Genomic DNA, 144,179 nt, shown 5'->3' with positions numbered 1-144,179 from the left:
TTAGAATTATTTCTTATGGATCACGTGGCATTGTAGACTGAAGCAATGGCTGCTGAAAATGTAGCTTTGCCATCGCATGAATCATTTACTTTTTAAAATGTCTAAATAGAAAATAGTTATTTTAAATTGTAATAATATTTCACAATATTAATGTTTTTACTGTCTTTTGATAAAATAAATTCCCCCTTGGTGAGCATAAAAGACTTGGAGAGGACAAAAATCTTGCCATCCCCAAACTTTTAAACAATAGTGTACCTGTTGGGACTTATGTCAATATTCTGTGTGTCTTCTAATTACATTTCTCTATTCTGTTTCATTCAATAGAGCTGAAAAACGGAGTTCCTGTGCTGAGTGTGAATCACGGCTCTGGGACTCTGACATTGCAGCTGCCCGCGAGAGCCACTGTCATGGACCGCCGCTGGCATCACCTCGACATCATCAGCGACGGCAAGGTATAAACAAAGATTGAAAATGGAGAGCATGCAAACAGAATAAGACACTGGGCAGTTGTCATTCTCAGAGGAATTGTTGTTAAACTTCACAATGTTCTCAATCTCACCTCAATTTCATTGAGATATGAAGCTTCCAGAGAGTCCAGATCATCACGGGTTAAGCAGATTGTTAGCTTTATTGCCCTCTGGGATCTGGGTATAAAATATTCCATTATGAAACGTGACCTCTCCTGCACCCAGATGTGGTGTAATGTTTTGCCTTGTAGTAAAATCATTTGTGTGTGTGTGTTTTTGTGTAGACTGTACAGATGATTCTGGACTACTGTTCTGGTGCCACGGTGAATGAGGTGGAAGGCCTGGGAATTGAGACGTCTGAGACTGATCAGTCGGTGTGCAAGGCCTCCGGAGAGACGCCAGGCAGTGAAAGGTCAAAAACATGCTGCTATAAGTACATTTGATCTTAATATATCAATAGTTAAAGGAAAAACCCTGGTGAGAAGATCTTAAGATCATTTGCATGCTGGTCTTTGGTTACATTTGTTAAAAGTCAAGTTTATTAAAGAGCCCATGAAATGAAAACTGCCTTTGTGGCTTCCAATTAGAATTTAAGGAATTCCACTATGTAGTTGCCCTTTTATGGTCTTGCTGAAGTGCTAAACTGTCACCTGACCTCCCCTCATCATTCAAAAGGGAACTAAAGTGTTGTGGATTTTTGATTGGAGTGTCATGGCCTCATATTTTGAGCGCGTCTATAAGCTTGTGTCTTTCTTTTCCAGGACAGCGGACTAAAAATGTTAACTTATCTTTCACTCCGGAATATACAAATTTTTGTCCCATAAAATGCTCTCTAGAATACCACCTGCCTCTGTCTAGCAATAGCAAGTAGCAAATCATGGTTTCTGACTGGCTGTAATAAACTAAACTGCACATATTTTCTTTTCTCTTCAGGTTTTTGGACATCTACCAGCCTCTCCAGTTGGGTGGGGTTAAAGAGACACGTTCACTCCATAAATTACACCCCAATTACAAAGGATTTGTGGGATGTATGAGGAACTTTGTGGTGGACAGTCAGGTAAAACTAGTGTAAATGTGTTAATTTTTTTTAGGTGCTGCTTTGCGTATAGTATAGTATAGTATAGTATAGTATAGTATAGTATAGTATAGTATAGTATAGTATAGTATAGTATAGTATAGTATAGTATAGTATAGTATAGCTCAGATTTTTAGGATGGGAGTTGAGACAAAGTTTAACCTAAAACAACTAAAAAAAGATTGCATCCAAGTTTGCATTCTTATACTATGCAATAATGTGTAGATATTTATATTTTATGCTATGGTTTCTCTTTTATTGACAGTTGGTCTTCATTCATAAAACATAAACAAAATTAATTCTGCTACAAATACCAGCAGCCATATCACCCTGTAGCCCAAGACAGGTTTCCCACTGAAGCTAAGCAGGGTTGAGCCTGGTCAGTACCTGGATGGGAGACCAACTGGGAAAACTAGGTTGCTGCTGGTAGAGGTGTTAGTGAGGCCCGCAGGGGGTGCTCACCCTGTGGTCTGTGTTGGTTCTAACGCCCCAGTATAGTGATGGGACCCTGTACTGTCAAAGAGCGAGGTCCTGACTCTCTGTGGTCATTAAAAATCCCATGGCACTTCTTGTAAAAGAGTAGGGGTACAACCCCGGTGTCCTGGGAAAATTCCCTTGATTGGCCCTTACCAATCATGGCCTCCTAATAATCCCCATCCACTGAATTGGCTCTATCACCCTTTCTCCTCTCCACCTATCGCTGGTGTGTGGTGAGCGCACTGGCGCCGTTGTACTGTGGCTGCCATCACATCATCCAAGTGGATGCTTCACACTGGTGGTGGTTGAGGAGACGCCTGACAGGAGTGTAAAGCGCTTTGGGTGTACAGTAGTATATATGAAAGCGCTATATAAATGCCTCATTCATTGATTCATTCATTCATTCATACAAATCATTTGTAAAAAAGCCATTTTTGTCACATATGCACTACTGTATCTAAATTAAGAGATGCATTGTACTCATGTTTTGTGAGTGAAGCTTTGTTTTAATGTGTATATTTGGATTCTTAGTGTTAAAAAATATATATTTTCATGGCCAACATTCAGCTGAATGTGTTTCGGGTTGCAATCCACAATCTTTTGTTTGGTCAGAACAGACGTTCACTTGAGCCACTTTCTGACAGGGAGTCAATATGGATCAATGAGGTTCAGCATTGCGCTGACTCAGGCCTTCCTGTATTTACACGTGTCTGTTTTCTGTCAGGTGTTCGACCTCAGCAGTCCAGCAGAGAGCGAGAACAGTGCCCCAGGATGTGCCCTGACGGATGGTGTGTGTCTGACTGCTGGAGGACCCTCCTGTGGGGTCCATGGGAAATGCTTGGGGGAATGGGGCTCCTTTAGCTGTGATTGCCATCCTGGATACAGCGGACACAAGTGTGACAAGGGTATGTGTGACAATATGTATCACTTCAAGGATTGTTAAACAATAATACCACACTATATCATCCATATACACCATATATTGTTCTAAAGTTTGGGGGAGGTAACATTTTTTTATGTTTTTGAAAGAAGGCTTTTGTGCTCACTGATCAAAAATACAGTAATATTGTGAAATATGACGATTGAAAATAATTATTTTTTTCTTTTTAACATATTTTAAAATATAAGGTATTCCTGTGATCAAAGCTGAATTTTCAGCATCATTACGCCAGTCTTCAGTCACAAAATCCGACCCCAACATTTTTAACGGAGTATAGCTCCATATTAAACATCAAATATCTTTCTGTTTTATACTATGGTTTCTGTACGTTATAGCACTTCCTGAGTGGTCGTTTGAGAAAGACAGTGTGTTGAGGTACCAGCTGAGAGGGGGAGGAAGTCCACGCAGGACCCAAGCTCACTTCCTGCTGAGAACACGCTCTTCCATGGGCAGCCTGCTCAGCATGGCTTCACGTGACACCAACGAGTTCATTATCCTGGAGGTCAGTGATACACACACATGCATAAATAACATTCATTTAAAGAATGCTTTAAGTGTCCAAATACTTGTTGGGGTGAGTGAATATGTCTAAACTGTAGCCCTGTGTCGTCTTTTTGTCTCTCAGATAGTAGATGGATACCTCACTGTTCGTGCTAACCTTGGAGATGGCCCTCACTCTCTCAAACTTACAGGCCAGCGTGTGAACCACGGCCAGTGGGTCTTGGTCAGCCTTCATCGCAACGACAACATCTTTACCCTGCAACTGGAGCAGGGCGGAGGTTCACGAGAGGTCACGGGGGTCCTGGGTCAGAAGCAGGAAATAGTAGTTCACCCCTCCAGTGTGTTTTTGGGGAACAGTGCCACTCCAAACCCGCAGGGAGACTTTCAGGGTGGGTTCAAATCCTGATGAGAATAAATGTATTTTCTTATTCAGATTTTTTTATCATTCATGCTTTTTATAATTAAAGCTTAATATCCGACCATTTTCTGAAATGAAATTCAGAATTTCTTAAAGGTGTCATGAACTGGCTTTTTAAAAAAATGTATACTGTTATCTGAGGTCAACGTTTGTGTGGTTTTTACATTCAAAAACATCATAATTAATAAGTAACGCTGAACGCTGGGTTTTGATGGACGTGCCGCATTGGAGACTTGGAAGTAAACGCCCATGGCTAGAATTGGATAAGATTTGCATATTTAATGAGCTTCAGCTCCCCTGTCAGTTCAGTTCACATGAGGGAGGGATTGTTTTGAAAGCGGCAACCGGAATGATTCTCTCGATTACAGGGCTTGTAAACGTCTTTATCAAACAAACACAATGGTTTATTTCTCCACCACACGTGATTGATTGGAATATAATTTTTTTATTACTTGGCCCGTCTGATTGGTGTATGTAAGCACAAACCGTGCGCGCACATACACACACACGTGCGTGCGTGCGCCCAGATCAAGAAACAAATATTATTTTACTATTTGAGATTCACCGGCCTGCCGGTGGGTGTACGTTTTGGTAGCCCGTCTGGAAAACACATAACCGCGGGACTACTATTACATATGAAGAAGACGTTTTACTCACATAAGTGTGTTGCACCATTCCTGTCGGATCCAATATAGACACAGCATTGTGGTTTAATTTCAATATGTCTGCAAATCCAGCTCGAACAGAGACTTGTTTACTAAGGATTCCGCAGCGAACATGCATACAATGTCTTCCGCACGTGAGCTGGAACATTATTCAAATTAAATAAAGTATCACACATTCCTAATATTATGATCTGAAGGAAGCTTATGCAACGACTGTGTTCTTCCACAATTTCTTGCTATCTTCTTCGGCATTTTTATTGCTGCTGGCTAGCGTGATCCGAACAGCTCCATAAGTCGGTGGGCGGGCCACTGAACTACATATGCTTATTATTCTGTAGAGGCTGTGTTTCATCAGTCGATGACGTCAAGATGCGGCACATGATCGTTTTCTGGGCCTGGTGTTTATAAATTATGAAACTTATATGATATTCTTATATTACCATGACCTATTATATATCAAAAGATTTCTCTGTTCATCACCTCTTTAGTATAAATATTAACAAAAATAAAAAAAGTAGCTGTGTTAAAATACTGTGTTACAGTGTCAAATACACAATAAAACATTTTACACCCTAATTTCTACGTGTTTTACCGTACAGGCTGTATGCGGGATGTAAGGCTGAACGGTCACTCTCTGCCACTGGATGGCCAGGGCACAGAGTTTAGTACTGTACTGGAGCGGCATGGAGTCGTGCCCGGCTGTCACTCTGACGCCTGCAGTGTCAAACCCTGCCTGAGCCCACTGTTCTGTGTCGACCTGTGGAGGAAACACGAGTGCAGGTGAACACTCTCTCTTACACGGTTTAAACTGTCAAACTCCTCTTTCTTTGTTTCAACGTCCGCTCTCTTTTCAGGTGTCCAGCCAATCAGGTTGCAGTTGTGGATGAGGTCACAGGTCTATTGCGTTGTGCCCCCTCTCCCTGCAGCCCCACCACATGTCGTAACGGTGGCACCTGCCTGGCTCACTCCACCAAGAGCTACCAGTGCCGCTGTCCAGAGGGCTTCAGGGGCCAGTGGTGTGAGATCGGCCAAATGAAATCTCTTCGTCTCGCCGCGCTCAGTCCGAGCTCCATCTTAGCCATCAGCATGTGTCTACTCGTCTTTTTTGGTAACTATCCTCACACACACACCCATATATTGTCATAAAGTCAGTGTTGCTGTAACGTCAATGTGGAATCATGATGCGACCCTCTCAGTTTGTGTCAGTGTATTAAGAAAGCTGTCAATTGAGCGCTAACAAACAGTGGAAAGAATGACGAGGCAGGCCAGACGTGTATGTGTATGTGTGCGCGTCAGACAGGTACAAAAATGACGTGACAGGATGGCAGTGCCCTCCAGGCCTCTCTGCCGGCTCTGACACCCCATCAGCCACATTGCAAGCACACACACAAATCCTTTTTAAAGCATTACTGCATACTGGCAGAAAGAAAGCACTCATCAACTGAGGCCAAAATGTGAAGGGATCTATTGCGCTTCAGAGAAATTTGGGTTAGTTGTCAGAAAATAATGGGTTATTTTCGGATTTATCTGCCTTTAATTGAAATGAGCAGTCAAACTTGTGCACTTAGAAGTCAACATGAAATCAAAACTGACCCTGTTTAGTTCTGTTGAGGCTATCCTGTAATCCTCGGCATGAATGGCGTGGTGTTCTCAACTCATAGCAACAGGAATCCATGCTCAAACGTTAGCTTTCTTTTTTTCTCATTTATTATAAAAGTAAAAAGAGTATTTTTCCATCTAATGGCTCTTCACCCAGTGTGGCTATAAACAAGTGTTATTGTGCTGTTGGTGGAAACTGGAAAGGGTGTTCAAGGCTATGGTAAGAACCGTGCTTTCCCCGCCATCCACACCTTGTCTAATTAATTACCACACCTGTAAATATACTCAACTCTCGGTGAAGTGCCACGCCTAGTGCAATGCTCCCTCTAGTGGCTAAAATAGGAAATAAAATTAACCTGTCTAAAAGTGAGTATAAATGGCTCCTACAAGTTCAACACACATTTTTGGTTTTATTTAGATTGATTGATGAAAAAAGCTTTCATTAAAATGTGCTCTGCCTCTGAATCAAAACATTTGGGATCCAAAATCTAATTTAAACCTTTAAATAATATAATTTAAATATAATTGATCGATTTGAAATATTTCATATTTAATTAAACTATCATTTAAAAGTTTGGGTTCGGTACATTTAAAAAATATATTTTTTTGAAAGACACACATATATATATATATATATATATATATATATATATATATATATATATATATATATATATATATATATATATATATATATATATATATATATATATATATATATATATATATATATATATATATATATGTTCTATCACTTTTGATCAATTAAGTGCTTCCTTGCTGAATAAATGAATAAAAGTATGTTTCATAAAAAAAATTTTTTTCCAAAACTGACCCTAAACAGTAGTGTATAAAAATGAAAACAGAGTTGTCTTAAACTTTAGGATCCCATTGTAATGTCACATTATGGAAGTACAATGGGTTGTGAAGGACTTTAATTTACCTTACTGCACATGCACACCCCCACAGAACTAAATGTTCAATAACCGGTTATATTATTTTTGTTTTAATCTCTCTCTTCCCTCTGCAGCAGTGCTCGTGGCAGTGACCGTATGGAATCAGAAGGGCAGTCGGAATAAGTTCCGCAAGCGAGGTGTGTACCACATCCCAGCGGAGCACGAGAGCTGGGAGGACATCCGGGAGAACATCCTCAACTACAACGAGGAGGGAGGAGGAGAGCAGGACCAGGTATTCCATTAACACAGGGCAGCCAGCGGGAGGTATTGATTTACGTTCAGTAAAACTCAGGTCAAGGGGAATGACCTCCATCAGCATCAACACGGCAATGGCAGTCTCCTCTAGGTGGCAGCATCTGCACATCAAGAGCATGGCAATGCTCAGAATGGAATACTAGTGTTTCTGTTTAGTCAACATACTGCTTATTGTTTTTCATACATTTCAAAATTATGCTATTTTGTTGCCATATAAACTTGTATTTTTTTGTTTAAATATGTTAATTAGAGAGTCATCCAGTTATCTTGGAAATAAAATACCATTATTTTGCATTTTAAGTCTTAACTGACAGTCCGTTTTAATAATGAAATGTTAATTGTTGTAACATACAGACAATTCACACACAGTACTGTATACACACTGCATAATGCAGAAACAGTAGTAGTTTAGTATTCCATTTCAAACTTAGAAAATGTTTCCTGATCAACATTCTTTGCTCTTTCTGAAACAACATTCCTCACATTCAATATTATAAAAAAAAAAATTTTTTATCTTGTTTGTGTCAATCACATTTTTATACACTACTGTTCAAAAGTTTGACGTCACGGGTGAAATTTTTTCTTTTTCTTTTTAAAATGTATTATTTAGCAAGAACACATTTAATTGATCAAAAGCCTTTGTAATGACTTTTACTTTGTTACAAAAATGCACTTCAAATAAATTCTGTTGTTTAAAACTTTTCATCAAATAATTATTTTAAAATCTAATATTTTTTCACAGCATTACTGTTTTTTGTTTGTTTGTCTGTTTATTTATTCATGTTCGCATCAGTCAAAAACATAACATGAACAAATCCTAATAATAAAAAAGAGAAACATATGCAGGATGTTCATTATATCTCAGTGGAGGTAGGCAATAAGAAACAAACAAATATCCAAAATACATAAACATATATATTTATATATTACCAAATGAATAGGGTTTATTCATTTTATACTACAACTGTCACACTATGGGTACTTGCTGGAATCTTCACTTATCACAAGAGATTTCAATGGCTCTTTACATATTTTATTAAATTACATAATTTGACCTAGAAGATGGAATATTAAATATGGCTCTTTTTACTATATTTTTGATTGAGCAAGATATTTTCATATCAAAAACATAAAATCTTACCTGTCCCAAACTTTTGAATGTTAGTGTATTCAGATTTTCAATAAAATGCCATTTTATTGCATTTTTCCAGAATTAAAACTGTCGCCTATGTGCCCAACAGAACGCCTATGACATCACTGAGCTGAAGAGGCCGCTGTGTTCCAGCTTGTCCCAGTCCTCCTCCTGCACTACTGCCCCCCTCATCAAGTCATCCCAGGGCTCTCAGGAGGAGGTCCACCCATGTGGAAACACCACGAATGGAGCCACCCTTCCCTACCACCACAATGCCAGCTGCGGCGGTCACTGCGCCATGGACTTCAAGAGCTACGTGTCACGCATCATCTGGGAGGCCGACAACGACAGCCTGGCGTTCCCCATGGACACCTACCACGTGTACTGCATTGAGGGAACGGGCTCCAGCGCAGGCAGCCTCAGCTCTCTGGGATCGGCCATCTCGGAGGAGTGCTTTAGCTACGACTCCCTGCAGCGCTGGGGCTCCAGGTTCGAAGGCCTGAGCGAGCTTTATCGCCGACCCGAACTTGCCATCCCATACATGGACACGGTGCAAAGCCAAAGTCAGGAACAGTAACGACAACCGACCCGAACACTTCAAGCCCAGAGTTTGTTTTGTGTTAGTGTTTTATAGCCTTTATAGGGTTCCAGTTTGAACACTACAAAAAAAGTCCTAAGAAATGGTTTCTGTTCATTTATGATGCAGTCACACAGCTTTAAGGGTGAGGAGCATCTGAGGAGGACTCGTTTGTTTTATTTATTGAGTGAAATATTAAATGTACTGTATTTATTTTTGCTCTGATAGGGAACAAAGCCAGTGAATCATCAGGACTTCACCATGATGAACATGGTATACGGTCGCATCCAGCGTGTCACAAATAAGGTGAATTATAGTGAACACATATGACTAATGCTGCGTTCCATTCTACGCAGAAATGTCCTGCTTTATTTCTGTCATATTTTTACTTTAGACGGTTGTAAAGAATTTCGATTTTGCCAAAATGTGAATTCACACATTCGAATACACAATAGCATTCAAAGTTTTTGTTCAAAGGGAAGATTTTTTAAATATTTTTTTATGAACTCTCACCAAGACTGCATTTATATGATTAAAAATACAGTAATATTGTAAAATATTGTTCGATTTTAAAATAACTTTTTAATACTTTAACATACTTTAATATGTGATTTATTCCTGTGATTGCAAAGTTGAATTTTCAGGATTTTTTAAGTCAAAGAAAGTTCAAAAGAACAGCATTTTTTTAAAAAAATTTAGTAACAAAGTAAAAGTCTGTACTGTTAATTCTGACCAATCTAATGCATTCTTGCTGAATAAATGTTTTCATTTCTTAATAAATATATATATTTCTTAAATCTTAATGACCCAAAACCTTACTGGAACCATACTGAAAACCTAGAAATATAAGAATTTAAAAAATAAAAATGTATAATAAAAATAAAAAAAGGGTTATAATTATATTAATAATATTAATTATATATTAACTCAAATTAATAATATCATTAAAAATAAAGTCATCTTAAATTACTAGAAAAGTAATAGAAAAATCATGAAAAATAATTACAATTTCCTAACAATAAACAGTCAATGTTAAATAAATAAAATCATCAATAAGACAAATGACCAACATTTTTATGATAAAACCTGTTTAGCAGTGACTAAATGATCTTCGCAGAGGATCTTTACACATCAGCAAAGCCATTTTGTTTCTTTCTTTTGTCATTAAGAATCAGACAACAGAACACTGCTATTTGGTTGGAACCAAGTCAGAGAAACCAAATATACCTAACCCCACATCCTCCTTTGAATGGAGAGCAGCATTATTCCCAGCAGTTTACTTATCAGGGCGTACCGTTTTAAAAATCTGCACTTGACCAAAACACTTGTTTTAATGGACCCAGCTGCACTTTTGATGGACGCCCAATTGTGAATTTTAACTCTGAAACATACATTTGCCAAAAGAGGGTCAAGAAGACACCGAAAGACTTCATAGTTGACTGATGTGCCAATGAATCACAAATCCGCTCACGCAAAGAGTGCAGAAGTTACATTACTTTAACTCAGTGATGGTATAAAACTGCTTTCTGCCATGAATATTCATTGTGTAGGTTTTATCTTCCTTTGTCTTTTTGATATGAGAGACGTAGTGTGTAATGCCAATCATTTCTGATGCTGGTGTGCTGAAACGTGGCGACGCTATCGTCTGTGTCATAACACCAGATGAATGTATCATGTATTGAGTAGCCGAGTCGAGACTCACTTTGTCAAAGTCTGTTTTAAAAGTTCAAATGTGGCCAGACGCAGCGCAGATACAATCACTAAAAAGCTTATAAATATTTTCAATTGCAATATAATTACAAAGGATCTGTATAGTTCTATTTTTATTGTTGTGAAAACAAAAATATTAGTCTGCTAAAATGTGCAGGCTGCATTTTGTAAGAACAATGAGCCATACAATTGGTTTATCAGTTAGCCTAGGTTAGTCCTCTAATAAATGCTCAACAAAACCTATACAGAGACATAAATTGAGTTGAATCTCACACATGGTCCTTTACAGTAAAAGGGCAATGGCCAAGGCAACATCCCTTCATGCCTCTTGTAAACCATCTAACAAGAGCATGAGGTCATTGCCACAATGGCTTCTAGTTGACTTGAAATGTTCCTTTTAAACCCATCACAGACCAGTGCTGCTCATTGTACCATGTAAATAATGTACATACAGAAATACTTTTTCTAGGGACTTAACTTTTTCCTTTTTGTATATGAATTTTAATAAATGAAATGTTTTCCTTGAACAACTATGAGAGTGTGGTTACTTTCTCTTGTATGTTCCTCACCTTGCGTTTCACGCCTCAACGTCAGTGATTTTCTTCTGTGTTGTTTTACTGCCACCCTGTGGTGACTTACATTAATACAAGTCTGAGTGGGTTTTCTACTGCTGAGTTATGTGCAGTTGCCTTGTAATCTCTATTCTTTTTAGATTGCGTAAATCCTTTCTATCGATCTACATGTTTCCAGTTTTCTTTTCCCTGATATTTCCAGGCTTTCTATGACTAAATAAACCACGTAAAGCTTGCTTTCATTATACTACATGTTACCTAGATCTTTTTTAGTGTTAAAGCTCTATGTAATTTTTCCGTCCTCTAGACTAGAGTATATGTCCCGATGAGGTTTTTTTTCTGAGAGAGAGAGAGAGAGAGAGAGAGAGAGAGAGAGAGAGAGAGGGAGAGAGAGAGAATGTTCGATCCAGGATGTTCCTTATTTTTTATTTAATTCACCTTATTTAAATTTAAATTTATTATAAAAAAACGAACACGTGAAATGAAATCGTTGTGATAACTGCCTACAATGACAAAATAATTTTGGGGAAAAAATATTTTAAGTGTAATTTGATTGTTTAGTTTGCCTCGCGCCCATTAGAAAACACTGAGGTGTGGCTATAATGGGACCGGCCACCTGGGGGCGATCGAGGCGCGAAGGCTTCAGTTTCTGAGAGGGTTACTGCCGGTGCTGCAGGCTTAATTTAACAACAACAAAAAGTGACTTCATGCTGCACGCTGCTTCTGAGTGGAGTTAAAAGGGTCTAACTCTGTGCCACTGCATAACTATTGGTGTGTTTAAAAAAAAAAAAAAGAGAGAGATATCCGAGTCCTGATCGGGAGGTAACGTCCGAGCGAGTCTGAAATCACGTGATCGGATCGGGACATCCCTACTCTAGAGGGCGCCTGTTCCATACAAAACAAAGGCATACATTGATGACGCCAAATTTGATTGCAGAATCTTGGAACATAAGGTCTTCTCACAGCCGGTGGAAGAGAATCGGTATAGGACTCATGTTCATGGATGGGATTATTAACGTTACTGTAGTATGAAGCAGAGCAGGACAGAGTGTAATGGAGCTGAGTAAGACCGCTAGAGCCATTGTTTGACGGGACAGTGGCTGGACACTATTTCTGCTTTTCCGGTCATGAGTATGAGGTAACGCTGCTTTGTTTATCATATTAGATACATTTAAGTGTGTTTAAAATGATGTTATGATGTTACTCTGTGCGTTTGCTCAGCGGCTGCTGTGACACTTGTTCACACTGCTAAGAGTAAAGTGCTTCTGCCAAATAAAACCAGAAACTGCGGGTAACGCAGATAAGACGCAATTGACAGGCAACTCCCTCAGACGCTATGCTCAGACATCCCGCCTGCTTGGTTAAAATAGCAATTTTCTCACGATTTACAAATAGTTGGATTAGGGCTGTAACGATATGCGATATGAAATCGAAATCGCAATACGCAGGTCCACGAACCTGTATCGCGATGTGAGGAGGCAGAATCGCGACACACCCCTTCCAACTCCCAGAATTATCCTTCCTGTCCAGGTCCAACTTTTAAGTCAGCAGTATGGCAACATTTCAGCAACCCGGTGGAGAACAAGGATGGCAATCGTGTAGTTGACAAGACCCACACAATTTGCCGTAAGTGTTTCAAGAAGCTTCCCCAACCGGCTGGCAACGTGGTGTGAGCGTGGCGTTTCTGTTGCGTGTCATCCGCGGGGCGGCTGCGTGGCGTTTTCTCTTTCTTTGCACACCAGAAGCGTGTCTGACTTCTGTTGGTATTGATGTACAGGAGGCCCTATACTTCATGGTAATATATATTGCATATTGGTACCGCAAAGAAAATGTCGGCAGTAGCCTATTGACCATACAGATATATGGTATTGACGGCAAAATAGGCTACAGAATACTGTACAGAATAAAACTGTTTTGTCCCCCCCATATCGAGGTTTGTATCGTACCGTGGGTCAAAAATCGTGATACGAACCGAATCGTGGGTTTGGTGTATCGTTACAGCCCTAAGTTGGATACATTTGGGATATTGTAAGAACTCAACTGAACAAAATATATTGGCCTTAGTGTTGTCAAAAATATCGATATTTCGATATATATCGATACTGGAATATCTGAAACGATACGATTCTCAGTTTTTACAGTATCGATACCAGCTGCGCTCTCCTCTCCGACCGTCAGCGAGCTGACACACACCGGCATATTCTCACTCAGCCCGGTTAACCTCTGAGCACGGCGAACGCGCGTTCTGCTGGACTTTTTCCTCATTACAGTGTGTTAGTGTTAGTGTGTGATCGGTCTGAATTTCGCTCTGGATTGCACATAAATTAATTCGACTAATCCCCGCAGATTTCGTGCTCACATCTGAAACGCACACACACATAGCCTCCCGTAATAAAGCCGCCTCTGACATGATACAAGTGCAAACATTTACTTCTTTTTCCAGCTTATTATTGGTCAAATACACTCAAAGAATTATCAGTGCACATCTGGAAGAGTATTAACGTAAACACAGTCGCAAACAGTTCAGGAAGAACGAGTAACAGGAACAGTAGGTGTTTCTCAATGTCAAGGATGCTTCCTTGGAAGGACTGATCCTTCCAAGTCACTTCCTTCAGAGGCTAGGCGAGGCTCCTCTTTAGCATTCGAAGAACACGTAAATGGAACAGGCTAGCAAGTGCACGTCTTTGCGTCATTACGTCAGTGAAAAGGTCCGTTGGCCATCAATAACGTTATGTGTAACGTTATTTGTATATTTTTTTTATATCAATACAGTAGTAATTTGTAAACTTTTCTTATATTTACTACAGTTATAACAAACGTAAATAAAAGCATTGTGGAAAGCAGGGAGGTGAGGGACCGTGAGAGCGGGCCGGTGGAGTGATAATGAGCGGCAGCTGATCGCCACACCGGTCTCGGCTCACGGCAGTGACGGGAGTATAATTGGAGGAGCGTGGAAGGACTAGACCTGGACTTTATGTTATGGTTTGTTTATGTTTTATTATGTGTGTGCGGGCAGTCGCCCGCGTTACTTTCGTTTTGTTTATTATTTATTATAAAGTTGTTGAACGTTCGCCGGTTCCCGCCTCCTTCCTTCCCATCGACAAACCCCGATACAAGCATATTTGCCCCGTTCACGCTCCGACTCCGGGAACGTCTGATAGCAAAGCTGCGCGCATAGGATTGTGGGTGATTTGAGAACGCGAAGTGCGCGAAGGCTACTCATATGCATCCTTTCCTGTATATGACATATTTTTCGAACGAAGGACTCAGTCCTTGGTTGAAATTCGAGGATCCTCGACATTGGAACAGCCCTTCGACGAGTGTTGATGACGTGGCATCCTCGGAATTCTGGCTTCCGAGGATCCTTCCTTGACATTGAGAAACGCCTAGTGTGCAGGATCCATGCGTCCGTTAGTCTTAAAGGGACCGCAGTCATTTGTTATTCAAACTACAAAAAGACAAAGGATCAACTGCTCTTGACTGATCAACTTGTGTAACTTTAATAGTTTCATCTGTACGCTATTGAATTTTTTACAAAGAACATTATCCAATGTTGTTTTAAATGTAATTACTATGCATTTTTTTATTCAGTTTCTTATCTGAATGTTAGACCTACCTGAAAAAATAAAGCAGTCTATTTAATTTGTATCTTCTATTCTATTGCATTTATTTGTGCTATTGTTTGTAATTTGTTTATTTGTTCTTATTTTATTACTGTTTAGTCGTCTTTTTAAATTCAATTTACCATTTGAAATCAAGCTTTCTAGTGCTGTGTGTAAGCTATTGCAACACAATTACCCCGTTGTAAAAAATACATTGAGATAGCAAAAATTTGTGAGATAATTTTAATAGTAATTGATCAATTGATACATTAATTGTTCAAATCAAAACGATGGCCAACCCTAAGGAACATGCTGGCCACATGAATTTTTAGTAAAAAAATAACAATGAATAATAACAAGTTCTGTTGTCATATTAAGCATCTTATCTTATTTATTTATTTATTTTTTTACTGTGGTATCGATTTAGTATCGATATATCGATATTTTAGTCTGGTATCGTATCGAAGTCATAATTTTGGTATCGTGACAACACTAATTGGCCTAGTGATTTTTGGAAATTTTACTAAAAAAAATACTACATAGTGAACCTCTCTTTTTTTTTTACACAAACCTACTCCAAAAACCTTGTAAAAAATGTTTTTATGTTGTTTGTTGTTTTGACACAACCCTACTCTGCACCAAGATTGATTTGCTAATGTTAACAGCTGTGTAGGTCCCGTATAAAGCCTGTGTGATAAATTAAGCAGGCAGAGTGAATATCGGTGGCAAGCTCCTTGACATTCACTCTCATTTCACCCAATCAGCACGAGAGGAGGCCTATAATATTTATATCAGCCGACTCAACAGTCGGTAGTGCGACCCTCCTTGTAGTGCGGTAATATAATTTCCTCACTTTTTCACGTTTATTTGTCTGTACACATCCCAAAAACATTATGGCCACTCATTGGTGGAGCAAATTTTATTTATTATCTCCTAACAATTTCAAATGTCAAGGTCTAAAAAAATGTTTTATATAAAACGTGCTGCATGAGAAATGGGCAGGGGTAAAAATTTTGAACAACTTTGACAAGGGTTTAATTGTTATGGCAAGGTGACTTGGGCATCTCTGAAATGGCAAGGCTTGTGTGTTGCTCCTGGTCAGCAGTGCTGAGAATTTACCAACAGTGGTCCAAAGAAGGACAAACTTCAAACCGTTGTAGGGCGCCAAAGGCTCATTGATGCACGCTGGCAACGAATGCTATCTCGGAGGTCAAACAGAAGGTCAAATGTGGCACAAAATGTTAATGATGGTTATGGGAGGAATGTGTCAGCAGCACACAGTGCATCACGCACTGTTTTATGTGGCACTGCGTAGCCACAGACCAATCAGATTGCCCCTGTCCACCGTTGAAAACGGCTATATTGGGTCTGAACTGGACCTTGGAGCACTGGAAGAAGGTAGCCTGCTGAGTCCCGTTTTCTTTACATCACGTGCATGGTGAACGTGTGTGCTGTTTAGGGAAGTAATGGCACTAGGGTGCACTTTGGGATGGCAAAAAGCCGGTGGAGGAAGTGTGATGCTTTGGGTGATCTTCTGCTGGGAAACCCATGGGTCCAGCCATTCATGTGGATGTCATTTAGACACGTGCCACCTACTTAAACATTGTTGCAGACCAGGTACACCCCTTCATGACAATGGTATGGCCTGTTGGCAGTGGTTTCTTTCTGCAGGATAATGCACCTGCCACACGGCACACATTGTTCAGGAATGATTTGAGTACCATGATGAGGAGTTCAAGGTGTTGCACTGTCCTCCAAATTCCTCAGATCCCAGGAGGAATGTGGGATCTGAAGGAACGTGCGGGATGTATTTGATGAACAAATCGAACCCACCTTGATCATGTCTTTGAGCCACATTACAGTATTTATCCTTATATGTTTTGCATTCATGAGTTTACTTTATGAGTTTACAGAAATTCACTTTTCTGGGTGCCATAAAGCAAAAAAATAAACATCATCTCACTTTCAACTGCTTTTCCCCCAGCAAATTTCTTAACGTGTAAATATTTGTATGAACCTCAAAAGAATATGTTCAACAACTGTGACTTAAACTGAAAACATTTCTCAGACATCAGACAAAAACAGGAATGCAATGGTCCACATTCAAAATGTGTGGGTGGGGTGGGGGGTGGGAACACGACACTGCATTATCCTCATGGACTGCTGCAGATTTGCCTGTTCTTCCTGTAAGATGTTACTCATCTCTTCCACTAAGGCTCTTGCAATTTCACAAAAAAAAAATAATAATATTTGGCACTGCAAGGACTGTAGTGCAGTCTTACATTACGGACACTGCTGTGTATGGCTCTGGCCACATCTCCACTCCTGCAGTATAGCATGTTCACACAGGTGATCAGGGATCCTGGGCACTTTTCATCTAGTGTTTTTTCAGAGTCAGATTAGAAAGGTCTTTTTAACGTCAATGGAACTTGTGTAAACTGTTAGTTTTGGTTTATTAAAGGGATAGTTCACCCACAAATTCAAATTTGATTTTTATCTGCTTACCTCAGGGCATCCAAGATGTAGGTGTGTTTGTTTCTTCAGAAGAACACAAATTAAGATTTTTAACTCCAACCAATGCTCTTATAATGCATGTCAATGGGGTGTATTTCTATGAAAGTCACCATGAGAGTAAAAAACACATTCGAATCCTTGTGGCCACAGGGTTTAATACACAAAACGGGTATCTAATACACATAGCCTGACGTGGTCATACACAATTCTAGTCAGAATATGAGTCTGAAACTGCTCCATTGGGCTGTGATTATTCGTTTCAACCGAACCAGGAAAGACCTCGATTGGATAGACCTACAACTAGGGTTGGGCATCGAGAACCGGTTCTAACTTGGAACAGTTTAAAAAATAACGATTCAATTGGAATCGTTTAGAAAATTTGTTTTCAGTTCCGATCATTGGTTCCAAGCGCACAAGTTTTGGTTTCACTGGCCACCTGATTTCTGGTGCTTGCGCGCCCGCTTGTTCTTTTAGCCATGGAAGCCCGGTAAGCAGCTCTGAAGTGTGGATTTATTTCACTTTTAAAAAGCCTGGGTCGGCAAAGTGCAACTAGTGTTGTCAAAAATATCGATACTGAAATATCTGTAAAGATAGCATAGCCTGCTCAGTTTCTACAGTATTGATCCCAGCTGCGCTCTCCTCTCTCTGACCGACAGCGAGTTGACGCGCAGCCGCATATTCTCACTCAGCCCGGTTAACCTCTGAACACGACGGACACTCGTTCTGCTGGACTTTTCCTTACGACAGCGGGATGATTGGTCTGAATTTCGTGCGGGATTGCACTAGGGATGCGCGATATACCAGTACTGGAAAAATACTGGTATATATTTTATTTAAAACGGTACGATATCATGATTTGGCACATTTCGGTATATGCTGCTTTTCCGAAGTTCACCGCTAGATGGCAGCGCTCTACCCAAACTGACCCGAAACAACCGGCAAATGTGACAACAACATAGACGGACAGTTGAATCTCACTCAAGATGCCCAAAACGAATTAATAAAGAGAGGAGTAGAAGTGACATTTGTAATGACTTTGCTTATAAAACTGATGAAGAACCATCAAACCTAGCCAAGAAGCATCTGTCACTATCCTGACTTTAAGACTTCTTAAGAGATCGACAGGTCAGTGAATCATTCAAACCATCTCATTTAGACATTTATTTTCTTTTAACACTGATCAACGCACACACATAGCCTAACGTAAGATCGAATATCACAATCTCCAGCGTTCGTTTCAACCAATGACATTTAGATAGCATTATATTTGCACGCATAGCCTACTATTGCACTATTTACATTCGCGTTAGACACAACCGCCTGTGTTTAACTTATGTGAATAATGTTACTCACTAAAGACGGACATTTGTACATAATTCTGTGTATTTGACTGTTTAAGGAAACTTAATGTGTAATGTGCGAGCGTGACTAAGTGACAGGCGTATGTGTGTGTGTGTCGTATGAGCTCATATCTCCTGTAACTGTTATTACGAAATGCTATAAAATCTCTTGCATGTTCAAATGATTTCCGTTCTCCATCCCGAGACGAGCGTGAAATGTTGAATCGGATTATGCAGATTGCTTTAGTGTAGTGCGATGTCTTTTGAAACCAGAAGCAATTAGCTAATTTTTAGAGATTTTTGCTGAAATGATTTCTCACAAGAAAGTTTTCAAATGACTGATTTGATGTGATAAGCTTTGCTGATTAATTTACTAATAGACATTTGTGGTAATTTCCCACTTTATAAACTCAAAACTTGCATAATTGTTCTCATTCGCGTGCAATATACCCGCGCTAATATCAGACCTTGTGGTATCCCATCGATTTAATATCGGCACTTCGGTATTAGATTGTGGTACGATACCGAAGCCAAAATTGTGGTATCGAGCCATCCCTAGATTGCACATAATTCTACGAATCCCCGCAGATTTCGCGCTCACAGTCGTAAACAATTCAGGAAGAAATGAAGAATGAGTAACAGGAACAGTGTTCAGGATCCATGAGTGCGGCAGTTCTTAAAGGTGGGGTGAAATGCTGTTTCATGCATACTGAGCTTTTTACACTGTTAAACACTTGGATTCCCATCCTAAACATAGACAAAGTTTCAAAAACTAATGTTGGACGTTTGATGGAGTATTTCTGTGTTAAAAATACTCCTTCTGGTTTCTCACAAGTTTCGGAGAGTTTTTTTTGAGTATGGGTCGATTTGACGTTAATAGAACGGAAGGTCCTTGTATGGGCCGTACGGGCTCTTCTCCTGGTAGGGTGCGCGCGTGACTAAAGCGAGAGAGGAAATGCACGCCCGTAAACACTCAGGTGCAGATCCAGTCGATCCAGGCGCCGCGCTCCACTTTATTCCTATGGGTGACTTCAACGCTTCAGCACAGCATTCCGGGAAGGCAGCGCTGCACTTGACCCGATTTGAACGCAGAAATGACGGGAAGCGTCACAACATCGCTTCAGTCGCAACGCAAAAGTGGATCTCCACCGTTCACTGCTGTCAGGACTTCACCAAATCATACCAAAGAAGTGTGTTTTTGACGGAGCGGTCCCAGCGATAAAGGTTCGGTCCTGCTTTGGAAGCAGCCGGTGAGTAAAACTGCTTCAAATGTCTGTGCTCTTATATATCGTCACGTGAGTAAACATCAGTAAACGACACGACCGCATGCTTCGTCATTCAAATGCGCTAACGGACTTCATTGTTGTTCTATGTACAGTCTTGTTCAAAATAATAGCAGTACAATGTGACTAACCAGAATAATCAAGGTTTTTAGTATATTTTTTATTGCTACGTGGCAAACAAGTTACCAGTAGGTTCAGTAGATTGTCAGAAAACAAACAAGACCCAGCATTCATGATATGCACGCTCTTAAGGCTGTGCAATTGGGCAATTAGTTGAAAGGGGTGTGTTCAAAAAAATAGCAGTGTCTACCTTTGACTTTACAAACTCAAAACTATTTTGTACAAACATTTTTTTTTTTTTTCTGGGATTTAGCAATCCTGTGAATCACTAAACTAATATTTAGTTGTATGACCACAGTTTTTTAAAACTGCTTGACATCTGTGTGGCATGGAGTCAGCCAACTTGTGGCACCTCTCAGCTGTTATTCCACTCCATGATTCTTTAACAACATTCCACAATTCATTCACATTTCTTGGTTTTGCTTCAGAAACAGCATTTTTGATATCACCCCACAAGTTCTCAATTGGATTAAGGTCTGGAGATTGGGCTGGCCACTCCATAACATTAATTTTGTTGGTTTGGAACCAAGACTTAGCCCGTTTACTAGTGTGTTTTGGGTCATTGTCTTGTTGAAACAACCGTTTCAAGTGCATGTCCTCTTCAGCATAGGGCAACATGACCTCTTCAAGTATTTTAACATATGCAAACTGATCCATGATCCCTGGTATGCGATAAATAGGCCCAATATGCAAATATGCAAAATACGATGTGGGTCATCGCGCCTGGCCCACCTTTACAGGTACCCTGCCCTGCACCATCTGTGGGCCAGCGGCATCGCTCTCTCCACTCTCCTCTCCTTCTTCCCTTCCAAGGCACCAGCGGGACTATGCCGAGCGGGACCGTCCTCCTTCCTGAGCCAAGTCAGGCCTTGGCCACATACCTGAACAAGACTTGGGTGGCTACAGCCGGTCATCAGATGGGCACCCCCCTTCATTGATGTTTCATCAATTTAAGCCCATGACACCTCGGGAGGGCTTGACAGCAGATCCAGCGTCCTGGCTCTACCCCAGCTGACCACCACCCGTCTCTGCTGTTGTTGATCCTTCCCCAGGTTGGCTCCGCCACCGCACATCTCGCTGTATCCAGATCCATCGGGATGCTGTTTCTGCCTGTTTGGTGACATTGGCTACCAACCGCTTCCTGGCCAGACCCTCGATACCCAGTACTCCAAGGGTTCTCCAGAGTGACTGCCCAGCAAAGCCCCTGCAGCCGACCTCCACGGGCAGGTTCCAGGCCTTCCATCCGTTTTGCTGGCTTTTGAGGACAAGGTCTTGGTATTTTTTGAGCTTACGCTCCTGTGCCTCCTCCATCCTCTCTTCCCAGGGCACTGTTAGCTCTATGAGCACCACCTGCTTGATACCTTTCGACCAGAGGACAATGTCTGGTCTAAGGCTTGTGTGGGCTATTTCTTCTGGGAATTTTAGCTGCTTTTTCAGGTCGGCCCTCATCTCCCAGTCATTTGCTGAAGCCAAGATCCCTCTACCCTTTCGTCCTGTTGCAATGCTTTCTCCTGGCCTGACGAAGTGGATAAAGTTAGGCCCGTTAGTTAGGCCCAACACCATAGTAGGAGAAACATGCCCATATCATGATGCTTGCACCTCCATGCTTCACTGTCTTCACTGTGTACTGTGGCTTGAATTCAGAGTTTGGGGGTCGTCTCACAAACTGCCTGTGGCCCTTGGACCCAAAAAGAACAATTTTACTCTCATCAGTCCACAAAATGTTCCTCCATTTCTCTTTAGGCCAGTTGATGTGTTCTTTGGCAAATTGTAACCTCTTCTGCGTATGCCTTTTTTTTAACAGAGGGACTTTGCGGGGGATTCTTGAAAATAGATTAGCTTCACACAGACGTCTTCTAACTGTCACAGTACTTACAGGTAACTCCAGACTGTCTTTGATCATCCTGGAGGTGATCATTGGCTGAGCCTTTGCCATTCTGGTTATTCTTCTATCCATTTTGATGGTTGTCTTCCGTTTTCTTCCACGTCTCTCTGGTTTTGCTCTCCATTTTAAGGCATTGGAGATCATTTTAGCTGAACAGCTTATCATTTTTTGCACCTCTTTATAGGTTTTCCCCTCTCTAATCAACTTTTTAATCAAAGTACGCTGTTCTTCTGAACAATGTCTTGAACGACCCACTTTCCTCAGCTTTCAAATGCATGTTCAACAAGTGTTGGCTTCATCCTTAAATAGGGGCCACCTGATTCACACCTGTTTCTTCACAAAATTGATGACCTCAGTGATTGAATGCCACACTGCTATTTTTTTGAACACACCCCTTTCAACTAATTCAACTAATTGCCCAATTGCACAGCCTTAAGAGCGTGCATATCATGAATGCTGGGTCTCATTTGTTTTCTGACAATCTACTGAACCTACTGGTAACTTGTTTGCCACGTAGCAATAAAAAAAATACGAAAAACCTTGATTATTCTGGTTAGTCACATTGTACTGCTATTATTTTGAACAATACTGTATAACGTTACACTAGTCTGATGTGCAAAACCATTTTGCTTGCTAATGCTAAGGTTTAATCACATACAATAGTCCATAAACCGAATCATGTCCTCATAAACTGCAAGTAAACACACACAAATGTTGACAGGCCACTAAATACAGTACATACCACAGAGACGGACGTCCTGCTGTTGCCATTTCTCCTGTTCAATTTATTTCAGCCTCCGAATGATTCTGGATCATATCTGTGATAGCCATGAGTTTCTCCACGCTTGAGGATGTCACCGCTTAGTGCGCGCATGTCATTCTTTAGCTCCGCCCACACGATACTCCAGGCGCTCGTTTTTTTCTGGAAGACTCGGTACAGCCCATATTTCTTTTATAAATATAATAAAACTAAAGACTTTTCGGAGATATGAAGGATGCAATACTACTCTATAGGTACTCAAGACTGACATGAGATTGACTGAAACGTTTGAGTGTTTCACCCCCCCTTTAAAGGGACAGCAGTTATTTGTTATTCAAAGTCAAACTACAAAAAGACAAACGATCACACTGCTCTAGACTGATCAACTTGTGTAACTTTAATGGTTTTATATGAAACTATTAAATTTTTTGCAAAAAACATTATCCAATGTTATTTTAAATTTAATTAGCCACTTGTGTTTTTTAATTCAGTTTCTTATCTGAATGTTAGACCTACCTGAAAAAATAAATAATTCTCTTTCATTTATATCTTTTATTCTATTGTATTTATTTGTGCTATTTTTTGTAATATGTTTATTTGTTCTTATTGTATTACTGTTTATCCGTCTTTTTTAATTCAATTTACCATTCGAAATCAAGCTTACTTGTGCTGTGTGTAAGCTATTGCAACACAATTACCCCATTGTAAAAAATACATTGAGTTAGCAAATATTTCTGAGATAATTTTAATAGTAATTGATCAATGTTTATATATGAGAAAAAGCTTAAAAGCTTTATCATATAAAGTGATCTCTTCAGAATACATTTTTGATTGCCTAGAGACTTTCAAAAGACAGACAAAAAAAAAATTATATAAAAAAATATCTAATTGACAGTATATGCAGCGTTTCCCCCCCCCCCCCCCCCCCCCGTGGTATTGAAAATAGCCTTGAATATTGATGTGACATGTTTTGACTCCACCCCCCAAAGAATCGGAATCGAGAATCGAAAAGAACTGGAATCGAAAGTAAGAATCGGAATCGGAATCAGAATCAGAATCAGAATCGTTCAAATCAAAACGATGCCCAACCCTACCTACAACCAATTTGTGGCATTGTGTTGCCAAGTCCACGTTTTTTCCCGACGGTTGTTTTTCTATGGTTGAAGTGACTATTATGTGATATATAGACCCATGAGTGTGAATTTTAGCAGGCAACCTTGCCCAAATAACACACATTTTAGCCCCCAAACACCATTTTTTTCTGGAGAACCCCCCGAGAAGCTATTGTTAAGGGCTAGTAGTTGGCGGGTTTTGTTGTAAAAACTTGACAACCCTGTCTGCACGTTCGCTCGAATAAACGATCTTTGCCGGTGTTGTAAAAAAAAAAAAAAGAATTTAATGATACAACATGATCATCATTTTTGAGAGAAATAGTGAAGGTGAATGCACATACAAACAAGCTCTCCGTTTAGGATCCGAACAAATATAATCCAAGCCCCTTTGATGACGTGCATGATTACGTTACTGTTGAGCATCTGTCCGTCATCGTCTAAAGCCCGCCCTGATGATTTCATTGGTCCGAATAGGGATAATTACTCCTCTAGTCCAGACCGAACCACCTGACCTAAAAAAATTGTGGGCGGGCCTAATTTCGGCTGGCATCCAGGCTATAATACACAGGGTCTTAAGACAAAACGACCGGTTTCTGCGAGAAACCGAACAGTATTTATGGTATTTTTTACCTCATATCAGACAAATCTCATCCTGTATTCCCAACGCCATTACTTCGGCTGGAAAAGGTCAAAATAACAGCGCGATCTTGGATGCCCTGGGGGTAAGCAGATAAACAGCAAATTTAATTTTTGGGTGAATTATCCCTTTAAGGACTGTTCCATAGCTGCATTGTAGATGTTGAACCATTTTTGTGCATGTTCAGTGCAAATATCTTATATATATATTATTTTATCTGCTAGCTCCATCTGTCTGAAAGTTCTCCAAACCACCATAATGGTATGTGGGACACACATCATTAAAAGTAAAAGCATGTGTAGTTTGGAGTGGGTTCTTTGTCTCAGAGGGTCTTGCAGGGGGTTGGGAGTTCAGGGGTAGAAAGCCTAATAAGGAGGGGACATTCGTACCCAGAGCTACACAATAACTCACACAACAGAAGCATTGTAAGGAAAGTCCATGTCTAACACCAACTGCATGTCTGGCAGACATCTCTATAGAGCCCAGCTGACCAATGCAACAACATTTATCAAATTATTGTAATATGCAAGAACATAGCAAAACGCCAATGCCTTATCCAATTTTAACAATAAGAAAAACTCATTATCAAAGAATTGAGCTCTAATAATATCCAACCAACAGCATCTGCAAATACTCAAACTTGAGCTGCTGTTGCAGTTTCGTGTCGTACTCCACACATTGTATATCAAAAGGAGTTTGTGTTTATCGTCTTTCCTCAAAATTTGATCTGAAGGTGATAACCGCAACATCTTCTAGTGGCTTTTTTAGAGGACTCAGATGTTACAACGACACCTCAACACCCTCATTAGGACAGTTTGCAATTCAAATGTGTTAGTGCTATTGCTTTGTCACTCCACCAAAAGGAACATCAGCGCCACCCCTGTGATACAGTGACAAAATGGCTTCACTTAAGACCAGGAAACAATGTTTAAGCATTTCTATGGGTAAAAATGATTTAAATACTCAGTAAATGTAAAACTTCTGTGAAACTCTGTACATTTATTTCTAAAAATGTAGACACTTATGGGCCACATACAATTCAATAGAAAAAACATATATCAAATGGCATTTAAAAAGAAAAAAAGGCATTGCAAATTTTATTAACAATTTTTGCATTTTATCTAATGCAATTGAATGTTTACATTTAAATGTGGCATAAGCATCAAATGTATGCTTATATACGACAGCTTTCTGGTATATATTTGGTTCTTAAGTTGTGTGTATGTAGTTTGGGATCAGAAAAATAGTTCTAATATCAAATGAATGCTGTTCTTTTGAACTTCCCATTTATCAAAGTATCCTGAAAACAAAATGTATCTTGATTTCCACCAAAATATATAAGCATATTGTAACTTTTTTTTTCAACTAAATGTTTCTCAAGCACTACATCCACATAAAAGAATTTCTGAAGGATCATGTGACACTGAAGAGTGGAATAATGGCTTGCATGCTTAAAAATAGTCTACACAAACTCAAACAAGGCTCGTTATTTTTTTATATTTTTTAATAACTTCACATTGTAAATCAGAGAATCTTGACATTGTTATTTGTACATATATACATCTTCTGTACAATTCATAGTACTTTTTACACTATTCTTATTCCAATTTTTTTTGCTAATTTCACTGGCTCAAATCCAGGTCAAATTTAAATCAAGCTATGCTACAAACAAAATGCATTTAATTCATAAATAGCAAGCACCTCAAATTATTAAATATGCCTTTGGCATTGAGGGGAAAAAATTGCAATTCAAATAATACAAGTCTACCTATATGAAATAAATACGCAGTTTGCTTAAATTCAGTTTGGTTAAATTAACTTCTGAGGGGTAAAAAGTCAAGTCTTACAGGAATATCTTCCATCACAGGAGGATAAAAGCATGGGAATGATGTTTCGCAAAGATATAAAGATTTAGGAAAATAAACCAACAACCGATACTGCTCATCTTACAGGACTGTCCGGTTAACAAGCAGACTTAGCACCACTGGGTTGGCATTGGAGCATATTAACGCCAAAATTCAGAACAAGCGTGCACACACACACACACACACACACAATAAAATTAAATTGAATTTACACAACATAAAAGGTAACATATGATCCATGAAACAGCAGCATTTGTGCAGTCCTCTAAACTGGCAATGTGGCCAGAAGATCGTAAGCAGGTAAAGTCTGAGCTCATTCACGGTTCATTTCTAGCTTCAGAAAATGGATTTTAATCCATTCTTCAATGGAAGGCACTTATGAGTGCTTCAAATACTGCTTTGGGAAACCACATTTAGGTTCTCCTGCAATTTTACATCTGAAGTTGTGAGCTATGGCATCTCAGCCTGGATTTGTTTCCTATAGACGACCCAAAAAGTACCACGCACACAACTGTGTCTCTGGGTGCGTTGGTGAAACTGTAAAAGGTCTCGCATCTCTGGGCCGTGATGACAAATAATAAAGACTCGCTACTAGTTCTCCTCAAACCCGTCAGATATTAGCAGGTTTCTCAGTGCTTTTAGGAGGAGTCAATATTCCCGCTACAGCCAATGGAGACATCCGCTCCAAGCTGTCCTGCTGCCGATCATGTGCTTCACTCTGAAAAGACACATAACCTTGTGTTAATTTTTTGTAAATCTTAAATATACCTGACTAAGGAGTCAATGAAAATGAGAACTCACCAGCATGGCCAGGTAGTCAACGTGGGTCTGTATGTTGTGTCGATCTTCTGCCGCCACCTTTTTGAATTCCTTCAACAGCGGTCTGGGCCATTCACGTACCGTCCGTGCAAATGGGTTCATCCACCGCACACAGCTTGATATGCTGTCCCATGTGAGTCCTGGTGGAAAAGAAAAAGAAAATACTTAGCACAGAATGGACACAACAACTTAAAACCATCCTTAAAGCATATCCAAGTTCAGAAATCTCACCTGATACTTTGTGGACCGTTTCAAAAGATGTAAAGTGACAAAATGCAGCAGCAGCAAGGACTCCATACTGGTAGTCCAAAGAATTAATGTCCAAAATGCAAAGATCCAACAACTGCAGAGAGAATTCAAGAGTAAGAAGGGGTGTCAAGATATAACAAAACATCAATATACATATTCACTGCAAAGGATCTAAGGTCTCACCTGTGCGATTTGGATGTAGGTTTCCTGTGAGAACTGAGGAATGAGGAAACTGCCGTCATCCTTTAAAGAGTCCACTTGAGAGTAGAGCTTCAACCATGAGATGACGGTCTCGGGACAGAGCTCCCACTTTAACGCCTTCAACATGACAAGCTCTTTAGCAAGAATCTCCTCTTCATTACAGGCTCCGTCCGTCACGTAAGCAAACTCCTGGAGCTTTGGCGGGTAAATCTCCTGTCAAACAGAGAGATTTATGAGTGCTGTGATATTCTTCGGGTGACTTTGATATGTACTGTAAAATGTATTAATGTCAACACTGTCAAAATGAAGTCAACAAAGTTTATGTACCTCTATCTTTGAAGCTATGAAGAGTGCCGTTATGCCGATAAGCTGCAGTTGATCTTTGCCAGTGTCTTTCTGAGTGAGCATAAAGCGATCAAAGACATCCTGAGCCAAGTAAAATGTCTCTCGGTGCAGAGTATACACTTCGCTGACCTACACAGAAAGAATTTGATATTAGATTAAACACAATCAGATAACAAAAAAAAAAAAAAACCTTCATAAATGTGGTTGAAAACAAACATACCTCCATGAGCCAGTCCAGCAGAATAGACCTCATTTTGGGCTGCAGGGCTGGATGTTGCTGGATGAAGCCCTTGTCATGTACATACTTTAGCTCCTTATTCAGCATCTTTATCCACACATCATCTGAACTGGCCCAACTGTCAGGTAAACAGTATATATGTGCCATTAAACCAGAGAGCAAGCACTGAATGATACTAGGAAGGATAGTTCACCCAAAAAGGATTTAGCCCATGATTTACTCACCCTCAAGTCATCCTAATTGTATATGACATTCTTCTTGCAGATGAATACAGTTGGAGTTATATTAAAATGTCCTGGCTAATCTAAGCTTTATAATGGCAGTTTCTGTTTTGAAGTCCATAAAGTGCATCTATCCATCATAAATTTAATCCACACAGCTCCAAGGGGTTAATAAAATCCTTCTGAAGCAAAGTGATACATTTGTAGAATATCCTTATTAAAAACTTTACAAACTGTACATTTCAACTTCTGCTATTTGTCGTACGTGTGTTCACGAGAGACTGGCTTTCCGGTGTATGACGTAGGACGCAGGTGTAGCGCAAGTTCCGGAGACGAAAGCGCAAAGGATAGAGCAAAACAAAACTTCCCGTGAACTAGCATATTTTCACCTGAGCATCACAGTTTGTAGTTTTTCTTAAACGTATCACTTTTCTTCAGAAGGCCTTTAGTAACCCCTCGTAACCGTGTGGATTACTTTTATGGTCGATAGATGCACTTTTATGGACTTCAAAACAGAAACTGCCATTATAAGGCTTGTAAGAGCCAGTACATTTAAAATAATTCCGATTGTATTCATCTGAAAGAAGAATGTCATATATACCTAGGAAGACTTGAGGGTGAGCAAATAATGGGCTAATTTTCATTTTTGGATGAACTATTCCTTTAACTCAATGAAACATTCTAGATATCACAAATGCATCTAGCTTGTGTATTGCAAAATGGTGATAATAAACTAGCATTACATGATTTAGGAAATGTTTCAAGTGTAACAAGAAAACCAAGCCAAATAGTTTTCACTATGATTTTGGATTAATTTCCTAAAAGGATTTTTAAAAATATGTTATATCGTCAAGTGGACATATCAGTGTTTTTGACAAATAATGCGTAATGAAAAGCATCTATTTTCCCTATTCAAAGCATGAGAAGCTGTGATCAGGTCCTACCTGAGGCATGGCAGTGGAGAGGGCTTCACAAAGAGGTTCTTGAATCTGAATCGCTTAAAACCAGAAAGATTACCAGCCTCCTGGTGAACCTCCTTCTGAGGAGTCTCGATTAAGACACTGGGACTAATATCACCTTCAAAACAACGGTTCTAGAAAAGAAAATGTATGGTTTTATTATCTAGGTTATATGAATAAGGCTTAACCAAATCAAATATCATTAATAAGGCATTAATAAGAACAGATTTAGCATAGTATTCTTTTTACTTTTCTTCTCATAGAAACACTTATAGTGTGGAGTTTTATATTCAGCATTGCTGCACAGGACTTTCCTTTCAGGTATCAAAATAACAGCATTTTGTTTTTGAACTTTTATAAGTATAGCATTAAAAACAACGTTAATACTAAAGATCACAAATACCAAACTAAATATTTTTTTCGCGGGCTGGTGAATAAAGAAAATAAACGAGGGAGGGTCCGGAGTGACGCCATGGCGCGCTGATTAACCCAGTGGCACCGTTACTGCGCATGACTTAACTACTGCATAATAACCAGATTGCTAGTGAAAAACTAACATTTATTGCCTTACAAGCATTCCTTAAACCAAATACAATTAGTCTGGCTGTTTTATTTCTGGATAAATAATACAAATCATGTAACGTTACACACACATATATTACTCATAATACAAATCAGCTTACCTGAATTTCATAATTTTGTTTCTTAGCTGCTGATGGGATTCTTCTAGTGCACTGTTGAAAATAAGGTAAAATTTTGATATGTAAAAATATTTGCATACATTGGAAGGAAAATCAAGCGCTTCCGTTTTAGTAACACATTATGTAAAATAAATATTAATATCTCACCTCTTTTCTTTTTCTCTGCGGTTTGGTCTGTTCTGGTGCGTTTTCATTTCTTTCTTGTAATGTGTTGCGACTACTATTGAAATAAAAAATGAATAAAGAAATAAGTATTGTCGTTTATTAAGTGCTAGCGTAAATCAAACATTCGACAAAAAATAGTTCTTACCTGCGTCTTGACATTTTCTAAACAAATGGTGTGCTTTTCTCCTGTGAACCAGAAACATACAACGTTAATCACAATGTAATTAACTGCACTTTGAAGCAAACGAGGAATAACGACGTAACTACATGTAGTATTAAGCACTATTAAATATCTTTAAATTAAGTGTTTAAGAGAAATACTTTAAACAATAAACATTTAAGCTAGCCATTTGATTGGAGGGAAGTAACATACATGACCAGAAATAGTCCATCACACTTCTATAATTCATACGAACTAAAAGTCAAACAGTTCAAATCTAAAGGCATTAGGAGTAAATACAAAGGCTGCACAAGCAGTAGTATTATCATTTGATGTTTTTACAGGAACCAGAAATACATGATCCAGTTCTGTAGGTTTATGAAAGGACAGTCCGCGCCAATTTACATGAAGCGGGAGACTACAGCTGCCCCCACAAAAACTAATCTAGGATCTATTAAAAGAGCATTAAACACCGGTTTAACCGAAAATACTGTTCAGGCAACTCCTTGGTGTGTAGAAAACCCATAAGACGTTTCACAATATCCCTTATTTTTCTCATTTATGAGAGGAGTTTACAAACACACGTCCACGTACATACTATCTAATCTGGCGCCTAGCAGAGCTGGCTAACTTTCAGCAACATCCCCCTCTCGATCTCGACAATACATTAAACATTCGGCTATGAAATGGGTCTGAGAATACGTAGTGTCCTTTTCCCCCTAAATAATAAAGCTAAAAGCAGCTGCTTTAGAGGTCTCGCCGGCATCTTCATCTTTAGTCGTAGATGACTGGTTAAAAGGCTCAAACTCCCGTTTTTAAGCAACCATAACAAAAAAACAACAGCACGGTCCCTGCTAAAGCTTCTTTGTAACACGATTTTGAAGAAGTACCATTAAAATAAGAAATATTAGAGGTGAAAGAAGACTAAAGTAAGTGTCCTTACCGGAGGGTTCAGTGCGAATGAATGAATGAATGGCGCCAAGCATTATATAGTCCAGCGATTCGCGGCTACTGCGCATGCGTGGCGCTCTTTTCAGTCTTTAAAAACAACCCCAAAAGCTATATATAACGTCGTGTTTTCGAACTAAAAATGATCAGACAGCCTGCTGTATGTTGTTTTAACAGACCCTGCGTGGATTTAGAAATTATTATGTTGAACGTTTTTGAGAAACCAACGGGAATGTTTGTGTTTTGTAGAATTTCTTATGGTCGTGTCGACCTTTGGTTTAAATATGTAAAAAACGCGCTTTCCTGCTTTCCCGGTTAAACGAATCCGGGGCTCGATGACCTAATGCATCATATGCGAGTAGGTCTGTATGTTAAATATTGTATTTATGTGAAATTATTACGTTTTTTGACTCGAAGGAGACCCTTCCTAGTTTGACAGCTTCTTGTGGGCGTGGATTTGAATCGGTCTGACCAATCATCGTTAATCCAGGAGAAGCAACGTGCTCTTGTAAACAAACCCATGAGAAGAGAGATCAGCACTTCTGACAGGCAATGAAAGGCGTATTGAAAATTATTCTTAGCATTAATCCTATCATAAAATTACTTGCATTTCACAATCATTATATGTAAATGTATCAACCGTTCTTACAGAAATTGTGATTCTTTTACGACCATGCTCCATTTTTGTGACAAGGCGTTTCCGTGTCTTTAGCCCCGGTTACTTTGTTATTTTGATCTGAGCATAAATATACATGAACACTGTTATACGCACACTCGTTCCGGCGATAGCATGTAACGTTACACAAAAAGACAGTTCTGTGCATACAAAACAACGAGACAGCTTTCGTACTGCACGTGAACAAGCAAACTGCATTTCTTCAACCTTTCGAAAGAACAAAATCCCAAGAATACATTTTTTGTATGCGTAATCGGCGCGAATTCTGCAAACAGTAATCCCGCTCAACCTTTTGCGAACGTTCAAATACGTCACATCCGGAGTGAAGAAAACTAGCTACGTGCAATATATTTCTTTGTGGTTTGCATGAATGTCTCTCAAATGCAAACAACACCATTATACTATGTTTCATGAACATTTTCAAAACATTTACATTCTGAATGTCTGAGGGATTAATTGAGAGGATTTTCCAGATAATTCAGACAGTGCAAAAAGCTAAATATGCTACCACTATAACAAATAAACTTCCTTTATTTTATTTTGTGAGGGCATTCATTTTTTCCCTGGTCATATAAAACTAATGTGCCACCCATTGCTAATTTGAAAAATATTGACATCATTAATACTAAAGCAGCCCAAATAATCCACAAGATATTAAAATATGGTAGATAGATTTTGGTTGATCTTTTCAGAGAAGTCTCATTAGTTTCAGCGTTGTTAATACAGATTCATGTACAAGCTACAAGTCACCTGGCACTAGAGGAAGCTCAAACACTTTCACTTTAGCCTAGCATTTTAAATATATTGTGCAGCATGCAGGAGAAGAGGAGGGCACAATTAAATGTCTATTAGAAATCTGCATTATTGAGGTTAATACCCAACTGGTACAATGAATAATAAGCTTGTACTAATCATGGCTTGGGATTCTTGAGAGATTAGTTGGGTTGAGTTACAGCTTGGTATGGGTTCATGAAACACTCCTGAGTGGAAAGCTTTCTTTACAATTTGGTGAGGTGATTCAATTACAGTATAATTTACACATATGATGCCAGAATATGCAAACACCTACCTAGTCTAAAACCTACCAGTCCTAATCAGATGCATTAAATTTGAACATTTAATTTTACTAACAGAAAAAACATTACTTCGTATTAAAACATTTATTGAGAAGAGAGTATACATACTGACAAATAGTAGGTTTCAAGACATATGAAATTAACCATTTATTTTCAAATGATACTACCCAAACAAAATAGTTTGTGTATGACATGTATCCAAAACATATCAGTTCAAGAAAAAGATAAATAAACAATGCTAAAACCCTACACTTTTGGCAAAGTGCTGTATTATTCCAGTAAACTAAAAAAAAAAAAAAATCAACCAAAGCATAGTCTAAAACTTAGCAATGCCACAGAAAATATTCTTCACACATTTAACACAGAAAATATTTGCTACATTTTGTGTAAAAAGTCGACAGAGCAAGTGGCTCACAGAGACAAGGTAATCCTCTGTGCATAGTAAAATTACATTTGTTTGTGTCCCTTTGGACAAATTTCAAGTTCTTCACGGATGCATTGTCTTACTGTTCACCTGGAAGGCACATGATCCCCAAATGCAATTCAAGGCAAAATTAAATCCCTGTTATGAACAACAAAAATCAGGCATCTACTGACTACTGGGAAAGATGGCTTCTCCAGCATTACTCAAGAATATAAAGAGAACTGTACGTCCCTTCCATTCCCTTCGTCCACAGAAGAAAAAAAAGTCAGAAAATGCAATATACTGCTTAACACAGACTGCAGCAAGCAAAAGAAAAGAAGCTGTAGTTGTTTTCCTTGAGTTGCTCATGCATATAATATGCATTCGGCTGAATGTCAGAGTTCTGAGTTCTGTTTCATTCATTTGGGGGAGACATTTACCTAGGCAGTGTGACCGGAAATTTACAACACCAGGTCTTGCGCGATAAAGGAATAGAGTAACAGACATAACATAAAAAGAATTTTAAGTTCGTTGCTACTTTAAATATTTCGCTCAGTAATATACGTGTAACTAGTCAAATAAAATATGAAAATATAACACAAAAAAGACACTACATTAAAAAAAAAACATTTTAAAAAAGTTAAATGCTAACAGTTTCACTCCGTCGTCAAAGTTTTTAACAGTCAATTAAGAGAAAGTTTGTTTCACAGTCCTCGGAGGAGCAAGCGTCTCGCTTCCATTCAAAGTGTGAGATGCGCGTTATGTTAAAGATTTACATCAATTTCAAATATTTCCACAAGGTAACACACATTGACAAAGTTAGAGGTTCTCTAGTATGTACAGAGACAGTTTACCATCTGCAAGTAATCTGCATTCTTAGCAAAGAGCAAAGGTGAACAGTGATGACCCTGAGACATGTACTGCAGATATAGAGCAAACATGAAAAATAACATTACAACACTTGATGTCTTTTTTTGTTGGTTTTCTCACCTGTTGGAAAATTAGCACTACACAGTCATACATCAAATCAATCACTAAAAATAGGAAAAACTGCGTACATACATATCTATGCAGATAACACACTCTTACCAACTTCATACTGATATGTAATATATTTAATATTTTTTTCTTTTGAAAATATTTTGGAAGTTTTTTTTAAATATATTTTATATACTTTAAAAATTACTATGGAAACAAGGCTTTTAGTGATAATAAACCCAGTATACTTTTAAAAATGAAAAAACAACAACAACAACAAAAAAACAAAGAGGAAGAAAAAAACTGATCTACAGAGTCACAGGCAGGTTCCTTCCTAACCAGAAAAGTGCTGCTGATGATTTCATCACTGATGTGATTGAATTTAGTATGGCTTTAAAAAGTAAAGAAAGTGTCAAGCTGCCTACACATGTTCGAAACAGAGCACTACAACATCATGCTCACTATAACAAAACACTTGGTTAGTCAACCTTCATGACATATAAAATAAGACCGAACATAACAGATGGAGCTTATATATGAAACGCGTGACGTGACGCAGACACATTTGGGTCGAGCGGAACCTGCCGTGAAGTAAAGTGACCTATGGCATTGATTCTAAATATTCTAAAGGACTCCGTTCCTTCTGGTGAAAGACTAATTCTCCCAGTGTGGAGAGGGCGGCGTGCAGGGGAGGACGGGGAGTGCAGTGGGGACGTCTCAGTAGTTGTACTGCCTCTGTCCCGGCTGGTGAACATAGCCTCCGGTGGCTTTGGCCTGTCTGGCTCCGCCTTCACGCAGCAGGTTGAGGCGGCGAAGGGCATTGCGGGACAGCTGCTGGCGCTCCACATTGTCACGAATGCGCTGAGCCAGGCGGACGTTCTTGGTCTGCTCCAGAAACCCTGCGTGAGCAGCGACCAGAGCGGCTGCGTAGCAGCCAGTAGGGTGACTCGACCGACGCTGAACTTCAGATCTACAGAGCCAAACAGAATCTGTCAGATTCTAATATAATATTAAATTATAGAACAATAGAAAACTCTGAATCTGCCCTTTACCTTAAAATCGTTGGCTCACGGGTGCCATCCTTGGCAGGTCGTTGACGAGGGCTGTGAACGGCGTACACAGACATGCTGGGGTGCTCGATCAGCAGGTTCTCCAGAGGACTGGTCTCTAGCAGGACCGGAGCTCTGCCTCCAGCCATGAAACACGGCGGAGGGGTGATGAACCAGCTCTCTTCCAGCCCACATGTGGCCTCTAGACGCAAGAAGTTGCCATCCTCTGTGTCGGTGTCTGCCGCCGAATCCAGAGAGGAGCAGGAGGAGCAGCGTACAGGAGAGTCCAGGGGAGCGTCATTGTCAGGGCACACTTCCACCAGATCATCTCCACACGCACCGGAGCAGGCATTTGCTACAGAAACAAAGAGGATGTTACTACTTTTTGAATTAAACTACTTTTGCACTGTTTAGAACATTAAAGTTGGCATGAAACAGAAATTGCAATAATTTTTTCTTCCTTATCTTGAAAACAAATAACGTGCGTGTATTAGTCATAACTAACACTGCCACATTCTATACAATTTTAATTAAACCTTGAAATGATTTGACTTGTTGAGAAGAGTTGTACTATTCATTTTCAAAGCAATCTGAATTGAAGGAGTACTATTTATGTTTAAAGTCTATAAAATATGTAGGGAGGGAGGAGAATATCACACAAAATGACCTGAAAATAGCAAGAGACTGCATAGAATAACCTAGCAAGCACCTATCAACAACCATACAGACCATGTTATCCACGACTTAGCATGGCCGTCACATTTTTTTAAATATATCAAACTTGTGAAGTTGAATAAAATGAAACCATAATTCAGTTTTTATCGAAAACATCTGAACACCATAGAAACGTGTTCAAAAGTGTCACTGGTTCATTGGAAAGCAAGTCATGTGTTTAGACAGAAAACCAAGAGAGTCAATATTTTTTGCCCACACTTGATTTCTATGTGTACACTTTGTGGTTCATGTGTACTCTGTGTAAACAGCTGGCTTTGGGGCAGAGCCTCTGAAGCGCTACACTTTTAGTGGCCTCTAGAGGGCAGTGTGATTGAAAAATCCTTCACTCCCAAACTTGGACTGACCAGACACTGCACTAACTTGACAGCCATCACATGCAGTTCACGTGACAGATTCAAAAAACATATATTTACACTAAAAGTATCAAAACCAACTAGTCACTAGAATGTCCCACACCCATAGCACTAATTTTACGGTGCACACAGAACTTCCCTTGCAAAGAGCCACACCTTGTTTATCTATAGTCTTGCAGCATCCTGCCAGATGACATCGGACATTTTCTAAACTCAGCTGGTTAGAAAGCTCTTAACCTAGTTACAGCACTTCAATGTCCCTGAGGAAGCCAGTTAACCTTTAATCCTCTCACCATGATGGTAAAGAACTCACATAGATATTTTATATAATATATGGATATGAAAGAAGATAAATGTTTTTAATGTCCCCTCCTGTCTACCTCAGCACTCAGCACTCACACACTGATCGTTTTTAATGATTCCATGCTCAAGGCCTATACTCGTTAGGAGCATAAACGGTAACTTAATCTGTCCTATTTTTACTGCAAAGCCCACCTAGACACTTTTGTCAGACAAGCTATAAGCGTCATAAACATGTCTGTCTCTTTCTGTCCAAACAGAGGTGAACTGGGCCAACCAGATTGCCTTGCACCTGAAATATTCACACACACACACACACAACATGAGAAGGTCTGTATTTGGGCAGAAAGCTTATGAGAGGCATCATGTTAATGAGGGCATCGCGTCTGTGCCAGGTTTACAGAATCTGTAATATGGCTCCAGCTGACCATGTCATCAGTATCAACTGAGGTAAGGTAGGGTCATTTCATACATAAGAGGACGTCTGCATGCTCAATCTGCGCTGATTTTTGGAGGGAAATATGCAGGATTCTTTTAAATGCATTTAATAGTCAATGCAAATTGAGTTTGAAATCCCTTTGTGTCCATGATATGAAATATTTCAAAGTAAAATGTGATATTCTATAAAGCAGGGCCCAGACTACAGGAGTTTTAGGACGATTTATCCCCGATTTTCCACTCCTGAGAATAGGAGAGAAAATCTTGTTGAGGACCTCGATCGGTTCAGAGTTTGCCGCAGATGATCTGGTAATGTGAAGAGTTCAGAGATCGAATCGGGCACCTCGAACAGCAGAGATGGCGGAACTGCTTGTGGAGTGTTGCAACAACACGTCTATTTGTTTAACGTGTCTTTGAAAACATGACAACTGTATGGATAAAGAGTAACGCTGAGGAGAAATCCTCTTGGTTTTGAACATACTGGGTGAGTGTAGAAAGCTGCTAGCAAATGTAAACATTACCTGTTGAGAGATATCAATGACGATCTATTACGTATATGTTTACATCCGCTTCCCCATGAGATCACTTGAAGTGCTCGTCCTTATGTGCATGGTGCAACCATATTTCATAATCGGTTAGGATTTAAAAACTTCTTTAGTCTGAGCCTGGCTTAAGTTGGAAATTTTGGGACATTGTTTTATATAGGTTGTCGATTTCGAATTTTAGATGTGGGCATTCTACTCAAAAAACAGAGGCAAATTAACCCTGTTCATATCTGCATTTAAGAAGATCGCAAGGTCCATATTTCAATTTGCCGATCAAAACCAGGATATTCATGAAAACTTTCTCACCTAGATAATCGACCAGAATCCACTCATCATCCTCCTCCTTCTCGTTGAAGTCTGGATCCACAGGGCATCCACTGCCCTCCTCCAGGGAGTCTCCAAACAAGATGCTGGTGAACCTCTGAAACATGTTTTGTCCCGGGCAGAGGCGTGAGGCTGGACAGTCCTGCTGGGAGTGGGTGAGGGCTGGGCTCTTTGGTCATCAGCTGCAGGAGCCGCTCACTGAGATCTTGGTAAAGGTGCTGAAGTGCATTAGTTACTCCTTCTCCAGCTGAGAAACACCTGATGAAATTCAGCCATTGCTCTTATTGATTGTGCAAAAACAGGCCCTGGAGAACAAGCGAGAACACAACACTGTTGTTAACAAAAACGTAGATGCAAACAAAACAAACTGGCCAGCCATCAAGTACACAACATTTCTTGGTGATGAGCGGGTCATGTTATGCTGTGATTAGCCATATATTACAGGTGTATGCTAATAAAAGATGGATTTTTCAGAGAACAGACCAGCCAAAACAAAGTAGTCTAAAGTGTCTCTTCTGTCACAGATACTGCCTGTCCTTTTCACATGAAGCTGATGCCTATGAAAACTGATCTTTGTACAGTTACACCCAGGCTCGTTCAGGACTATGACTCACGAGGGTACCCTTATCCGTTGTTTTGCTTGCGACAACAAAGCGAGACATCTGTGAAGTGAAGGACTACAAGCTGTTCTTCACACCACAGCAATGAAACAAGACAACCAATTCATACTCCCTTCCACCTGCTCATATAGTCATGGCAGCAGCCTTTGTTTGTGTGATTAGGGGGTGGGGGCTATTATGGGGTCACGTATATATAATAAGCACCCTTCAGAACCCCAAAAAGAGGATTATAGACTGACAAGCAGCGATAAGCAGTGGCTTTGTGTCAAGCAGAGAAAAAACGGTATAGCTCAGGAGATGTAATTTTATAACAAAAAAATGTATAAATATAACTGGGAACTCATTATGTAACAACTTTTTATTATTATTTAGGAGGTCATTGCTAAACATTTCTCAAAGCCAAGAGACAAGCAAAAGTATCAATGTGCTGCCCATTTAATCTCATGTCTATGTCATCCATGTAAAGGTGAGGTACAGAGTAAAAAACACATTAGATCTGCCCTAATGTGTACAGATCATACAGCCCACTACAGGAAAAAGAAGATTGTTTGTAAGGCTATTGATTCTACATGTCAAACGAGCTATAAAATAAACTGGGGAAAAAATGCAGTGCAATAATAAAGTGCCCATTAATCTTCTTATGACCATGACATGACAATGGTCCAATGTATCCTAAAAATAATACTACGATTAAAGCAGAATATTCTGGAATTGCACTCCCTTTGAAAAACCAACCTGGCTTTAAACTGGCCAAGATGGTTCTAAGCTGGTTTCCCAACTAGATCTGGTATTTAAAAAAAAGTGCCCCAAAACCTTCTAAAACTACTCAAAACCAGCAAACAATCTTAGACTGGTTTAAGCATTTTTAAACCCCGGCTAACGTTACCCTTTTTCAGGCCCAAAACTGAACACTGCACATATTTCAATATTCATTCACAGATATTGTTATAAACTAGTGGTCGACATTGGCACAAAAAAAAGTGTCGGACAACATTTATTGTTGAAGAAAAGACAGCATCAAATCCGACTGAATGGAATGCAACAAAACAAAACGCCTCGTATTTAACGTAACATAAACCCCATTTTAGCTAACTGTTAGCTATAGATTCATTTGTTAACAACGTAAACATGCTTGGGTAAGCGATTTGCACTGGGAAAGCGAAATTGCAAAGATGCAGAAATATACAAAAGCTGCATTTGCTTGTCATATTATGTTTTATTGACCCAAACACACAGAGACTGGCCGGGGGAGGGATGTGTAACCCTACACCGACCGACTGGGCGGAACGAGAACCCAAACGCTTCAACTGGCTCTGCTGAACAAAGCCTAATCCGTAAAACCCAAACATGCTCACATTGCAGAAACAACAAAACAATGAACATTTCAAATGGCCTGCAGGCGTTGACAGGTTGTGCTATGCAGAGCGTCGATATATTTAAATTAAACGTTTTCTCTTTTTTTTCTTTCTTTTTTTACATTTACAAATTCTATTGATCAAATTGGATGCAACGTTCTCAGTATTCTTTAAGTCCAGAACTTCTCTTTAACGAATTAAACCAGAATGTCTGTCGATCAACAACAAAGAGGTTTAAACTCACCTGCGGCAAAAAAAAGTATTGTAAACAGGAAGAGGGTTGACTTCAAGAACAAAAACAGACCACTTCAAGTGGTTGAGGTAGATTAATTTTGTCGTGCGATATATAAAAATATATAAATACAATTCTTCCTGGAAGAAATTAAAAGTTTCTGGACCCTTTAGTTCGGAGTTTTGCAGTCGGTTCTTTTTCTTTTCTCCTCCGAGGTCTCAACTGCTCCCTTTGTTATTGTTGTGGAAAATTAACAGCTGATCGGTCGTTACGTCGCGGAGAACGGCCCACAGGCGGGGCTTGACAGAAACCTCTAAGCCAATGAAATTGCGCCCCTGACTATGACTGACTGTCACCAACGCACGTGACCTCATCCCGTGAAAGGCAAGACCGGGCAGAGCACTCTCCATGTTAAGGAGTGTCACCCAGGAATTGGGTTGTACAAAGTTTTTTAAAATACGCTGTAATAATAATAATAAATTGTTCAATATGTAGCCCTATTGTATGTTGACTAGACATAATCATGTTGGCCAAAATGATGAACAACAATTATAAAACCATCAATCTACTGACATAGGCTACCATAAATGACTGGAATTTTTTAATTGAAGTTCATCTTTAACCATAGTGCTAAAACAATCAGATTGCTCTAAAACCCTTTTTAATTTGTAAAATAAAATAAAAAATAAAAAGTGTAGGCAACCTTTCTCAAATTTCCATCCAAACAAACTGCTAAAAGAGCAGCAAAATATAATGTGCATTCAGTCAGTCATCATAAAATATGAGATAGACCATGAAAACGTATGTATTTATTTACCAAATAATAAAAGGGCATAAAAATTACTTTTTCATTGAAATAAACACAAATTCATCATATAGAAATAACCAAATGGCCCAATTGACCAGTCAGAATCAAGTAGGCTGTTCCAGAGAGCATTCAATAATTTAAAAGCTCAAGCAAAACTTACATTTTGGGGTACGCTGTAAATTAAATGTTCTTTTTTAGCCCTTTTTGGTTAAGTGAAAATATCTAAAACAAAACATTGAAATCCTCCCAATTGAATATGTATAGGTCACCAAATTTTAGAGAACAAAGCCCTCCATCCCCCTCAAAACCACTCAAATGGATGTATTAGTAAGAGAGGCCAATAGCCCATTCTCAAAAAGGAACTAGTCTGAACAAAAGGACTTATACTGAGTCATCTAATAAAGCAAGCTAAACATGTTATTTCATCATCCATCTCCAATTAATTTACTATTTAGTATTCGATATAGCAAAGTATTAAACACATATGTATAATGACTGTATCATAATGAGATATAAATATCAGTGTGGCTCAGAATAATCTTTGTCCGGCCTCCCTTTAAAATGAGACAGATGACCTTTTCATCAGGATGGGAAAAAATGTAACATTCTTTCCTGGTATGAGATCGGTCTCAGACAAAGCCTTTTCTCCTTTCCTCTTAAATCAGTCCACTTTCACTCTTTCAGACCACAACACAGGTCCTAGCCGTTTGTATATATACAAGAGGGGCAATCTTTCTGCTGGATAAATCTTTTCTAACCATCCATTGTCCACTGTAGGATGACGTGAGAGTGAATCAGCGTTCTCATGTGTGGTCATGTTTTTCCCTCCTTTTCCTTTATTTACCCTCCAAAACAAGGCCACACCTGCTCACTCTGGGTTTAACCATAAACTATAACCCTCCCTGACCTTAACAGGCCTTGTCTCGTGGTGTCAGAACATGCCATCAAAAACTATTTGTTGACTAATGCTAGTATTTGAGCTATGTAGTACAGGATCTCATAAAATACATTTTTATTTGATGATAAATAATTTATCCTAATGCATGTGTTTGTGTCATTTTAACCCCAAGATGACTTTCTTTTCCCCAGAATGTGTTAATGTTATCGGGTACCCCAATTCTCTTTGACTTTTATTCTACCTTGTTACACGTCCCGGCCTACAAAAATAGCTTATAAATCTCTTATGTTATCACCAAATATCGGGTTCAATCTTTTTCCCAAATTTTCATCAGGAGAGGTTTTGTATTTCTTTTTTGGAACCGATTGTTCCTGTTAAACATTAAAGCACACTAGTGTAATACACTATTTCCATATTTTGCTGAATAATGACACATTTATCCACAAATAATTATTTGTGGACACAGGTGCAAAAGCTGAGATCAACGAGGACTATGCTCAATCATACAAAACATGTCATAATTCAATCCTAATTAAAAGACTGAATCCTACATTTGCTAATAAGCATAACAACAGATCTCTAATCAATTTTTAAAAGGCAGGTCATTTTTGACCAAGAACACCAAAGGTATTACAGGGTTTTCAACACATCGTAAGGGTTAAAAAAACAAAATCTCAAGATTATAAAATCTGAACACCTGCCTAATTCCCACCCTAGTCTTAAGATTTCTTAAGAGATCTGTTGTCTTGATTCTTATCAAACCCTGCTAAAATAGAACATATTGTTCATGATGATTCCACAGCATTCCCGATATAAACATCCACTCTAGTGTACTGTTCAGAAGTCCACTTGACACTCTGATGTAATTCTGTTAATGTTTAGGGCATGTACCAAACTTGTTGTGCAATAAACCTTAGTCAAGTTAGATATAATTTAGTTTGAAGCCAATAAAAACAAGACTATGAGCGATCGAATGGATCAAAGTTGTGGTCTATGTACATTCTCAGTGGTAACCTTTTTGGTGCCTTTCTTTGTTATGCAAGTGTTCATAGACAACAACTCATATATGTCACAGAATCCTTGTGACATTTCCAGAGCCTCGTTTTCTGACGTAAATAAAAGGCAAAAGGGGAGTGTTATGGGCAGTTTAATCACAGAAAGCATTAAGTACACAGACATGCTCCCTATGACATGGTTTACTTCCTGCTACCTAAGGTTAAACAAAGCAGACTGAAAAATCATACACAATGCATAACCCCCCCCCCCCCCCCCCCAAAAAAAAATAAAATAAAATAAAAAATAATAATAATAATAATAAAAAAATAAAATAAAAATTGATGCATTAAATATTGATTTATCTAAGAAAATGCAATATATCACAAACAGTTTTCAATCAAAACATTTGACAAAGAATTTGATTAGATTTAAAGTTATCATTACCTGTGAACTTGAGTTAAAACTCAATCGATGATATTTACACAATTTAAAGAAATGGTTCACCCAAAAATGAAAATTGAAATCAAGCAGATCCCGGCAGCCAATGACTACCATAGTGGGGGAAAAATGGTAGTCAATGGCTGCAGAGACCTGCTTGGTTACAATTATTCTTCCGAATATCTTCCCGTGCGCTCAGCAGAAGAAAGAAATTCATAAAGGTTTGGAACAACCTGAGGATAAGTAAATGATGACAGAAAGATTTATTTTTGGTTGAACTATACCTTTAAGTGTGGCTTAAATGTTCACATACTTTTTAGGGCAACTGTATCTAATATACAGCAATTGTAAGATACACTCTGATGTCAAGTGACAAAGAGCTTATTAGAAATTACCACAGTGAATGGCAAACCATTTTGAATGCTTATGTATTATTAATTCTATTATAGGGTAAACCCCATAAGAGTTCCATGCAAACCAAATGTACAACTCTAATCACATTACAATCCTTATTAATATCTAATATAAATTAATGAAAAGGAAAAGACATACTACATGAAACTCAGCATTTAAAGTGCCCAAGGTCCATGTTTGACTGTTTGAGTGATGGGAAATCAAGAGCACATGTTGATGATGCAAAGAAGCTTACAGTGTGACATCTGGGTAGAGGATTGCATCATGTAAAGAGGACAGACGGGACAGACAGGTGGGAGGCACAATCCGTGAGTCAGTGAGCTGCCAACTGTGACATCCTGTCAGTCAAAACCTGCAGGTCTTTTGGTTGTGCGGGACTGTCAATTATTTTGAAGACTGTATTAATGTAAAGTCATTGCGAACAGTTAAGGACCGACTTTACTTCAGTATTGTGACGTATTTTCCAAGCAAAACGGAATATTGAATCATAAAAATAGAGGGCGTGGCTTGGTTTTTTCCCACTGGTAATTGATTGTATCTAGAAAAGTGGGCGTTCCATTCAGTTTGTAGCAGACTGACAGTTGGAGGGGATCCCAAACCATCAAACTGACATCATCAGAGAAGCACTTTAAAATCAATTCAGGGTGTCTCCTTCAGATTTTCAGATTTTGATAAAAGATTACAAAGGCAATTTATAAAAAATAAAAAAAAAGTTTTTTTGTGTGAATCAGCTTGCATGGATGTAAGTAGGGTCCATTTTGATTTCATGCTGACTTTAACGTTTGTAAAGAAACTGCAGTTAAAATGTAGTAGGAATCCTGTGCCGCTGGAAATATTCCTTTGTATACCAAACACCTTAAAGAATGTAGTCAAAAATGTGACGCCATGATGTGTCAAGTTGAGGTCTAAAAATTCCTGAACAACATCAAAACATAATCATGAACATAACACCTGCTTCTTTACACTGTTAGGCCTTAAAGGTGCAGTATGTAATATTATGAGGATCTATTGACAGAAATGCAATATGATATCTATGTTGTTAGTGGTGTATAAAGACCTTACATAATGAACCGTTATTTTTTTTATTACCTTTTGAATGAGCCATTTCTATCTACAGTACATACGTCGCGGGTCCCCTTACAGTGAAGTCATCATTTTGTGCCACCATGTTTCTACAGTTGCCCAAACCAGACAAACTACTCTACTGAGTGCTAGTCCCTGTCTGCTGTCTCAGACAACAATATCTTTGTCCTGTGTTGGCCACCGTAGCCTCTCTATGTGATTTCAAAGGGAGGGGTAAGCGGTGGACGGTTACAATTTGCAACCTCACCCCTAGATGGCGCTAAAATGTACACAGTGCACCTTTAATGTGTACAACATTATTCTTATACTTTTGTTATGATTGTGTTTTCTTTAGGGGTTGAGAAAAATACCATACATAGACTGTTTAGATGAAGAAAATGCAGTATGTAAGCAGCTGATTAATTTGACCCCTTGCCAGATGCAAAATATGACAAACATGGGTTTTGAGTTATGTAGCGTAAATTATACTGACAAACTAGATACATATATATGCACTAGATAGGCCTACATACACTTTTATACATTATTATAGATATGTATTTTATACATATACTTTTTATAAATTTACAAGCACAAAGAAATCATCTTCATGAATCATCATATCAGTGGTAGAGCCGATACTATTCTGTGTAACACATCCCTGAAACATTTTTTCTATTGAACACACCCAAGGGTAAACTGGCTTTTAACTTTTTTCTAGAACACACCTTTCATTTTCAGTAATGTGTCCCCTAATGACTCATATGTCAAAACATTAAAAACATTAGTGCATTCGATTATCAGCCTGAACTGATTATCAGACAGTAACTTTTTACAAGCTGAAATATTTAAATGGGTACTTCAGCGCTGGGAAGATGAATCTGTATTTAAACTGGGTCATTAATGTAGTAGAAATGTAAAATTATTTTTTAATTTGGTGCTTTCTAGACTGAGAAAAGACAGAAAATGTATTTATGTATTTTTGTCTCATGGGGATGAAAGACAAACAATGGGTGTTGAATATACTCCAGGGTTTCTACTGATACAAAGCCATATGCTAATCGCTGAAGTAACCCTTTAATTAAAGCCGAATTTTATCAACTGATCCGGTGCAAGGAAGATACAAATGACGACTGTTTTGCGCTCAGCAGAAAATAAGCCCTTTTGTGCAAATGTATACACAATATAAAAATAATTACCATTTTGTACAGAAAAAGCTCATAATTCACTTTATTTTGGAATCATTTTGTTTTGTACTTTTTAATTTAATTTAAAATGTTAAGGATACACCCAGGAGCATGAACAGAGGTGCAAGTAATACCCGTTATTAATGAGGACATGGATGCCACCTGATAAACAGGTCAGCCATATAGGCAGTGTTGGGAAGGTTACTTTGGGAATGTAATAGGTTACAGATTACAAGTTACCCTATTTAAAAAGTATTAAGTAGTATAACTATTTCAATTACTTTATTAAGTAATGTAACTGATTACTTTTCTAATTTCCAGCACTGAAATGCTTTTTTATCACTTGCCATGGTGGCAAATCTCAGACAGGTTGTAGCCTAAAGCTTTCAGCTGCAATTTGGATTTATGTAATTGGCAGACATGGTGCTCTGCAAATTTAAAGAGAACCAATCAAAAGCATCAGAACAGCATCCCTTTACTAAACAGCCTTTAAATGGCAGGAGACATTGCACACATCAAAAACAGGCAAAGCAACAAATGAATATTATTCAACATATCATAGCTTTTTATAGAAAATATTCAGATGTATTGTAATCATTAACATTTTCTTAGTATCTGTAATTCAATTACATATTTTTTCTCAGCAACTAAAATTGTGAACTGTAAATTATTTTATATAATCTAGTTACATGTAACTTGTTACTCCCTAGTTTGCACATAGTTTAGGCTGGAAGTAATCTCAATATCAAGCCAACCTGACAGAAAGCAGATGATCTGAATTAGAGAGATTCATAACAAAATAAGGTTGAACAATCAAATACTAGAACAATCAAAAATTAACAATCAAATCCATGATCACTACATCAAATTCAATGCACAGCACTGCAAGAATTGTGTTGAAAAAACAAAACAAAATAAGCCGTACCATTATTTATGTATATTCTTTTCATTGCAGTTTGTTGTTTAACAAAAAGGCACACAACATCACAAAATCAGCTGCTTAAAACACTGAATTAACATGACCGAACCGGCGGGGACAAACAAGTACCCTCCTGTACAGAATCAGCTCACTTTATTAGATTTAAACAAAAAGACTACGTCTAAACCATTGAAATCTTTGTCCCAATCTGCACTGATCAGCAAAGAGGTCATTGGCAGTGAAGATCATATGCAAAGCAGGCACTGAACCAGGTGGAAGTTAATAAACAGTCAAATGTATCACGTTGCAGACAAATGCCTTTCACTATTTAAAAGATAGTTTAACTCTATAAATTAGAATGTCAATTTCTGGACATTTCACCTCAAAATAACAACAAAAACATTCTGCATTAAGAATGTTGTCCATTTAATATATATATATATTGCATTGTAACAAATCTTTTAATAACAATTAAACACATTTCCTCCCAAAATTCTCATTATAATAACATTTTTGGGTGTTTTTTTACTTTGACTGTATTTTTATTTTAATCAGAACAAATGAAAGAAAGTACAAATACCAAGATGTATAAATAATTTACAATTTAATACATATATTATGCTTTGTGTCAGTTATTGGGCAGAGAAAATGTGCTTAGTTGTGATTACAATAATTTGAACGATGTTAATGGTCCAAAACAGGCTTAAATTTCTTATAAAAAATATAATGACTAATTTCATTTCATTTTTGGGGTATAATATGACATGGCAATGTTTTGACAGGTTTAATGAGATTCAACATTCCCCTTGCCTCTATGTTTGCTTGTGAAATTCTTAAAACAAGTTAAGCCTAAATCAGGAACTACTAACCTGAGTAAAATATCCTCTTCCATAATATTTGTGTCATGTTTCAGTGCTAAAACTGAACAAAGCCTGAATTCAAGGCTGGATTCTAAAGCCTTGTTTCACGGTTTTAGAACAGAGAAAAAGAACTACTTTATGCTAAGCACAGAAGAAATGCCATTCTCTTGCTTTTCTAGAGAGCATGGAAATAATCCATGCCTTGCTTTTTTATTCATATTTTTATATCATTATTATTATTTTTAATAATGAGTTTCTACAGCTGGTTTTTAAGTGACAGTAAACATAACAGCACCATGATAAGGCTGGCGAGGGTTGGCACAGAAACAAACCTTGGAATCAAAATAAATGGAATATCCCTGATGCCAGAAGGGGAGGGATCATTCAATAAAACGGTTTCAAAATAGCAGTTTGGCAAGTTCCAGCAGGAAGGATTCTGCAAAAAGAGTTCATAGTTCAAAACTCGTCTGTTCCTATGGCAACAGGTGGAACAACTGGGCCATTCTGTCAATAAAAAGGCTCTGTGGTGATATTGCTGTTTTTCTTGGTTCTCTTCTCGCCTGAAGACCAAAATGAAAGGCTTCTTTGATTTCAATGAAATAGTATTTTACATATGGAATAAATATGAGAAACTGGTTCTTACATTGCTAGCAGCTTACATAAAAAACCCCAACAAAGAAGAAGATGTGCTGAAGGCAGTCAAACTGCACAATCAGGGCACTTGGCATGTGTCAGCAGAGTTGCCTGGCGTCAACAGACTCAGCAGGGGCAAATATAAACACACAGAGGCACGCAGACAGCTGTTTGGATGCTAACGCCCATCTCATTGTCCATCATTGCCAATATGTCCAGCCCAAATCCGAGGACGAAGAGGCCCTTGCAAAATCTCAGAGATTCACATGAGGAACAAATAAACCCTTTCCTAATGAGGGCTTGTGCTGGCTAGCTAGATAGTTTCTCTAGACCCGGCGCTGAAGCACACTTGCGTGAACCTGCACACATGAGAGCATTTTGAAACATTATGAGGAGTCTTGGGAGTCAGAGTCTTCTTGCTGAAAGGGAACTTTCCCAGACTTTGTCCCCTGCCCTCTTCCTCGCTCCGCAGCCCCGATGATCTCTCCCAACGGCAAGTAGGAGTAGTCCACCCTCTTTTTGCGCGCTTTGCATTTTCTGCACGTCTGGATAAGGTTACCAGCGAGGCTGGCCAGCAGCGACGTTGCCAGGATAGCGCAGACAACCAGCCAGCTTTGTCTGCAAACACATAAACAAAACACTCTCAGGGTGAGGAGTTGCACTTTGACCTCTGACTCCACCGCTGCTGCCCTCAGCCTCCACAAAGCACTTGACTGCAACCATGGAAACACTGCACAATCCCTTACTTGCATGTGAAAGGCCGAGCTGACTAATAAATTCATCTGTGCCACTCTGCTGCCGCAGAGTTGTTTACCAGTACAGTCGGGGCACTTGGTTCAGACTTGTCCAAAAGCCCATTTTGCTAAACACGGGCCTGGAATTTGTCAGAGTGAATTTCCTTTGCAATAATCAAGTTACTCAAATAGGGTCAGATAGGGAATGTTATAATGACAAGTTGTTGGAGATAACAGATTTCCCATGCTGTGGAAACTGTTGTTTTAAGGCATAGGAAAAAAACATGTCATATAATTGTACCCGACGTTAGTTTTTGAAATAGAAACATTTCCACACTAAAAATGAATCAGATGATCACCAGAATGTTCTCAACAATTTCACCACACAATTTACTTCTTCAAAACGTCATGTTCTAAGGCTACAACTCAATACATCACATAGATTAGTAGATTAATATACATTTAATAAACAAAACAAAAACAAACAAACAAAAAAAATATGTTTAGAAATATATTTTCTATTTTAAAATATATATATTGGCAAAAGTTTTGGGATGATCTGCCTTTACATGCACATGAAATTTTAATGACATCCAATTCTCAATCTGTAGAGTTTAATATGGAGTTGGCCCATTCTTTGCAACTATAACAGCTTCAACTATTCTGAAAAGGATTTACACAAGGTTTAGGAATGTTTTTATGGGATTTTTGGACCATCCTTCTAGAAGCACATTTGTGAGGTCAGGCACTTATGTTGGACGAGAAGGCTTGGCTCGCAGTCTCTGCTCTAATTCACCACAAAGGTGTTCTATCGGGTTGCGGTCAGGACTCTGCTGGCCAGTCAAGTTCCTCCACACCAAACTCACTCATTCGTGTCTTTATGCCCGGCAAATCGAGCTCGGAGCACGGTGGAAACTGTGGTGGCACACTGTGGTGGCACACTGTGGTGTGATTGAAAAGGGCACTTTCACTTTCCCTTTCAAAGGGGCAGGGGCTCAAGCCCCCCCGGCCCCCACCTTGTGCACGCCACTGCTCTGCAGAAAGTTGGCGACTTCGGTGCACTGTTCGCCTCAGCATGTGCTGACTCGCTCTGTGATTTTATGTGTTCTACCACTTTGTGGCTGAGTTGCTGTTGTTCCCAATTGCTTCCACTTTGTTATAATACCACTAGCAGTTGACTGCAGAATATTTAGTATTGAGAAAATTTCATGAATGGACTCACAGTACCACGCTTGAAAACAGCGTCAGAAGTTCGGAAACATAGGTCGACAGCTATATGTAAAAGCCCAAATTTTAAAATATTGATAGTAAGGGGTAGTAAAATCCAATCAAAGTCATGTGTCAGTCATATTTTATGTATTTTTTCACATAAATGTCTATAACTCCAAAACTAAATGAGATATTTTCACCAAAATTGCATCTATGGGCTCACTCCGAGGACAACAAATTGGTATTATTATGCCTCTTGGTGGTGCTATAATTAAACAAAACATGTAATTGACTCTACACAACTCAATGTATTAGCGTGGGGTTTAAACTTTTTGCTTAAAAATTGTTTCCAAATGTATGTACTCATTTTTGCAGTTGGTCTGCTGCTAGCTTCCTTGTTTGCTTTTGATGTGCTTGGCCACGGTAATGGCTGCTTGCAGCTATATTTTTTTATTGTAATTGCTATACATACAAATTTACATATTCTTCTGACAGTATTAACATTGTGGCTGCTGTTTTGGCGCGTGTGTGTGTGTGTGTGTGTGTGTGTGTGTGTGTGTGTTTGGGGGGTATGGACACTTACTCAGATAAATAAGTTCTGGGAGCATGAGCTTCCTCCTCTTGTCTCCATTCCCTCCACATCTGGGTAGCCAGACAGTGACCAGCTGAAAGTATGTGGGAAAGAAAAACAATGTTTTTAAATCAAATCCCTTGTTGGTACAACAACTCTCCCCTACAGGGATATTTCTCCTTTCCCCCCTTTACTAACTTCAGATGTAACTGTGGGAAACAAAGTGTAAGTGCAACTGTTTTTTTGGTGGTGGTAAATCAGTGATGTGTGTCTGAATTTGCATGTGAAATACTTGACAGCCATTTGTTGCACTTCTTACTGTCTACAGGTCTAATACAGCTTGTGTTGCCCCATTATTCGATAACAGCTTTTGGAAAGTTCTGTGTAAATTGTGAAGACAGAAACCTTGTTAAAAATAATGAGTTGTTTTTGCAGATCCAAGTCGCAATTTACTTTTTGGATGGACATTTTGAAAATTATACAGTAGCATTTGACATAGTATCCAGTATTTTTTCAAAGTGCAACACATTTTATATATCCAAACATCGAAGAAAGATCCATCTGGATTTCTCATGATATAAAATTCTTCATGTGTAGTGAATAATGGAGAAGGCTGTCATGCTGAAGACAGGGAGAGATAAGCAGAAAGCTGTTCACGTGCACAGCAGACAGGAGATTCCAATCATAATGTGCCTGTGGTGTAAAGGGAATGGCTGTTCCTGAACTCCAGAGCACAAGGGTTTGGGGCTTTTTATTTCTCTACAGGGAAGTTTGAGAATGCATCTTCTTCTCACATTAAATGACAGAGGTCAGAGATTTAAGATAGAACAAGCTGACAGGGTTTTTTTTCTGGTCTTGACACAAACATAGCTTCTGTCACAGAGGTCAACAGTAACACAAGAGGCTGTTGGGTAAACTGTGATTCTCCAAGGTCTCTTTTCTCAACCCCCCCTCCACAAACACCCAGCGGCTTTGTTTATCAAAGACTGTTTGAGTTTGCGTGTGTGTGCGCAAGTTTGAGTAGAGAGTTTGCAATCATGTGATGGTGAATGTGCAGACAGTGAAAGAGAAAATGAAAGCTGATATTTTGCAGAATGTCAGTAACTAAACAGTTGATGGTGCCCATTGATTTCATCGTATTCTTTTTTCCATGCTTTAAAAATCAATGAAGCCCTATCGACTGTTTGGTTACCCCTATTCTTTCAAATATTTTCTTTTGTGTTCAGCAGAAGAAAGACATTCACACAGTTTTGGAAAATGTGAGTAACTTATGACATTTTGGGATGAACTATCCGTTTAAGCTTATGTAACAATCTTTTTTTGTAATAAATTGCATTTAATGGATGGGTTAAATGAATTGCTATAGTGAAAACATTTTCAGGGAATCACAGCTCATGAAAATCAGCCCAGACTTTAGTGAAAAAATGCTGGTGGTAAATGGAAGGCTTATATTTCAGTCAAATGGCGTGCCATGGTCTACAGTATAGGAGCGTGGACATTCACTAGCCTTCACACACATATAGAAGGACATTTAGGAATGCTGATGGCCAGTCTATAAGTAGAGAGCGTTATGTGCCGAGGAAGTGTGAACATTAAACTGATCTATAGAGACGTCACACAGGGAATGTGTTGTTTACATGTCGTGTGAGTGCTAATAGGGGCTGCACCGCACCTCTGTGCAGACTGAAGTTTCTCTCTCCCTGGTATGTAGTATTGCAGCTTCCAGTGACGGGGTTGCATGGGCACATGTCGTGACATTGGCACGGCTGCTTGCAGTTCAGTCCGAAGAAGCCAAGCAGGCACTCTGGGAGGGCAAAGAGAACAAAGACATAGTTAAATCCAAGATTTTAGAAGCTGTTTCTATTATGCCATTTTATATGATATATTTGACCAAAATCTGCAGCATTGCATGCATCACTCATGGATAAGTTCATAGCATTTGTGCTTATATGAGTATAGATTATATAAGATTTTAGATTAGCAACATGCTAATGTAAAACTATTGGAATCAATGATGAGCGTTGGTCGAGTCATTTGTGGGTGAATGTAATTTCACCAAGTACAACATGTTCCTGGGTCAACATCTTTGTTGATCCTGGAACAACATTCCAATCAACCAATCAGATTTGAGGGACAAGTTTACAGTTTACGTCAAGTTTAGGCTCACAACCAGGGTTAGGTGGTTCTACATAAGTGTTATTCACCTATCATTTCCCTGCTTTTAAGGATATGTAATGGGTAGGTTTATGTTAAGGGTAGGGATAGGACTACATTTTCTGACAGGAATTGACCCAGGAACACTTACTTAAATCACAGGGACCTCATTTGTGTGCTCATTTGTAAGTTCCCCAACAGCGTTTCAAATCAGTCAAATGAATGCAGAAAAAGTAATTACATATATATTCAATCAAACATTGAATCCAAAATAATTCCAAAATCTCCTAAACATTTACCTGAAAATAAATCTCCTAAATTTTTTCATTACTTTTTCGCCACATTAACCCGACACTCAGTACACTCATTTGCATGTTAAATATGTTTATCAACGGTGCCTTTATTGTTTATAAAAGAAAACCGGTTGAGATAAGACTGCATACCTTGCTCGCAGGATTCTCCATGGAAACCAGCAGGACAGGTGCACTGTCCATGGACTGGATCACACAAGCCTCCGTTTGTGCATGTGCATGTCTGTTTGCAGCCATCACCATAGAAACCTGCCGCACATACTGCAAGGATGCAGATGATATTGGGGGATAAGGAACGTTCAGATGAAAATACTAGCTTAAACTCATTAAAATAGCTGACTGTAACAAATATGGTGCAAGTTGCAACCAAAAGAAAAAAAAGCCAAAATATATTTGACAATTTGACAAGTCTGAATATGTGTGATAGCCAACTTTTCCTTTACCTTGGCTACAGTTTAAACCCATCCATCCAGCATCACACACACATCCATCTATTCAGAGACAGGGATAAGAAGAGACAAACAGATAGAGAATGGGGTTATCCGAAAAATACTACCTTTAATGCCAGAGTATTTTCTGTTATAAAACATTCAGTAACTACAAACAATATGTCAGCATTTTTATTTATTTTTTTGGACAGTAATATGCAACAGATGCAGCCTTATACAAGCCAAAGGAGTCACCATGTATTCCAAACACAAAATGATACTAAACTGTTGGTGACATTTGACTTAAAGACTTTTTGTATAATATTGTCCTGTTCCCCACGTACATACTATGCACTTATTATAGTAATTACAATAACTGGGTTATAGCTAGTTGCTAACCCTAACCCTAAATCAAACCTTAACCTATGTAGTTATCTTATATTACCCAGTACGGCCCCTCTTTATATTAGGTGGTTTTAAGTACTATGTACTTACATCAAAAAATAAGTACAATGTACTTACTGTGTTCAAATTGTATTGCAAAACACCTTTGCTGATATTGAGGTGAGATACGGGTAGAGTTAGGGACAGGTGTGGTGATATGGGTGAGTTTAAGGGTAATATTATGATTATTATGTAGTATGAAATGTTAGTACATAGTAGTTAAGGGCACCTAATATAAAGTGGGTCCCCTAGTAGGCAAGTACACTGTAAGTACATGTGAGTGCACTGCACATACTGTAAAATAAAGTGCAACTAATATTTTTACTATATATTATACTGCATATAAAGGCTGCCATAAAGTCCTCTTGTGATCTAAAGAAGTGTACGAGAGTGACCTACTCTCAGTGCAGATCCCGTGTTCTCCGCATTCAGCCTGGCATGTGAGATTGGCACATCCTGTCCCACTCCAGCCCCGCTGGCACACGCACTGGCCCTCCACGCAGCGCCCGTGACCGCTGCAGTCCTCCGGCTGGCACAGCCTCTCATGAACACACAACACAGTGGATACCGCCCGTGGGCAGCGCCACTTCGGAGGTTCACTAAAGGCAAAAATTGTCATCAAATTGACAAACACACCACACTGTTGTTTATATACTTATCTTTTTGCTGTCGCTTCTACATACCAGTGGTCTGAAGGGTAATTGGCCAGGGATCCGTTGAGGATGTAAGTGGCCGAACCGCCTCCATCCAGATTGATAGCGTTAATGACATTCTGATCCTTCAGAAACTTTGCCACTTGCCAGAGGTTCATTCTGCAAAGACAGTAGTTTACTAAGCAAATGTAAATCAAACTGAAAGAGCTAAACTGTACCAGAACTCCTGGTATGCACTACAAATGTGCACTGTCCATCCAGATTTAAAGGGTGTACAGTGGTTTGAATAAAGTTTTTAAGCTGAAATTTATGAAAACTAAGCTGCAAAAAAAGATTCAGAAATCAGATATAATATCATCTATATATCATAATTTAGATATAATACCATCTATAATAATGGTAATTTACATACAAATCTTTTGTTTAATTTAATATTTAAGTGCAATTTTAAGTGAGTTTAATTAAGGGACCCTAAATCAGTAGAAACAGTAATTTAAAAAATACAGTAGAATAACAGCATTTATATGAAACAGGAATCTTTTACAACATTATAAACCTCTGATCACTGTAATGCATCTTTGCTGATAAAAGTATTACATTTTTTTCCAGAGAAAGAAAGACATCTTACTGACCCCAGAATTTTGAATGGTATATTATGTTTTTGCTGCAAGAAACCCTGAATAACATTTCAAGTGCACTCAAGAGAAAATAAAAAGCTAATAAAGTCTTTATTATGGCATCAGTGGAAAAATGATTCATATCTGCTGTTTATGCTTCTTTTGAGGCAATAAATCATTCTGGTTTAGTTTGTGTTGTAGCATGCACAGACAGAGGCAGGGGAGAAACCAATGTTTACAGTGATAAGCAGCTGAGATCAGCGCAGGATCAAAGTCCTTTCTCACCCTCTTATACCCGTCTGACCATCGACGTGAAAGAAGATGAGTTTCCCTTCTGCATCATGACCTACTGCCGTACGGGCAGATATCACATCCACAAACTCTTTGAATGTTCCTGCAACATGAAAGATGAATGACCTATTAAGTCTTATATTATAATCTTTGAGTATGTATGTGAGAAGTACCTGAAATCTGAACTAATGTTGATTTTTTTTTTCTTAGAGTTGATAGACTCTGGGGTCAACATATTTTAGGGAGCCAGATAAACAAGCTATGAAGTCCAATCTTACCAGTCTCCTGTGTTTCGTCACATTCGGCCTGAATGCTCTCGCTGATGTAGATCGTACCGTTTCTCAGCAGCCACACCACCCCACTGATCAACTGAACAAAGGGATTTACTTGATCCAGTAAATCATCCTCAGAAAGGTAACTAAAATATACAGGAAAAAAAGAGGGTGAGATTAAAACGAGGTGGAGCAACCTAATAGAAAAAGCCATTAGCTAGTAGCTCACACTATCATTTCAAGAGTTTGGAGTAATATATATATTTTTTTTATATATATTTTAACATTTTATTTATTCCTGTGATGGCAAAGATACATTTTCAGCATCATTACTGCAGTGTTCAGTCACATGATCCTTCAGAAATCATTCTAATATGCTGATTTGGTGCTCAAGAAACATGAGTCTTGAAAACAGTTGTGCAGCTTAATATTTTTGTGAGAATCTTTTGTAGCATTATAAATGTAACGGTAGTGTACATCACAGCCCAGCAAAACTACACTTGACAGATCGCACTATGGACGGAAACAATGAAGGCACTTTCAAAAACAAATAAATCCAGCTACTTCCTTACAAAAACGTTGATGGTTTGGAAAGGCAATAAAGTATCAATATTAGCACAACCCAAGGCACACAGACAATAATTTGCTACTTTCTGCTGTTAGCCAGACTCTATTTTAGTGGGAGAGAACAAGCATTTTACTTCACACATGTAACAAAACTGCATATAAAAACAAGTATTTTTTTGGTCCGTTTTGTCAGAAAAGACTGTAATGTGCATGTCTGTTAATGCCTGACTTTGTTTATATGCTAGTACACCCAAAGCTAACAGACATGGACTAAAAGCCACAAAATGTCAATTTTTAACACCAGGCTGGTTGAGAAAGTCTTTCCCCTATAATAACTCTATTGTAATTCACTTCAGATAAAAGCGTGAAAAATTACTAATTAGCAAAAAGCAAAGGAAAAACATTTGATTTGATAAGGATTATCAGTGCCAGCAAAGCCACACATAAACTTTACTGACAGCGGTTATGCTGTTTTCATTCCTTAAAGCTCATCCAGGTGACTGTCCAAATATGCTATGTAAACACCTTATCAAACACCAGGCTCTTAACGTCATAATGAATGACGAGACACCCCGGGTACATGGAGTTCCAAAGTACTGGCTATTATTAAGAGCACTGGTGCGTTATGCAATATTGCCTTGTTTTTGTAAGGTTTCTATTTTAGGAAACAGATGTTCTAAGGGCCCTGTGTTCCCATGACTGACTTCCTCTGAATTCTGCACCCATATTTAGGTTGAGGTTAGTTCTGAAGGCTGCTAGAACACCCTGCAGTAGAGGAAACCACTTTGTGCTTACAGACGTACACTTTAAGTACACATCTGTCTCACTTTATATTGGCTGTCTTCAATGACTAACAATGTCAAATGCACTAACATTTAAATTAATAATTTGATACAATGCACTTATTGTGTACATACATGTTTTTATATTGTACTTATATTTAATAAATACCTGAATGTAATTACAGCTGTAATTCATTTCTCTAATTACATCTATAATGACACTGTTGAACCTTCCTTTGCCCCTTAAAGGGATAGTTCAACCAAAAATGAAAATTACCCCATGATTTACTCACCCTCAAGTCATCCTAGGTGTATATGACTTTATTCTTTCAGATGAAAATAATCAGACTTATATTAAAAAGAGTCCATGCTAATCAAAGATTTATAATGGCAGGGAGGATAGTTGCTCTGCTCTGTTGAGTCCATAAAAAAACATCTGTCCGTCAAATAACGTGCTCCACACGGCTCTGGGAGGTTAATAAAGGCCTTCTGAAGCAAATTGTTGTGTTTTGTAAGAAAAACATACATATTTAAAAAAATGTTTCATTAAAGAATCCGGCTGATCGTCAACCGTGGAAAAGTTTTGAAAGTGCACAACGTCGGCCTATCGTAACTGGTAGTGTAAGCCTTTGAACTGCAGAGGCACTTTCAACACTTTTTCTATAAACTGAATACGGAAGGTGATCGGCCAAAACTTTAATTAATAAAGTTTTAATTATGGATATTTTTCTTACACAAATACATCAATTCACTGCTAAAGGCTTTTATTAACCTCCTGGAGCCGTGTGGAGCACATTATTTGACGGACAGATGCATTTTTATGGAGTTCAAAAACAGAGCAACAATCCCTGCCATTATAAAGCTTGGATTAGCCAGGACGATTGTGTTCGTCTGAAAGAAGATTGTCATATACACATAGGATGACTTGACGGTGAGCAAATCATAGGCTAATTTTCATTTTTGGGTGAACCATCCCTTTAACTCAACCTTACCATCCCACTAACCCTGTCCCTGACCTTATCTGTATCCCACCTCAATAGCAGTAAAAGTGTTTTGCAATACAACAGAGTACATTGTACTTATTTTTGATGCAAGTAGTTAAAGACATCTAATTTAAAGTGTGACTAGATCTTCTTTTGTGTTCCATATTGACAGAATCTTCACTTTTGGATGACCTATCCCTTTAAGAGTGCAATGCAGATATAAAAGCACAGCTTAATTATAGGCAGGTCAAAAGTACACCAGCACCCAACCCGAAAAGACTAGCTCAAATTTCTATTGTTTCTTGGGTCTCCACACAAAAACAAACCCTGTGGTAATGCAAAACATTGAAAGGGCCAGGAAAAAGACTGCAAAGAGCGAGACCTCAGGCTATGTCCTTACCCAAACACTAATGTCCCATCCTTTCTGATGCCAAACTGAGCATTTTGAATTCCTCCACTGTTCCTTACTAGTTTCCCATCACTTACAACATTCCCTAAACACTGCCCGGTGTGAGTGTTAAAGTAGCCTCCATTCTGGGCGATGAGGCACTTTCTAGTTTTGGCAGTGAGCTCCACCAGCTCTTTGTTATTCTGCTTGCACCCTCCAGGGCCTCCTGGTTCCAGAATGGACACGGTTCTCAGTGGGTCATGCACCTCTGTGATGTGGCCGCTCGCCCATCTGTGAGCACCAGAGTCATCGGTGATGTCGGAGATGAATATATTCGACTTGAACACTGGAGAGTTAGAGTGTTTGCTTGCTGCCCAGGTTTCGTGGGTTACGTTGCCATGGGCGATGGGCTGACAGTCTCTCACGTGGCGGTGAGAATGAGATGGGCCGTGGGATTTGGTGTAGGGTAACAAGAGGTCATCATCCAAAGAATGTCTGTCAAGAAAATGTGGAAAATGAACATGATTAAATAAGGAATAAAGAGCAAATTGTGTTTGCTAAGCTAGTTAGGTTAACTTGGTACTTATGTGTGTTACTGATTCAGAAAGAACACATTCCACCCTAGTTGTACAAAGTAGCATGTGGATGTTGTTCATTCTTTTGCAGCGCAAACACATTTTCTTGTTCCTTTTAAAGAAACCTGCAATATTGCATATTTCTCAATCTGAACCTAAGACAATGTTTTCTGTGGAAAAAGTAAAATCACTTTACTAGGTTCAGTATTGTTGGGATCCTCTTACACTATGCAAATGCAAGATGCAAATTAGCTGTAGATTCAGTTGGAGTGCAGTACTGTACTGCAAGTGTGTGTACACAAAGCTTAATGAAACAAACAACTAATAATGCTTTAAAATTAACTAAATTACCAATCTGCAAAATTATCTTAAATTTCTGTATTGTGGTGGTAAAAGTTCAAAACCAATTATTTTAACAATGCATTTGAGCAAATTCACACCTTTTGGATGTAAGCTTGAGAAAAACTCTTTATACTCTGCCTCTAAAGAGTTCAAAAACAGACAGCAAGGAATTCTGTTTCATATTTAGGTAACTTTAAAATAGAATGAAAATAACATAGCTATACATTACTAACATTAGGCATATACTTTAGCACATACAATATATTGACCAAATGTTTGGGACACCTGCCTTTACATGCATGTGAACTTTGATGACATCCCATTCTTAATCTGTAGAGTTTAATATGGAGTTGGCCCACTCTGTGCATCTATAACACTACAGCTTCAACTTTTCTGGGAAGGCTTTCCACAAGCTTTAGGAGTGTGTTTATGGGAATTTTTGACCATTCTTCTGAAGCATTAAAAGTAATTTTCCCTGGAACTAAAGGGTCACGCCCAAACCCTGAAAAAACCCATTCTATCCCCCACCCACCAAACTTTACACTTTACAATGCAGTCAGGAAATTACTGCTCTACTGTCATCCGCCAAACCAAGACTCGTCCTTTGGATTGCCAGACAGAGAAGCGTGATTTGTCATTCCAGAGAACATGTCTCCACTGTTTTAGAGTCCAGTGGCTTTACACCACTGCATCTAAGGCTTTGCATTGCACATTTTCACAAATGTTTGTAGAAGCAGTCTGCGTGCCTAGGTGCTTGATTTTATTCACCTTTGGCCATGGAAGTGATTGCAACACCTGAATTCAATGATTTGGAAGGGTTTCTCAATACTTTTGGCAATATAGTGTATATAGAGAATTTAAAAAATAAACAACAGAAATAAAGATAATCATTATGTTACATTTACGCAGATGTTTACAGGCATTTTTTGTATGTTGATCAGATAGTGTTGGTATTATTTTTCAGTCAGTTAGCTGTAGCGACTTCTGTGCCACAAGTGGCACCAAGTGAATTTCAAAACTATGACTGTTCCGAATAAGCTTCTCAAACATGTTTTCTAAACACCAACCCCTTGTGTCGAGCTAATACAGCCATTGGCAGCTTTCTCCAAGTTCTCTGATTGAATTGAATCACTTACAGCATCTTTAAAGCAGCACCCGGTAACTTTTCAACCTTCATAATATATTTTCAAGACTCTTGGACGTGCGAGCCCAACTTTGTTCGTCGGATATTATAATCATTACCGAAGCAGCACAGACAAATAAGAAAGAAAAGGTTTTGTTGGAGGAAAGCAATAAGAGGAAACGAAAAAGTGATGGGATTAAAGGCAGGACGAGGATCAACATTGGACCAGCGTTTGCTCGTTGGCTTGAGCTGAAGGAGCGTTCCGACCGATGCTGACCTGCTTGTTATGGTGATTACCTACCATGCAAACATTGAATTGAAGTATCATATAGATTCTGTAAAGGGGTAACCAATAGACTACTATTATGACGCTGGCTTGTAAATGTGAGCATTGTGATTATTTGGCGTTTGAAAAAAAAAAAATCCATGAAATTATATTCATATGACATGCTGAAAGATATGCCACTGACTGTACCTGGGATGAAGACATTTCACACGCGACGCCAGAAGAACACCTGCATGTGAACTCCTCTTGCAGTGTTCAGGTTAACTGTTAGTGCTGCACCAACCCGCGGGGCCACTTTTATGAAGTTATTTGGCCCGCACCGCACCACTGTATATATTTTTACAACCCGCCCCGCACCAGCGACCATTAAATAGACTTACGGGGTCCACGGGTTATGAGACGACCCGCGCATTACTGGTTCAGGGCTATCAGGGTTGTCATGTCAACGAATGCACGCGCGATGGCATCCCCTGTTGTAGGATGACAGAGCTTACGACAGTAGTTGAGGACATTATTTTTTCTAAGCTGTAGGGGGACCCCGAGAGCAAAAGTTGCCAAGTGCTGCTTTAAGAAAAGAAGGATATCATTAAACTGAAACCTTGTTTATAATTGTAGGCCTCTTTACTATTAATTGTGAAATCACAGTTAGAATTATTTTTAAAAATACATATTTTACATATATTTTAAACTAAAATAATTTCCAGAAATTAGAATGTGTTTTTCCCCAGAGTCTAGCATACTTTCCAAAGCATATTTTTCACTGGGAGTGCCAATTTAAAAAACAACAACAACAACAACAACAACAACAAAAAAAAAACAGCAGCATGACAAGGTACAGAATATCTATTTCATGATGAGCTCTGAGTGCTCAAAATGTTTTTACCTGTTGGCGAGAGTTGAAGAATGTTCAACTTTGGGTAAAACAGTAAAGCGCTTATCACTGTCTTACATGGCTAACTTTAAACTAGTCTTAGCGATTCATGCAACTGGCCAGAAGAGCGCTGGCGTTTTCAGATAGCTAAAAATGCTTTAGTGGACACACAGCCTTGGTTTTCTAAACCTGACTTTTGACCTTTTTTTAGGATGCGGTCACTTAAAATGATCTTATAGCAAAAGTGAAAATCAACAAGACTTTTATTTTACAGTGTACCCTACGTAACTTGATTTTGACCTGTTTAATCCAAATTTTTGCAGCATTCTCTGCTTGTCAATGTAGTGAGGCAATTAGGGAGTGGGTATCTTTCCTGACCTCTGCTTACTGGTTAAAATGTATCAAACCTTCCAAACTGACGTAGGATAATGAACCCAAATGCGTGACTTCCACAACAATCCATAGCTTGTATTTTTCACCTCAACCCTCATCCTCTCTTCTTTTATCCTTCTTGATATTCAGCTTCTTCCTTTCTTACTACAACCTCATTTTCTCATGCACTGTCGTCACAACAAGACTTTCTGGAAAAGGTACAGCTTTTCCTCTCCGTCTTCTATAAAACTTAATAACATAAACCCAAAACACAGGCAAAAAAGTAATTATTAAACTGCCTGCGAGTACTGAGATTTGCCAGCTACACAGAACATCAGTATCACCTACAAGGACGTTGTCATTATGCATGATAATGACGCACACATTTTGTTTGGTGTTTGATATATTGTTTTTACAAAAATGTGCATTAAAAATTACCAAAAACGTTTTTTTTTTTTTTAACTGAATTTATTTTTTAAACTGAATTTATAGACCTATATTTTTGTGTTGTCTAAAATGTACTCACTAAGGACCTTCACAGCATGTGACCAAACGGGTTGTCTCTTTCACTTTCTTGTTGCCGAAAATGTCAAACACATGGCAGTTTTTAATTGTATTGGCTGAACGAGATTTCATGATGTTACTAAAATTATTATTAGTTAAACATTATTGTATTTTAAATGCAATGTTCTAAACGTCATTTATAAATGTTCCATAGAGGGCTTATAAGAATCAAAAAGGAAAATTGCAACGAGAGTTAGCAAAATTACATCAAAACTACAAAATACAATAACCCCAGATGAACATCCTACACAATTGTTTTCTAAATTTCCATCCCAACCATGCGTTTGGAAACACTATACAACTTCAAGAGTTTTGATCGCCATCATAACGGCAGTAACGTTACATGACATTTTCCTTACCGGATGTCTTTGCACTGGCACAAACATACTCCTAGACATATTACAAACAAAGAAATTTGATCGAAATTCACAAATGATGTTGCCATAAGACATATGTACAACACATTAAAAAAATAAAATAAGTTACTATCCCGTTTCTATCCACTCGCTTCGGTGAAAGGACTGTCATGTGTGTTGGTCATATGACGAGAACCACATGATCAAGCCAACTGATCTTATCTGTCAATCATTTCTTCTCCCTAAGCGCAAACAACTGTGCGAAAATGACTTCATATTAACTGCATTTACATCAACAATAATTACATTTATGTTTCATAAAGGTAATATATTTCATTCTGAGGCATAGCTTAATTCGATCTGGATTGAAACAGATTGTTTACATCCAAGCGGAACGTATTGATGGTTCTTGCGAACAGGGGAGTTGAATTATGACGCACAAGCAAGAGGAGGCAGTGGGCACAGCTCAAGGATACTGAATGCATGGGGGTTTGTTATGGCATCTAGTGTAAACATAAAGAATGGACTTTTAACCACCAAAAACTCCCTGCAGAAAAAGATTCCCTTTCCCACATTTATACAGAGGCCAACCGAGATCAAATGCACAAGGGCATTAACAAAATCGACAGGACAGCACAATGAACAATATTGTATTGATATTGTAAGGTAAGTTGTATGATGAGTAATGATTTACTTTTAATATTTTACCTGTATTTTAGACATGTATAAATCGAGTATCCTTGTGTCTGTATTTGTAACGTTAACCTATATTAATATAAATCAATAAATCTTTTTTCCCTTTTCTTTTGCTTGAAACTAAATTATAAAGCTAAAAATAGCATTAGCTTTTCTTTTAAAACAATCTATGTGGTGTAACGGCCCAGATATTGAAAAACAAATAAATATAAACATTTATTTGGTTATTTGATTTTTTTTTCAGTATGTAATTTTTTTTAGTACTTTTTATCTGATGTCATTAAATTATGTCTAGAAAATGGTATACAAGTGTTACCATGATTTCAAAATGGACAATTCCTATTTATTTATTTTGTAATATTGTAGTATTACTATAAATGATTTATCGTTGCATTTAATTTGTTTTGTTTTTAATTCATGTGCCCTTGTTATATTTAATCAAAATAACGTCCCCTCTCTCTTCTCTTCTCTGATGACGTGTTTACTGGCGTGAGGGCGTTACAACCTGTCACTTACATAAGATCACAGCAACAGCAAACAACAACAGTCCAATCAATTCACAGTATAACAATCAGTAGACCAATTGTCTCTGTTAAAGGGTTAGTTCACCCCAAAACTAAAATTCTGTCTCTCATGACATTCGAACCTGTAAGACCTTCGTTCATCTTCTGAACACAAATTAAGATTTTTCTGATGAAATCTGAGAGCTCTCTGACCCTTCCATAGACAGCTATTTACTGAACACTTCCAAGGCCCAGAAAAGTAGAAAAGCCATCATTAAAATCGTCCATATGACTCCAGTGGTTCAAGTTTAAAGGAACTGTATGTAAGAAATGTATTGTAATTAATCATTAAATGGCTCTGATATGTCACTAGACATTAAGAAATCATGTTAATTTCAAATACTTATATCACTGACAACAGTAGTCCGGCAAGGATATTGTCATTTAAAAGTTGTTGTTGCAGCCCTCAACTGATGTTGATGTTGACATGATGTGTTTTGGCCTGAATCGACACCCTTTACCTATCAACCAATCACAAAGTCAGTAGTGTTTTTGCATCCGGGTTGCCAGCTCGGCTCTAGTTACCACAGCTGCAGCTACAAACGTTCCTGTGGATCCTGTAGCTGATCTGCAACCTCGAGTCAGGGAGGAGGGGGATAGTGATTGCAGTACCAGTTTTGGCCACAATCTTACGTACACTTCCTTTAATTTTATAAAGCAACACAAATCTTTTTTTCCGCAAAAAAGTTTTATTAAACGTCATTCAACAATTTCTTCTAGTCAGACTCTTACACTGTTGACGTATACTAGAATGCCGGCTTACCATTGGCCGACAATGTTGATACAAGCACCAGAATGCATGTGCACTAGTCGTTCTGCCGTAGAAATAGGAAGCACAGCACTCATGTTTAGGAACTAACCCTTCAAGTCTTAATCAGATTTGTTAATGTAGGTAAATAACACAACATATCCCAGTGTATAACACTGAACTCTCACCCATAGGAAGAGGGACTATGATGGATTTTTATGTTCATTGCTTCTTCCTGAGGCTGTCCGTCGCTCTGCACTGGCACTGAGGGCGTTCAATGTAGAACTGGCACAGGCAGGTATTCCAGCTAATAAGTGCAACAATGTACAATCTTATTTATTTATGAATATTTCTATCTGTGTTTTATGGTTCAAAGCACAGGCCTTGTTGAGAAATAAAGTGCCTGTAGTAAAAAATGGCTGTATGTTATGCTCATATATTTGCTACTTCTCTTTTAGATTAAGGACTCAGTTTCCCAGAAAACCATTGGTTTAATGCGAATGCAGTTCTGGAAGAGTGCCGTGGAAGACGTTTACAGAGATGATCCTCCAGCCCAGCCCGTCAGTGCAGAACTATGGAGGGTGGGTCTTCCGTCTATAAATTAATGTTAAATGAGTAGGGAGGGAGATAGTAAAAGTTTGGGTCATTGTGTTTTTTTGTTTGCTTTGTTTTTTAGGTATTTAAGGTCAATTAAGGTCACGTTAATTAGATGGTTTCTTTTGATTGATTAATTACTAATCAAAAGAAACCATAAAGACATTCATAATATTAAAATATTTCTATTTCAAATTAATGCTGTTTTTTAAACTTTCTTTTCATCAGAATATTAAGCAGCACAAATGTTTTTTAACATTGATAACTATAAGAAATGTTTCTTCAACACAAAATCAGCATGCTTGGATGATTTGCGAAGGATCATGGCACTTCAGTTTTGCTATTACAGGAATAAGTTGTTTTATACATTTATAAATTATATTACATTTCACCCTTGAGTCATTTCACACTTTTTGTTGTAAACATTTTTCTGTGTAACAAAATAAAATATTTTGAAAAGTGTGTCTGTACAGACAACTTTTTAGCACTCCAATGTTTTTAAAATGATAGGACACTGATATTGTAAGACTGCTCTTGTGTTCTCAGGCAGTAAGAAAGCACACATTAACAAGGAGGTGGATGTTGAGAATCATATCTGAAAGAGTAAGTTGTCCTAATATACAACTGAAGAAAATACTGGAAAGTTCTCTTAAAATAACTAATTTGAACTCTGACAGCTGTCCGAGAGACATGCATGGCTAATTCTAGACATGAATCTGTCATTTTGTGAGTCGGCACATTATGCAGTCTGTCTGTTCTCTGGCAGCTGTATTAAAAACATTCTGTTTTGAAAAGGAGAAAGACATGGAGGACAGAGCGTACAGGAACCTTCAGGAGCTGGAGACTTATGGTGAAAACACACAATCCTCTCTTCTTTACTTGCTGCTGGAGACACTTGGTGAGTAGCCTTTCCATGATCTCTTGCTTAAAGGAAAAGCTGTAAAAAGTGTAGCTAAAAGAACACAGAATCATTTTGTATCGGACTATTATTATTACTATTAAAACAAATATTATTATTATTAAATTGATCTTAAAGGTTTATGTTTTGTTTAAGTTTTTTGGTTTGTGCTCTAGGATCTATCTATCTATCTATCTATCTATCTATCTATCTATCTATCTATCTATCTATCTATCTATCTATCTATCTATCTATCTATCTATCCATCCATCCATCCATCCATCCATCCATCCATCCATCCATCCATCCATCCATCCATCCATCCATCCATCCATCCATCCATCCATCCATCCATCCATCCATCCATCCATCCATCCATCCATCCATCCATCCATCCATCCATCCATCCACCCATCCATCCATCCATTTGTATATGTGTATTATACATATATTAAAATAATTAAATATACATATATTATACATATATAAAAAAAAGACTAGCACCAAACCTTTAATGGGTGGTAAAGTTTGTATTGCCCCATTCTTTAATAAAAGCTTTGTATTACAAGATCACAAAACAGTCAACTGATAATAGGACGCATAAACTGAAAAATTTTAGTCCAAATATGCTTTGGGCATATTTGGACTAAAAGACCTTGGACCTTTAAGATCAATTTTATATATATATAAAATTATATATAAAATTTATATATAAAATATATTATATATATATATATATATATATATATATATATATATATATATATATATATATATATATATATATATATATATATATATATTATTATTTTTTTTTTTTTTTTTTTTTTTTTATATTAGATTTGTCATTATATATTTAAACAACTTTTTTGAGTAATAAAACAATTTGACACAATTTGACACAAAGTGATCTCACAAAGTTGTGTGCTTTGTGCATGTGATTATGTAGATGTGAAAAACGTCCATGCAGACCATGCCGCAAGTCACATTGGCAAAGCCCAGGGCATCCTGACCTGTCTGCGGGCAACCCCCTACAACAGCAGCAGACGCAAGGTCTACCTGCCCATGGACATCTGCATGCTGGTGGGTAAATCTGCTGTCACCCTATGATGTGTGTAGCTGGCTGTAATTACAAGCTTTCCTGACATCAGAGTTACTGTTGTGAAGGACTAGGGATATAAACATGGATGAAGCTGCCCAGTGCCCTCCTGCCTTCAAAGCCCAATCCCATGGGCTTTGTTTCAGCCATCTGTCACCATTGCAGCATGAACAGACCATTAGAAATGGGATTTAAAAGATCTTTCCCTTAGTGTAACAAAAGAAAAGAATATCATCTGTCGTTTATCCTCACCTAATCTCAGCTAGAGTCAGTGTACACAAAGATCAAGTTGCCTTATGTACAGTAGTGGCCAAAAGTGATTTCTGTAAGAGAACTGGTTTGGTGATTTGTTTATAATAACCCTGCACGTTCAATTAAACCATCAAAATATGAGGAAAGTATTTTATATTTTAAAATCTATTATTAATTTGATAGAAATAACAAAACATTAAACTTGTTTAATGTTTTACCTGACAAAATTATTTGGCACAAAAGGGGTAAACTACAGCTACAGGTATTATTAGTCTATGGTTCATTGCATTATCACAAATAAAACTATAGATAACAAGCACAATTATGTAATATACTTAAAAAATCTTTGATGTCAAAATATGTCAATTTTTCTAGTCCGGACATCACTGGCCATTGCTGTATGTTGTTTAGCTGTGTGATTACACTTTCACCAGAAGGGTGCACTGTTGTTTCATGATAAATTATGTGAACATGTTTGGTTTCTGAGTTTATCAAATGCTCACACCTGGCTGACCAATGTGGATTTCAACATGTGCGAAATGTTGATTTGCAAAAACAACAGCAACAGGGATAATAATACACTGATCCAACAAGTCTCTGTTGTCATTAGTTGCCGTCTGTCGGTGCAGTGTGAATTGGCCTTAAAACATGATACTTTTTATATAGATACATACTATTTATTCATTAATGTTTTGCTACTGCATTGCTACTTAGGGTGAATTCAGGTGATTGTGACACTTTTTTTTCTGGAAAAAGTGTCCCAATCACCCTGAATTGACCATATTTGATTGCAGTGCAAGGAAGTTCCTTACTAATTGTCTTCACTTATAATTTAAAGCTTGCCTTCTGAAACTTTCTTTCCTGAGGTAAAAATGTTGAGACAATAATATATGGATAAGCTTTTAAACCTTTGGTGTCTTTAATAATGTATTGCAAGTGCAATGTTAAATGAAAAATTACGCCTTTGTTTTGATGCGGATGGAAAAGTTCCATAGTGTAGCTTTAATAAATATAAATAGTTATACCTTAATGTTGTCACAAAAATATCTGGTTAAATAAACATTACATCAAACAATTGCCTTAGCACTTTCCAAAAATTTGCTTTTCAAGATGCATGTGAAAATTTGACTGATCTTTGACACAATCACGGGCAGCAGCGCAAAGTTGATTCTGCTCTAGTTTGATCTAATATTTGTTTTTGAAAATGTTGTTGATTTAAAGGGTTACTTCAGCGATTAGCATATGGCTTTGTATCAGTAGAAACCTTGGAGTATATTCAAATGATAGTGCTCCCTCCCCCTCAAATGATAGTGCTCCCTGAGACCAGAGATTTATGCTAAAGACTACAGCCAGCAGAGGGAGCCATTTCCTCATGTTTTTAACGCGTGCATGGGGAATGGGAGATCACACTTACAGCACAGCTGGCAGCTACAGGCGTTAATTTAAATGGATGCTGAGCAATGTAAGTGTTTTAACTTCTCAAATTAATTTCTATGAAGTTAAGTTTCCAAAGGCATGAACTGAACACGCGTTGTGAATGTATGCCTCGAATGTTGTTGCGATTACCTCAGCTCTCATCACGAGAGCTCATCAGCTCATTTATGAAATTAAATGTAATCTGACTCCTAATCTGAGTCTGCTGTGAGACTCACGCGGCGACTCCATCGTTATATTGAACACACACGTTCAGTATTTAATTGTACTTTCTGAACTTAGTCAATATAATCCAGTAGGTGGCTTTGGGAATGGCCTCACAGAGCAGCGAAGCATTCTGGGAATTGTAGTCTTTCATCCCCATGAGACAAAAATACATTTTCTGTCTTTTCTCAGTCTAGAAGGCACCAAATTCAAAAATAATTTCACATTTCTACTACATTAATGACCCAGTTTAAATACAGATTCATCTTTCCAGCGCTGAAGTACCCCTTTAAGTAGCAAATAAGAATCATTACAATTATTTAATATATTTTGAGACAAAGGTCTTCTTAATGATTTTCAGTTTTGTTCAAGGTAATTAAAACAACAACAACAACAACAACAACAACAACAAAATCCAAAACCGTAAGAATATGTAAAAGATGGTTTTTGGGGTAAAAGGTACCCCTGATTCAGATTTGAAGTATCGTATAATAAGTTAGGTTGTCCACCTAAGATATAATCACCATATTTATTATTATAATAAGTATTATAATGCACCATCATTTCATGATGTACCTTTCATTTCCCCAAGCTGATTGCTAACTAAAAATAACCTACAGTCATCATGTTTTCGGCCCATTTCATTCTCAATTACCCCCCACCAAACCCACTGCACGCTTTAGGGGGTCTGTTAAAACTCAATGGAGTCAAGAGAGACACAGACTCCTGCTGTAACTTTACTTGCTGGTGTTGCTATTGGTGTGATTTATACACTTTTTAATGTAACATTTTTTAATATTTGTGCTTTTTTATTTTTGTAATATGGATAATTTTTTCATCCAATTTTTTTGAGAAGGCACTGCTTTCCTTGGCTCCTCGGGGAAAAAGCCCATGCGCTAAATGCCTTTGTAAAACAATGCAAGGTGTACTAATTTTTGTTAGGTAAATTGTGAATACAAGTCTCTGGGTGTCTGCAAGCCATTTTTGTCACAGTTTAAGGGCTCTGTGTGATGTAAAACCTCTTGTTAAAGAATCAGATCAGATCAATAATGATAGCCCCTACAATTACACTGTCTGGTTATTCATGATGTTGGTTCATTTTGGCATACAGCTTTTGTTTGAGGAACAATTGATTTTTCAATTTGATACTAAATTACAGCTTTTGCAGTATGTGTTTATTGATCACTTGCTATCGTGGATTTATTCAGATCACAGTTGAGGCAGCACAGTCAAAGTTACACTTGTTCATTAATGTCTTTGTTTGAATAATATTTTCACCAATATTAACAAGTGTAATTTCTTGGAAGTCATAAACACACCACCTCTTACGTTCTTCATGCTGATTTTTCACATTTTCATCCAGCATACTAATTATTCTGCTGTTTAAAAATGTTTGTTTAATGCGGGAAAATCTATAAAGATGAATCTCATGATGAAAACTGAAATGTCTGGATCGTATTTCCCCCCCAAATATTTGTGAAATGAAGCCTGTATTTAAGACCATGTCAGTATTGTGACACTATTTTCATTCTTACTTTCGTGAATTTAGCACAAAACCTTCCTCTCCCAATTTTCAGTAGTCTACTCTAAAGCAAAGCAGTTCTTATAGGGTTAGTTCACCCAAAAATGAAATTGATGTCATTAATGACTCACCCAATGTCGTTCCACACCCGTAAGACCTCCGTTCATCTTCGGAACACATTTTAAGATATTTTATATTTAGTCCCAGAGCATATGCAGTCTATGCACACTTTACTGTCCATGTCCAGAAAGATAATAAAAACATCATCAAAGTAGTCCATATGTGCATCAGTTAGTTAATTAGAATCTCTTGAAGCATCGAAAATACATTTTGGTCCAAAAATAACAAAAACTACAACTTTATTCAGCATTGTCTTCTCTTCCGTGTTCCTCAAATAAAGATTCAAATGGTCATGAATCATGTTGAATCGTGACCAATCAATCAGTCAATGATTCGGATCCAAACTGCTGAAATCACGTGACATTGGCGATCTGAATCATTGATTGAGTCACTGATTCATGACCGTTTGAATCTTTTATTTGAGGAACACGGAAGAGAAGACAATGCTGAATAAAGTTGTAGTTTTTGATATTTTTGGACCAAAATGTATTTTCGATGCTTCAAGAGATTCTAATTAACTAACTGATGCACATATGGACTACTTTGATGATGTTTTTATTACCTTTCTGGACATGGACAGTAAAGTGTGCATAGACTGCATATGCTCTGGGACTAAAATATTAAATATCTTAAACTGTGTTCTGAAGATGAACGGAGGTCTTACGGGTGTGGAACGACATTAGGGTGAGTCATTAATTACATAAGTTTCCTTTTTGGGTGAACTAACCCTTTAATTATGGCAAAAAAAAAAACATTTATTCTAACTGTACAATTGACATACTTTTTTTGTAATGAAATCGATTTGTTCTAATAAAATACTAAAATTAATAATAATAACAACATAATGATTTTTATTACTGACTGAGCACTTTATTAAAGTAATTAGAATTTTAGGGGAAAATGTGCATAATATGTGTGCTTCATTTTAAAGGTTTTTTTTTTCTTAGAATTTTGGGGTAAATTTGACAGGTGTTATTGTGATGGTGTTATTGTGATGGTGCCTGAAATATGGAGAGATAAGGAAAAGATTGAGATATCATCAAGCTCATCTTTATGTCTTTTAGCAGAGGTTTTACTGATAATGCGTTTTCACTGTTTCTCACCCAGCATGGAGCGTCTCAAGAGGACTTTATCCGTGGCAGCAGGGACCAGAACATCAGGGAAGTCGTTTATGACATTGCCAGCCAAGCCCATGTCCATCTCCAACACGTATGCAAAGCCCTTCAGATTAATATGTGTGATCAGATGGGAGAAGCCGACTGTGTTGTATGTTTCTCATTTGCATACTAACTTCATTAAATTTCACAAGGGAGAGCACCCCTCCTCCACCGGTAGCTCTTATGACCCTTGATTGTTGCCCTCTCCTCATTACAGAAATTATTAAAAGTTTAGTGTAACTACAGAGCATTTCAGGGAATGTCAGAGGAAATGCTAATCAGAGATTTTGTCAGATATTGCTCACCCTACTTTGCATATCTGGTCAGGTGGTTTGACTCAAGGTTAGAGCTGACTGAACTCAGTGGTGAAGACCACTTTAAAAAAATATCTTTTTATGTTTTTGAGTGAGTAATGAAAATATGAATCAAAACTAATTACATTTATAGAATTAGAATCAATTAGAATTGCTGTTTGAGAAATATTTTGACGCAGTAGCGACATCATAGTCCAGCACAGCATAAATGCAATAAAAATGCAAAGCACTATTTATTATTATTATTTATTATTTGCGAGTTTCAGTTATACTTGTTGTTAATTTCCATATCATGTCACTGTAGACGCGTTTCCATTACAGATTTGCACAAAATATTTTTTTATTACGATATAAGATTTTGTTATAAAACTACATAGCATCTCCAGAAAACCATCAAGTGTGCCTACCACTGTCCACTGGTTATAAACATTAGACAACACCAGCAGCCTCCATCATCATCAGCAGCACCAGCTTGTCTCTTAGAGACTGTACTGGTGGTGGGGGTCGGAGTGTCAGAGTCTGTTGATGGAAGAGACTGAAGAGGTCTAAACGCTTTTTTGTTGATAATTCGGCTAACAGTTAGCGCTAACTGTCTTTGATATAGATGGACAAACTGAAATGGATTCCACACCATTTCAAATGCCTCACCACAGCGCCGACACTGAAGAAAGCGCAGCGGCTCTCGCAGTTCAGAATGCTTACACTACATCCAACATCATTGTCGCGCCAGTTACACCTTTTCTGTAAGTTAAAGGTGAACTATGTAGTATTTTTGCAGTAAAATATCCAAAAACCACTTGGCCAGTGTTATATATTTTGTTCAGTTGAGTACCTACAATATCCCAGATGTTTCCAACTATTTGTAAATTGTGAGAAAATTGCTATTTTAACTAAGGACAGGGACGTTGCAGCATTGCATTTGAGGGAGTCGCCTGTCAATTGCGTCATATCTGCGCTACCCTCGGTTTCGGCTTTTATTTGGCAGAAGCGCTTTACTCTTAGCAGTGTGAACAAGTCAACGCACGGAGTAAAGTCATAACATCGTTTTAAACACACTTAAATGTATCTAATATGATAAACAGAGCTCCATTACCTCAAAATCATAACCGGAAGAGCGGATCTGTGCAGGCGCCCGGCAAATGAGTCCCGTCCCGTCATAATAAAAGTCCCTGTATTCGCAAGGCGGGTATTTGTTTAACAATCGCTCCAGCAGCTTTGCTCAGGTCCATAACACTCGGTCCTGCTCTGCTTTAGACTACAGTAACGTTAATAACCGCATGCATGAACGTGATTTCTGCCCCCAGTCCTATTTTTCACCGGCTGTGATGAGAAGACCACATCTCCCAAGATGCTGCGCTCACACTTTGCGTCATCAAACTACGCATTTGTTTTGCATAGGCGCCCTCCAGTGGACAAAAGCTGCATAGTGCACCTTTAAATATGGACGACGTTCTGGAAGAAGCAAGCAATTTTACTTTAGAATGTTTTATTATGGATATTATTGTAACAAAAACCTATCGATTCGCTTCAGAAGGCCTATATTAAACCCCAGAGCCGTGTCAAACACTTTTATGATTGACGGATGTACTTTTTTGGTCTTCGAATTTTGGGCTGCCATTCACTGCCATTATAAAACTCGGAAGAGCCACCAGGACTTATTTTAAAATAACTCTGAATGTATTTGTCTGAAAGAAGATTGTCATATACACCTAGGAGGGGTTGAGAGTGAGTAAATCATGGGATAATTTTCATTTTTGGCTGAACTATCCCTTTAAGCAAAATATGATTTCTTTTTTTATATCGGGGTGAAGTATGATCTGGACAGGTTTGTTTGACACAATTTGATTCACCATGAAACTCAACCAGTAATGAAGAGGTTTTTGTGATATACTATACAGCACAGTTGCGAAAACTTAGAGGTCTTGTCGTCTTCTTTACTGCAATGTCTTACAGGCTAGATCATTCAGTGAGAACGTTCCACATGCGGCCATGCCTGTCTTTCTGCAAACGGTGAGTAATTTCATCTCTTTCAGCTTCTCTCCCCTCCCCACTCTTCACTAATGTGTTGTGACACAGAGAAGCTCATGGCTTATCCTCATTCTGCCTTCAAAGAGGCGGAGCCCCATTGTCCCACATGACTGCTGCTCCCTGGAGGCACTACTACCATCTCATGGTGTGATTACACATCTTAAGCCTTTAAAAAAAAACTCTTTTACAGTCATTTCGCTTAAAGAAAGCCTGCCTCAGAAGAGCTGAGGGAATAACTCTTAGCATATTATGAGTGAAACACTGTAATTTTCAGTACAATTTCATGTTTTAGCCAGCTGAATGCTTTCTGTGAACTAAATGGCCTGTAAAGCATTTCTATTTCACTTTCTGTCACTGTAATATTCTGCTCTTACCTTCTATTTCCACATCCCTGTGTTTAACTGTCATTTGAATTCTTTAAAGCCATCCTTTCCCCACAGGCACTCTAGTGACACATTGCGCTCCACTTGCTTTGGCTGGTGTTAACTGTGTGCTCACGAAAGGACTTTACTGTTAGATTTGACATTTGAGGAATTTATTTAGAATTTTTGTATTACAGCTGCAGGAAAAGTATGTGAAAACTTCCAGAATTGCCAGAAATATGTTAGCAATAACCTTGGAAGTCTTTACATGGTAAACTATATTGGTCAAAACAAGATTAAAAAAATAAATGAAGACATTAAATGCTTATATTCAGCAAGAATGCTTTAAATTGATCAAAAGTGACAGTAAATACATTTATAATTTTTCCAAAACATCAAACCTTTTCATCAAAGAATCCTGAAAAAAAATTCAGGATATACATATATTAAGCAACTTTTAACATTGATAGTAATAAAAGATAGAGCATGAAATCAGCATATTAGAATGATTTCTGAAGGATCATGTGGCACTGAGGACAATGATGCTGAAAATTCAGCTTAAAATGTATTAAAATACAATGCAGTTCTTTTAAATTGTAAATATATTTCACTTAATCTTTTTTACAGAATATTTGTATTAAATAAATGCTCAATGAAGACCTAAAAAAGACTTGTTGATTGTTATTGTTGACTTTTAATAAACAAATGTATGCATTAATCCAGATAAATCTGAAGGGTTCACATACTTTTTTCCTGCAACTGTATCTCAATCCCACAACATTAAGATCTGTTTAGTTTATTTAAAAAAAAAAAAAAAATCTTTGTCAATGTCACCACTCTCTACTAAATTAGATTTTCTTTACACTTTTACAGTACATTATTTCAATAATATATCATCCTCCAGGCTTGCACAAAAGTAATTAAGCCAAAAGTTGCTGAGCATCTTTGTGTCCTGTGCCGCAGGTTGCTTTGGAGGACTATCTGCAGAGAGTAAGGAAAGTAGATTTCGATGTGTTTCACCCCAGTCTACAGAAGAGGAATCCAATGTTGCCCCTTCAGCTGTATTTACGGTCATGGCGGAAGATATATTAACGTGTTTGATTAACACATCATCTGTCAAACAAGCCAAGCACTTGAAATAAATCATCTAGCTAATCTGTTGAGAATTTGTATGTGTTCATGTCCGTTTTCTCTAGATGAAAGGAAAGTGTTTGATTACTAATTAATTTTTACGGAAAATACCCTCAACCAAAAGAGTCAATTGCATTAAAATGTGTTTGAACACAGCAGCTAATAACTGCAAAACACATTTTGAGAGATAATACAAACTATATCAAAATATATTTTTAATTTTGAAAGTATCTGCATAGTGCTTGTGACATGAATTAAAGCAGATATATTCACAACTTGGCCAGTGGAATGGGTTTCATAATAAATTAAATTATTTATTTGCAAACAAATTTGCAACAATTTGACATATTTAAAGCGAAGGGAATGTGTCACTCCTGATAGGCAAGGTCAACCAATTTTGTTTCATGCTGCAATTGTTACGCAAGGTAGCGTATTTTTAGTGGCCCAATCATGAGTTTATGTAGTCATGAAAAAATACAGTCCCCCCTCTGCCACAAAAGCTCTCATCTGATCGATAAGAAAACAACTCCTGGCTGTTTGTGACTGCTCTTGAACTGCAGAGAATATTTTGCTGGGAGTGAGGTCCTCTTTGCTTTGCCTAACTCACTCAGAAGGAAAGAAAACAAAATATGTGTAAGCATTGTGTTTGCTAATGCGTGTGACACTCGTAGCCAAATATGTGCATACTGTAAATAAAAAAAGTAGCTTGCCAAGGCTGGGAGACCAGCTAAGACCAGTTTGGGTTGATTTAAAGGAAAAGTTCACCCCAAAATGAAAATTAGCCCATGATTTACTCACCCTCAAGTCATCCTTGGTATTTGCCATTTTTCTTTCAGACGAATACAATCGGAGTTATATTAAAAATGTACTTGCATTCCAGCGTATGACGTAGGACGCTCCGGTGAGAATATGATAGATCTGGCGAGAACCACGTATTGTTTTGCCCTTTCCTTTGCGCTTCCGCGTTCGTCTCTGGAACTTACACTACCCCTGCGTCCTACGTCATACATCGGAAAGCCAGTCTCTCGTGAACACACGTACAACAGTTAATATAAGTTTATCAATTACAGTTTGTAAAGTTTTAAAATATGGATATTGTTCTTACACAAATGCATCACTTTGCTTCAGAAGACCTTTATTAACCCTCTGGAGTCGTGTGGATTGCGTTTATGATTGATAGATGCACTTTATGGACTTCAAAACAGAAACAGCCATTCACTGCCATTATAAAGTTTGAAAGAGCCAGGACCTTTTAATGTAACTCCAATTGTATTGTTGGGTGAACTATCTCTTTAAGATACTTTTCCAAAAGGTAGTTTATATTTTTGAAACATATTTGTGTTTTCTGATGAGTTAATTGCATTGCCATATATGAGAAGTCCCCTAAATTCTCATTCATTAGACATAAGAAAATGGAAACTACAAAAGCATTATTAACTTAATTAGAAAATATCTATAAATAATATGCATTGTAATAGCATGCAGTGTAAAGTGTATGAGTTATTAATGAGCTCCTATCCATAGAGTTTAATTGATTTGGTTTAAAGCACACTTTCAAAAGAATGACTCTTAAAGCACAAAAAAGTGTCTGGAGCTCATTATTTTACTTCTGTACATGGATAATAAGCACATTAAAAGCTTATATCTGTTCCCAAATCTTATCTTGTCAGCTGGGGGTCAGTGATTAAGTGATGTCTGTTTGAATAGAGGTGCAGAAATGAAAGGAGACACATTACAAGTATCATCTGGAAAAAGGTGCAAATAATTGCCTCCTTCACTGAGATATGTCAAGGACAGGGTCATACTGAATCCTTTTATTAATAAAAGTATGTTGAGACATTCTGATCCTGACATGTTCTTTTAAGACTGCATGGAGTTTTGCATTTCCTGCCAATTTAATTCTTCAACTTTAGGCAACCATCACGCTTCCCTTTTTTTCTCAACACATTTCCTTGATTTCATGTAAAGCCACACATACTTTTAAACTAAATATAATTTTTGTGCCTCCCCCTATTAATTTAATGTCCATGACATCTATCTAAATCTCTATCGGGAAGAAGTAAAAGACAATGGAGAGTTCTTTTTGGAAAGTTAGATAATGTCCTTTCATTTGTTTAGGGGTTTTTTTCTGGCCAGTGGAGATGTAATGCATTTTGAAAACAGTTTCTAATTGCTGTACTGCACCTCTTAAGTAGAAGCGACAGCTTCTGCTAGCCCATCACAGTCCTCTTATTTGAATTCAGAGATTGAGGTGATTGAGGTAAATTGCTGCTCATTTATGACCTAAGGCAAATGGTAGGCCTATGTCTATTATTTGTAAAGTGACAACAACTATTCATCAATTTAGGAGATAATTGACTACAAATGAAACACCTGTCATTACTAAACATGTCAAAATCATTAAATACCCATCCTTAGCTGGTTTGCTGCTGGTTTCATTGACGCCAATATAACGGGGTCATATTACATTTATCCCTCTAAATATTGCTTTAGAGTAAACGCCAAAATCTTTAGATGAGGAGAAACCAATTTCTTTGTCCTCTGATTTACTTTATTGTTGAGCTTCAGCAGAGTTAGAAGCGATTTTGATTGTGTGAACATCTTTGGTTCAATCTTCCTGTGCTGCAAAACTGCACCAGCATTAAAAGAACAAATTATAATCAGCATCTAAGTTCTTATTGGCAATCTGAATGAATACTGAATTATAGCACAGTTAACAAAGAAAATGTGTAAAAGCCTCTCACCAAAAAAGAATTTTCTTTCTGCAAAGAATGTCTTTAAGGTGACGCAATGATCCTTCGAGACCTTTATCATCTGAGAAAAACCTATGGTATTTTTCCACAGATTTTTGCAGTCTTGCTTCTTTTATCTGTCTACTACATAAACTGAAAATTAAATTTAAATTACATTTTGTTTAATTTAAATTAAGAAAATAAATGTAAACTTTAAGAGTCCGTGATTGGATTATTATTGCAGTCATTTTTATTTTATTTATTTTTTTGTTTCTAGCATGTTTGGCAACAGTTCTTTCAACCTTAACTGATGGAGTGTGCTATTTATTTCTTAAACAACCATGTACACTCAGAAGAAAAAGTTATATTTAGATCCCTAAAAGGTTCTATTGGCGCTTTGTTTTTGGAACCCCTAAAGGGTTATATATAGAAACCTTTTTAAGGGTTCAATCAAAAGAACCCTTTAGGGTTTTTTGTAACAAGGAATGAGGTTCTATATGGAACCTTTATGGGTTCATTCATTATCATTTGTTTTGTACTTTCTAGATTGAATATTTCATATTATTGACAAACCTTTCACTGCATTATTCAGTGTATTCAAATGCATTTATGAATGGAAATGAAAATTCAAAATATGGGGGTTAGAAAATGTATATATTTATCTCATTTTGTGTAGTTAATCAATATCACACGAAGAGTGCCGTTTCAGTTTTTCTCCTCCAAAAATCAGCATGATTAAAATGTGATATTAAGTTACTACAACCGTTTATACACAATGATGTAATTACAACTACAAAATGTTGCAGAATAATGTAATATATGAATGAATAATAGCCTAAAGAACCTTTGTGACAAAAAGGGTTATTTCTTTTCATTATAGAACCTTTTTAGCATAAAAGGTTCTTTGGAGTTGAGTAAAGAACCCTATGGTTCTATAGAACCATATATAGAACACCAATGAACCCTTTTTTCTAAAAGTGTAGGAAGACATTATTACCTTATTCCAGGATGACAATGTCAAGATTCATCAGGCTAAAACTGTGAAAAAATAGTTGGGAGGGAGCATGAAGAATCATTTCCACACATGAATTGGCACCTCTGAGTACAGACCTTAAATTCATTGAAAGTCTTTGGGATGTGCTGAAGGAGACTTTACAGAGTGCTGGACTCTTGCATTTTCAGTACAAGATCTGGACCACAAATTGATGCACCTCTTGATGGAAATAACGTCACAGCATTTATTTTCATTAAGAGGTGCATTCATTTTTAATTAACCATTCTTGCACAGTTTGAGTCTGATGAATCTTGACATTGTCTTCCTACATGGTTGTTTAATAAATTACTCTCCATCAGTTGGGTTGGAAGAACTGGAAGAAGTCATGCTGGTTTGGAATGACTTGAGGGTGTGTAAACATTGACAGAATATTCATTGGCTAATTTATCGGCTAGTTTGGCTAAACTATCCATTTAAAAGCTTAACATAACAGTTTGCCAAGAAATGAAAGAAGTGGAACTTCTTTCATCATCTTTCTTCAACACAAAAGGAGAATGTTTTAATATTCTGGCCACTCTTTTCCACATAATGAAAGTTAATGGGGAAAAAAGGCAGCATAAAAGGTTGTTCAAATGACGTGTGGATTATATTGAAAGTCTTCTGAAGCCATATGATAGCTTTATGTGAGGAAAAGATTATAAAATAATGACAGAATTGTCCATTTTGGCTGAACTATTTCATTATTTATTTTAAGTGTGTAGAAAGCTTACTAAAAGAATCCAACAAATTCTTCATTATTTTATAAAGGTGTAGGTGGAGTGAAATTACTTTATTGGAGTAATTTTATGTGCCCAAAATTAGTTTGGGCACACCAGAAGCCCAAACTTTCTTTGGAATTCACTCATGAAAGTAAGAATATTAACTCTCTGAGCCTATCTACGTTATTACCAGCCTGAGTCAGCGTTGAATATCATCACTTCAGGTATTTTTTTCTTTCAGACACTATGATGTCGTTAGATCACTGGCATATGAAGTCATTGAATACATTTCACCCCCCTGCATTTCTGCCATGTGTAATGAGGGGTATTGTGTCTCTGATCAACCGTTCTGACATTTGGCTGTCATTTCTCATTTCCGCATGGATTCCACTGAAGTGGTATATTTAGAGTAATTTTCTTCAAGCAGGAACAGACCTGTAAAAGCTGCATACGGATTGTCCAAATAGAGCAATTATGAAATCTGAGGGAGGGATAAAAGAACCGCTAAATGCTGATGGATTTGGTCATTGTTCATTTTAAGAACACAAATATGCTTTTTTCTCCTCAAAAGTTTTCTAAGGTTTTGTATTTTAATGCATGTAACTGTGTCACAAATTAAAGTAGGCTACATCATCATGCATGTATGCGACTTTCATATGTTCCATAGCAGCAAACAGCCACCAGCAAAGGCAAATTAGAGTAATGCGACCTTCCTCCTAGTATGATATGCCAGTTTTATGGAGGCAATTCCGGGTCATATTTTTTTATGGATGCCAGACACGCATCCTTCATTATGACCTCTTAAACGTCAGTTTAAATAGACTTGTTTTGCAGGGTATAAATGGACAAACTGGAACTCAAGATTAATGAAACCACACTTTGCCCAAACACTTCTAAAAATGCATTTTAAAGTTGCATCAAATGTTAGAATAATATAACTGATAAATGAGATGAACTAGTACTACAGTACCAGCACTGAATTCAATTACATTTATAGCATACTTAGAAGAAAAGGTTGTATGTAAAATCTTAAATGGTTCTTTCTGTCAGCTGATTCATAGGTTTTTCCATCATGGTATCATTTTACAGATTTAGTTTGAATTATTTTTTTAATGTAGTCAGGTCTTATGAATTAAACAGCTCATAAACATACTTTATCACTAAAGATAAATTGAAATAACCCATTCAACATGACAAAAGTCATTTCTCGTATTTTTTTCTTTTTAATGAGTCAAGAACCCAATAGGGTTCTATATAGAACCCCACTGAACATATTGTGTGAAAAGTGTAGCATTAATGTGTTTTATATATTCTATGAACTCAAAGTGGAGTACATAGCATACACACACATGTACTGGCCTCCTGCACACACGTGTCTGGCACGCTCTCCAGAGGCTTACCCTTTGTTAAAAAATGTGTAGTGAGAGAAAAAAAATGCTTTGTTTACCAGAGGCCCTATGAGTAAGACAGCTGCCATATTTTGTTGTGATAAATAACAATCGTGCAATTGCTCCAATGAAATGACATTGGGGGAAAAAATCTAAAGCCAGGCCATCTGCACTCCTCCCAAGGTCTTAGGGGAATTGGGTAGCCCTTGGGTTCAAAACTGGACCCTCCAGGCTCGTCACATCTATGAGGGAACGAATGATTGGAGCTTCACAGACAGTAATCTCCAAAACAAGATTAAATACAGCTTAATAAAATTCAGATTTAAGATTAACATTTCCCTTCTCTGCCAGATCTTCAGATGCATGTTGCATCACATCTGTGTGAGAGTATTTGCGTGATGAGAGATGAAAGGTTTTGATGGGTAAGTTGTCCATTTGAAGCACTGAGACTGAGCTTTGTCATTTTGATAACATTTCTATCAGTTAGTCTTTTAGAGGATTAGATGTTTAGCAAATTGAAAGGTGTCATGAGCTGGCTTTTTTATATTTTTTATATTGTTTTCTGAGGTCAACTAATGATATTGTTGTCATTTTTAAATTCAAAAACATCATAACCAATAAGAAATTGGCTATTTTCTACAGTGGTTTTGAGACTCTCTTCGTTTTGATGGGCGTGCCGCACTGGAGACTTGGAAGTAAACACCCACGGCTAGGATTGGATAAGATTGGCATAAAATGCATATCATATGCACGCGAAAAACAGTGTAGCATAGGCACACCAAAATGAGTTTTGGTGTATACATTCCACGACATTGCACACTCGTATTTATACGCATTTTCGTGAAATCCGCCTGGATTGATATGAAAGCGGCAACCGGGATGATTCACTCACAGGGCTCATAAACGTCTTCATCGAACAAACACAATGATTTATTTCTCATCCACCCGCAATTGATTGGAATATTATTACTGTATTACATGGCCCGCACGATCTGTGGATAAGCGTAAACACACACACACACACACACACACGTAGGCTATGCGTGCACCCAGATCAAGAACATATTATTTCTGCCAACGGGTTTTGGTAGCCCGTCTGGAAAACGCACAGCCCCAGGACTACTATTAAAAAATGTGTTTTACTCACATAAGTGTGTTGCACCATTGGAAATGGACATTTAAATTGCATTGTCATGGTGGACAAAGACATACTTTAAAAATAATCAAAAACATGATTGGGAATGAATTAAAACAGACCTTTAATGAAGAATGCTTTATTGTATACAAAACTGTGCAAAATAATTATGTGAATGAATCATCACTGAACATCAATAGTGTAGTATACGTGTTGGCCCTTGCGATAAGAGAATCAAATTAAGTGAATACACTGATGAGAAATGCATTTGTCTTGTATGTTTAACAATATTTTATAAGCCAATAAACAACTAACCTTAAAATAATTTTTACTTTATCTCCCAAGTGTTTACATTGATCATTTACATAAGTATCAGTTCTTGTTGCGTGTATTTTATATATACACACGTTATTGAAGTCACACAATGTCTTAAATATTAACAGTTCTCTGTATCAATAAAAAAAGCAAAAGCAAATATCCCACAGAAGCATCCATGTTACACGTAAAGACATCAATGCAGATTTTTGGGACTTTCATGATTCACGCTTATTCAAATGCATGGTGAAACCTTGTGACAGTAAAAAGCCATGCAAAGTTTAGAATAAATCAAAAGAGGTGACCCGAGGATAGCAGCAGATGCCACTCAACAGGTGGTTATGAAGGCATTAAATCACACTGGCATTGATAGGCACCTTGTGGCCTAATGGTTGGAGATTTAGGCAGATAATAAGAACATTGTTGATTACAAGGGATGATCCATATCCACAATGTGTCTTTAAGAAAGACACTTAACATCAACTTGATCCAGGGAGATTGGAAAAGCTGAGAGGTTAATGTGGCAGCTGAGGTTACTAGCTGGTCTAAGGTCTAACCAGCTATCAGCTATATATATATATATATATATATATATATATATATATATATATATATATATATATATATATATATATATATATATATATATATATATATATATATATATATATATGGAACATTTTGGCTGGTTTGTCAACAAATAACCAGCTTGCATCATGTAATGCCCATATAAGAGGCATGTTATAAATTCAATAGCATCACCTAAATTTGGCTACTGATCAGTAAGATAAGTAATTATGTTTGCTTGACTATTTCTTCACTGAGTTTCCCCCCAGTTACAGTGTTTTCATACTCCGTTTTTTTGGACGCAGTGTTCAAATGAGCGGATATGAGCAGCTGATACGCACGACTTCTAAACTTCTGATCTCTCACGCCATATATAATAACATTCCAGCAGCTGTTCGTGGTCAAAATCCAAAAGGCAAAAAACGAAAAAGTGCACCATTCGTTTCCCAACACATTTCCGACTACAAACACGGCGATGGGAGTGAAGGAAGCAGTGAAAGCCAACGTCAGGGTGCCAATCGTCTTGGCAGCCTTGATGTCGGAGAAGGTCGGTTTCGATGCGCTTTGACTCTCTGTCTCTGCGAGATGTTTTCTTCTTTTTGAATGCTGGCGGATTGTGGTGAGCGATATGATATTGATGACAACAGTACCTCCGAGCAGCGTAAAGTCAAAGGCAGGGAAGAGTAAGAGAATTTTCCAAGCCTGGGATGGGAAGTCAGCGCTTCCCAGCGCGTAATTGCACATGCGGCTGCAGGGATTGTACTCCAGCGCGATTTCATTGCTGAAAACCATTGGAGATATTGCCAGGAAAAAACTGCCCATCCAGGAAAAGACTATTAGTATGCTTGTTCTTTTTTTAGTTATGACAGACTCCTTGTGCAGTGGCTTCAAAACGGCAATGCTCCTTTCAATGGTCAGGAGGAAAATGGTTGTGATGGACACTAAAGTGCATCCCGCAAACACAGGTCCGATGAAACTGCACGGGTGGAAAGGTGTGGTTTGGGAATTGCGCGCTGTCCACTCCGGCATTGAATTGTGGACCATGAGGGATATTTCAGCGTAAACTGAAACGGGTACCACAAAAATCCCCACAGCCAGGTCTGCCACGGCCAGTGAGGCTTTTAAATAACCCTGTGGAGTGCGGAAGTGTTTAGTTCCAACGACCACTGCTAATGTTAAGAGGTTTCCGAAGAGTATGGCAAGTATCAGGGATATCATGAAGACCACCATGAATATCTTATTGGTGGTGGTACAGCAACACACACTGCAGTTTGCGAGCTCCTGTGACATCCTTGTTCAACTGCGCGTAAAATTCCTGTCAGTAGCGCAGTGGTATTTCTCCTCTTGGCTTGGAGGCAAGGCACGGCAACCTGCGCATGTTTTCTGTCCAAATCGAGAAATTCACTCCTGCCAAGAGCAATGACATAATAATGAATATAAGGCTATGACTAAATGGACACACTTTTTATGAAGATGCTGTTACACAAAAACGGTGCCTTTATATTTGCACAAATCTTTTTGTGGTTTATTTGGACATTTGCACATCGTGGTTTATTTGCACATTAACCACGATTTAAAAAAAAATTGTTTTGTCCCCAGCTCTTCTGAATGCACATATTGAATAAAAATAGTAAGCCTATTTATTTTCTCTATATTGTTTTTTTGGGGGGGTTAAATGTAGGCTTACATTTGATTAAATCTTGTGGCAGAAGTTATGGAGTAAATCAACCCTGTAACTAGCCTAATCATTTAAATATTTGCCTGATTGAATGCGTAAATTGAAATTGCATTAAAAACAGCTTTTCAAGTTGGAAAGCCACCCAAATGACACAAAACGCTAACAAATTTACACTGGGGGAAAAAAATCAGAAAACACGATTAGAGTAAACCGTAAAGACCATTTGCGATAGCTATGTGAGAGCATCTACTAGCATTATTGTAATGAGGACAGATGATGTGAACATACCTTAAAACGAAAATCCATATATCCAACTTATCGTGGTCTTTCAGCACATTTGAGAAAGCAGGTTATTCCGCTGGAGTCCGGAATATTCTGTAAATACTTTTCTTTTCTTTCTTTTTTTGTGAAAATCTTTTCACATTTTATAAGAACCCCCCCCAACTAGCCATATAGCTTTGCATTTAGAGAAATGTGTAGGCTAAATGTCCTCTGCAGTCCCTTCCACTGACTGCTCTTTACATTCCGCTTGTGCACGCACAGCGTTGAGCGCGAGCAGTAATGCCAGTCTGACGCGCACTGCTTGTCACTGGATTCCCCAATGGCTATTGTTTACTTTTCCCACAATTACTATGCAGGCATAAGGATAAGGCAAGCTATAAAATGATCAATCGTCATGAGTAATCAACCAGTGGCTCAGAGCGCCAAAGCCAAAAAGATATTCAAGCTGTGCAAGAAAATAATTTAATTTTAATTTGTAACTAAATACTATTAAAAAAGTGACACCCAAAATACCTGATAAAACAAAAGCAAACGTTTTATTATGCAATTGTCTGCATCCTAGGACATGATTGAATACTTTTGTGTGTAAACATGGCAGGCACCTGGGGGCAGCAGAGAGTTTTACTGCAAATTGCAATTCAGGTAGATCGGATGGGAACCCTAAAATTATCTTCAGAAATAAATTGCCATCTGATCTTTTAAGTTTATGCATTTGATGTAGCTTTTAATTCGTATGATTAAATATACATTCAACGGATTTATTATTATTATTTCTGACCAAACAGTAAAGTAATATAAAATAGCCTATTGCATTAAACATGTTTGATATATGAATGTATCATAAAATGTTAATGTATCAATAGTATCTTTAATATATAATAATATGAATTAATTAAATAAAACACGTTAATTAGTGCTGTCAAATCGAATAATCACAATTAATCACATCCGAAATAAAAGTTTGTGTGTACTGCATAATTACTGTATAAATGCATGTATATATTTAAGAAAAAAAAAAAAAAAATATATATATATATATATATATATATATATATATATATATATATATATATATATACAAATGTGTGTTTATATATACACATATACACGTGTGTATTCAAATATTCATAATAATTATACACAATGCACACATATTATGTAAGCAAACTTTTATTTTGGATACGATTAATATGATTTGAGAGCACTAATATTAATTCAAATAGTAATATTCATTTATAAGACAAAAGTTAAACATTCTACCATCTCTTCAGACCACACCAGAAATAACCTTCAACAATTGATAACAATGAATATGAAAAGAGAAAATCTTTAAAACAAACAGAACTTCGCAATGTTTTCAGCAGTCAGTGCTGCTCCATGAGGTCCCAACAGTGTTGTAATCAGCGAAGCAGTTACAGTTTTAGTGTGGTGCATGGGTATCATCATGTATAGATGACGATGTTATTCTCTGCACAAACAAGAATTACAGTGAATGGCCTTAATATATTTGCTGAATCACCAACGTGGGCCACTTCCCTCACACAACACAGGAAAACATTCCTGGGATTCTTTGGTATGAAAATAGAGAAATACCTCCTGCCACTTTTGTGTTCACTAGACTAAAGTAGCCTAGCTTATGCGCCACAATAATATAATATAGCCTACATTTATGTTTTTTAGTCTTAAAAAAAATGCAATGAGATAAGTTACATGTGTTTAGGCCTACATGTGTGAAAGAGGGTCTGGTTGGTATTTATAGAATATCATTTACAAAAACAGCCAGAAGACCAATGGCTGTGAAACACTGCAAAACATTGCATTACCCACTTCAAGATGGAAATTAGACATTTTTTTGTTGTGTTTGTTGTTAGCTAGTCACATGTCAACTTACCTGAGAAAGACCAGATCATGTGTTTGCTCTAAATTTAAATATAAAAAAGGTCACTATAACACAATAGCCCAGTTATAAAACTAGATTATGCCTTTATAACTTATCCGTTGGGACCTTTACTTTTACTAGGCTACCTACTCAAACTTAACAGTTATTACATCCAACGTTAGCCTAACCCACAAATCAGTTATAAATCTGCGGTTTATTCCAAAGAAACATGGGCTAAGTGCATGTTTACAGCGACTAAGAAAATTGAAAGGAACTACAGCATCACTAAACTACGTTAAACACAAGGACCAGTATTTATCCAGATTATTAGTCCCTGCCCCTTCTCCCACACCACCCCGACCCGGAGTCACGCTAGTGACGCTTACATTCCCTGCTCCTGCCCTCAGCCATATTGAAACGGCAGTTTCCGACTTTGGCTGCCTGGGAAGGTGGCAGAAGAACTTTCAACTGACGCTTTTGTTGCATTTGGATTTTAAATATTTTGAACGTCGGAAAACATACCAGATATTGTGGGTTTGCGTCTACAGCCGTTGAGCAGCAGCTTTGAGGTAAGAGCCAGTGCCTGTCTAAACTTGCGAAGCGCTCGCGAATAGACTAACGTTAACGTTACGTTAGTTTTCATTCGCGCCTGTCAGTGCAAGTTGTAGTTGTTTAACTACTACTTGTTTATCGTGGTTACTTTTTAATATTTCTGCCACAGTATTGTTAGTGACATGTGTTTCAGTCAGGTAAGTTTGAAAGCTTTTGGATGAGGTCAGGGAAACTAATCGTGTGGTATTGGGACAGTCCATGCGCCTTGTTAGCTTGTAGCATGCTAACGTGAGGAAAAACTTTGTCAACGACGAAATGTAAAACTAAATTGACAACACTGGCATGGGTGGTTTGGTGTGTTGTTTCATTAATTTATAGCTCATTTTAGTCAGTCAATACCAAGTTCTAGCAAAAACTGTCAGAGTTGCTAGTATTCTGGTTGAGCTGTCAGTGTGTCAACAAGCAAGTTAAAAAAAAAGTTTAAAGTAGAGCTATTTGACAAAGAACCTTCATTCAATCTGATTTAAACCTTTAGGGTTTTGATCTGACGATGACGAAACATCATAAGTTTTACTATTAACCTCGCCTGTGTGTGACAGCTAGTGATCGGTGAGTCATCGAAACTAAGTTAGTGAAAACCACCCAACTCGTTCCTTGCTTAAACGGCATGAGTAGTCATGTAGTGATTGGAAAACTGAGGAGCAGCAGTTTTTATTTTCTCAAATCGTGTCAACGGCTGCATTTGCAATTGCTAGATGTAAGTCTCTTAAGTTAACTAGTAACACAGTTGTGATGGTTACACCATCCTTACCTTAAATGTTTGGATATACTAGGACGACATGCTACGCGGTAATATTATTCAGCATCCAAATGTGAATGATCAGAGAGAGAAAAACTAAAAACACTGGACTGTCTGGACCACTGCGTTCAAACATATTTTAGCAGTAGCCTATGGAACTTTTATTTCTGTAAAACCATGAATTAAGGAAGCAGTCCTAGACTGATTTCGCTTCACAACAATAAGTTACATGTAACGTTACATGATTTCTTATGACCACACATAAGCATTCATTTTAGAGATCTTAAAAAAAAATGTAGTATGAGACCTTAGAAATATCCTATCGTGAAAGTTTCACTTCTGCATTCATATGGCTGTTTGATTCACACCTGCACTTTTTAAAAGGCCACTAAATTTTGGGTGTTTCTGTTTGAGAGTATGTAAGTGTGAATTAAACAACATTTCTAGTAAATTTTAAGTACATTTGGCCAGCAAGGTATATATATATATTCACACACATATATATACAGACGCATATATACACACACACACACACACACACACACACACACACACACACACACACACACACACACACACACACACACACACACACACACACACACACAGGTCCTTCTCAAATATTTGCATATTGTGATAAAGTTCATTATTTTCCATAATGTAATGATAAAAATTAAACTTTCATATATTTAGATTCATTGCACACCAACTGAAATATTTCAGGTCTTTTATTGTTTTAATACTGATGATTTTGGCATACAGCTCATGAAAACCCAAAAATCTCAACAAATTAGCATATTTCATCCGACCAATAAAATAAAAGTGTTTTTAATGCAAAAAAGTTCAACCTTCAAATAATTATGTTCAGTTATGCACTCAATACTTGGTCGGGAATCCTTTTGCAGAAATGACTGCTTCAATGCGGCGTGGCATGGAGGTGATCAGCCTGTGGCACTGCTGAGGTGTTATGGAGGCCCAGGATGCGTCGATAGCGGCCTTAAGCTCATCCAGAGTGTTGGGTCTTGCGTCTCTCAACTTTCTCTTCACAATATCCCACAGATTCTCTATGGGGTTCAGGTCAGGAGAGTTGGCAGGCCAATTGAGCACAGTAATGTGTGGTCAGTAAACCATTTACCAATGGTTTTGGCACTGTGAGTGCCAGGTCGTGCTGAAAAACTAAATCTTCATCTCCATAAATGAAAAATTTGCTTTCATCCAAAAAAAGTACTTTAGACCACTGAGCAACAGTCCAGTGCTGCTTCTCTGTAGACGAAAGTGGCTTGACCTGGGGAATGCTGCACCTGTAGCCCATTTCCTGCGTACGCCTGTGCACGGTGGCTCTGGATGTTTCTACTCCAGACTCAGTCCACTGCTTCCGCAGGTCCCCCAAGGTCTGGAATCGGTCCTTCTCCACAATCTTCCTCAGGGTCCGGTCACCTCTTTTGCGTTTTTTGCCACACTTTTTCCTTCCCACAGACTTCCCACTGAGGTGCCTTGATACAGCACTCTGGGAACGGCCTAGTCGTTCAGTTCATTTTTGTGTCTTCGCTTGAGGGTGTCAATGATGGCCTTCTGGAAAGCAGTCAGGTCGGCAGTCTTAACCATGATTGCGTAGGGATGGGTACCGAAACCCGGTATTAAACGGGCCCCGGGGCTGAATTTTGAAAGACGGTTGTATCGATAAGCTTGGACGTTATCGGTTCTGCTGTCGGTACTTTTGAAAACACACAAACACACACACACAGAGAGAGAGCAAAACGAAAGCCCTGAGTGATGATGGAGGACAGAACTAAACATTTAAACAGCCTGGTTACACTTTACACTAGATTGTGATAATGTGATTTTATTTTAGATTTTGGCTTCTTTGGCAAAGATTTTGGCTTTAGATTTTGGCAAAGATTATAATTTTTAATATTTATGTCTAGCGCAACTTAATTCCCTTTGCAGCAGTAGCCTACACTGTCATTTCTCCCTATAACTCAAACGTAATGACAGAATCAGCACGGTCGGTGATTGTTGTAAAATACAGTCTAGCTACTGTTGGTAAATTGTGGGATGCGTTTAATAATAAAAAGAGCGATTAAAAGCACAAAAATTTGAGCAAGAGATTGTTCCCAAGTCGGCGCGCTCTCCGAAACAGCCCGCAACGAGACGAGCAAATTACACTTTCGGTTTCACACTCGCGTCTAAACGATCAAATGTACAAACATCTATGTCAAAATGACTGGCTTGGAGAGTCTCTTAAACACAACACAGTTTGTGTCTAAAATGGACGTTGTTATTATGGATAGTTGGGAGAAAATGTAGTTCATCTGCCTATTATCAGTCGCCTATAGATCTGCACATCTGTCTTAAAGACGCAGCAGTGTAAATAAACATGCTGATGAGTTAATGCGAATTAAACAACCAAATGCAAAGAGAAAATCACTCGCAGCTCTTGAATGAATAACTTCAGCTTTAATAAGCATTAATTTATCCTATCTATGATAAACTATGCAGTGTTATTTTACATTTGATTACTAGAATTCTTCCTGAAATTAAAGCATTGTGTAGGCCTATATATTGTGCATCTTTGTTAAGTGTGTGTGTGTGGTGTATATATTTTATATGTAGTATAATCTCAAAAAGTACCAAATAAGAATACCATTAAAGGACCAGACCGATAAGCAGTATCGTTAAGAGTTGTAATACCGTTAAAACCTTAAAGATACCCATCCCTATGATTGCGGTTTTGAGTAATGAACCAGGCTGGGAGTTTTAAAAAGCCTCAGGAATCTTTTGCAGGTGTTTAGAGTTAATTAGTTGATTCAGATGATTAGGTTAATAGCTCGTTTAGAGAACCTTTTCATGATAGGCACATTTTTTGAAATTTTGGGTTTTAATGAGCGGCATGCCAAAATCATCAGTATTAAAACAATAAAAGACCTGAAATATTTCAGTTGTTGTGCAATGAATCTAAAATATATGAACGTTTAATTTTTATCATTACATTATGGAAAATAATTAACTTTATCATATGCTAATTTTTTGAGAAGGACCTCTGTGTGTGTGTATATATATATATATATACACACATATATATATACACACACACTCACTCACTCACCTAAAGCATTACTAGGAACACCATACTAATACTGTGTTTGAACTCCTTTCACCTTCAGAACTGCCTTAATTCTACGTGGCATTGATTCAACAAGGTGCTGAAAGCATTCTATAGAAATGTTGGCCCATATTGATAGGATAGCATCTTGCAGTTGATGGAGATTTGTGGGATGCACATCCAGGGCTGCACGATTAATCGAAATCGAACCGCAATCGCGATTTGGCTTGTCTGCGACTATGAAAGCTCAAAGGCGATTTTAATTAAATAAATAAATGCCCATTGTGTTAGCGAAGGGCGGCTCTGAGATCAGGAGTAAACGCTGCTCCGTCTGAAAGACTGCAAGTTTGAGTCGCTTATAACGTGCTTTTGAAAAAGCAACACGAGTCAAACATCTTCACAAACTAGTGAAGCGTTCATAAACCTGTTCAACAAAAGACGTTTAATAACATGTTTTACCTCACTTCATATCGTCAGTTGAGTGTTTGTGAGCTAATGTGGCTTCTCATCACAGTGAGGCAGACGATGCGTTATTTTATAGTATTCTACATCAATCAGCACTGCATTATACTTTATTATTATGAAAATACCCTTGACTTCTTGAAGAACTCAAATACACCATATTTTGCTGCAGTCGTGTTTATTGTCGTCATGTTTAATCAAAGCGTCTCTATCTTCTGTTTACACCGCGTTAACTTCACATTATGGATTTCCTGAAAACTAACGTCAATTACTTCTCTGAGGCAAATGTGGCGTTTTCCCCTCGAGGGCGCCCTCTGTCTTTCAGTATGAATTAAAAACTTTTGGGTAATCAATAATAAGAATATAATACTTAATAAATTTTAAAACTTGATAAACTTAAAAAATTATAAATTTATTGGACAATCTGTGTTTTTCTTCAATGTACAGGAGTTTTTTTCCCCCACAGTGGATGCACAAGAGGTTCATATTTCATATTAAAGACAGACTGTACGAAATTAATATCACAGATCAACAACAACACACACACACACACACACACACACACACACACACACACACACACACACACACACACACACACACACACACACACACACACACACACACACACACATATATATATCTTTTTTATTTATTTTATTTTATTACAATAACTCCCTAGGCTTAGACCTTTCTAATGTTTTTTAGTCATAGGCTGTCTGCATATTAATAGGTAACCCAGCAGGGTTTTTTTGTAAAATAATTTCTGTAAAATATTACAAATTAGTATTATATTGTTATATTTATTCTGACATACTCTTTTTTTATTAGTAATTATGAAAATGTTATTGTAATGGTAATTTCTTATTTTTAAAAATATTTTTACCAGTAATAATAATCATCATTATTATTATTATTATTATTATTCACATTAATATAAAAACACAATGTTATATATACACACTTTTCATTTGTAAAAAATTATAATAACAATAATCACATTTTAAATCGCAATCGCAATTTTACCCAGAATAATCGCAATTATATATTTTCCCCAAATCGTGCAGCCCTAATGCACATCCAGGGCACGAAGCTCCCGTTCCATCCCCTTCCCAAAGATGCTCTATTGGGTTGAGATCTGGTGACTGTGGGGGCAATTTTAGTACAGTGAACTCATTGTCATGCTCAAGAAACCAATTTGAAATGATTTGAGCTTTGTGACATGGTGCATTATACTACTGTAAATAGCCATCAGAGGATGGATACATGGTGGTCATAAAGGGATGGAAAAGGTCAGAAACAATGCTCAGGTAGGCCATGGCATTTAAACGATGCCCAATTGGCACTAAGGGGCCTAAAGTGTGCCAAGAAAACATCCCCCACACCTTTACACCACCACTACCAACCTGCACAGTGGTAACGAGGCATGATGGATCCATTTTCTCATTTTGTTTACACAGAAATTATAAATCTCATTATGTCTCAACAGAAATCGAGACTCATCAGACCAGGCAACATTTTTCTAGTCTACAACTGTCCTTTTTTGGTGAGCTTGTGCAAATTGTAGCCTCTTTTTCCTATTTGCAGTGGAGATGAGTGGTACTCAGTGGAGTCTTCTGCTGTTGTAGCCCATCCGCCTCAAGGTTGTGCGTGTTGTGGCTTCACAAATGATTTGCTGCATACCTCGGTTGTAATGAGTGGTTATTTCAGTCAAAGTTGCTCTTAATTGCTCTTAAATCATTGTTCATGTCTCATAAATATGGATTACATTTTCCCCCAGCAAAAATGCAAATCGTAAATGTAAAAGTGATGTTTAGGCTATTCTGAAGAATATGAAGAATATGCTGAGTCAACCATAATGCTCTAAATGAATCTTGCATAAATTAATATGATTTTGTACTTCCAATGAGCAGCTTGTGCTTATGCAAGTCTGGCTAGTTGTCAATATAGAGGTTGGTGAAAAAGTTCTGTTAACGTAGTCATGTGTGTAATAACGGGTAAAGTAGGGTTGGGCATCGAGAATCGGTTCCAACTTGGAACCGTTTAAAAAATAACGATTCCATTGGAATCGTTTAGAAAATTTGTTTTCGGTTTCGATCATCGGTTCCAAACGTGCAAGTTTTGGTTACCATGGCCACCTGATTCCCGGTGCTTGCGCGCCCGCTTGCCCTTTAACCATGGAAGCCTGGTAAACGGCGCTCTGAAGTGTGGATTAATTTCACTTTTAAAAAGCCTGGGTCGGCACAGTGGCAGTGCAACTAGTGTTGTCAAAAATATAGATTCTGAAAAGATACGATAGCCTGCTCAGTTTCTACAGTATCGATCCCAGCTGCGCCCTCCTCTCCTCTCCTTCTCTGACCGACAGCGAGTTGACGCACAGCTGCATATTCTCACTCAGCCTGGCTCTGAACACGGCGAACGCGCGTTCTGCTGGACTTTTCCTTACGACAGCGTGTTAGTGTGAGTGTGTGTGATCGGTCTGAATTTCGCGCGGGATCGCACATAATTCTACGAATCCCTCAGATTTCAAGCTCACATCTGAAACGCACACACACACATACCGTAATAAAGCCCCCTCTGACATACAAGTGCAAATATTTGCTTCTTTTTCCAGCTTATTATTGGTCAAATACAATCAACCAAATTCTCAGTGCACATTTTGAAGAGTATTAATGTATTAACATTTTAAACGTAAACAATTCGGGAAGAAATGAAGAATGAGTAACAGGAACAGTGTTCAGGATCCATGAGTGCGGCAGTTCTTAAAGGGACAGCAGTTATTTGTTATTCAAAGTCAAACTACAAAAAGACAAACGATCACACTGCTCTGATCAACGTGTGTAACTTTAATGGTTTTATATGAAACTATTAAATTTTTTGCAAAAAAACATTATCCAATGTTATTTTAAATTTAATTAGCCACTTTGCGTTTTTTAATTCAGTTTCTTATCTGATTGTTAGACCTACCTGAATAAATAAAGCAGTCTTTCATTTATATATTTTATTCTATTTTATTTATTTGTGCTATTTTTTGTAATATGTTTATTTGTTCTTATTTAATTACTGTTTAGTCTTCTTTTTAAAATCAATTTACCATTCGAAATCAAGCTTACTTGTGCTGTGTGTAAGCTATTGCAACACAATTACCCCGTTGTAAAAAATACATTGAGTTAGCAAATATTTGTGAGAAAATTTTAATAGTATTTGATCAATGTTTATATATGAGAAAAAGCTTAAAAACTTTATCATATAAAGTGATCTCTTTTTGATTGCCTAGACTTTTAAAAGAAAAAAAAATTAGATAAAAAATACCTATTGACAGTATATGAAGCAAAAGCTACTTCAGTGTTTTTTAGGAAGGAATTCATACAAGGTGTAAATGTTTGTTAAAATATCGGTCAAGGACCTGTATGAACCTCCCCTGTTTTTCAGGCAGTGGAGAGTTTATGGTAGATTTTCATAGAGCTCAAATGGTTGGGACATCAGCACTTGGAGCGTTGCATAAATTCAAGGTTCTACTTATTACAAAGTAATAAGACCAATACTGCATTACAAATCTTTTTCAAACAATTCAAAAAATCTATTTTTTTTTTTTTTTTCAAACCAAACCAAACATACAGTCAAATTCTATGTGGTCTGTAATATTGGAGAAAAGCCACTCAGACGTTCATAACAGAGCGGATCAAAGCGAGTGGTTTCAATGCATTCCTATGAAATTTAAACTTTTGTCGCAATGGACTGAAAATGCGCCATTGCACACACACACACCATGAATGACAGTTCGGCTGTAAATGCTCACTCTGTGCAGCCGTGAATGAATGACAGTTCGGCTGTGCACATTTTAGTTTCAGTTTTTAACTAGCACCAATTCGGGGCGGGTTGCTTGCTTGAATTGTGGGTTCATCTGCCTATTCTTCTTAATGATAAACAAAACAGTACAGTGACAAACTCTTTGAAATAGGCGCTTTCACATTTCGCTTTGAAACCAATTCCAATTTGAAACGAAATCATCTCAGTCAGCTCATCGCTCTTGTGATAATGAAATCTGACTCTTGCTGTTGGTCTGTGCTGCCGATCATGCTTTATTAAGCAGACACGTTCAGTTTTTATTTGTATTGCCTCTTTTCTATCTCTATTACTATAAAAAATAATGAAAATGATGGTGGGAGCTGTGCCGGTGATGTAACCGGTAGGGGTGGGCGATATCTCGATATTTAAAATATATCGAGATATTTTTTCAACTTGATATGGATTTGGACATATCGTATATATCGATATATTGTTTATATTTAATTCTGATTCCGCCACTTCGCTTGTTTGCCTTCCCTGTGCTGTGCTCGCTCCCGCTCGCGCGTCTCCCGCCTCATTGCTTTTGTTCCCCCTCCCCTCGCGTGTCGTCTCAGTGCACACGGCGGCGTCCGCAACCAGGTGAGGATTAGTTATCATGTTGACAAGCGCGCGCGTTGTTCAGGACTCAGTTAAGAGACCATGTTTTCCTTCTAACACAACTGCTTGCTAAAATTTATAAAGAAATATTAATGTTCATCATAGTTCAAATCGCACGTTTCACCCACAGTCAGGTGATTGACACTGGTGCGAGACGCACTCTCAGTCGCAATCATGCCAGTTTATGATCTGTGTCTAACTGATCGCATGGTTTTCGGTTAAAATGTCAAAATGATCGCATATCATTTGAAAACATTTAAAAAGTATTGCAATATCATTACTATGATTATTTTGTCAGCTTTATCACGGGATTATGATGAACAGGTCTATTCACGTTTTAACCAAGAGGGAAAAACGCAACATCCCGGGTGTCCTGAGACACGCGGTGCTCTTCTGTCAGTTGTAGGCTACTGTACCATATTATCATATAGCTTACCTTCTGACATTCATATTTCGTTCTGTAACTGGAAAAGAAGTGAAATTCAGCTCATGTGTAGCCTACATGATCCGCATGATGAGTTTGAATTTGGTCAAACTCATGACAAACATCACTGTTTGAATTTTGATAAAAATTTAACAGGAAATGGTGTTATGACAAAATCAGTTTATTTATATCTCAGTCATGCCCCCATCTTACTGCAAAATGCTTACTGTTTTACTGTTAAGTGTAAAAAAGGGAGTCTTTGATTCATCTTTTGAAAGCATTAAATAAATGAAAAGAAGGCAATATTATTTATTTTCTTTTACAGTTAAATTATCATTATTTATGTAATCAGGGAGTTTTTTTTTTTTTAAATGTCGCAAAAGCACTTTGTTCCTACATGAACTGACTACCTCTTTGCACTTCAATAAAAAAAGAAAAGAATTTGTGGTATTTGGCATATTTGTTTTTGCTGTAGTTTTTAGGGGGTTATTTTTCCTGTAAAGATATCGAGATATATATCGTATATCGAGATATAGCAAAATATATCGAGATATATTTTTTGCTCCATATCGCCCAGCCCTAGTAACCGGTGTTGAGTCTGAACACAGACTGTCGTAGCAAGTCTAGTAAGAGACAATTTGCATTTGAACCTAGCGTATTGTTGGTATCAACCTCTATTTATCAGCCAATTAAACATTTGGAATCAAATTGTGACTCCCAAGTCAAAATTTAATTGAATCATGGTTCCTTAAGATTTCCTCCCCTTGGCATGCCATCAAAACAACTTTAACGGATTTAGACACAAAAAGTGTCTGTTGCTCAATCCAGCCATATAACAGATCCAGGGGTGATCAATAGCAAATTGGCTTAGGTCTTAAACGTAATCAAGTACCTGGAAATAGTGACTGGCCTCATTCCTGAACACAGCTTATTCAAATGTCTTTTCAGCAGACATGTTGGGCAAGATTCCAAAACACTCCAATAAACCTTGTATAAGCCGCAAAAGGCAGAATGAGAACTTTACCCTCCAGTAGTCTGAACATGTTGTTTAGTGAGAGCTGAGAGGTAATCTGTGGATTATTACTAAGGAAGTTGTTTGAGTTATTACACTAAGCAGCACATAGCTTGTATTCCTTAAGTCTGAAACAACAGGGTTCATTTGCATTTTCTAGCTAATGGACATATGAACTTGAATTTAGATTTAAATCACTGATTTCATGTACAGATTGTGCTGAGCAGTTTAATGATGCCGGATGATGGCTTAACATTGTTAGCAGCAGGGTTGTCAAATGTACCAGTAATACTGGTGCTAGTTGGTATCAGTGTGCCACACGAGTCCTGAAAAAGGAAGCCAAAACATCTTGATTGGATGCAGTATAAGCCATAAACTTCACCCTCTCCATGAAATGTAATGGGACAAAAAAGAACTTAACAACCAAATAACGCTTTGAATATTGCGTATTGAGTACTGAGTATTGATTTAGGCAGTTTTTAGTTAAGTGTTTGTTATTTAAGTTTGGTTTTAGTTAGTTACTTGATGCTAAAAAAATGAGGGTTTGATGTCATGATTGACAGCTGAAATAGACCTTTTTTCACATTTCTGGGTTTCTCAGAGGTGAAGTCATCACAGTTGGGTTATTTTTTATAGTGGTGAAAGACAGGGTTTTTCCTGGGTCAGAAATGGTCTTCGGTGGTGGCTGACCAGACATGGTCAGCCGCACACACACATGCGCGCACACACCAACAGTAAAAGTACCTACCCACGTGATCTGTGAGCCCAATACTGACAATTAGGGCTGAAACGATTAGTCGACAATGTCGTCGATAAAAAATTGTCGACAAATATCTTTGTTGTCGAGTAGTCGTTTGATCGGGCCGGCAATATCGCGATTTGACCGCTACGGCGCTGTGGTGTTAGAGTGTAATGCAGCCCTTATGAATGCTATTGTGGTAGAAGAAAACAAGCACAAATTATGACAGTGCAATAAATTATATAGTGCAAATGAATCCGATGTGTGGGAAAGTTTCACAAAACTTTGAACCAAGAATGTTGTTGTGTGCAATACATTCAAGGGGCGACTTTAACGGGAGCATGACGTGCAGGTTGTAGCACTTAAAGATGAAAAATCCAGCACAAGAGGAGCCGGTGAGAGGAGAGTTCTCCAGCTAAAGCTAACTGATTAGTGGAAAATCTCTTTATTGGAGAAGGCAATACTGCTAATAATAATAGTAATAATATTAATAATAATGATTAAATTATAAATAATAATTACAGTAATGTGATTAATTTTGGATAGAATAAAGCTTGATTGAGTTTAGAAGTCCTTATTGTAACACTATTAGGTATTATAGTCTTATCACTTGCCTGGATTTTGTTCCATATGCTCGAAGACTTACAAAAGGAGATAGGATCGTTCATGTCAGTTACTGTTTCATACTGTTAATTAAAAAATGAGTAAGAATTTTTCAGAAGTCAGCTCAATTGTCATGTAAAAAGATTGTAATTTGTGCTTTACACAAAAAAGTGCTTTATAAATAAAATGTATTATATTATTATTTATTATTATTATACTTTTAATAATAGTTTGCAGATTAATATTTTACCATTCTTTGTGTCCTGAAGTAAATGTCCCGTTTAAGCAGCACCTATTATTAATCACTTTTTTCGTCAGAGGAATTGCAGCTGAATTGTTATTTATTTATTTTTCACCTGGAAGAGAACAGAATATTTAAACAATGCGTAGAAAGCATTTGTGTGTGAATTAAGAGTTGGACAGAAATCTGAGAACTTAGAGAATGACCTGTTTAGTTGGTTAAAAGTTTATTAAAACAACCATTTCAAAAAGCTAAAGTGATTTTCTTTTTTTTATATTATAGTTAGAATATGTATACCTCAATGTTTTAACTAATTGAAAAATCGTTCAAAACTTACAGATTAGTCGTCAACGGCAATGGCAATAATCAATGATTAGTCGATTAATCGTTCTAATAATCAGTAGATTAGTCGATTATCAAAATAATCGTTTGTTGCAGCCTTACTGACAATAAATATAAAATATATTTTTTTTTTTTGCTCATCTAATTTTGATATCTCATCATGTATGATATCTTCATGTTTGTTTCTTTAGTTCCTCGTTTTTACACAGTTTGCATGGTTTACTTATTAATTATTTTGGCAACAATCGTTAAAGTAGCATTCAAAATGTAATATCAAATAGTCTAATTCTCTACCATATACAATTTAATAAAATGATTGGCTATTAACAACTTGTGTTCTGGTTTCACCTTCATTCAAGTCTAAACAAATTTTTGGGGGGTAATTTACTACACATTATCAATACATGAAAATACTGTGGATTGTTTAGACTAATTCTTACTAACCGTTCTTGTTTAATGGGGTAAGCACACTTGCATTCTCATTTCAGAGGTGTTGTGAGTAAATGATTACGCACTGATTCGTGAGTTCAGTATTGGACAGATCAGTTCATTAAAATGAATTGTAGGGCCCTATAATTTCCGCGATCACGGAATCGCGGACGGAATCGCGGAATTGGCATATTAACGCGGAATCTGCATATAAACGCGGAATCTGGTGTTAACGCAGATTTCCCCGGAATTTTACATATTTGTAATGAAATTCTGTGTCTTGTGGGTGGAGAACGCATGTCTGAGGAAAGTGCAGACCGGGGGAAGCAAATCTTCGCGACACAACCCCTCCCGTCATTTCAGCTCGCCCTTCAAAACAATGAAAGTATGGCGAAGTTGGTCTCCACGGCTCTGCTTTCGGCAGCGAAAAAGTAAAGAAACTCGACGCTAACGGCGGTTTCACATTGCACGCGCAGGCGGCGCAGAAGCTTTGCGTATGGAGAGCGGGAGCCACGCGCGCTCGTTGTGCTCAGGCAGCATTGGTCGCGCGCGCAGCTGAACCGCGGCTCGTGTATTGCACAGACAGACAAATATTGTCCATTCTGTCAGATTTTCCGGTGTTCTGCTCGACCCCTGTTATCTCGTGCTTTGATTTATAATGGACACATTAGGCAGCAATGCATATCTGCTGCATATGCGACCGTTTTCCCCTCTGTTCCAAACATATGCATTTAACATGCTGTATATGGGTAGTTTACATGATAAAAGTAACCTTAAAGTTAAAGATAAGCATCTAGTTTTAATAATTTAAAGGGGCCTTTGAAGTTGGGGGACTTCTGGCAGTGTTGTGTTTTCGTGTATTTTTATTTTTCACAGCTCTGATTATCATAATGGTGATTGTTAAACACACAGAACATTTCACTACATGATTTCATGGTGAAATGTGTTATTTTTTCATGTTAATTTTCAGCTTTAAATGTTTTACCTAATAGTACTGTATGTAAAAGATGATTCTGATTATTTATTTATTTTTTAGTTCTTTATTTTTTTTACTTGAAAGAAAAAGCTAATGGAGCACTTTCATTTTAACTTATATAAACTACTATAATGTATTTTACCAGAAAGTTTAAAGCTAATAACCATTAATATTTGACGTACTTGAAGTGCAGTGTTATGTTACATCATATTTGTCCTAAAAAGTAAATGTGATGTTTGTTACCTCAAAAATTTAAGGTCATTCCTATTTTTTGTTTTATGTTCTATTATATTAACATTAAAAGCACACTCTTTTTTCACCAAAATTACAGTAAAGGGTAAAACAAACTGAATTGCCAAATATTTTAACAGAAAAAAGGAATCTGCAAAAATTAAAACGGAAAAAACGGAATTTGGGAAAAAATAAAACGGATTTTATAGGGCCCTAGAATTGGTTCAAATGAGTCATCAGTTCGCGAATCAGACAAAAGCAGACGCGTTATATGTGACTCCAGACTGTTAAGTCATCACAGAAAACACTACATAAGTATATTTTTCCATTTATTTGAAAGTATGGTTTCGTGTGCAAAACGTCTGTCAAAAGAGGTGCGTTTTTTTATAGCACAATTTACATCCAGCAGTAATTCAGGAAAAAATATTGTGCGAACACGCCATGTGGAACATGGATTCAGTTTTCTGACCTTTTACCATTGTGTCAGTTCAGTTGATTTTATATTGATATGTGCGAGTGAGAGAGAGCTAAGACTGTGATCGTTTTGAAGACAGAGAGAGTACGCACGGGCTCTCTGCTCGTTCTCGGTCACTCAGTTAACGCGCGCCCTGTCACATGCATTAGTAATCTACATCAATTTGTAAATCACAATAACTCATCAAATAAGGCTTTGGCGGGACAACTATTTGTTTTGGCGGCCGAAAAACCCGGAAAAACCCTGGTATACATTTGCTCAAACAGCAAAAAACAAAAACAAAAAAACTCCACAAATATAAAAACATAGATGAAAAATAGAGTGAGATTGATAATGGCAGTGAAAAGAGATGAATGTTAATTTTACCATCAATATGGCCTAAAATACATATTGCGATTATACTCTTGCAATAACATATTCTTTTTAGATATGCTATTTCTTTTTCAAAATAATTAATGATATTAATAATGCAGCAGAGTTACTCTTTTTTTAAGAGTAGATCTTTAAATTTGTTTCTCATGCATTTGAAAACGCGCAGTGATGCTGTACTCACTTTGATCATGAAAAATAAAATAATGTGCAGTGCCAATCTGTCATGTAGGCTACATAGAATTATAATGAGAACACAATTATAATGTTGTAAATGATCTGTGGTTTCGTTGCCCGTGTATTAGCGTTGTTGTTAAGGGAAGAGCGCATTCAAAATGAGTTTCGTTTTCAAGTCTGTAAAATACTAGCATGACCAAATTCACTTGCATATTTGCGTACTTTTGGGCATATGTAAATTGTAATAGGCATTAGGGCTGTCAAAATTGCTCAGAAATGACATTCGAATATTCCATCTAAAAAAACACGAATAGTCGAACTATCAAACATCTGGTTGCGCATTTTGTCAATGACACACATTATGTCAATAACAGGACAAATTAATACAAAGAGACATAAATTCTTGTATAGGTATTCTATTTAAGTTTAAACATTTTTGACAATGTATTACTTACACAAAAACAAGTAAATCAACTAGATGAAGCTGTTTATGCGTACATGTGCGATGGACGCTGCTGACGGTCTGGAGCGCACATCATAATGGCCAAGACCGCAGACCTCTCTCTCTCTCACCCTCACCCTCACGCTCTCTGTGGATAACGGTTTAAATTAACCAACCTGGTGCTGATCAAGAGTTTTGTGCAAGCAATTTAAGTTTGCGACTCTTGTCCAAAATATAGCAGGCTTCGTTCAGCGATTGAAAAAAATATTATTAATATTAATTGAATTTTTACAGCATATTGAACGCTCCGAGCGAGCTGTTCTGTGGTAAACATGGAACTTTTCCTTGACATGAAACGGTAAATAATCAAACCAGTGGAAGCAGTGCATTTATCCTTTATTAATTATCTATTCAGTCAGTACAGTAGCCTACACTTTTGTAATGTTTCTGTTTAACGTTAAAATGATGCATGGTATGCTAACTGTATCTTGCATAGCTTGCAATTGCATACAACTTTATCTCGCAGCTCAACAATTTGACCTCCTACCGACCAAAATCCAAAGTACTTCCAGCTATGGCTTTTTAGATTTTGGAGGGTTACAATTGCTTTCTCTTCTGCAGTCGTGCTGGGCTCTGCACTTTCTGCCATCTTCCATGCAAGACGCGTCAACTTTCAGCAGTGACTCCTGTGACTTGTCACTGAACATTCAGGCGTGATAGCGCACCCATGCAAAAATTGGTATTGGTTTAGTATCGGTATCGACTGATACTCAGAATTTTTAATATTGGATTGGTTCTGAAAAAATGGTATTGGTGCATCCCTACACTGAGAGATGCTGTCTGCAAACTAGGCATGTGCCGATATCAATTTTTCATGTTGCGATTAATTGATGAAGCTTTTATCACGGTATACGATATTATCACGATATTGAAATAATTTGCAAAAAAAATTGTCATAGCATAACAGCTTTAAGAACTCTTTTTGTAATAACAAAAATAACTGAATGTTGAAATACAATAATACAATCCACCAAAAATATATACAGCTCTAGAAAAAATTAAGAGAAATCTATGTTAAGTGGTCTCTTAATTTTTGCTGTAAACGTACAATTATCAAACAGATTAAAGTGCAAAAGAATAAGGCTAAAAAGAACAACCGGTAACAAATTACAATAAGGTCTCATTATTTAATGCTTTAACTAAGATTGAGCAATAGCTGCATGTGTTACAGAAAGTATAATGTTTTTGGTAATGTTAGTTAAAGGGGGGGTTGAAATGCTGTTTCATGCATACTGAGCTTTTTACACTGTTAAAGACTTGGATTCCCATCCTAAACATAGACAAAGTTTCAAAAACTCATGTTGGACGTTTGATGGAGTATTTCTGTGTTAAAAATACTCCTTCCGGTTTCTCACAAGTTTCGGAGAGTTTTTTTCGAGTATGGGTCAGCTTGACATGAACAGAGCGGAAGGTCCTTGTATGGGCCGTACGGGCTCTTCTCCCGGAGGCGAGAGAGCAAATGCACGCCCATAAACACTCTCAGCTGCAGATCCAGTCGTCTGTGAACACTTATGTCGTTATAGTCTGCGCTGCGCTCCACTTTATTCCTATGGGTGACGTCGAGCGACTTCAACGCTTCAGCACAGCATTCCGGGAAGGCAGCGCTGCATTTGAACCGATTTGAACGCAGAAATGACGGGAAGCTTCACAACATCGCTTCTGTCGCGACGCAAAGTGGATCTCTACAGTCACTGCTGTCAGGACTTCACCAAATCATACCAAAGAAGTGTGTTTTTGATGGAGCGGTCCCAGCGATAAAGGTTCGGTCCTGCTTTGGAAACAGGCGGTGAGTTAAAATGCTTCAAATGTCTGTGCTGTTGGCTATCGTCGCGTGAGTAAACATCAGTAAACGACACGATCGTGTATAGTTAATTTATCAATGGGGCATGCGATCTATGGTGTGTGTTTAAATACATTTGTTTAGCTGACCACTAACGTTATAGGTGTCAGTAAACTCACCCAAACATAAACCTAGCGTTCTCACAAAGCGTGCTTCGTCGTTCAAATGCGCTAACGTTACTCTATTGTTGGTCTATGTATAACGTTACACTAGTCTGACGTGCAAAACCGGTTTGCTTGCTACTGCTAAGGTTTAGTCGCATACAATAGTCCATAAACCGAATCATGTCCTCATAAACTGCGAGTAAACACACACAAATGTTGACAGGCCACTAAATACAGTACATACCACAGAGACGGCAACGCTGCATTTCGCTGCCTTCACGCTCGCTGTCGTTACTAAGCAACTGGGTAAACAGCTGCTGCTTTAATGACGCAAACAAATCCCAGTTCAGACCCAAATAATATAATATGAACACAACACAGTCCAGCGAAGAAAGGGTAGGGAGAGCAATCGAACTTGGGTTTGGTCCAGGCAATCGAACCAAGTGTGAAAGCATCCTTTGTTTAATATTTGTCCACATTTTTATGATAGAAATGCCACTGTAATTTCTTAGCAAAAGAACATGCGGACATCAGAACATTCAAATTCAGAGCGAGGGTTAGCTTTGTATTTTGAAATCGTGTTGGACAGTTCACATATTTAGAAACGCGTTGATGTATTCCCCTGTGTTAGTGTAGGTTTATAAATGATTTACCTCACAAATTTGGTTAAATGGTGCACATTGTGGCGAACAAACCGATGAATGTTATAAGCAACCCGAACCCACAGCATATTCAGAGATGGAGTTTGAGATGCTTCACGCATGTAAATGATAACAGTTCCCGTGGAGCAGAATGGAGCTGCTCAGAGCCACACACAAGTAGCCTACATGCATGTAAATGAAGCCGGGCATAATTTGTGAATTCGCAATAGCATTATGCTATGGGTTTTAATGGGCTATAGGCAACTCTGGGTTTTAATTCATTATGCAGCTGTCGAAAAAAGTCTAATAATGCGGTTCATGGATTCTTGTCTGTGGAATGCACCACTTCCGGTATTTTGCTGGTTACTCGACATGGGTAAATTGTAATCAAGGTTTTTCCTATTGACTACTTGAATTTAATCGAGGAATTGTGACAGCCCAAAAAGAACCATGCATTATGAGTTTAACCTATAATGCAGAATGCAAAGTTCTTTTAAATGCCTATTTTTACTCATTGCAGCTGCAGAGCAGGAGTCTTCATTTGTATGATCTTATCACATTTTATCTGTGAGTTATTTAGCTATGTTGATATATGTTAGGGTATATGGTTCATTTTGACTCTGAATGTCTGCATATTATTTTGAATAGGCCTAATCTAGTTTTGTGGACTTAAAAAGTTGCATAGCTCAGAATTGGTTCACTTTGAAGATCTTGTTTATGTCTCGAGAAGATAGAGAAACCAAAAGATCTAAAGTAGTTAAGGTTCTAACAGATAAAAATATTCTGTGGTGTAGCCTGTGAATAGCTCTGCTGCTTCCGTAATCTTGATTTACTGAGAGGCACTATGCTGGCATCATTTAACTCTTTAATTTGCCCAGAATTAATTATTGTGTGCATTAAAGGTAATTTTTTTGTACAAAACTGGTGATTGATTACAGGTTTGTCACTTTTTGTCTGCAGTGCTGACTTTAATGCTGGTTTCTGATTAAATGTAATGAAGTAAAGTTTGATGATAAGTGTAGTCTGTTGCCTTAGTTTGATTTTCAAATCAAAAACGCTGCAATTTAATTAAATATATTTACTGGATGTTTCTGAGCGATGCACGGCACTGTGTTCTGAGCATATGATACTCGGAACTGCTCCACACGAACTTCATCTCTGCTCTGAGTTTGGGTCGCTTAGAACATTCATTTAGGAGCACAACATGTAGAGTCCTATAAATTTGCTGACAGAAATGTGAAATCCAGTCAAGACATAAAAGGAAATTAATGTATAATGTAAAATGTCACAGATTTTGGGCAAAATTTAGAAGAATCAATCAACAGTAGGACTGTACAATTAATCAAATTGGGATCTAAAGTAGTATAAAGTAGGGCTGACCCCTAATAGTCGAAGATTCGATGCATCGATATGCAGGACCGGATTCGACCACTGATCTTATGGTCGAATCTTCGCGGGTGTTATGAAACGAGGATCATACCAGTTTGGCAATATGGGGGTGCTTAAAATTAGTGTTATAAAGACGAGTCGCGGCGCTGAGTGATCGCCCCTTTAAGGGCACTGAGCTTCGCACCGGACGTGCCGCACCTTTAGAATTTGAACACACACCGACGACGGCATTCGACGCCTGTCCGTGGCGATTAAATGTATATTTCCCTCAAATCGTGAATGTACGTACTGATTTCACCCTGTGCTACAAGATACACTCATCGTGCAGCTCTTCTGTCAGAAGTCGATTCAAAATAGAGCTCGCGCACGGCGCGTAATGTTCACGTTCGCCTGGTGTGAGATACCCGAGACACGGCGCTGAGCTTCAGTCCGGTGTGCGACCCCCTTCAGGCGCAATCGGCTTAAGAACGTGCATATAAACACACTCAAAGTGTTCTTTTCCTCTCTAGGTAGGTATTTTTTTAGGTTTATTTATCAAAATGTTCTTTTATATATCTGTGTGATGTTCTGTTTCTCGATCGCGTCTTTTAAATGTTATGAGAGAACGGTTAATTTATGAATGTGTAGTGTAGCCTAGTTTTGATCACTTTATTAAAAGTGGTAGCTGTGTGCCGTGTGTAAAGTAAAATAAAAATAGTTTTAGCCTCCTACTGACTAGTGTCCTGCCCTTCCCAACCCGTTTATACCGTTTATTTTTATTTTTTCCAGTCTATGGTTTACACACACATAGATGATTCGACTTTTGGTCGACCATAGAGAGATTCGAAAATTCTGATTCGAATGTGTCAGTCGGGGACACCCCTAGTATAAAGTAGTGTGTAAATAATAAACTGCAAAAATACCGATATTTAAATATAAACTCAGCCTTTTTTGCACATCTGTGTGTGAATAAGTGGCACATTTTTGACAATTTTACATACTCAAGCAAACGTGATGCTTGTGTTTTCAGTGTCCGCCATCTTATGAGAACTTAATCTCCAGAGCCGCTCTGAGAGTCATTTAATGAGCATTTCCTGAGTGCAGTTTGTTAGAAGAAAGTCTCAGCATGCGTTTGGCCATTGCATTGGGTTGTTTTCCGATAACAGATACTGTATGGACAATCCCAGCCAGCTCAGTGTTTCTATGTATTGTGCTCTGTCAAGTGGCATAAGTGATTCTAAATAGGCTATATAGGTTAACATCATGCATTTCCAGTGTGGAGGAATGAACTGTTTTCCCCCAGCTATGACACGATACAGAGAGAGAGAGAGAGAGAGAGAGAGAGAGAGAGATTATCTAAGCCCAAGTAGCAGTGCTTCGCCTGTGCTTCCCGATAATATAGTCTCATGTCAATATATGCCTAGGAAAACACCTAGTCCTAATCTGCATAGATATTTGTACTTGTTGTGAATACGCAGGCCATGCGTTTTAAAAAAAAATCACTTTATATTTTTGCCTGGTTCTGCACCGTGAGCCTCAGCTAACTGCATGCGCTCCTTCCCAAACAGACAAGGCATACTATTCTTTGAAACGTCAGGGCAACACTGAGTCATTTCTTCTTTAAACGATCAGAAAGCAGTGTTGAGAAGTTAAAGGGTTAGTTCACCCAAAAATGAAATTGATGTCATTAATGACTCACCCTAATGTCGTTCCACACCCGTAAGACCTTTGTTCATCATTGGAACACAGTTTAAGATATTTTATATTTTAGTCCCAGAGCATAATGCAGTCAATGCCCACTTTACTGTCCATGTCCAGAAAGCTAATAAAAACATCATCAAAGTAGTCCATATGTGACATCGGTTGGTTGATTAGAGTCTCTTGAAGCATCGAAAATACATTTTGGTCCAAAAATATCAAAAACTACAATTTTATTCAGCATTGTCTTCTCCATGTGCCCTCCAAAAAGACTCAAACGGTTAATGAATCAGTGAATCGATCAATGATTCGGGTCGCCAATGTCACGTGATTTCAGCAGTTTGGCGCTTCAGAGCCACACTTAAAGTGAAATATCATGAAAATCCCTCACTGCGTAGCTGTATATTAAACATCAAAAATATTTTCATCGCCATGTTGCATCATGCAGCATTGTCACTTTCAATGCGGAAAGATTTGAGCCGAATGTAACGTACAAAAACACATTCATTGTAACTTTAGAATGGCCAATAATATGCTGATGGTTTCAATTTTGATCGTGTTTTTTTCTGAATCATTTTTGTTGCTGTTAGTCTGCTCCAGGCATGCTTGGATAAACATGGAAACTAAGCACGTCATTAATTAATCGGTGTAGTCTGAGCCTTCAGTTGTCTTATCTCCTAGCTGTTAGACTAATCTTCTTTCATGGCCTCTTCCATCGCATTCCCACCCTATGTCACCTTCCTGATATATTTTGAGGAGGCTTGGGACCTGGGTCATACAGCTCCTTCAGTCTTGAGATACTTTGAGCTTATGTCATTTCATTCACAGCTCACCATTGTATTTTGCCAATTAGGTGAGAGTACTGTCTGTGGAACTAACAATCACATAAATCTGCGTCAAGAACGCAGTTCGTGCCTAATAGAGACCATTTGTGCTTTGTTTTTGCTGTTGATTGGCAGGATTGACAACTCCTGCTTTCCTCCAGCAGATGGACTATCAAGTTGCTTGGCTTCTGGAGTGCCAGGTGCTGACTGTTAGACCTGCAATTGTTAGCGTTCTGCAAAGAAAGAGAGAGGTCTGGTTCGCACATGCTGCTCCTCTCCCACCTGCAGCTGTCTCTGATCTAGAAAGTGCCAAGATGTGCTTTTTCAAATAGCAGCTGATGTACTGCAAAGCAAGTGTGGGAACACAACACGCACTATATTAGTGTTATAATGATTATAACTAACACGATTATAACATGACTGGATGGATATCGAGAACCACTTCCATTTTTAGAGCTAGTCCCAAATTTCAATAATATGGAACCAGGAGTGGAGTATGTGAGCGGAGTGGGAGCGAAGCAACGAGATTTTGAATGGAGTGAGGAGCAGATTTTTTGAAAGTCCGACTGTTGTGGTTCCACTGCCGCTCCATCACGAGTACAATTCATGCCAACGGGCCGGCACATAATTACTACATTTTTAGCCAGAACTAGAGCTTAGATCGGCTCAAAAATCAAGCCCAACCCTACCCGAGCCCGTGCACCCGAGAAACTGGCCGTGCCCGGCACATTAACTGTAATTATCGAGAACGAGCCTGTAATGACTAATGAGTGGAGAGCAGCCGGTGTGATCAGCTCAATAATCCGCAGGTGCGCGCTCATGAACCCAGCGGTAAAATGATAGCCGTGTCTCATTTCAGAAGGCCTCCGTCCTCCGGAGGTCGCATTCGAAGGGTACATACGTCATAAGGCCATCTCATTTCAAAAAAGTGAGTAGGACACTCCAAATGCGACCTTCGAATGCGTCCTTCTTTCACAGGAATTTCGGAGTGTACATGATGTGTATCCATCACGGCTGGAGATAACCCACAATTCTTTGCATCGCCGTTAACAGCCGTCATATTTTTTTATAGGCCTATTATATGAAAAAAACAGCACCACCGCCAGATATACATGCAACCGTATGTGTGGTTTTTAAATTAAGTACAAGTTTTTTCTGTTTTTTTTTTTAAGCTCTATTACCTCAAACAGATAGTTGTGGTAAGGATTACAACTGTTTAGCGCATTTTAAACGTTTAGAACAGTACATTGCGCATTACAGAAAGCGCATGTCTGTAGTCTATGGAATCCGTGCAGCTCTTAAAGTGACGGCACATTTCCTGATGCTGTCTCTATGATGAGGTTAATAAAAAAAACATAAGACATTGAAAAAAATCTCACTATTCTAGACAGAATAACTTGTGACAATATTTGTAAAGTAAAGCCTAAATTTGATTAATATAGTGCAGTGTTATTTTACATTTGATTACAGTTTCTATACCTGGATACTAGAAAATGTTTATTTCAATCGTATTTTTGATTAGTTGTATTTATTTGTTATTTTTAAATGATGCGTGTTTACTTGTCTTTAATAATGCTTGAAATAATTAGGCGGGTTGTTTTGCTATGTTTTTTTTTTTAATTAATGGGCTATGGTTCCTAGCCTGTTGATTGTTGTTCATGGTATACAGCTACAATGAAATGTTTTGCATTAAGACTTTTTTAAATACTTTTTTTGTTTACCTTATTGAAACCGAAATTAGGATTTGATAAGAATCAGAAACAGTTAGGCCATCCTTAAAAATATTCTTGTTTGCCGTAACCCGACCGACCCTGTCAATTTAGGGCCGACTCAATTTTTTATTTTTTTTCCCTTTTAGTCCGACCGACTTGCCGGTTGTAAATGGGCTTTAAGACCGACCAATTTCTTTTTTTACTTTTCAAACAACTAATACAACAGTAATAAAATAATATGAATTATATTTTAGAGTATTATAAATGTATAAATTGCCTAGGCCATACAAACGAAGGCTATGTTCTTTCGTTTATAGAAAAACCCGTGACGTCATCTATGTTTACACTATGGTTAACGGATGTCACACTATGGCCTGCACGTGCGTTCATTTCGGCTCATACTCTTATTCACTGTAACGTTAGACTGTTAAAGCCCTGTCGGAGATTTCGCCGCATTGTGTGACAGGAGTCAGGACCATGGACACGTTACACACACCAGGCAAGTGCACTGCAGAGGGGAGGGCTTTAAGCCCCTGCCCTTTTTGAAAATGAATCAAAAGTGCCCCTCTCAACATTTATCATTACTATATTGTGGCGAATAAAACAACGTTTTATTATAACAACGTGTACAAAACAGTAACAAATGGCGGAAAAGCTGTTTATCTTGTCTCTGTCAGTCTGAAATGTCGTTGTCATAACGCGTTGCTATGGGTAGCGGGTGTTCTGCTCGACCTGCAGCGCGTGGTGGGAGCGGCGGCACTGGTTGTAACTTGAAAAATAATGCTTTATGTATGGTTCTGTCGCTGGATACACGTCCACTACAACAGCGATAATAAAAGAAAAAGTGGGCAAAACGGTCTATCTTTGTAAACTGTGTTCAATGCATGCGAGTGCTGCCGTATGACCAGTCATGTTCGCCATCATCACTCAGTATATTCGCCAGAAGACGCGAATGAGAACCCTCTGCAGTGAGAGAAGATCTGTCTCTGTGCGCAGCGTGCGCACGTCTCGCAGCGCGCAAATATTGAGTTCTTTCAAGTCTTGCGTTTGAACGGATAAACTCACACAAAAAGTATGTCAACATGTCGATCTTGATGAGTATCCATCAGACAGTCTGTATATGCCTTAAGAGAACTTTATACAGTTGAGAAAGACGATGCATATCTCTGTATTAGGTCTTAAAGGGGCAGTAGCCTTTACTGCTGTCTGTCAAACAAAAGGACTCACTCACTGCTCTTGATTGAATAGCTGGTTATAGCTACTTAATTAATTGAATTCATAAAAACAACTTTTTGCTTTTTAATATTCAAATGCACTAGTCTATATCACCAGATGCGTTGGTCTGGCAAGAAGTGCAAGCCACTTCAGAGACACAGATAGTTGCGTGTTCTGAGTTAACACAATCGAGCGTAAAAATAAGAAACATATCACGGGAAAATACTAAAACGGGAAGACAGCGGGAAAAGAGGTAAAATACCTGAGAAACCCGGAAAAAAAGGGAGGGTTGACAGCTTTGAGTCAATGACAGCTAGCTGGTGGTTGGACCCTTTTCTTAAAGAATGCACCTGAAATTTATGCAATAAACATGTTTTTGACAAATATTTCAATTTGTTTGTGGTCTATATAGCCTGCAATTAGCCTATGCGCCCGAAGGCACGGCTTGAAGACCCAGTCAGTGATGTCACGATATGCCAATTTGTTTAAATTCATACCTACGTAATCACCATCACCAAAAATTAAAAAAAAAATTGTATTAAAATTTGAAAAAAAAAATATATAGACCTACCTACCGACCCTTTTTTTAAAAAAATGTACTGTTACTGCAAACCAAAATATTTTTAAGGATGGCCTTAGCCGAATCGGAATCATTAAAATTCAAACGTGACCCTAAACATGACCTGATAAATCTTTTTTTTTTAAATCAGCAAAGACACCTTCAATTGTTTAAAATGTACAGTAAGCATACATTATAATTTTATAAATTATAAATATTTGATTGGACATTGCTTGATAAACATTATCTTTGGTTCCTGCCTGTTAAATGATTTCAGGGTTTGCAAACTGAGTGAAATAGATGCTGTGGCTAATGCTTTAGTGAGTCATACTAGAGAGAGTCTAATTATGGAGGCAGGCACCCATCCATCAGCCTTTGTCGTGAAGGCTGGCAGAATTAGGATGACATCTCTCTACATGGCCAGCATGTCCAGAGTAGGCCTTCCAGGCTTCTCTTCCAGATCAGATTCACTTAGTCATTGCCAGCAGGCCATCTAAGCAAATTCGGTCAGGGACTTTATCGCCAGACTCATGCTTCAGCAAAGGAAATAATCATTTGAGCAATCTAGTGAAGCAGAATATGGCTGTTTCTCTTTTGTGCTTCGAGTGGCTACAGTGATTAAAGTCTCTGATATACGACAACCAAGTGAAATCAAAGAACAGACTGCATGGTCTGACTGTTACAAACCCCTATTTAACGTCGGCAGAAAGGAGAACGGACCTTAAAAGACACATTAAACCAAAATACAATGCATAAACATTTTATTAAAGGGTTAGTTCACCCAAAAAGGAAATTTATGTCATTAATGACTAATGTCGTTCCTCACCCGTAAGACCTCCGTTCATAACCATTTGAATCTTTATTTGAGGTTTGAAAACAAACAGGGAAGAGAAGGCAATGCTGAATAAAGTTAAGTGGTAGTTTTTGTGATTTATTCTGAAATATATTTTCGATGCTTCAAGATATTCTAATTAACTAACTGATGTCACATATGGACTACTTTGATGATGTTTTTATTACCTTTCTGGACATGGGCAGTATAGTGTGCATAGGCTTCCATACGCTCTCTGACTAAATATAAAATATCCGAAAATGAACGGAGGTCTTAAGGGTGTGGAACGACATTAGGGTGAGTCATTAATGACATAAATTTCCTTTTTGGGCGAACTAACCCTTTAAGTAACAAAATTATTCAAGGAAATCATAACAAGGGAATACAATTCTAAAATAATTAACAAAAGTTAATGAACCCAAACAAACAACAATAAACTCCACCAAGAATGAAGGCAACTTTCATGTTCGTCCTTGCATTGAGATGACGACCAACTTTATCCAATGTCGAAAACTTCACATCTTCGCAGATGGCTGATAAGGTGGATTTGAGCCTGGATTGTGTCTAGCAATGTTGGTAGATCAGGTGAGCTAAGCTAATCTGCCATTTGACTTTTGCTTCCTCTGGCTTTGTGTGCAGTCCTTTTTTCTTTGCTTTATCTATTTTACGTAATGGGTAAGTGCACTCTGGTCTGGGGCCCCACCCTCTAAGTGAAGAAAAAGATGAATGAAGTACAGGAAGAAGTATATAGGGTCATATAAAAGTTCTGAAAAGAACATTATTTTGTGTATTTGGTTTAATGCAAGTTTACATGCGTTTTAGGTTAGAAAGAGATCATTATTTTATATATACAGTACATTATTGTTTCTCCTCTGTGCCCCACCTTTCTGAAATGCATTGATTTTTACAAAGCTCATTGTTGTGAAAAGCGTGGTGTGCTCTGACGTACGTTTGTGGGGTGAATGAAGCGTTTTTTGGAACACGTGACTGAGCCTTAAATTTTACATTTTAAGATTTGTAATTCGGCAGATCTTATACATGCACAAACAGCTACATATAAGTTAAAACTAAAGAAAAAGGAAAAGAAGAAATCACATCATATGATCCCTTTAATTAACACTTATATACTTGTAAACAAAGAAGCTGACGAACGGCGGCCTTTCAAATCGACTTTGGCCGTGACTCTAAAAGACTTGGAGTTAAGCTTTTCTTTGAGAAAAAAACGAGGAACATTGATTTAGGAACATTTAAAAAAAAGGGAAGATGTGTTTAGAGTTTTACCGATCGGATACGGCGAAAGTTTAATCTGTCAAATAGCTCCGCTTCACGTTGCTCTGGTTGGTTGTAGCGCTATCCAATTGCGTGCCGAGGGAGTTTGAAAGGCAACCGTTTATCCCGCCTCTCGGATTGAGCCCTGTCAATGGTGAGTTCCCAGACCAAACATCTTGGTGTAGGTCTGGCTTGTCAGGCTACCGTTTTGTAGCAATACATTCAAATTTAATGTTAATAATTGTATATAAATAACAGCTTGTTCTGGCCAAGAACTGCCCACTTAAACAGGAGGTTAAACTTGATGTTTGATAGCGTATTAGATATAAAGAAAATCATACTTGGAGCATATAGTGTCTCAAACACCTGGTATATCGTTCATCTGAGAATTTTACATTGGAAGGTGCCATTTTTTTGCAGTATCCATGTTGCAGTTTTTCTGAGGCTTATTTCAGGTAAAATAAGGCTTTGCATAGCAATTCCCATTCCTGATTCGTTTTTATAAATGAAAAGTTTATCTGCTTGATATTCTCATTTGCTGGTGAAAGTGTGTGCATGCGCAAATGCCTGAAAGAGAAAAGCTTTAGCTGCTTAATGTGTCATTACTAAGTGTTCATCATTGACCTTTATGTCACTCAGCAACACCGAGAGCAAACCTTTTACAAGGCAGCTATTAAGACGCTTTGTGCTTCTCGGTTTTAAACCAGAGGCTGATTTAGGGAAGCCTCTGAAAAGAGTGGGTGTTTGGAGCACAACACTTTTTTTTTTTTTTTTTTTTTGCATTTATTTTCTCTGTGAAAAAAAAAAGACAGATACATTGCGTTCAAAGTTAATTGTAGTGTATGGACCAAAAATATTTTTGGTCCTTTGTAGAAGAAAGAAATTCATACTGCTTTGGAACGACATGAGGTAAATAACTAAACATTGACACTGGATCTTCACAAGTGAAAGCGAAAAGGACAGCGTTTTAGTGTACATTTTTATTATTTTGTTTTGGTAATGTCATTATTATTATATGTTATCTCTAATTCTGTCTAGAAGGATTATGTATTTGTCTGTGGCATTGTTGTACAGTATTTACTGTCTTTTCAGAAACATGTAAAGCACAATGATCAATTTTCACTGTGGAAATTAAAATGCTAGTAACTGCAATGTTTGGCTATTCTAAACGTAGTATTGCCCAAAGCATGTGCAGAGTAACTTTGCAGTAGTTTTAATTTTCATAAGAAAGGAGGAAGTGAGTCAGGAAAGTGCTGCTGTGTAGGAGGCAGTGGTGTCCTTTCACTAAGTCACAGGCACACCAAGCTTCTGTACTGGCCATTATATTACTTTAAAATTCATACTGAGCTGCTCTGAGTGTCCATGTTAAAGATAGCGTGACATGTTTTTGTCTTTTCCTTTCTGGTATCGCTAACCCATGTCAACTGTTTGTTTGCCAGACACCAATCATTCTGTCATAAACAGCATAAACGATTAATGCTTCATTAATTATTCTACAACTGACTAATCGATTGGTGAGTTGCAGTAAAACCTTCTTGGAAAAGTTGCATTGTTTAAGTTAATCCCCTTTAAAGCTCCGCCACTGCGGTCATACAAATTCAGATGGACGTCTTTGGCTCGTTGCATCGTGTCTTGCAGTTATCGTGTATTATTTAGCATCCCATCAGTTTGAAGATAGTTGTGCTAAAAATAGTCTAACCTTTAAAAATGTGTCTTGAGAACCATGCATTCTGTTCAAGTGCCACGTCCTTTTGGCACTTGATGAGGTATTGTCTTATTTGATATCGTTTGCTGACATTTAAAGCGATAGTTGACCCTAAAAAAAATCTAATTCGTTCATCATTTACTCCCTTGTCCCAAATCTGTATGACTTTCTTCTATTTTGTATAGGGATGTTAACTGATGACCGTTTGAACAATGGTTGACCGTATCAATGTTAACCGATCAAAGTTGTCGGTTGTCGGCTAAAAAACAAACAAACTGATCTATAAATAAACGCTACTACAGTTAGCCGTCTCATAAATAATTTCTTATTTATTTTATCATTTATTACCCAAACGTTTAATTCATACTGAAAGCCAGAGGGCGCCCTCGGACGGAAAAGCCACATTTGCTTCAGAGAAGTGATATGATGAAGTTCATTTTCAGGAAACCCCTTATGTGAAGCTAACGCTGTAAACATGACGACAATAAACACGACTGCAACAAAATATGGTTTATTTGAGTTCTTCAAGCCGTCTAGGGTATTTTCATAATAATAAAGTGTATTATAATGCAGTGCTGATTGATGTAGAATACTATAAAATAACGCATCGTCTGCCTCACTCTGTGATGAGAAGCCACATCAGCTCACAAACACTCGACTGACGATATGAAGTGAGGTAAAACAAGTTTTTAAATGTTGTCTTTTGTTGAACAGGTTTATGAACGCTTCACTAGTTTGTGAAGATGTTTGACTCGTGTTGCTTTTTCAAACACACGTTATAAGCGACTCAAACTCGCAGTCTTTCAGACGGAGCAGCGTTTACTCCTGATCTCAGAGCCGCTCTTCGCTAACACACTGGGTATTTATTTATTTAATTAAAATTGCAGCCTTTAAGCTTTCATAATCGCACATTTAAATCGCGATTGCGGTTCGACTTCGATTAATCGTGCAGCCCTACCTCGAACTAAAGCGGCGTCTCTTCGGAGCTGTCATTTTCTTAAATGAGCTGCGGCAATTTTTAATATGAGCTTCTAACGCTAGACAAAATCCTTTATTTTCAATATCACCTTGTACCCAAACCATTTCGAAACTAAAGAGCCATTTGTCCTTCGATTACAAACAAGCTCCTCGGCGGTGCGTTTGCGGGACTCATGTTTCACGCTGTAGGGGATATTTTTTTTTTAAGTGACGTGAGTGAAAGGGAGGCGGCGCGGCGCCGGGACAGTGTGTGTGTGAGAGCGGGAGGCAGAGCGGCAGAGCAATGCGACAGAGTTGTGAAATTGCAGGCGCGGCTTGCGGCTGTTATTTCAAATAGCGCAGCATATTTTAAACTAATCAGTTAACCAGTTTCAACCGGCTAATGAGGCTCGGTGGTCCGTCAAGAAAATGTTTAGTTTTCGCCATCCATAATTTTGTAGAGTACTTCAGTCATTTTTGTCCTTACATTTAAAGTGACTGGGGTCTTAAAGTTGTTTTTGACCTCCTCAACATTTATGGTATGTAGTGGGACACAAAAATACTTTTGCATGCCATCTTTTGTGTACGACAGAAGAAAGAAGTAATACAGGTTTTAAACGTGAGGGTGTGTAAATAATGGCACAACTTTTGTTTTTGAATTAAAAACTTCTAATAATAGTTTCTTAAAATACACTAAAACAGGACGAGTAAAGTGTCTGTTAATCAGCCTAACCAAATCTACTATAAAGAAACTCTAGTTGGGGAATGTTAGTTGTGTGGTGATGTTTCCTGCTCAGGGGGTGGTGCAATTAGAGATGATTGCATTAGATTAATATGTGGTTTGTGAAGTGTGAAGTTGTACATGGGCAAGCTTGTTTTTCAATATCGAGGTCAACATGTAGGATGTATTAAATGTCATGGTGTTCCTCTCTTGCCTGAGGTGGGTTTTGTGTGCCATATCATCAGGTTATGATATGATAGTCATAACAGAACCAGACCAGGGGTTTACCTTATCCGTGGCATAATGGAAAAAAACGCCCAGTATTGTTTTCTGGTCTCTTAATCCCCCAGCGTTTAACTGATCTTATGAAAATCTTATGTGATTTATGAGCTCACCAAGATGTACAATGACCCCTTCATACCCTAGGCATCAACAGACCTCAGATTCTCCATTTTCAAACACCCTGTATCTTGGAAACCCAGTTGGCATGATGTCGATACCCACCGGTTTTGTAATATCTAATTCACAAAGAGGAAATTATGTAAAACCAAAGATATGAGTAGCAGCTTTTGTCATGATCTGCTCTTGCATCTGAAGAAGCTTTGGATTATGTAATTTGTTTACGTCCAAAGGCCAGTGAATAAACAAGGGTGACGCTATAGTATTACACACTAGCTTGACTTTAGCACCTGCTTATTAACTGAATCAGTAGCTTGAGATGTTTGTCATTTGCTGTCAAATTTAGTTTTTTTTAAACTGATGCAGTTCATTTCTTAGAGCAGCACAGATGCGACTAAAGAAGGGGACAGACAGGATGTAATGCGAGACTGATCAGATCCTGTTGTCCTACCTTGAATAGCTCATGTAGCTCTGTTCGTCTCTTGCGCTGTAAAAGGATACTCTTTAGTGATCAAAGAGATGCAGAACAAAGAGAGTTTGAGTTGGTTTCAATGTTTTGGAGGATTGTTATTAGAGCTGCAAATAACTATTTAGATCTGAACTAGGGGTGTCCATGGTTAACCGATTGACCGATTAACCGTTAAAAATTGCGTAACCGAGTGAAACATTTTGCTCGGTTAAGTGGCGTCAATGACGTGCCTTGAATTTAGTTGTAATATATGTTTGCACCCCTAGAGACCGCCAGAGCGCTCCCAGACATTTGTAATATCCACAAGAAGAAGTCATGACCCGCTTTCTAAGCGGGCAATGAAGCGGGCAAAGAAAGCGTGGGAGCACTTTAAAAATGAGAGTGACGGGGCAAAATGCAAGTATTGCAATGCAGTGCTTACCGCATTTTTCAGGCTATAAGTTGCTCCGGAGTATAAGTCGCATCTAGGGCCCTATAAAATCCGTTTTATTTTTTCCCAAATTCCGTTTTATTTTTTCCCAAATTCCGTTTTCTCCGTTTTAATTTTTGCAAATTACGTTTTTTCCGTTTTAATTTTTGCAGATTCCTTTTTTTCCGTTAAAATGTTTGGCAATTCAGGTTTTTTTTTACCCTTTACTGTTATTTTGGTGAAAAAAAGAGTGTGCTTTTAATGTTAATATAATAGAACATAAAACAAAAAATAGGAATGACCTTAAATTTATTGAGGTAACAAACATCACATTTACTTTTTAGGACAAATATGATATTTGACATAACACTGCACTTCAAGTACTTCAAATATTAATGGTTATTAGCTTTAAACTTTCCGGTAAAATAAATTATAATAGTTTATATAAGTTAAAATGAAAGTGCTCCAGTAGCTTTTTCTTTCAAGTAATTTTTTTTAAAAAGAACTATAAAAAAAAATCATAAGAATCATCTTTTACATACAGTACTATTAAGTAAAACATTTAAAGCTGACAATTAACATTAAAAAATAACACATTTCACCATGAAATCATGTAGTGAATTGTTCTGTGTGTTTAACAATCACCATTATGATAATCAGAGCTGTGAAAAATAAAAATACACGAAAACACAACACTGCTTGAAGTTTTTTTCCCCAACTTCAAAGGCCCCTTTAAATGATTAAAACTAGATGCTTAATTTTAACTTTAAGGTTACTTATCATGTAAACTACCCAAATACAGCATGTTAAATGCATGTTTGGAACAGAGGGGAAAACGGTCGCATTTGCAGCAGATATGCATTGCTGCCTAATGTACCCATTATAAATCAAAGCACGAGATGACAGGGGTCGAGCAGAACACCGGAAAATCTGACAGAATGGACAATATTTGTCTGTCTGTGCAATACACGAGCCGCGGTTCAGGTGCGCGCGCGACCAATGCTGCCTGAGCACAACGAGCGCGCGGCTCCCGCTCTCCATACGCAAAGCTTCTGCGCCGCCTGCGAGTGCAGTGTGGAACCGCCGTTAGCGTCGAGTTTCTTAACTTTTTCGCTGCCGAAAGCAGAACCGTGTAGACCAACTTCGCCATACTTTCATTGTTTTGAAGGGGGAGCTGAAATGACGGGAGGGGTTGTGTCGCGGAGATTTGCTTCCCCCCGTCTGCACTTTCCTCAGACATACGTTCTTAACCCACACGACAGAGAATTTCATTACAAATATGTAAAATTCCGGGGAAATCTGCGTTAACACCAGATTCCGCGTTTATATGCAGATTCCGCGTTAATATGCCAATTCCGCGATTCCGTGATCGCGGAAATTATAGGGCCCTACGCATCAGTCAAAATATGCGTCATGAAGAGGAAAATAACATACGTCGCACTGGACTAAAAGTCGCATTAGGGCAGAAGCAGAGCGGGAGCCGCGCGCGCTGTGCATAACGGAGCAGAAGAAAGAAAGTTTGAAGTGAGAAACTTGTGAATGACTAGAGAAAAGCAGACGTTACTTTAACTGTAATGAAGAAAACAAAAAAGCTAATCGCGGACTGAACGCAAGATGGCCAGAGCTGAAGGGACGAGTCCACAGATGCTTGAACTAGAGGTCTTCACGGGTCCAAAAATTCGCACCCGAACCCGAAAAGACCCGCAATGTTCAACACAGACCCGACCCGGACCCGTCTATTATTTTAAAAACTGGACCCGGACCCGTGCAGATCCGAAAAATGCCAAAAATATATTATCCGGAACCGACATGGACCCGTCTATTATTTGATAGCTGGAACCGAACCCGCCGGGAAGACACAGACGCGACTGGACCCAATTGTCTCATATTACACAATATAACGTTACTGCTGTTAACAAGTTAATGAACAAGCTGCGAAAAATAACTTTGTCTCAGTCAGCCTACCTAACGATATAGCCGTTGTCTCCCTTGTACCTTGATTGTGATGTTTTACAATATTCCTCATTAATTGTTCCAAGCATGCTTAATTCACTCATTTCAGCTGTAAAAGTCAATTTTATTTAACAGTGACGGATTTATGAGTTAATTCGCATAATAACTTTGACTGTTTGCCCTTTTGAACTAATAACTATTGCTCGTTTAGTGCCATGGCCGCTTGCGTTACCATTATTTATTTGCCATAATCTCTCTGAGTCTGACTAGCAGAACTTTAAGATTAAACAAGACGGTTCATTCATATTATTTTTAAAGTCATTACAGTCACTGCGGTCTGCGGAAGCTCGGGTTGCCATAGAAACATGACACGCGCTTGAGACTGCACTCACGCGTCAGCTGGAGCAACCTGAAATATGAGCCAATTTGAGCCATACACAATTTGAGCATCACAGAAAACATTTATGTGACAGTTCACCTGAGGTCTTTTTGCTGATTTGAAATATATTCTTGAGTACATTATTACCGCGCGCATGCATTAAATCTGCCCGCTTTCTAAAAGGCTGAGAGAGCGCGCGCGCGAGAGAGAGAGAGCGCTTGTGTTTTTGTTGTTGTGTATTTCTAAACCTCATTTCCCGGCTCACACTTTTCTTATCCTAATTTAGCAATTTGTAAGTTACACAAAACACACAAGCCGCGCTGACTCTCACGGCCAGGTGTTCTCCGAGTCCGATTGACGTATTACATAGGCTACAACATTAACAGACCCGGAACCGAAGTAATAGATTAGGACCCGACCCGGACCCGGCTGACCATTTAAAAAATAGACCCGGACCCGTACGGGTCCCGGGTCGGATCCCGGGTCCACGGGTCTCGGGTGCCCCGTGAAGACCTCTAGCTTGAACTCTGCCGGGAGAGGCTCAGCCGCGCGAGTCAAACGCTGTGTCTGTGTGAATCATTCTCGGCTGCATATTTTACTAACGTTACATGCTCTAATCGTGCAGGCGCCCTCGCGGCCACTCGCATTACTCGTGAACTGGAGCGCCTCTCATCCTAATTTAACAAAACTCAGCGTACGCCTCGCAGACATGAAATGGATCTTAAAGGGTCATGAAACCCCAAAACACTTTTTTTGAGATGTAAACAGATATGTATAGGCTGCACATCATTGAAAACACTAAGGGTACTCATTAATGGTATTCATATGTGAAAATAGTTATTTTTGCATTTTTAGAGCGATTTCTGTCTTCCGGTTTGAAAAGCTTAGTCGGAGCAACGTCACAAATGCTGACGTTGGCACGGCCTTTTCGGTCCATGTATGGGCTGCTGGGCACATGCTGACGTCGACCGCTCCGAGCGATTCTCGATATATATTCATGACATAAAGCTCATTCAATCCAATCACTGCACTGTAGTTTGCATACAAGATAATTCAGTTAATATGCATGAGACAGTCACTTCGTCAGCTTGTCTTCCATCATTATTGTAGAGATATGTTAGGGAAGTTTTAGAAGCAGCGTGCGGAAAAGTCACGGAGGAAAGCTAGGCGTTGTGCTGATACGAAGTAACGTAAAGGGCGCCGAGCGAGCTGTAACCGGCGCCGTCTGTGGAAGCCTTTGCTACAAAGGCTCGGTAAAGTAAAATTCACCTGAGGAATCGCACGCCGAACCTCCAAGCGTTGACTATTTAATTTTTGTCAGGAGTGCAAATTAACCCATCTGTAATCTGTTGGATAATGAACAAAAGCCACGTCCTCTCCGTTTTATTTGTGGTCACAGCCATGCACTAAACCGCATGTGTTCGGGCTCTTAGTGAAACAGTGTGCTGCATATTTGGACAGATATAGATTTAGCTGCCGAGTGACCGCGCGGATCGTCACGGCAACCCAGCGCGCGCCGCTCTGTGCTTCAGATGCGCGGTCGAGACTATAGCCTCAAACCCCTTCGCTTTTACCCCGATCTAGGTTTACACATCTCTATCGCATCGCATGTTGGGTGGTTCACGTTCTCTTATCACGTCGGCGCGTTGTTCATCTTGCCAAACAGCGTGCATATTTGGACAAATATAGTTTTATCACGTTTGCAAAATATTTTGTCATGCAGAATAACATTTATTTTCATTTTTTACTACTGAAATCACGATTTACTACTGAATATTTAAGTTTAATTTGCAGCAGTTCGCACGGCAGTTGAGGAGATACGAGCAACTCCAAACTTGGGCTGAGCGATGAAACGATAACGATAATTATCACAATATAATTTTCCTCGATAAAACAATAACAACAGTTCGATGAATTCTCTATATAATGCTTACGAGCTATTCGCAATGCTGCGCATGCGTATTGCAGACCGATCTTCTGGGTGCTGCGTGCTCTGTTGTTTACAGTCAGTGGCTGACAGGCTTGGAGGATCGGAGTGAAGTGGAGCGAGAAAAATGAGCGATAGTGATAAATTCAGCGCTCAACCAGCCCGGAGGACACCGATATTGTTGAAAAGTTAGTTCGCTCAACTTTAGTTGTTTGGAGATATTTTGGCGATCCCATCTGACATAAAACAGAGCGACGTGCGTGGACTGCTTATCATAGGTTCAACACACGGAATTTAATTATTAAATTATCGTGCTTCTTCGAAGTTCTTCCATATAACATTCAGCCCAACACAGCGGTAAATCTACATTAACTACATTCACGCACAGGCTTACCTTGTTAGTTGTGGTGGGTGACTTACAACAAGCTAACTTTACCAAACTATTATCAAAGTTTATAAGTTGCACAACATAAATACAATGTTTAGGCATTTTTGTTATTTATATTACTATTATTTTGGTTTAGTGGTTGTTGGTTTAGTTTTAGATTGAAGTATGTTCTCCTTTTTAAAGTAATTTGAAATGGATTTTTGTATATGTCAATTGTATGCATTAAATTGTTTAGTTTCACAGTTAATGTATGCAATTTCAGCAATAATTTCTAAAAAGAAAATAAATTAGATGTTAATTTTATGATACCCGTCTTAGTTTCTCTTATATATTCCTCATTAATACAGGAGAAGTCATTATTATCCGATTAATCGATCGAAAAACTGCTAGATTAATCGTTTACAAAAATAATCGGTTTTTAATTTAATCGGTTTATTCTTATAGGGCATCAATAGCTGGAGAGGCAGGACGAGATGAGCAGCGGGGGAGATGATGCCTGTATTGGAAGCGAGAAAAAAAAAAAAAAGATAGTTTCAGACATTGACAGTATTACATTTATTTTGCGGAGATACATTTATGTGCCCAAGTGCAAGTGAAATCATTTTGATAAATCACGATTTACTAACAGTGTGTGTGTTCTCCAGGTCATGCTTACCAGGTTGTTTATTAAAGCTGAAATGTGCTCTGATTTTGCATCTCGCCTTCCTCTGCCATTGCATGCTACCGCAACAAAGCTTGTACGTGACAAATAACATTATACGTGATGTCAGTAACATCATAATCGGTTATGGTCTATTACTGAACCGATATCTGCGGTTCAGATATAATCGTCTTCGTCTGCGTTGCAATGCATAGAAGAAATTATTAATTTCGACACCCCTATGATCCGCAGCAGGAGTCAGATTTCATTCATCATGAGAGCGAGGAGTTAACTGAGATGATCGTGGAAGATTTGGTTTCAAAATGAAATGTAAAAGAGTTTTACCACTGTACTGTTTTGTTGTGTTTTTCATTAACAATAATAATAGGCTAAAGAGGGTAGGGGTGGGCGATATCTCGATATTTAAAATATATCGAGATATTTTTTCAACTCGATATGGATTTGGACATATCGTATATATCGATATATTGTTTATATTTAATTCTGATTCCGCCACTTTGCTTGTTTGCCTTCCCTGTGCTGTGCTCGCTCCCGGTCGCGCGTCTCCCGCCTCATTGCTTTTGTTCCCCCTCCCCTCGCGTGTCGTCTCAGTGCACACGGCGGCGTCCGCAACCAGGTGAGGATTAGTTATCATGTTGAGAAGCGCGCGCGTTGTTCAGGACTCAGTTAAGAGACCATGTTTTCCTTCTAACACAACTGCTTGCTAAAATTTATAAAGAAATATTTATGTTCATCATAGTTCAAATCGCACGTTTCACCCACAGTCAGGTGATTGACACTATTGGTGCGAGACGCACTCTCAGTCGCAATCATGCCAGTTTATGATCTGTGTCTAACTGATCGCATGGTTTTCGGTTAAAATGTCAAAATGATCGCATATCATTTGAAAACATTTAAAAAGTATTGCAATATCCTTACTATGATTATTTTGTCAGCTTTATCACGGGATTATGATGAACAGGTCTATTCACGTTTTAACCAAGAGGGAAAAACACGACATCCCGGGTGTCCTGAGACACGCGGTGCTCTTCTGTCAGTTGTACTGTATCATATTATCATATAGCCTACCTTCTGACATTCATATTTCGTTCTGTAACTGGAAAAGAAGTGAAATTCAGCTCATGTGTAGCCTACATGATCCGCATGATGAGTTTGAATTTGGTCAAACTCATGACAAACATCACTGTTTGAATTTTGATAAAAATTTAACAGGAAATGGTGTTATGACAAAATCAGTTTATTTATATCTCAGTCATGCCCCCATCTTTCTGCAAAATGCTTACTGTTTTACTGTTAAGTGTAAAAAAGGGAGTCTTTGATTCATCTTTTGAAAGCATGAAATAAATGAAAAGAAGGCAATATTATTTATTTTCTTTTACAGTTAAATTATTATTATTTATGTAATCAGGGAGTTTTTTTTTTTTTAAATGTCGCAAAAGCACTTTGTTCCTACATGAACTGACTACCTCTTTGCACTTCAATAAAAAAAGAAAAGAATTTGTGGTATTTGGCATATTTGTTTTTGCTGTAGTTTTTAGGGGGTTATTTTTCCTGTAAAGATATCGAGATATATATCGTATATCGAGATATAGCAAAATATATCGAGATATATTTTTTGCTCCATATCGCCCAGCCCTAAAAGAGGGTAAACTGATGAATTTTTTATGAATCAAGTAAATTTACTAAAGGCTACCAGGAAAGCTAGGCAACTAAGTAACTTATTAAATTCATTCACAATGTATGCACATTCCTTATTAATCTTATGCCTAATATGATGAAAACGGTACTTTTCCTGTGTGCACACATTGACCGTTAAGAATTACATTACATAAATCATATAAGTTATACATTTTCAATTCAAAATGGCGAAATTAGACAAAAGTTTTTTAATTTGCATCCCTGATTATTTCTGCCGGTTCGTAAAGCATATAAAGGCCCAGTTTCACAGACAGGACTTACACTAAGCCATGATTAGGCCTGTAGTTCAATTAGGGTTAGGGTTAGGGTTAAGTAGCTTTTATAAATGTGCCTTAATAAACATTGCGGGGGTGCATCTTGAGACAAAATAATGGCATTGACATATTATTTTAAGATTGCCAGCCTTGTCTGTGAATCCTGGGGGTAAATGTTTAGTTCAGCTACTTGCATCTCGCCTTTCACACTTTTATGAACTGAAGCAGCACGTTAGCTTCTGTGAACATAAAGCCTGTCTACTTTGATTTGATTAGTCATCTCAAACATTTTGACATTGACGAGCACTATCTGACCACTGAGGCAGCTCGTAAGAAGGTTGTGCAATATCTTCAAGTCAAGGTAATATTAGGCAATAATTTCACAAACTTTACTATAGGCCTATTTCTCTGAAAAAAGACAGAGGTCTGGACCTCGGGGACCTCAATAGCAGCCCTGATTGTAGCGTTCCTCCAGGAAATTGGAATATCCCCCTTTTGGAGAGCCCAGTTGCACACAGTTTGTCCTCAGGCTGTATGTTCTCTCAAGCTTTTGTACCATTGAGATGTGTATCCATCTGTACCTTTTTTTCTTGTAACTGGTGCATTTAAATCTGTTTCTGGAATTCATTTTGTTAAGCTGACATTCTGCTCTTCTGGTAGGTAAAGGCCTGGTTTCACAGACAGGGCTTAGATTAAGCCAGGATTAGACTTTAGTTCAATTAGGACATTTCAGTCGTTTTTTTTTTTTTAAATATGCCGTTGAAAAAAAACATTGCTGGTGTGCATCTTGAGGTGAAATAATGGAGCTATGGATATTTTAAGATATGGCAGTGCACATTGCTTTTAGTTAAGACACCTTAAACATGCATTTTATTCTGGGACTAGATTTAAGCCTTGTCTGTGAAACTGGGCATTAAAGAAATACGATTTTTTTTATATATGCTGTTCATTTTGCATTGTTGGTTGTCGGTCTACACAATTTGTAACACTTTTTTTTATTTTTTATGTGTACTTTAGTCAGAATTATCGTGCTCCTATTCTATACACAAATCCGCCGCGAACTTTATGGGCGCCGCCATCTTGCCTGCCGCCATTACTGCGTGCCTGCGAAGTGCGTGACGGTGTGACACTTGCCGGTGTCCTCTAATGACATTTCAATGAAAGCGGATCCTGCACATTAAATAAAATGTCTGGTGAAAGGGAACATTGGGTAGATGATGTCAGGCATTGGCCAAAACTTACAGAAAGGTAATTTATTGACAACAGGATGTATTAATGTATAAATGCGTCTGCCAAATGTAATGTATAAGACAGCAATAAAACTGAACAATGTCATTGTGAGCTGTGTTGCTAATATTAGGGCCCTGCTTTCCGTGATCATGGAATTGTTTTACACAAACACGTTTTGAGAACATGAAATAACGAACAGTTATGAGGACTTATGCTGCACTTAGAGCAGCGCGCGGCAGTAATGCACGACGCGCTGTAAATGATAACAGAAAATAAATAAAACATACGTGCCTGTTACAAAGGGACTTTAAGTCACAATTACACAAATGTAACTTCGTAGTTTTCTCTATTGTTACTGACATATTATGGTACGAGTCCACTGCCTGAAAACCTCACGACACTGATTCATACGCAGCGGCTGATCTGTGATGTAGGATGCAGTATCTGGCCAATCCATCCCGAACTCATGCCCTGTAGTTTAGGTTCTGACGCTCATCGCATGCCAGATGATTAATAAAATAATCTTATACCTGTAGGAAGATGTATTCTATTGCTACAACTGGTCGTGGCTATTTATTGCAGCTTGTGAACATATGCATGAGCACATCGGTAGGTCACGCAAGTTTACGTGCTGATTTAATAAGGCCATATTTTTTGTAACTGATCATTTCATATATGTCTAACGTTAATTGTGACTAGGTCCGTTTGTAATGGACACGTATGCTTTAATTATTCTCTGTCTTTAAGTGGTTTTCTTTACGTTCATCACAGCGCGCCGTGCATTAACGTTACTGCCGCGCGCTGCTATTTATTTATATATTAATCAATTAATTGTATTATTATTGAAAGTATCAAGATTTACAAACAAATATCGCTGCATAAAATCAACTTCTTCGAATTCGAAATAGGATACAGAAAAGATATAGCCTGATGGAGCAGCTCTTAATATCCTGAATACAAACAGGGGGGAAAATAATAATAGTATGCATTCGTAACAAAAATAAAAATAATTTATAAGGGAAAAAAAGGTAGGCTATTATAACATGACATGAGGGGAGAATCAGTCATTGTTAAGCTATTAACCTCATTTGAGAAGTGTTTTCGTGTACGCACTGCTCTAAGTCCTTAGCAGCGAGGCACGCAGTAATGGCGGCGATGCTTTACTTCCGTGTTTCGCCGGATTTGTGTATTGCGTGCCTTCTGTTTGATGTGCTTTTTCATTGAAGCCTGTGAAGTTTAACAAGAATCACTTGTTCTCAGAATATCCTAAATGGAAATGCTCGCAGGACTTTCTAACATTTACAGATAAGTATATAACCATAAAATGTAAGTTATGAACAGAGGAAATCGTGTGAGGCATTAAACAACACACGTGTAAAAGCACTACACAATGGGCCTCATTCATTAAACTTTCATAAATATATGAGCAAATTCTGAGTAATTTGCGCGTAAAATGGACCTTTACGCTTCGTATACCACGGATTTGTTAGTTAAACGTGTGTATGTTAGTGAATTCCAAACATGCATAAATAGGATGCGCATGCATGCTCATTCATAATTAGCATAATCCCCACCCATGAGTTACAACTGCAAATGACGTGACCAGGGATGCTGTGGACTCTTCTGGACTTCTTTCTCAGGTTTGGCTACAGGATTTTGCATAAATGTTGAAGAGACTAATTGGTCATATGACTAGCAATAAATATTAAATTATCATGTGTCCACCAAAGCATGTTTTAGCCAGCTAAAGACCTGGTTCTCTACTGAAAACGGCCAGCTGGTGGTGCTTGAAAGCGCCTTGCAAGGGCAGCGTTTTTCCAGCTGAGATACTTTGATACAGAATATCCATGGCAGTATGTGTTACTACTAGTATCTCATTTTAAAGAATATTACTGAATTTAGAAATGCAGTAAAAAGCAGTATTAACTTCTCTATTATTGTTGTTCGGTTTGTGTACAAGTGGGATGATTGGTCGGCGTAGTTTTTGTCCCGCCCCTCCTCCACTGTGATTGGACGGCCTGGTAAAAAATGGCAGTGACAAGCGCTGCCTATTGCCCAACGTTAAACAGTACAAACAAAACAAAAAAGATGGGGCAAATCAACTCTTGAAATATTATAATGGTAGGCCTGCCCTACATAGTGCATCAAAATGCAATGTTATCAGTTTGTCTAAATTAGAACACAGAACGTTCAAATTTTTTACGCACCATTTACTCGTGGTAGGGAGCAGATATAAATTTCTTTTGTACCAACTAACATTTTGAAAATACGAACATTTTCGACAAATTTACGTCAGAGCGGTTTTATGAACGATTTACACACAAATTCGTTCTGCTCGTGTTTCATGAATGAGCCCCATTTTGCGTATAAAATATTTAACACATTTGTAATAATATTTGAATTAAGGGTGAAGATGTTAATATTCCTAGGCCAGACTTTTTTTTTTTAGCATATTCTTTACTTAAGAAACTCTCTCGCTTGCTCTCAGCACTTACCAGCCTTAATGTGAAAATGTACTAATGATTTTCTTGGAGGCATTTAATAAAGAAAAGGAATATTAAAAATGTTCACTAGTGGTGTCAGACCTTTGGGCCTCTGTGTGTGTGGGGAATTATTTAAAGTCACAAAGCATCGGTTAAAATTGTATAAACCAAAAGTGTTCTTTCCTTACTGGTATTATCTCTTATGTGTTGAGTCCTTATAATCAGTTTTCGTTCTTGGTCCTGTTATAACCCCTTATATTTCTCTTTTTTTTCTCTTTAGGTGTCTGAAAGATGGTGGACCGCTTGGCAAACAGTGAGGCCAACTCTAAGCGCATCGGATTTGTGGAAGCATGTTTTGGCACTGCAGGTCAACCTCTGGCAATCCCAGGTCGAGTGCTCATCGGAGAGGGTGTTCTCACGAAGCTGTGCCGCAAAAAGCCCAAAGCCCGGCAGTTCTTCCTCTTCAATGACATCCTGGTGTACGGCAACATCGTCATCCTGAAGAAGAAATACAATAAGCAGCACATCATCCCTCTGGAGAGCGTCACCATAGACACAGTGGCGGACGAGGGCGAACTGCGCAATGGCTGGCTCATTAAAACGCCCACCAAATCCTTCGCCGTCTATGCAGCAACAGCCACAGAGAAGTCAGAGTGGATGAGCCACATCAGCAAGTGTGTTTCAGATCTGTTGGAAAAAAGCGGAAAATCTCCCACCGGCGAGCACGCGGCGGTCTGGGTGCCCGACTCGGAGGCGACCGTGTGCATGCGCTGCCAGAAGATGAAATTTACCCCCGTCAACCGACGCCACCACTGCCGGAAATGTGGTTTTGTCGTGTGCGGCCCCTGTTCAGAGAAGAAGTTCCTGCTGCCCAGTCAGTCGTCCAAACCAGTGCGTGTGTGCGAGTTCTGTTACAAGCAGCTCTCCACGGGCGCCACCCTTCCGCCCCACTCGGACAGCCGGCATGGTTCGGAGATGTCGGACGACGACGATGAAGACGACAGCAGTGACTAAGTGTCACTTTTAGGAATACTGACAATTTACAGATCATATCTCGATGTTTTAGTCTCTAATTTTCATTCAGGGTTTGCAAAGGTTCCTGTGGCAATAACACTTACCCAAAACAATTAAAGGCCCTGCACATATGAACAAAACGTTTGATGGGAATGCTCCTGCGTATTCATGAACACTACTTGCTATAGCTTCACATTAAATTCACTCTGATAGACCAGTTTAACCTCTTTTATATAGATGCATTTCTTGGCGATGGTGCTCTTTTATCAACTTTATTTGACCTTGTTTCCTTCCTTTTTGCTCGTTATTCTCTGCTGCTATGCTGCTATCCGCTGGAACAGAGAATGTTGGGTAATGTGATTGCGGGATGTTCCTAGGCTTACACTCCCTCAGGTGAAACCATGTAGTGCATTATAACTAGGTTTTAAACAAGGAGCTGCATTTAATGCTTTGAACAGCTAACCACTAACACACCATGATAGTATGTGTTCGGGTGAAGGTCTTCTGATTCTCACTTTAGTCCGTTTCTAATAATTGCAAATGACAAATCAGATGGATGCTACTAAGCTTGTAAATGTGTATATAATGCTGTGGGGTAGGAAGTCTATCGCATAATTCATCTGACAAGTTCATCACTGCCTCAGTGCCTTATTTATCCTCAGGAAGTAGATCCTGGAAGTGAGAACATATTTAGACTACAGTTTGACTCGGGTTGATTCTTTTACTGTCAGACACCTGCCTTCTTTTGATACCACACCACATGACATATCCTGTTTAGAGGCACACGGGTAACTATTCGGTGACAAAATCTGACTAACATTATGGTCAAAACTAGACCGACAGTTTCAGTTAAGTACAGTCCAAATTATATTAGCTTTTAGACCCATGATTCCAGTATCCTTCATCTGTACTTCACATGTCCTGAACTATGATGGTGTATCTCTCCAGCCCTGACTTCAACTCTATAGCAATATGCACTGCTTGCAGGAATCGCGCTTTCCAAGCCCTTTCTCGTTGGGGTCTTCATGTTAGCGAGGTCACATGTCAGGCCGTGGCAGTCAATCCTTCACGTTTGGAACGGGAATCGAAAGCATTATGGGGAAGTGACAGCCACACAGCCACCTTTTGTTTTTTTTTAATGGCTGTTCAACACGAAAAACTGCACTAACAGCTTTCCAAAGTGGTGTTTTATACAGTGGTATAGTGGTGTCGGACTATTTTGAGAGATGCAGTTGTATATTTCATTAATGATCAGGTTTACAGTCGTTTTTATTTTTTACACGAGTCAAGCTTGTGGGAGAACCAGCTAAATTTTCGGAAGACTGTGTTTCAATACTGAATACTTGATCGCCTGTGAAGACGGCATTTTTTTGTTTGTCAGAATAACAAAACTGACATTGAAAAGGGAACCTAACTATGGCTAAAGATTCCGCTCAGATGCAACGAGATACACTTGAGTGAAAAGTATTTTATTTAATTTTTTTGCTTTTACTCATTTATGTGAGACTTATTTGAGATTTAGAAATAGGTTTACAGTGATTTAGGGTAAATTAATCTTGCTTTTGGAATATAACAGTAGGATAGTTATATACGGCATAATGTTTGATTTAATATACTGTTTAAATCGGTCCAAATTAAACCTGAGATGATTTCCTTGTTTTAATTCTACTTGTATGTTGTAATATTCTAAGATGATTGTTTTGATGCTGCATGTTGTAAACTTTGTACAGTGTTTTTTTTTTTTAATGTGTGTATATATATATATATATATATATACACACACACACATGTACTCTTAGTTGGGTTTGCAGCTGTTTTTCTTTTTCATAGTATTTCCGTGTGGTTCATGTGTGCATTTCCTGAACACCTCTGGATCAGCTACCAGCACTTTACTCTCTGCAAACCACAAGAGAGGGGTGGGGCTTGTGTAGGGTGTGGGCGGGGACTGCACAACTTCACATATCTGGCCTGCAAATTCAAGATCTTAATAATTTTAGAAAACATCAAAGTAGAGGATAAACTGTATTAGCATTTACTTTCCATTTCTTTTCTTTTGCAGTTTCCTGAACATGTAATTTATAATTATCTGTTCTTGAATGCATTTTGGGGATTATTTGTTTTCTTGTACATTTTTGCCATTTTATACTCATTCAAAACTCTGAAAGGGCTGAACTGAATGTAATCCATCATATCATCATTAATTGATACTAATTTTGAGGAAATATATGCATTGCTTAAACTTTTGTGCCTTGTCTTCTGTAATGCTTGCCGGATCCAAGCAACTGCTCAGCATGTGCAGCTACGTTTACTGTCGTAACGGTTCAGATCTGGATTGTGTCCCATATTTCCCAGATTGTGTCACATAGCGTGAATATCTGCTTTGGTTTCAATGGCAGTGACAATGTCTTGGTATGTATGCCTATACCAAAAAAAACACACAACAGCAACAGAGTTTGCAATACAGATGTAGTCTTACCACATAACATGCTGCATGGCGCCTTTTTTCTGTGTTTTATGAGACTGTGTAAAAAACATAGGAAGCTGTGCAGTTTTCACTCCGTGCTTTCCTTTTCCACCGTTCTCAAAATTCAAAGAGGTGTGTAGACCAGCTGGATATTGCAATTTCAGCTCGACTTGCACTTTTTTGGTTTTTATTTTTATTTTTTTGCTGTTCACGCTTCATAAATATAGGATTACAATCGAATATGCACAAAAATCTGAACTAATGTAACCAGAGGTAAGACTTCCTGGGATCAGAACCAGATTGATCACACATGATGTGATTTTTAGCTGTTCGCACTTGGTAAATCTGATCAGATTTCGGTCGGATATGCACAAAAATCTGATTTGGACTGCCTATGTGGTTTAAATCAGATTTGAAAAATCCGATTGCATGGTTTTTTGTTTTCTTTTTTTACTGTCAGACTTTTAAAAACCCATCTGGGTATGCAAAAATTCAGTTTTTGCTACCAGTTTGAACAGGACCTTGCACAGGGAAATTGTGTCAACTTTTATGTGGTAATCCATGCCACGTTATGTCACAAAGTAGATAAAGGGATTACAACATTCCATGTCACTGGTGTTAAAGGTGCACTATGTAGTATTTTTGCAGTAAAATATCCAAAAACCACTAGGCCGACGTTATATATTTTGTTCAGTTGAGTATTTACAATATCCCAAATGTTTCCAACTATTTGTAAATTGTGAGAAAATTGCTATTTTAACTAAGGACCGGGACGTTTCAGCATAGCGTCTGAGGAAGTCGCCTGTCAATGGCATAATATCTGCGTTATCCTGTTTTATTTGGCAGAAACGCTTTACTCTTAGCAGTGTGAACATGTCACAGCAGCACCGAGTGAACGCACAGAGTAACGTCATAACATCATTTTAAACACACTTAAATGTATCTAATATGATAAACAGAGCTGCTTTACCTTATAATCATGACCGGAAAAAGCGGAAGTGTGCGCGCCCGGCGACTGTGTCCCGTCCCGTCATAATAAAAGTCCTAGTACTCGCGAGCCATGTGTTTGTATAACAATCGTTCCAGCGGCCGTGCTCAGCTCCACAACACTCGGTCCTGCTTTGCTTCATACTACAGTAACGTAAATAACCGCATTCAGGAACATGATTTCTGCCCGAGTCCACCGGCTGTGAAGTGAAGACCACATGTCCCAAGATACTGCGCTCACACTTGCCGTCATCAAACTACACCTTTGTTTAGAATAGGCGCCCTCCAGTGGACGTTAAGTTGCATAGTGCACCTTTAATGTGTCATTTTAATTCCTTATTTGACATGGTTTCTTGTTTTGTTTGATTAGCATTTGTCCTGAAACGTTTGGCCTATAATGCAAAAATGGTCCCAAAAAAATCTAGCTTTTTATTGGGAATAGAAAGCTTTAAGGACTGTGAATGTGTAAATGGCACTCTCTCTGAACAAACCACTGCAGCCTAAAATGCCAAAAGCACACATTTCCATGCAGCTGATTAAAAAGTATGGAAATAAATTGGTTGTTTAAGTGTTGAGTGCTGTGACATGACTGTCAACAATATTCGGTCATTTGCCACTCAGTGCCTTCATCAAATTGACTGTCTGGAATCTGGATTTTAATACGATTTATAGGCATGACGCACTTAATCCCTGAACCGCCGTGAGATTTGTGGGAAATTCTAAATTACCCTGGCCACCAGACCGCAAAGAATATTTGGGCGTGTCTATATTTATAACAGGTTTCACTGCAGATCACTGTGGTGTTTAATAACCTGTTGGGACTGTTTGTTTTTCACAGGGCCCTCAGCTGCAGATGTTCTGCTCTGCACATGGGGATTATGCTGCTGATATAAGCGATTATATATCACGTGCATGTTGCGGCAAGACAAATCTTCATAATACAAATGGTGTGTGAATAGCTAGGGTTAAAAAAACAAGTTAAAGGATTTTACATGTTAATATGACCTATAAACTTTTGGAACCCAACTGACCATGCAGAGTAATCTCTTGTATCCTGTGCTAATGCTAAAGTTTACTATAATTTACTCATGGGCAATCATGTTTAATCATGGTTGTTAAAATGTTCTGCCTTAGTCTCAGAGAAAGTGCCATCTTAAAAAACAAACAAAAGCAAAGACAAGTGCTTAGTTTTTTTTATGATTAGAAGATGGTTTAAAGTAAAGTAAGTTTACCTCATTCTTTCAATTGTAACATTCTCCACATTGAGACATTGATTTCTTACAGAAGAATGAAAGTCTTAAAAGGTTAGGAACGACGTTATGATGAATAAATTATGCTAGAATTAAAAATCTTTGTTGAACTATGCCTAAGTTTAAACAAATAATTGACCATAAAATTAAAGCTGCACTATGTAATGTTTCCATCCTGGAGGCTGCCTTTTTCAAAACAAAGGTGTAGTTTAATGACGCCAAGTTTGAGGTCAGAATCTTGGGACATGTGGTCTTTACCTCACAGCTGGTGGAAAAGAACCGGGATAGGACTCTGGCATAAAATCATATTTATGGATTCGGTTAGTAACATTACTGTAGCATGAAGCAGAGCAGGACCGCGTGTTGAGGGAGCTGAGCACGGCCGCTGGAGCAATTGTTACGCAATATCCTACACGGCTAGTGAGGAACGGGACTTTTATTATGACGGGACACAGTGGCCGGCGCCAGATATGACGCAATTGACAGGAGTCCCTCAGTCAACCTGACACGTTGGTAAAAAAAATAGCAATTTTCTCAAGATTTACAAATAGTTGGAAACATTTGGGATATTTTAAGAACTCAACTGAACAAAATATATAACACTAGCCTGTTTTTTTTTTTTTTTTTTTTTTACTGCAAAAATCCTACATAGTGCACCTTAAACATTCTCCATGTTTTTGTCACATTGAGACATTGATTTCTCTACATTGGTTTCTCACAGAAGAATGAAAGTCATAAAGGTTAGGAATGGCAGGATGGTGAGTAAATACGTTATAAACAGCATGCATTTATTTTAAACGAATATTTCTTCAATAATTCTTCCATGCTACTCGTGTTCCGAACCTTTCTTCGTCCTTCAAACACAAACGTTTTTTTGACCACAACTATCATGATTTATTTTTTTTGCCAAGGTTCACAAGTTCATAAGACAAGTGAGCAAAAAGTAGCATATTTTGAAAAATAATGTGTCCATTACTGAAGGAGGGGATACGGATTTGACTAACATGAATGCTCGGGTTTTTTTATGAACTCGTTTTAAGGATTGAAAACACTGAGTAAAAATAGGTTTGTATATGCAATTCACTCAGTTTGCAAATTACTAGCTACTGCAAACAACTCAGTGTATAATGGTGTTCAAAGTCGAAGTTCAAATTTAATCCTTGAGCTGAAAATTCTAAATAGAATTTTTTATAGGCCTACGCCTCCTTGCATCATCAAGCATCTGTTATTAAGTTTGACAGAATGCGCTTCCGGTATCAGATGCATTTCAATGAGTTTGAGTTCTGTGTCTTTGTAGGTGTTGGTGGGATGGAAGAAACTGACATAGCGGTATAATGTCTGATTGACTGAGATTCACCATGACAGTTTTACAGCGCGCTTCATAATGATAGCTAAAGTCCGCCCCCTGCTGGCAAGAAACAGTTGTGTAATTTTTGAATAACCTTTGATTTATAATCCATTTTTTTTTATTTTAGGTTTATTCTGTAGAGAGCCCAGGAACCACCCTCCCAAACAGAAATATACTGTAGGACTAACTATAATAGACTGGAGATTAATTTTGACTTCAGTAATGTTGTTTGAGTCTCTACCAGCATTTCCACAAAAAAAAAAAAAAATATTGTAAAGGGAGAATTTCTGCATGTACAGACTGTCACAGACTTAATTTACAAATCTTGCTCATGGATATCTAGTGTTGTTGTGATGCAGGTTGTATGCTTAGCCAATGGTTTGACAAAAAAAAGTATGTGTGTGTGTGTGTGTGTGTGTGTGTGTGTATGTATGTATAATTAGTTGATCAGCTTCCATATTGACTTGACTGTGTGACTTGCTAATAGCAACTGCCCCAATCAGATGTAGGTGCATTTTAAGATCAGTCCTTAGGAGGATTTTTTTTTTTAACTGTAATGATCAGTAGTACACACACACGCACACGCACACACACTGCATAATATAAGGCTTTCATCTCTGTGTTCATCTTTTAAAATGCTGGATGTGCTTTTGCCCTTTGTGTCTGATAGCATAATGCATGAGTAGGAAGATCTTTCTCCATTCCTTAACACCCATCATTACCATGCAATAGTCTGCTCTGTGACCGCACAATTTAGAGCTGGCTGGGCTTTCTGAAGTGATATTACTTTGCTTTGTGTAACACGCGACCCCCCTATAACACTGCACAATAGGCGTCATTTTTGAGTTTTGATTGTGCTTTTATATTCGTTTTTTGTGGTCCTTTTTTTGGAGCTTGACAGTGCTCCAAAAAAGGAGCACAGTGAACCATTATTTGTGGCAAAAGCTGTGTAATGATTCTTCTAAAATGTGTACTCCACAAAAAATAACAACATATAGCCTTGAAACATCCATTTACATTTTTAGCTTCACTGTTTCTTTATCACACACATCTCTTATATTGAAGGACACCAGTTAGCACAGGAAATGTTTGACTGAATGCAACTGAAAATGTCCTAATTGGATATAGATGTGAAAATGTCCAATTATTTATCTTCTCTAGAAAATATGAGGCTTTTTTACAACAGATTTATTGTTAAAAAAGCATGCTTGAATTTGACTAAAAATGCTATGGTGTTGCTATGGGGGTCACCTTGATTTTGCCAAGTAAGACATGTTCCTGGATCAACATTTTTTTGAGCCTGGAACAACATTGTCCAAAAAATGTAGTATACCTTCCCCTGAACATAACTATTAAGTTATCCCTGAAATCAGAGGGAAATGAATATCCCAGATGTAGAAGCATCTGGTTGTAAGCCTAACTTTGCATACAATGTAATCTTGCTCTTCAAATCCGTTTGGTTGATTAGAATATTGTTCCAGGATCAACAAAGATGTTGCTGAAATCATGTTTTCCATTGGGGTGTTAATGTGGTGTGGCAGGTTGCTATCACTCTTAGAAGAAGAGGTTTTCTATAGAGCCTTGAAAGGTTCTATCAGCGCTATTTGGAACCTCTAAAAGGTGCTATAGAACCCTTTTAAGGGTTCAATCTTTGTAACAATGAAAAAGGTTCTATATGGAAGCTTTTAGGGGGTTCCTTCATTATCATTGGTTTTGTCCTTTCCAGATTAAATATTTCATATTATTGACAAACATTTCACTGCATTATTCAGTGTATTCAAATGCATGTGAATGATCATAAAATTAAATATATGGGGGTTATGAAATGTATATATTTATCTAATTTTGTGTAGTTAATCAATATCTCAGGGAGAGTGAGATTTCAGTTTTTCTCCTCCAAAAATCAGCATGATTAAAATGTGATATTAAGTTACTACAACAGTTTAATAAACAATCATTTAATTAAAACTACATAATGTTGTAGAATAATGTAATATATGAATGAAAAATAGCCTAAAGAACCTTTGTGACAAAAAGGATTATTTCTTGCCATTATAGAACATTTTTAGCATACAAGGTTCTTTGGAGTTCTATATAGAACACCAATGAACCCTTTTTTCTAAGAGTGTGGCTTGAATGCTTTTCTAGGAAGTTGCCAGCTAAGCTACCGTCTATTTTGGTCCAGTGTTTTGTTATTGCAATGTAATATTTCATATTACTTAAACCTTTCAATATTAAAATAATACAATTTTTTTTTAAATGATGAGTTTAAAATAATAATTGAATTCTTTTTGAGCCACCTATATACTATAAACAATGTCCATATTTACACAAACAATAATCGTAATGGTAGAACATGGTCTTGTTCTCTCATTCACCACCACAGTAATCACTCTAGTTATTCTGTTTCACAAACCAAATTGCCATATTTTGAATGAACAAACAATTTTAAAGCAATTAACTTTCATGTAAAGTGGAATCCACTGAAACCTGTGAATGATGGTGTGAAAATTGCTTTTCCTCAAGGAAACGTGATTGACTGTCACAACATAGCATTGCCCCGGTGTGTTGCTTTATTTATATTCTGCAAAAAGAATCAATGGGGAAAAAAAGCTCCACAGCTGCGGCTTGATGAATGCCATCTTATCAAAGGCAACACGTCTTGTGTAAGTGAAATAATATTTACAGAAGTGTTGTATTGGTGTCATGCATTATACGCTTCCTGACCTTGCCATCACATTCATGGACCTTGATTACCTTTCCTTTCGGATTTATATCTCCCTGCACTTTGTACCAATAAAGTATTTATTGCGGGGCCTTGAATTTTAAGGATACGTGTGTGGTTTAAAAAAGAATGAAAGCCTGATCTAAACGTTGCTCATTGTGTCATTTTGTCAGGTTGTAAACTGGCACAATGCATGGTAATTTAATTTGTAAAGACAATTTCTGCCTTTGACAGGGTTAAAGGAGAATACCCCCCAAGAGTCCAAATCAAACTGACTGTGTGAGATGTTGACAAAAGCTTTTCGCAGCACTTGTCGGTTCATCAAATCCGTGTTAACGTTAAGGGCCAATAGCTGGAAGAATAGACTTGCACAGTAATTAGTGGGATAGGGATGTGCTGGATGTGGCAGGCAGAAGAGTTGGTGACTAGTGTAATTGTGTGCGTATCTGAAAGAGTGCAAAGGATGTACTTCACATCAGTTCGATCGATGTCAGGTGGTGGGTGGAATGATCACGCTCTCTGTCTAAAAGCTGAGAGATGACACCTAATTAGTGGTTACAACATTAAAACACTCTCTCTATAGGCTACACAGAGCAAAGGGGAAATTCATGTTTGCATACACTTACAAACAGCTTAGCTGGTATCCTCAATAAAAAAAACACTTTCTCTGGGGTTTAGATTAAGCCAGGATTAGGTTTTAGTTCAATTAGGACATTTAAGTAGCTTTTTTAAACTTGCCTTACAAACAACATTATTGGTGTGCATCTTGAGATCAACAGCACTGACATATTTTAAGACCGATGCAATTTGCTTTCAGTTAAAACAGCTCAAACATGCCTTTTAGTCTGGGACTTTTGTCTGTGAAACTGGGCTACAATAGGTAGCCTAGTGGCAGCAAATAGACCCTGCGTCTCAATCAGCTCCCTAGTTCACTAGTCAGGGCACTGATCAGGACAAGTCAATGGGCTGACTCCCTGATCAGTGCCCTGACTAATGAACTAGGGAGCTGATTGAGACGCACCCTTAATCTGCCCGCAAGTGTCGTCTAGGAACTCTCAATACCCTTCTGAGCTGTATTCCTCACAATCTGGACGGGCCAATCACGTCGTGTATAGAGTCGGCGGGCGGGGCCATAATGACGACAGCCGAGTTGCGTTTGCGTGCTTCTAGTAAACACAGAAACTGGCGAACGGCGACGGTCTTTCGAATCAGCTTTGACTGCGATTCTGGAAGACTTGGAGTTAAGCTTTTCTCTGAGAAAAGCACAAAGAACGGCACTGAAGTCATTCTTAAAAAGGGAAGATGTGTTCGGAGTTTAGCCGACCGGATACGGTGAAAGTTTAATCTATCAACAAGCTCTGTTTCACCTTCGTTGCTCTGGTTGGTGTAGCGCTATCCTATCGCGTGCAGAGGGAGTTTGAAAGACAACCGTTTATCCCACCCCTCAGATTGAGTCCTGTCTATGGTGAGTTTCCAGACCAAACATCTAGATGTGGGTCTGGCTTGTCAGGCTAGGCTATAGGGTTAGGGTTATAGAAATTGTTAAATCATGTTGCATGTCATGTAAAACTTCATATGATTAGCAAAATTCTTATACAGTGTGTAAACAACAGCTTTAACATAAACTTTAACTCCCAAAAGAAAATAATGGGCATCATCCATCCATCCATTCATCGTGCAAGTATGACATCACTTTGTAAACCACAACTTGAGGTGAAATGTCATCATGCCGAAAAGGTATGCTTTTACAGCCTCATTATGCTCATAATTGTGCTCTTATAAACTAGTCTAGTTTAACTGCCAGTTGGCCTACGAAGTGACATCATACACCACTCTATTACATCAACAGCCACATCCATTCAGATTTTGTAGAGTTAAGCCATAGACTGTAAAAAAATTTAAATAGACGTAGTGTCTGATACGTCTGATAAGTGTAAAATTGAGCTGGCCCTAACATTGTACATATAGGGTTTGTGGTCCTGTGAAATAAGATTTTTATCCCCTCAGATTTTGTCAGTGAAATCTCAATGCAAAACCAGTTTCACACTCTTGTTTGGTTACCTGAAAGCTGTGTGAAAATACTCATAAACTGCATGCTCTAATTTTTAAATGTCATTACAACTGCACTGCACATTTACCTTTACATAATCTTGCTCTTAGAGGCGTTCTTACTGCAGCAACCGAACAATAAAGTGCACATCTCTCACGGAACATGCAAAAGCTTTCAGCAGATGCCGAAGTGCAGCGAACAGCCTTGCCATTTGAGAGAAAATATAGACCATTTGTCCTTCATAAACTATATCC

The 144,179-nt window shown here is 38.1% G+C and overlaps 7 protein-coding genes across 12 annotated transcripts in view; 3 read left to right on the top strand and 4 right to left on the bottom strand.

The window, feature by feature from the left end:
• The window catches only part of si:dkey-22o22.2 (neural-cadherin), a 147,831-nt gene extending 136,537 nt beyond the window's left edge, over window positions 1-11,294 (top strand). The window contains exons 24-33 of the mRNA XM_067448317.1: window positions 325-452; window positions 752-879; window positions 1,401-1,524; window positions 2,744-2,924; window positions 3,295-3,461; window positions 3,585-3,849; window positions 5,143-5,323; window positions 5,398-5,651; window positions 7,173-7,330; window positions 8,595-11,294. Of these exons, the coding sequence (XP_067304418.1) occupies window positions 325-452; window positions 752-879; window positions 1,401-1,524; window positions 2,744-2,924; window positions 3,295-3,461; window positions 3,585-3,849; window positions 5,143-5,323; window positions 5,398-5,651; window positions 7,173-7,330; window positions 8,595-9,062 (2,054 nt within the window). The 3' untranslated portion in view covers window positions 9,063-11,294. The remainder of the gene's footprint in view (window positions 1-324; window positions 453-751; window positions 880-1,400; window positions 1,525-2,743; window positions 2,925-3,294; window positions 3,462-3,584; window positions 3,850-5,142; window positions 5,324-5,397; window positions 5,652-7,172; window positions 7,331-8,594) is intronic.
• Window positions 11,295-26,117: 14,823 nt separating this feature from the next.
• ccne2 (cyclin E2) lies at window positions 26,118-32,259 on the bottom strand. Of its 2 annotated transcripts, none has more exons than XM_067449584.1 (11): window positions 32,241-32,259; window positions 30,506-30,546; window positions 30,343-30,415; window positions 30,178-30,228; window positions 29,480-29,628; window positions 28,297-28,432; window positions 28,059-28,205; window positions 27,714-27,944; window positions 27,513-27,624; window positions 27,264-27,421; window positions 26,118-27,180 (listed from the first exon to the last, which is right to left on the bottom strand). In XM_067449584.1, exons 2-11 carry the CDS (start codon window positions 30,517-30,519, stop codon window positions 27,073-27,075), a joined length of 1,179 nt encoding a protein of 392 aa, XP_067305685.1. In that variant the 5' UTR covers window positions 30,520-30,546; window positions 32,241-32,259; the 3' UTR covers window positions 26,118-27,072. The 2 variants fall into 2 exon arrangements, with proteins under 2 accessions (XP_067305685.1, XP_067305684.1); XM_067449583.1 differs by lacking the exon at window positions 32,241-32,259 and adding an exon at window positions 31,464-31,482.
• A 1,030-nt stretch (window positions 32,260-33,289) lies between these two features.
• Window positions 33,290-40,793, bottom strand: tp53inp1 (tumor protein p53 inducible nuclear protein 1). The gene is made up of 4 exons (XM_067448316.1): window positions 40,565-40,793; window positions 38,328-38,650; window positions 35,654-36,005; window positions 33,290-35,571 (listed from the first exon to the last, which is right to left on the bottom strand). Exons 2-4 carry the CDS (start codon window positions 38,449-38,451, stop codon window positions 35,319-35,321), a joined length of 729 nt encoding a protein of 242 aa, XP_067304417.1. The 5' UTR covers window positions 38,452-38,650; window positions 40,565-40,793; the 3' UTR covers window positions 33,290-35,318.
• A 6,019-nt stretch (window positions 40,794-46,812) lies between these two features.
• On the bottom strand, window positions 46,813-63,845 carry nagpa (N-acetylglucosamine-1-phosphodiester alpha-N-acetylglucosaminidase). 2 transcript variants are annotated; one of them, XM_067448312.1, is made up of 11 exons: window positions 63,664-63,845; window positions 59,184-59,666; window positions 56,458-56,597; window positions 56,174-56,282; window positions 55,302-55,430; window positions 55,018-55,217; window positions 54,190-54,237; window positions 53,879-54,007; window positions 52,954-53,085; window positions 51,294-51,375; window positions 46,813-49,385 (listed from the first exon to the last, which is right to left on the bottom strand). In XM_067448312.1, the coding sequence occupies exons 1-11, from the start codon at window positions 63,747-63,749 to the stop codon at window positions 49,154-49,156; spliced, it is 1,770 nt and encodes a 589-aa protein (XP_067304413.1). In that variant the 5' UTR covers window positions 63,750-63,845; the 3' UTR covers window positions 46,813-49,153. The 2 variants fall into 2 exon arrangements, with proteins under 2 accessions (XP_067304413.1, XP_067304414.1); XM_067448313.1 differs by lacking the exon at window positions 63,664-63,845 and having other exon boundaries at window positions 59,438-59,613.
• Window positions 63,846-63,936: 91 nt separating this feature from the next.
• ndufaf6 (NADH:ubiquinone oxidoreductase complex assembly factor 6) lies at window positions 63,937-76,817 on the top strand. Of its 2 annotated transcripts, none has more exons than XM_067448314.1 (9): window positions 63,937-64,326; window positions 65,862-65,961; window positions 66,126-66,248; window positions 66,808-66,864; window positions 67,057-67,159; window positions 68,109-68,242; window positions 72,898-72,999; window positions 75,215-75,271; window positions 76,615-76,817. In XM_067448314.1, the coding sequence occupies exons 1-9, from the start codon at window positions 64,157-64,159 to the stop codon at window positions 76,741-76,743; spliced, it is 975 nt and encodes a 324-aa protein (XP_067304415.1). In that variant the 5' UTR covers window positions 63,937-64,156; the 3' UTR covers window positions 76,744-76,817. The 2 variants fall into 2 exon arrangements, with proteins under 2 accessions (XP_067304415.1, XP_067304416.1); XM_067448315.1 differs by having other exon boundaries at window positions 64,300-64,326; window positions 65,862-65,965.
• A 7,991-nt stretch (window positions 76,818-84,808) lies between these two features.
• On the bottom strand, window positions 84,809-90,031 carry LOC137082818 (beta-2 adrenergic receptor). Of its 2 annotated transcripts, none has more exons than XM_067448309.1 (2): window positions 89,874-90,031; window positions 84,809-86,078 (listed from the first exon to the last, which is right to left on the bottom strand). In XM_067448309.1, the coding sequence occupies exon 2, from the start codon at window positions 85,959-85,961 to the stop codon at window positions 84,900-84,902; it is 1,062 nt and encodes a 353-aa protein (XP_067304410.1). In that variant the 5' UTR covers window positions 85,962-86,078; window positions 89,874-90,031; the 3' UTR covers window positions 84,809-84,899. The 2 variants fall into 2 exon arrangements, with proteins under 2 accessions (XP_067304410.1, XP_067304409.1); XM_067448308.1 differs by lacking the exon at window positions 89,874-90,031 and adding an exon at window positions 86,638-86,894.
• plekhf2 (pleckstrin homology domain containing, family F (with FYVE domain) member 2) lies at window positions 88,877-134,865 on the top strand. Of its 2 annotated transcripts, none has more exons than XM_067448310.1 (2): window positions 88,877-89,079; window positions 132,368-134,865. In XM_067448310.1, the coding sequence occupies exon 2, from the start codon at window positions 132,379-132,381 to the stop codon at window positions 133,099-133,101; it is 723 nt and encodes a 240-aa protein (XP_067304411.1). In that variant the 5' UTR covers window positions 88,877-89,079; window positions 132,368-132,378; the 3' UTR covers window positions 133,102-134,865. The 2 variants fall into 2 exon arrangements, with proteins under 2 accessions (XP_067304411.1, XP_067304412.1); XM_067448311.1 differs by lacking the exon at window positions 88,877-89,079 and adding an exon at window positions 117,265-117,363.
• The last annotated feature ends 9,314 nt before the right edge of the window (window positions 134,866-144,179 follow it).

This window comes from Pseudorasbora parva, chromosome 7 (genome assembly GCF_024679245.1).
Source record: "Pseudorasbora parva isolate DD20220531a chromosome 7, ASM2467924v1, whole genome shotgun sequence".
NCBI classification, from domain to species: domain Eukaryota; kingdom Metazoa; phylum Chordata; class Actinopteri; order Cypriniformes; family Gobionidae; genus Pseudorasbora; species Pseudorasbora parva.
Note: the sequence above shows the minus strand (reverse complement) of the source record. Positions and strands in the feature narration are given on the sequence as shown.

Coding starts and splice junctions, on each gene's coding strand:
- ccne2 (XM_067449584.1), bottom strand. Junction 30,229..30,342: donor CGCAGAGAAAAAGAAAAGAG/GTGAGATATTAA, acceptor TATTTTCAACAG/TGCACTAGAAGAATCCCATC. Junction 28,433..29,479: donor TCTCCACTGCCATGCCTCAG/GTAGGACCTGAT, acceptor TTTACCTGACAG/TTGGGCCAGTTCAGATGATG.
- tp53inp1 (XM_067448316.1), bottom strand. CDS start 38,451: ATGTTTCAGAGGTTCACCAGCATCTTGTTTGGAGACTCCCTGGAGGAG. Junction 36,006..38,327: donor GATTCTGGTCGATTATCTAG/GTGAGAAAGTTT, acceptor TTGTTTCTGTAG/CAAATGCCTGCTCCGGTGCG. Junction 35,572..35,653: donor CGTGAGCCAACGATTTTAAG/GTAAAGGGCAGA, acceptor TTGGCTCTGTAG/ATCTGAAGTTCAGCGTCGGT.
- nagpa (XM_067448312.1), bottom strand. CDS start 63,749: ATGGCAACATCATTTGTGAATTTCGATCAAATTTCTTTGTTTGTAATA. Junction 56,283..56,457: donor TGACGAAACACAGGAGACTG/GTAAGATTGGAC, acceptor TTCATGTTGCAG/GAACATTCAAAGAGTTTGTG. Junction 54,238..55,017: donor ACACGGGATCTGCACTGAGA/GTAGGTCACTCT, acceptor GTCTCTGAATAG/ATGGATGTGTGTGTGATGCT.
- ndufaf6 (XM_067448314.1), top strand. CDS start 64,157: ATGGCATCTAGTGTAAACATAAAGAATGGACTTTTAACCACCAAAAAC. Junction 67,160..68,108: donor CTTGCTGCTGGAGACACTTG/GTGAGTAGCCTT, acceptor GTGATTATGTAG/ATGTGAAAAACGTCCATGCA. Junction 75,272..76,614: donor TGCCTGTCTTTCTGCAAACG/GTGAGTAATTTC, acceptor CCTGTGCCGCAG/GTTGCTTTGGAGGACTATCT.
- LOC137082818 (XM_067448309.1), bottom strand. CDS start 85,961: ATGTCACAGGAGCTCGCAAACTGCAGTGTGTGTTGCTGTACCACCACC.
- plekhf2 (XM_067448310.1), top strand. CDS start 132,379: ATGGTGGACCGCTTGGCAAACAGTGAGGCCAACTCTAAGCGCATCGGA.